Source organism: Suricata suricatta, chromosome 7 (assembly GCF_006229205.1).
Source record: "Suricata suricatta isolate VVHF042 chromosome 7, meerkat_22Aug2017_6uvM2_HiC, whole genome shotgun sequence".
Taxonomy (NCBI): domain Eukaryota; kingdom Metazoa; phylum Chordata; class Mammalia; order Carnivora; family Herpestidae; genus Suricata; species Suricata suricatta.
The window spans coordinates 8851647-8995825 of NC_043706.1; the positions used below are offsets into that span (position 1 = coordinate 8851647).

The 144179-nt window shown below is 45.9% G+C and overlaps 1 protein-coding gene, 1 long non-coding RNA gene and 1 pseudogene across 4 annotated transcripts; 1 reads left to right on the forward strand and 2 right to left on the reverse strand.

The window, feature by feature from the left end:
* Positions 1 to 11359: 11359 nt before the first annotated feature.
* On the reverse strand, positions 11360 to 90917 carry E2F3 (E2F transcription factor 3). 2 transcript variants are annotated; one of them, XM_029944340.1, is made up of 7 exons: positions 90534 to 90917; positions 24172 to 24283; positions 22896 to 23115; positions 21053 to 21211; positions 18193 to 18307; positions 16349 to 16484; positions 11360 to 15000 (listed from the first exon to the last, which is right to left on the reverse strand). In XM_029944340.1, exons 1-7 carry the CDS (start codon positions 90915 to 90917, stop codon positions 14738 to 14740), a joined length of 1389 nt encoding a protein of 462 aa, XP_029800200.1. In that variant the 3' UTR covers positions 11360 to 14737. The 2 variants fall into 2 exon arrangements, with proteins under 2 accessions (XP_029800200.1, XP_029800201.1); XM_029944341.1 differs by lacking the exon at positions 90534 to 90917 and adding an exon at positions 89326 to 89564 and having other exon boundaries at positions 22896 to 23097.
* On the reverse strand, positions 25685 to 26602 carry LOC115295978 (annotated as a pseudogene).
* Positions 90918 to 105301: 14384 nt separating the features above from the next.
* LOC115296803 lies at positions 105302 to 112066 on the forward strand. 2 transcript variants are annotated; one of them, XR_003911062.1, is made up of 7 exons: positions 105302 to 105393; positions 107455 to 107536; positions 108490 to 108664; positions 109367 to 109454; positions 109700 to 109892; positions 111099 to 111350; positions 111576 to 112066. It is a non-coding gene; the product is annotated as an uncharacterized LOC115296803 (long non-coding RNA). The 2 variants fall into 2 exon arrangements; XR_003911063.1 differs by lacking the exon at positions 107455 to 107536.
* Positions 112067 to 144179: the final 32113 nt, after the last annotated feature.

Consider the following 144179-nt stretch of genomic DNA (forward strand, 5'->3'; position numbering starts at 1 on the left):
ACATTTTTCCTTATGATTATTTTAAAATACTTAAAAATTTCTCTTAAAATTTCTTTGATCCATGTGTTATTGAGAAGTCTGTTGTTTAATCTCTATGTATTTGATGGTTTTCTACCTCTCTTTCTGTTCTTGATTTCTAGTTTAATTTCACCATTGTTCCCTGCAGTTCTTTTTTCTTTAATGTTTATTATTTTTGAAGGAGAGTGAGACAGAGTGTGAGCAGGGGAGGGACAGAGAAAGAGAAGGAGACACAGAATCCGAAGTAGGCTCCAGGCTCTGAGATGTCAATGCATCAATGCCTGACTCAGAACTTGAATCCATGAGCTGTGAAATCAGGACCTGAGCCAAAGTCAGAAGTTTAACAGACTGAGTCACCCAGGCTCCCCTTAATTGGTATATTTAAACCATTGACACTAGAAGTGATTATGGATAGTAGTTGAAACAATATCTACTATATTTGAAAAAAATATCTACCATAGTTGTTACAGTTGTCCATTTTCTGCCCATATTAGTTTTTGCATCATCTACTTTTTTTCTTCTCTCTTGTTTTAGTTGAGCATTTTGCATGATTCCATTTTTTTCCTCCTCTGTTAGCATATCACTTGTACTTCTCCATAAACACATTTTAGGGGCACCTAAGTGACTCAGTAGGTTAATCATCAGATTCTTAGTTTCTGCTCATATCATGACCTAGGGATTGTGGGTAGGAACACCAGAAGTGGCTGGAATTGGGTATGTCCTTTTCCCCATGTCATTTAAGCTCTGACCAAATCCATGTTGGTTAAGATCCAGCAAACTCATTTTCCTCGAGGTTAGGCCTTTGTTTAGGAGAACAAAACACTTCAGGCATATTTAAAAATAGCCAGTTTCACCCTCCCCCTGCTAGAAGCATGAAGGATATATTCTTAGAACTTCCCCATGAGAACCTGGTGGAACTCCTGAAGGAAAAATGTAAACTGGTGTAAATGTTAGGGGTCCTCCTGAGACAGGGTCCTCAGGGGATTTGATCCTCAATGCTTAGACCCTAACAGTTAGTCAATTGCCTTTTAGATTTTCATACTACATGGGGGCACCTGGGTGGCTCAGTCAGTTGAGCATCCAACATCGGCTCAGGTCATGATCTTGTGGTTCAGGAGTTCAAGCCTTGTGTCTTGCTCTGTGCTGACAGCTCAGAGCCTGGAGCCTGCTTCAGATTCTGTGTCTCCCTCTGCCTCTGTCTACCCACCCCCCCAACTGACATACTGTCTCTGTCTCAAAAATCAACATTTAAAAAAAATCTTAGACTTTCATACTACTTGCTGGTTCCAGGGGCCAGTTCTGCTCCGGATATGCTCTCATTCTTCATGTATACTTTTCTGTCCAGTTTTCAGGGAAGGGGTTTGTTCTGAATCTCAATCTTCTAATGAATCCAAAGAGAGTTGTTAATTTTCATATTATTCAGCTTTTTTCTTGCTGTAAGGACAGGTGAGCCAACTTCCACATTCTTCACGTTGGACTAAAAACCTTCCACCACCTTTTTTTGTACAACTGTGAGCTAAAAACAATGTTTGCTTTATTTAGTTATGTATTTATTTATGGATTTATGTATTTATTTTTAATATTTATTTTGAAGTGAACAGAATCTCAAGAGTTTAGTGTCTTTAAAGTACAACAAAATAGGAAGCCTAGGACCGCATCACCTGGCTCTTTCTCTTCTATCTCCTCCTCCTTCAAAATGCTTGTATTTCTTTCCATGATTTGACGATTGTTGACAGTGTTGCTATGAACATTGGGGTGCATGTGCTCCTATGCATCAGCACTTCTGTGTCCCTTGGGTAAATCCCTAGCAGTACTATTGCTGGGTCATAGGGGAGTTCTATGGATAGTTTTTTGAGGAACCTCCACACTGTTTAAGACTTGAGCTCAAAGCATCCCTGGATGAATGGATAAAGAAGATGTGGTATATATACACAATGGAGTACTACATGGCAATGAGAAAGAATGAAATCTGGCCATTTGTAGGAACGTGGATGGACCTCAAAGGTGTCATGCTAAGTGAAGTAAGTCAGGCAGAGAAGGACAAATACCATATGTTTGCACTCATAGGTCTAACAGGAGAAACCTAATAGAGGGCCATAGGGAGGGGAAAAGGGAAAGAGAGTTGGGGAGAGAGAGGGACGCAAACCGTGAGAGACTATTGAATACTGAAAATGAACCGAGGGCTGAAGGGGGAGGGGGAGGGGGTGATGGTCATGGAGGGGGGCACTTGTGGGGAAGAGCACTGGGTATGGAAACCAATTTGACAATAAACTATTTTTAAAAAATGCTTGAATTTCTTAATACCTAGCATTCTTTTGGATCTGCAGTTGGGCTCAACACACAATTTTTGCATTTTTTTAAATGGATGGAAAAAAATCAAAAGAGAATATTATTTTGTGACTAGTAAAACTTACATGAATATCAAGTTTTAGAATCTATCATCATGTTTTACTGGAATATAGACATGATCATTTATTTACATGCTGCTTATGGGTGTTTCCATGCTGCGCAGACAAGGTGAGTAGTTTTGACAGGGACCTTGAGATCTACAAGGTCTAAAACATTTTTTATCCCTGCTCCTTTATTTAATATATATGTGTATTTTTAGTTATATATACATAAAATCTCATTTTATCTCTGTGCTACATTCTTGGTAATTGTGTCAGATTTACTTTCCAGTTTATCATAACCTCTTTAGCTTCATCTAATCTGCTGATTTAGTCATAACTTCCCCCCTTTTCTTCAACAATTATATTTTAAATTTCTAACATTGTATTTTATTCTTCTTCTAATCTATGCGTCAGGCTTTGGTAATCTCTTATTGTTTATTCATGTCTTTGATATCCTCTTTTATTTCTTTAAGCATTTTGTATATATTCATTTCATATTCTGGTCCTTTGAGGTCTAAATCTGATATGACTGCTTCTGCTACTGATGCTGCTTAGTTTCCTTGTGTATTTGACGATCTTTGATTGTGAGCTCATGTTTGGTATATCAAGTCTGTAGTCCTACATGAAAGACTTGTCCAGGGAGGATTTTGCTCTGCAGAAAGCCAGGGAGATGGCTATCACTAGAGCATTCTTCCGATTTCTCTGGCTTGATCTGGGCGTCTGAGGTTCAATATTCATTCTTTCTCTGTTGGCCCAAGACTTGTTGCCCTCACTTCCAGCAATTAAAGTTTAGGCATACCTGTCTTCCCCCTGTACCTGTTCCTCCATCCTTCTTTTCTTTTTTTGTTTTTAATTTTTTAAACGTTTTATTTATTTTTGACGGAGAGAGACAGAGCATGAGCAGGGTAGGGACAGAGAGCAAGGGAGACACAGAATCTGAAGCAGGCTCCAGGCTCTGAGCTGTCAGCACAGAGTCAGATAGGGGCTCAAACCCACAAACTGTGAGATCATAACTTGAGCCAAAGTTGGGCACTTAGCCAGCTGAGCCACCTAGGCGCCCCGTCCATCTTTCTTTTCTGCTCAGTTTTCTTTCTCATTCTTCTGGCCACTGGGAATTTCTGTAATCTCAGCAAGATAAGAAAATAATGCTTTTTCTATGCAATTAAAAATTTTTTTCAATGTTTTTTATTTATTTTTGAGAGACAGAGAGAGACAGTGCAAGCAGGGGAGGTCAGAGAGAGAGGGAGACACAGACTCCGAAGCAGGGGCTCGAGGCTTGGAGCTAGCTGTCAGCACAGAGCCTGACGCGGGGCTCGAACCCACGAACTGTGAGATCATGACCTGAACGGAAGCCGGATGCTCATTTGACTGAACCACCCAGGCGCCCCTTTTCTATGCAATCTTAATGTTTTATCACAGGAGGGTTATCTGGCTATCTAGTGTGCCAAGGCAGGAATCCTATCCAGTCCTTTGTTCTCTTCTTATAACTAATTTTTGCACTCCCTCCGTGCTGGTTTATTTCCTCCTCAGACCAGATAATAGAATTATGTCCATACTTTCTACTTTCTCCTTTCCTTTGGTACAGCCCGCTGCCTGCCCTTGTCTTCAGCACTCATTTTATCCCCTTAATGGGTCCCCAAATGCAGTTAACAATGATGGTATCTTCTCCTTGACCAAAGGGATACCCATTCTTTGGCATCTTGCCAAGGATAGAATTCAGCTGTGGTTCTTTCCAAGCATCTTGGGTGTCCTGCTTCTTCCATTTCTAAAATACATACAACCTCTATTCTCAGGCCTAACCCTCTTAAACATGATCTCTTTGCTGACATGGTTTAATTTTTATTTACTGATGTCATTATTTCAGGTCCCTCCTGTGGAACTACAGTGTTCTTTCTTGCTCTTTGGGTCTCCAGAGTGTGGCTTAAAGCTAAATGCTTTTCCTCCTGGGTCTACTTCACTGCTCACGAACTGTTCTGTCATTTTTAGCTTGGTAAGTGACTGGAGTTGTCGGCGTCAGTTACAAATGGCTTCAGACGACCAGACAAGGCACACAAAAATATTGAGTAAACGACAAAGCCCTGTGTGGTGCCAAGGACTATGCAGGGATGAGATACAGAGTCTAATTCAGGCTTCGGCTGAAGGCAAATGCCCCTGACTTTGATTATGGGGAGAAACTGTCCTAGAGCCTTCTGAAGCTGAAAAGTAGTCTGCACTGGAAGAGAGGACTGAATCTTTCAAGGGGGAAATGGAACATCCTATTTAGAAGCACCCGCCGATGAAATGTGGTTTAGAGAGTTGAAGGGATTACCGTGCTAGTGGACAATCTCGACGGGGAACTTCTAGAAGCTACATTAATTCAAAGTGATGAATTAAGCGTGACAGGCGGGCTCTGGTTCCAGGGCTAAAACTAGGAAGAGGCAGATTTCCTTTGTGCGTGTCTGAGAACCGAGAAACCTTACGGATACAGCAGAAAGAGCGTTGGACTAGGATTCTCGAGACTGGTTGTTGTTGTTTTTTTGATGAAAAAAAATTGATGGTTAAACTGTCACATGATGAAAGTGGCTCCTTGCTATGAGGTTGCCTTCCAGCTCAAGTTCTGTGATTTTATCACCATCACCAGGTGACGTGGCTTTGCCTGAGTTGGAAAACGAGGGCTCCATTAGTGGTTCACTTTGTGTGTCTTAGGGTTCGAATCCCCATGTTGTGCAATACCGGCTTGTACGCAGTCCATCACTGAAGGGGATGTAGGATAGAGAGGACACAGCCGCCGTGACCCCTAACTACGTCCAACTCTCCCGTCACATGGGAGACCTAGTCCTAAAACCTCCCCAAGGAAGCATGGCAGGAGTTTCCAGGGTTGTTCCTGAGCCACAGTCCTGATGACATGGGACTCGGCTCCCCGTTTCCCACAGCACTTCCCAGACACTGCAGCTAAGGAGTTCCAGAACTTTTTGACAGCACCCTTCACAGACACGGAAAGCACAACTGTAATTCTTAGTGTTGCAGACATTTCAGAATATCTTAATGAATTGCTCTGTTTGCCTTTCAGCTGTCACATCCCACATTTAAGGGCACAATGAAAAGCCTTCTCTGTGCATTCTCTAGATCACCCCAACTTGCAGCTACAACTTCGACTTCTTGTAGCTTCTGATGGACTCCTGGCTGACGCGTTCTCGACAGCCAGCACAGGAGTTCTCACTAAGTGTCCCAGTGCCTGACCTACCATTTACACTTGTTTTCCTTCATGATAGCAGGGGTGTGGTCGGGTCTACGTGGAGTCTCCCCAGTTCCTGAGACCCCAGAAGAATCCATCGGTGTACTGATGTGAGTTGGGCTTACCTGGACAATCTTCTACAACTACTCCTTGAACGGCCCGGGACCAGGGATCGGCCCCCACACCACCCCAGGTCAGAACGGCGTTGGGCAAAGCTCTTCAGTAGGAAGGCTGCGTCCTCCTTCCATTTCTGTTTCTGCCTCTAATCATCTGATCTTCCAAATCTTTCAAATATGGCTTCAGAAAGAAAAATCATTTATTTAGGACCTGGCCCCCAGTGTTTACTTCCAGCTAAAGCTTGTTTCTTCTGCAACTAGACTCTAACCTTCCTCCTGCTGACAGGAACTATGCCTTTTTCTATTTGGACTCCAGAAACTACAACAGTGCCTGGCAAATAGTAACTGCTGTATCCTTCCGTGACTAAATGAATCTATGAATGATTGCTTTTCGTGGACACACCGTATGACAGAATGCAATGGACTTTTCTATTATTTTTTATCTCTTAATATTGCGGAGACTGGCTTCTAAATTCTCTTGACGACACTCCATTTCTCAAACAATATTCAGACAAGGTTCTGAATTGTATTTATACATCCCAGCCCGATACTCCCCGTTTTATTTTATTTTACTCTATTTTTAAAAATTTTTTTTATGTCTTTTATTTATTTTTGAGAGACGGAGAGAGACAGCACGAGCAGGGGAGGGTCAGAGAGAGAGGGAGTCACAAAATCCGAAGCAGGCTCCAGGCTCTGAGCTGTCAGCACAGAGCCTAACGCGGGGCTCGAACCCATGAACTGTGAGATCATGACCTGAGCCGAAGCCAGCCGCTTAACCCACTGAGCCACCCAGGAGCCCCTTACTCTATTTTATTTTTATTATTCTTATTACTTTATTTCAGATTGAGAGAGAGAGAGAGAGAGAGCAAGTGGAGAAGAGGGGCAGAAAGGGGGAGAGAGAATATTAAGCAGGCTCCACGATCAGCACGGAGCCTGACATGGGGCTCAGTCCCCCTACCCCACGATCATGACCTGAGCCGAAACTAGGGTCAGATGCCCAATCAACTAACTGAGCCACCCAGGTGCCCCTATATTCACTTTTTTAAAGGACGTAGCCCTACAGAGTTGATTCAATTGTATCTTGTCTACATTTTTTCAACTGCTTTTGAATATGGGCAGTTTTATTCCCTAGATCCTCCAGCCCTGTCTTCAGCAGTTCATTCGAAGAAGGACTATATCTTTGCACCATTTCGTTCAGTTTTTACCACTGGCTTGAGCACAGAAGAGCCACTGGCCAAATGTGGACACCCCTGGTTCGGGTAGCAGCTCCGGTGGATAACAGGGGTAAGATAACCAAATTGGGAAAATGGGACTAAAGAACTAAAGAAGATGAGATGCAACAATGGGGGGCGGGGGGAACGTCCAGTACAAGGTACAGAATGAGGAAGAGGACGGACGGTACAGGTGAAAAGCTCACAACACCCCTGTGTTCTCTTTGGGCTCTTGTTTGTATCATTTTTACTTTTATTTCTTTAGATGTTTTAAATGCTTATTTATTTTTGAGAGACAGAGGGAGAGAGAGCGAGCGAGAACACAAGCAGGGAAGGGGCGGGAAGTGGGGGTGGGGGTGGGCCAGAGGACCCGGATGAGCTCTGCGACAGGAGCAGGGAGCCGGATGCGGGGACAAGAACTCACAAACGGTGAGATCCCCATGGACGCTGAAGTTGGACGCTCAACAGACTGAGCCCCCAGGTCCCCCGGTAACATTTTTAATTCCTAGACTCATCTGCAAAATAGGAGTAAGTCCCTCCCACACGGTTTAGGTGCTTCTTATATGCCAGTCACTCTTCTAGGAACTGGGGGCACAGCAGACAGCAACAGGAAGTTCCTCTCCGCACTGAGCTTACCTTCTAGAAGTGGAGAAATAACAGATACATACTTTGGCTCGTGATGTATGCTCCGAGAAAACATAGAGCACTCAAAGAAAGCACTTAAAATAGTATCTGGCATTCCAATAGCCAAAAGGTAGAGACAACCCAAATGTCCATTAACTGACGACTGGATAAACAAACTGTGGCATATCCACACAAAGGAACATTACTCAAGTACTCAAAGTGCTGACCCGGGCTGGAACACGGCTGAACCTTGAGGACATCGTGCTAAGTGAAAAGAGGCAGATACAAAAGGTCATTTATTGTAGGATTCCATTTATAGGAAATATCCAGAACAGGCCAATGCGTGTGGATAGAAAGCAGATGAGAGGCTGCCAGGGGCTGGGAGCAGTATGGCTATGGAGTTTGGTAATGGGAATGGGTTTTCCTTTTGGGGTGTTGAAAATGTTTCAGAGCTCAGTGCACGAGGCTATAAACGTACGAATGTCGCCAATGTTAAATTTTAAGTTATCTGTCGTTTACCACATTTAAAAAATAGTACCTGGCACAATATAAGTATTCAAGAAAACTTAAACATTATTCTTTATAGTAAGATGAACAAAAATCTCCCAAACAGGAAATTACCTAGGTGATCATGCTAAGTGAAATTAGCTCAAAGAGAGACAAATGATATGACTTCACTCACATGTGGAATTTAAGATATGAAACAGAAGAACGTAAGCAAAAATAATATAGAATGGAAGCAAAAATAATATGAAAACAGGGAGGGGGGCAAAACATAAGAGCCTCTTAAACAGAGAACACATTGTATGTTGCTAGAGGGGTTATGGGTGGGGGATGGGCTAGATGGGCAAGGGGCATCAAGGAGGACACTTGTGGGGATGAGCGCGAGGTGTTATACGTAAGGGACGAATCACTGAAATCTACTCCTGAAATCATTATTGCAGTCATAAGTTACACACTTGTAACTTTTAGCCTTTTCATGCGTGAGCATTAGTAGCAGCAACTCCGGACTTCAAGCTGTATTGCAAAGCTGTCATCATCAAGACAGTGTGGTCCTGGCACAAAAACAGACACTCAGATCAATGGAGCAGAATAGCGAACCCAGAAATGAACCCACAAACATCTGGCCAACTCATCTTTGACAAAGCAGGAAAGAGTATCCAATGGAATAAAGACAGTCTCTTCGGCAAGGTGCTGGGAAAACTGGACAGCCACATGCAGAAAAATGAACCTGGAGTACTTCCTTACACCACACACAAAATAAACTCAAAATGGATGAAGGACCTAAAGGTGAGACAGGAAGCCATCAAAATCTTCAAGGAGAAAGCAGGCAAAAACCTCTCTGGCCTTGGGCGCAGCAAATTCTTAACTCCACACGTCTCGGGAGGCAAGGGAAACAAAAGCAAAAGTCAACTATTGGGACCTCATCAAAATAAAAGGCTCTGCACAGTGAAGGAAACAATCAGCAAAACTAAAAGGCAACCAACCGACAGAATGGGAGAAGATATTTGCAAACAACATATCAGGTAAAATGATTAGTATCCAAATCTATAAGGAACTTACAAACTCAACACCCAAAAAACAAATAATCCAGTGAAGAAATGGGCAAAAGACATGCTAGACAGTTTTCCAAAGAGGACATGCAGATGGCCAACAGACACATGAAATGATGCTCAACATCACTCATTGTCAGGGAAATACAAATCAAAATCACAATGAGACACCACCTCACACCCGTCAGAATGGCTAACATGAACAACTCGGGCAACAACAGATATTGGCGAGGATGCGGAAAAAGAGGAGCTCTGTGGCACTGCTGGGGGGAATGCAAACTGGTGCAGCCACTCTGGAGGTTCCTCAAAAAATTAAAAATAGAACTACCCTATGATCCAGCAATTGCATTACTTGATATTCATCCAAGGGATACAGGTGAGCTGTTTCAAAGGGGCACATGCACACCAATGTTTATAGCAGCGCTATCGACAATAGCCAAAGTATAGAGAGAGCCCAAATGTCCACTGACTGAGGAATGGATAAAAAAGATGTGGCATATATATACATATATATATACACAATGGAGTATTACTCAGCCATCAGAAAGAATGAAATCTTGCCATTTGCAATGGTGTGGATGGAACCAAAATTAGAGAAAGACAAATATCATATGGCTTCACTCATATGTGGAATTTAAGATAGAAAACAGATGAACATAAGGGAAGGGAAGCAAAAATAATATAAAAACAAGGAGGTGCACAAAACATAAGAGACTCCTACACATAGAGAACAAACAGAGGGTTACTGGAAGGGTTGTGGGAGCGGGTGGGCTAAATGGGTGAGGGGCATTAAGGAATCTACTCCTGAAATCATGCTAACTAACTTGGCTGTAAATTAAAAATAAAGAAAGAAAGAAAGAAAGGAAGAAAGAAAGAAATAATAAAAGAACAAAAATAGTAGTAACTCAATAGTACCAGAAAGCCTAGACTTAACTTGGATGTCAACTTAAAAACAAAGAAACAAACAAATAATAAAACTTAAAAAATAAATTAAAAAAAGAAAATTACCTAGGTAAACAAAATTATTAAATAAACTTGTAACCACTGGAATGCTATGCAAGCTTAGAGGAGAGTGAATGTGGTAAGTACAAACTTGGAAAGATGGCTGAATTTGCAGCGAAGACACGCAAAAAAGGCGCTGATGAGGGTACACGGTACCATTTATGCTAAAGTATACATGCAGGTGCACACCCATGTGTAGCTGCCGGGAAACGACCGGAGGAAGAGTGGTTTCCTCTGGGGTGAATAGGTTGGGGGAGGGGGTGGGAATGGCTTTGTTCTTGACCTTCATACCCTTGTGTATTGAGTGATTGGTTGTGTGTGTGTGTGTGTGTGTGTACAATACACAACAGTTTGGGAGTTTAAATGACAAGCTCAGCATTAAGAGTATGAGATGGGGCGCCTGGGTGGCTCAGTTGGCTGAGCATCCGACTTCGGCTCAGGTCATGATCTCGTGGTGAGTTTGAGCCCCGCGTTGGGCCCTGTGCCGACTGCTCAGAGCCTGGAGCCTGCTTCCGATTCTGTGTCTGCCTCTCTCTGCCCCTCACCACCCACCTGCTTCAAAAATAAATATTTAAAAAAATTCTTTTTAAAAAGAGCCCGAGGTAACCATCCAAAATTCCTAGCCTGCTCCTAGGTAGCATTAAAAGAGATACAGAATCTTGGACAAGGGAGGTAATTACCCATATTGAGAATGAAAACCTTTTGGCTTCATACTTGTTATGAAGAATAAAACTGGACTTGTCCCATAGTGTAAAAATCCTTCAATATCTGGAAGGGGTTTTTGCAGGTGGCCAGAGGGACAGCATGTTCTAAGTGCCAAGCACAGCACAGGTGCTAGACAGGGATGTCCTGGTTCCGGAAGACGCAAAGAAAGGGTAAGGCACCTGACCTTCTTCGACCTCTGGGCAACCTTTCCCCTTGTTAAAGTGCATCTTTTTTTTTTAATTTTTAAAAAATTATTTATATTTGAGAGACAGAGAGAGACAGCGCGAGCAGGGGAGGGTCAGAGAGAGAGGGAGACACAGAATCTGAAACAGGCTCAAGGCTCCGAGCTAGCTGTCAGCACAGAGCCCGACGCAGGGCTCGAACCCACGAACCATGAGATCATGACCTGAGCCGAAGTCGGAGGCTTAACCGACTGAACCACCCAGGAGCCCCAAAAGTGCATCTTTAAAAATGAAGTTAATATAGGAAAATGAGATAGTATTAAGAAAAGCCATTTACAAGTCTGAACTCTTAAAAAAAATCATTTTATTGATCCTTTACCATACAAAATTTATTCAAATTACACCCATTTGAAGTGGTAAGATCACAGCTAGAGAGAACAGGTGTAGCCTGTAACAAATCTATTTACAAAATCCATCATAAAAGCTTTTTTTTACATTATATTACATATTTTCTCTTTTAAACTAGCATACAACACAAAGCTATACCGATTAGTAGTTTGCCTACTCCCAATTGTGGGAGAAATACTTCCTTTTGACAAAATCACGTACCCCGTAGGAAAAGAAGTTCCCACAATCTGACTTGCCATGGCCACCCGAGTCACCCTGCAGAGCATTCTTCCTTGAGACCCTTGCTCTCACACACAGACTGTCATGCACGCCTCGAGTTCGTTCTTTCTTTCTCCTGAAAGCTAAAGCTTTAAATACTGCGGTTTTATTTACAGATCTACACTTAAAACAACGAGAACAGAAACAAGAACCACGACGAAAAACGAAAACGCAATATGACACTCTTAAAAAATTACAAACCAGCTAGAAAATACTCTGGCAGTGTTTACAAATTAATTGCTATTTTTTTTTGTACAAAATTGCTAGATAATGAAAATGTGAGGAGACTACATATCAACTTAAATAAAAACGATCGCTATGCACAGATCTGTACATATGAACACACACCTAACACTGTTTGACAGCTCATGTGTTACCCTTTATACACTTAATTTTGTAAGGCTCACGCAGTCATCATTTGCACACTTGTAACTTTCAGCCATTTCATGTGTGAGCGTTAATAGCAGCAACTCAATGGTACCAGAAAACCTACAGACTCAGTACTTAAAGTAACACAAATACCGTAGTACTAACCCACTTGGTATGCCAGATACTATGTCAGAGAGAAAAAGACGATGCAAATGGAAAACGGCACGGACATCTAATTAAGGTACACCCGTTAAGCCCACTAACTGGAAAAGAAAAAAGTCTTATGCATGAAGGAACTCTTTAAGACTTATTAGTATTCCTTTCTTTTTTAAAAACAATAAATACGGCATTATTACATTACGCAAAGGCTTCGCGAGAAAGTCAACAGAACACACAGCAACCTAGCCAGGTGAGCTCAGCCTTTAGACTTTGGAAAAAAATCAGCTTTGTGCCGCTGGCAGGGAGAATTAGACAAAGCTGTAAGCAGAGGCAGCTAACCAGATGAGATAAATATGGGAAATGGGGAAAAGCTTGGCATAAATGGTTTCCCGTACAGGAAAACACCCCACAGTGCATTTCTAGTAGGCACTTGACACAAAGCTCCCCCTCCCCCCCCAACCCAGTGCTTCATCACGGACCACACCGCTATTTGTACCAAATCCAGTGTGTGTGAGAGAGAGGAGGCTGGGGACGGAGGCCGAAGAAGAAAAACGAGGAGAATCTGCACCTTTGTTTTCCTTCCCAAACACACACCCACGCATACCCACACAAATAGTTTAAAGTGCTGGTGTCATTTGTTTTGACCCCACCACCACTTTGCATATTGTGGAAATCTACCTAGAGGAAACTGGCGGGGGCTTTCGTGGTTTGTTTTGTTTTGTCTTATTTTGTGTTTTTCCTAAGGGATGTTTTCGGATTCAATTCAACACAGGAATCGACGGCTACTGTGTCAGGCACATAGCATTTCAATTTAACTGTTTGTTTCATCTTGAGGTTTTTGTTTTTTTGTTAAGTGACTCCCTCATTCCTGCAGTCTTCAGTATCCAAGGAATGGATCTGAGGTACCAGGCCACCTGCCCAGGGTGGGGGAGAAGGCTCTCTCCCGGGGCCCATGGGAAAGCCATTCTTGGACGTACCTGGGAGGAGGTGCCGGTGACACGAAGCCTCCAGCAACTGGGGGGAGGGGACACCATCCCCGAAGAGTAAAGTGGGAGGCGCCCTGGCATTCTGTCGCTTCTCTTCCCACATCCCGGCTTCCCTTGGTTCAACTTGACTCCTTCATAGAGGAAGGGGACCGGGCTCTGGCCAGGACGACACAGCCCCTGGGCAGCGGGGGGCGCCCTGCTCTGGCCAGCGTTACGTGAATGCCGGGGACGGAATGCCACTCACAAGGCGGGGGAGGTCTTTGTCCCCGGAGGCCTCTCCATCTGACCCCATCCTGAGAAGTGGTCTCCCTGAGTGCAGTGTAAGAGAGCCCTTGCCCCACTCTCGGGGCCGGGGGGGAGGGGCGGGGGGAGGGAAGAGGGGAGGCCCGAGGACGGAGGGATCCACACCTGCGGCTCCCTGGGACTTGCTCTGTCATCTGACCTGGTTCTCCTCTCGCATGGGCCACGCGTGTCCGCGAGCCCCGGGGCCCACTCGCCCCCGGGAAGAGAAGCAAGATGGAGTTGGCGCTTCTCGCCGAGGCCGGTGCACCCGCGGGCCCACGCGTCTAGATGCTCTGATCAGTAGAGGTTCTCTACCTCTGCTTAAATCCTTCCAACGAGCAAACAACCGTTTCAAAGTAAACAATTAAATCGAAATGGCGATGGGTGCCACAGGAATGCTTCAATGGCGGCTAAAAAAAAAAATTTCAAAAGCCTAAAACAATCAATCCACAAAGAACTCCTAAGTGAGCTTTCGCTACAAATCAACTTTAAACTGACAAGTACGTTGGGGGCGGGGACTGGGAGTGGTTAACGGAGTCAGGAAAATCCACAACAGCTTCCAGCGGCGGAACGCTACCGGTTCTTCTTCGGTATCTGCAACAGATCGTGGGCAGCGGGGTTGTTTATCCGAAAGGCTGTGGGGGTTCCCCCGACCTCCGGGCGGGACACGCGGTCCATAGCTTACACTGAATTATGACAGTAATTTAAATATTCCTAGGAAGAGCTGAAGAAATCCGTTTCATACTTTTTGCATGACTTCAAGTTTACAGTTCCTGCCGTTCCGTTCCGTATGAGCAGACCCCCAAAGACATGCATTCTGCGGAGAAGGCACGGCTTGAAATGCTATTAAGGAAGATTGCTGTTTTCGAGTAGGCCAGGTGGCCGGACCCCATTCTACAGCCCATCCATCAGGCACAGCAAGCCAATCCGGGAAGGGGGCGGGGGAGGAAAAAACACCGGCGAGAGACACCTGATTGCACATTTTCTCACTTGCTGACTCATCCAGGAGATTTTGGAGCCTGGGGCAAAGCAGGGCTTTCCCAAGGGAGCCTGCAACTGTGCGTTTAGACAAACAAACAAACAAAAATTATTATTATTTTTTTAATTCATTAAAATGTCAGCTTTGTTCTGAAGTTTGTAGTTTACTTCATGATACTATCTTGGAGGAAGTAGGTAGGAAGGGACAACACTGCATGACAGATGCTCTGGTTCCAGAATAAAAAAATATCGGTTGATAAGGGGAGTTCACACAATGCATAATCAGCTACACATAAAATCTTCTACCAGTGGGAGCTTTTCCAAATCGTAAGCATCGAAGAGATCACTGATGCCTTCTTCCTCCCCAAGGCTGAGGAGATAGTCTTCTTGGAGCAGGGGGGGCAGTAAGTTCACAAATGGTCCTTCTAGGCTGGAAGGAATTTGGTCCTCAGTCTGCTGTAAGAGGTTGGCTGGCGAGGCCAGAGGAGAAAGGTCTGCCATAGAAATGGAACAATCGCTATGTCCTGAGTTGGTTGAAGCCAAGTCTGAAAGGGGGAAAAAATTGGGGGAGACAGAAAAATAAGTTAGGAGCAAATCAAATGGGAGTTTTTGGAAGAAGATGCTCGCTACTGTTAGACAAGCATGCGCCCTCCGCTAAGGGTGATCAGAACGATCACTGGGGTCCAGACCGCCTTGGGCTAACTGGTCGCAGTGACTGGTCGCCCTTCTCTGTTCTGGTCTGGCTCATTCATCTCTTGAAATGCCCACTATTAGCAAACAAGTATACAAGTCCTTTCAAAGATGAGAGGCTAACAAGTTCCAACACTTCTTTCTGCTATCAGTTAGTCACTACTTATTTATTTATTGAAAGGGAGAGATCTTGAGTGGGTGAGAGGGGCAGAGGAGGGAGGGAGGGAGAGAGAGAAACCGAGAGAGAGAGAGGTCCCACACTCAGCACAGCACAAAGCCCGATGTAGGGCTTCATCCCACGACCCTGGGACCATGACCTGAGCCCAAATCAAGAATCATCAGATGCTCAACCAACTTAGCCACCCAGGTGCCCCCAGTTAGTCACTATTTAAAGGAAAAACAACACATAACATCCATAGGGAGACGCTGGCTTCCAGCAGGGCTCACTGATTTTAACTTCACCTTTTTTGAACGAACTTTTTAAAGATATCTCTACAAACGCACATAAGACATACCAGTTCGAATTTCTATTCTGAAAAAAAAAAAAAAAAAGGTCTCGTTTTACCATCTGAGATGCTGTGGGGTGTGTGTGTGTGTGTGTGTGTGTGCGTGCGTGTGCGTGTGTGTGTGTGTGTTTGCTCAATAGTACATCAGACCCTATTCACTTCAATCACTCCTATTCTTGCTGTTCTATTGGGAGACAGTCTGGGGGTAGATTAAATACACATCCCCGAGTCTGAAACTGAAAGAGGGGAGCAGTTAGATTTCCCCCCAGGGGTTCTTCCTCCCATATCTGGTCCCCATCACACTGGGGGCGGGGATGGAAGGTGGAAATTAAGTTACAACTTCTGACAAAAGGCTTTTCTCTCCGAACTTGTGGCCCTTCAGTATAGCCGATGATTCACCCCGCCAGCTCACAGCTTCACTCCGCACTTGAGCTCATTTTCCAAAACACCGTGAGCACACCGCTTGGGTTTGGGCTGATGGCAAAAGCCTGAGGGACTCCATCCACGAGTGGAGAAGTCATTTGCTCAAGATCATTATTTTACTGTAACCAGTCAGAATGGCTTAAAAAAAGTTACCTTAATAACGTTTAATAACAGAAGTCCTTATTTCTTGCCTAGACATGTGCTTCTGACACAGGACCCTTCCCATCACCTGCATTTTTCACATAGATTCCAAATGAAAAAGTGGGATTTTTACCTTTGGAAGGGGGTTTCGGGATATTCCCATTGTGCTCTTGGTTGTTTGTTTTCATTGGACTGTGTGTTTCTGTCTCTTCTGGACACAAATACACCTCAATGGGCCCTTGGGTACTTGCCAAATGTATCTGTAGGCTCTATGAACAGAAGTGAGAAAAATTCAAACTGAGAAATGAAAGCTACAGTCATTTTCATCTAAAAATGGAAAGTAAGGGTTATTTCTTTATCTTTCTTCTTCACTTGTAGCCCATCCCAATCAAGAGCAGGGGCCAGCAAACTGCAGCTCGAGGGCCAAATTGGACCCATCCACTGGCTTTGTCAATGAAGTTTTATTGGCAAAGAATCATGCCCATTCCCATGGTTTATGCATTGCCTCTGGCTGCTTTTTTTTTTTCTCCTCTCTCATACTGTAATAATGGCAGAGTTGTACAGTTGAGTCGTCCCAACAGTGACTTATGGCTCACCAGGCCAAAAATATTTACTACCTGGTCCTTTAAAATATTTTTTAACATTTATTCATTTTTGAGAGACAGAGAGAAACAGAGTGTGAGTGGGGGAGGGGCAGAGAGGAAAGGAGACGCAGAATCTGAAGCAGACTCCAGGCTCTGAGCTGTCAGCACAGTGAGATCGTGACCTGAGCTGAAGTCGGATGCTTAACTGACTGAGCCACCCAGGCGCCCCATTGCCTGGTCCTTTAAAGAAAAAGTTTGCTGACCCCCGCCCTAGAGGAGGTGACTGTGTTCTTTAAATATATTCCTTCTATGCAAACTATTAAAAAGTCTTTCAAGTGTTCCATAGACAGCATTTCCATGTTGTTATTCCAATCTGGCAGGGCTCCTGCATGGGAACTTCAATAACCACTGGACAAACAGTATCCTTACGAGCTAGGAGCAGAGCTTAATAAGAGAGCGTGGCACACTAACATCTAACATTCGTCTTCATCTGGGTCAGAGAGCTATTATTAGCACTTAAGGTGGGAACTGTACCCGAGATGGGAGCTTGCAAGGCTCATTCTCTTATTTTCTATGCATTTCCTTTTTGCTACGTTTCTTTATCTTATAGTTACAGTCCAGGCCTATATTAGTGAAGATTATCTGAAACCAATCACAAAAATATGCTCCCTACTTTCTTATAATATTCTAGTCTATCAATTCAGCCACAGCCTTATGTGATTTCTTAAAAGTAAGCATGTTATAAAAGATAAATTCTGAAAACGTGCTAAGGTATGTTGGGGGGTTACTTTTTTTTTTTTAATTAAGGACCGACTTTAAAACATTTATGCCTCTATTCCTGGTGGGTCCAGGGCAATCAACATAAAATTCCCCAATGGTTCAAATCAATCAGAACCACCAGATGATAGAGAAAGAAAAAGTACAAGAGGAGAGGGCACCAAACACCGACCTCAATGCCGTTATGTTACTTTTTAAAAAAATGTTTTAATGTTTTATTTATTTTTGATACAGAGAGAGACAGAGCATGAGAGGGGGAGGGTCAGAGAGAGAGGGAGACACAGAACCGGAAGCAGGCTCCAGGCTCTGAGGTAGCTGTCAGCACAGAGCCTGACGCAGGGCTCGAACCCACGAACGTGAGATCTGACCTGAGCTAAAGCCACAGGCTTAACCGACTGAGCCACCCAGGCGCCCCCGTTATGTTAAATTTGACTTCTGGGACACTCAATGCAAAAGAACTATTGACATGTTTTTTAAAGTACGAGTTAAGTAAAATAGATGGGAAAAAGATATCAAGGTTTTCAGAGGATATACCCTACGTCCATGACTCAATGATTCTTTAACTTCAGGCATTCCAGAAAGATCTCTGCAGATGAACAAAACGTTATCTCCTTACCTCGATTGGGTCAGGCACTTCAAGTCTTGTTTCCGGAGGGGCTTTGACAACTATAACAGTTTGGTCTTTAAGGCCACTAATTTTTCGAATATCTTGATATGTAACGTAAGCTAACGTAGGGAGCGTTAAGGAAACCTTCCAATGAATTGCCTCAGAGGCACCCACTTAGAAGACAGAAGAACAGATGCACGGAAAGAGTCTATAAGGTATTTTTGACTTATAAGAATATATGGGTGTCTCCATCCAGATCTTCAAATGTAAGGGATTTCTCATGAATCTTCTTTTCTGGTTGATATTCTAAACAACAGGACAAAAGCACAGCTTTTCCCTGCCGATTTCTAAAAGGCCCACAGCTACCTAAAATATTAAACACAGAAACAAAATATCCAAAGAAAACCAAAACCCAATTTGTCCAGGGATTTTCTAGCCAGGTTCCTCTGGAGCATGGACATTCCATAACCTTCAGGGAAGTGTTCTGTCACTCAAATTGAATGATGGCAGTTCCCAATTTACAGGGGAAAAAAAAAAAGTAAGTTCTACTACCCATATCTTTTTTGAAACTCCAATAACTTCTATCTGCTGCTTGACTACTAGCAAACGTCAGCAGCCACCCAAATAAATGAGTGAGTAGCAAACAGATCTTTTGGCGGAAGAATTCAGAAGACTGCTCAGGCAGACGGCTTGTTTTCTTATGGGCACCCAGGCTGGTGGTGATTATACACTGCCCATTGATAAGAGCGTCATTATTTTTCTGTTACGACTTCTGCGCACTGAATAGTTCTTTTGAGCGCCCTGGCAGCCAAACCTGAGGGGATATCATGAAAGAGTATGGTACTGACTACGTGATGAAAGCATTCACGCAAGCTTGCCTAGAGAGACACGTCCTTACCCGGCAGTAAAAGAACTCACATAGCTCTCTCCATAACGCACACAGAGTAACATAATTAATGCACAATGTCTTCTAGCCTGTTGCATTTTTATGTTAGCCCACAAAAAATGCCTAGGATAAAACAGCAAATCGCAACTCAATGACGGCCTTTCTGCAGGTAATGTAAGACAGCAAATAGGGTCAACGATCTGACATGTGTAATCCGGAAATAGGGTTTAGAGAGCCACAGGAAATGTCTCTTAGAACAGCGGACTTTCATTAGACACTGAAGGAAGCTAAGAACGTACTGTGCAGAAAAAAGCACATTCACTTCCGGTCTGTATATACTTTTAGGGGCACTTCACCGACTATCTTAAGTTTCAACGGTTGAGACCACAGGTAATCCAGTGCTGAGCTCACGTGGGAGTCCTCAGTCCTAGGCCCCCATTCATTTCGTCAAGGAAGCCAACTGACGGCCGTGAATTTTTACCGAGAACCCGGGGGGAAATGAGAGCCGGGTACCTACCCCACAGCCCACTCTCAGAAACGCTATGTGATGAGAACTTATTAAAATAAAAACTCATCTACAATTACTCAACATGCTACAGGAAGGAGAATTTCAACACATTTGTGAACAAGCTGTACCACATTCGGAACTGAGGGGCGAATTGAAATAAATTGTGCAAACACATTTTCTAATCTTACAAACTTAAAAGTACTTCCACTGTGGCTCCCTCCTGAATTTGCTTTTTTGGGTTAGCAGCTCCCTGCAAGGAAGCTTTCAGTTTCTGGAACAAAGGCCCCAGAGGAAGGCAACGCAGGGGACTGCGCTGTAAGCTACACGTGGCAGAGAGCGACCAATCACACAACCACCTTGCCTCTTCCTCCACGGGGCTCCCACGGAACCCCAGGAAGGCGCCCCAGTAGAGTTATTCTGTTTCTTTCCTGGGAAACCCACTCCGGCCACCCCTGGCGGTTCAAATCATCACACCTCTTCTCCAGATCACTAATTATCAGCTGACAAGATGAATCCCTTGGTCAACAGAAAGCGAACAACCGCAGTTTCAAAATATGGCCTGAATTGGGAAAATCTGTGTCCCCACGGCCTCCAAGGGAAAGCCTGGCAGACACAAAGGGTCACGTGGAATGATCAGAAGTGGGCAACGCAAATGAGAGAGGGGGTATCTTAAAACATGGGCTTTGTCTTCTAGAAACTGAGAATATTGCAAAGTCTTCTTGTCAACTAATGAAGTAAGCTTTCTCCTTTCCTGTTGGAAGGGCGATGCCGAGCGGTTAGGTTTCCTGTGATGGCCAACAGGTTGTCAGCCGGTTGACAAGAACTGACTTTAAAATTCTTTATTTCCAGAGACTAATGGCTGCAGCTGAATGGATGCATTGAGATGCTGCGGGCCTGGCGGGGGGCGCTTCTAAGATCAGCTCTTGGTGCTGTGAACCAGCATTAACGCGGGGGCAAAGTTACAGCGCGGTTTTTCTCTACTCTTTTTATTCCTTCAGCTATAGCCCAGACAGAGTCAACAAATTCCAATTGCTCCAATATCGGATGGAAAGAAAATAGAATGTGAGAACCTCAACAGTGACAGCTGACGCCCACCAAAAATCTGGGGAGCCAGAGAGGAATCTGCTGGATGTTGTCGTTAATATTAACACCTTACGCTAGGAGTGTGTTCATATGTCCCACCTCGGAACAACATGATTAAAAACAACAACAACAACAACAACAACAAATACCCCACAGTTACCACCTGGCTATCAAAATAGATAGAAGATACCATCCAGTGACTATCTTTCCATAAATACTGAGTTCTAAAAGAAAGTACGTGGATTTACACACACACACACACACACACACACACACACACAGACTTGGGTGAAACCAGAGTAAAAGTCTACTTGTGCGTAAGAGCCAGCCTGTCCACTCTGGATGTAACCCAGAAGGCACTAACCCCTAGGAACAGGTGACACAAAGGATATCTTTGATTCTCTGAATCCTCGGTTAGCAGTTTGAGGTCCAGGGTGCAGGTTTGGATCAGCTCATCTAATTTCTTCTCTTCCTGGCTGAGCTCGGTCACTTCCTTCGACAGGCCTTGACACTGGGCCAGCGTGCCCCCGTCCTCAGACAGACTGCAGCCCCTAGAAACCCAAACACAGACTCAGTGTGGCTACTCAGGGGACCGGAGGGCAGGGGTGGAGGGGAGGGCAGGGAGAAGTGGTCTTTTGAGTAAATGTCTCTTCTTTTTTTCTTTTTATAAATTTCTAAAATGTTTGTTTGAGAGAGAGACAGAATGCGAGCAAGGGAGGGGCAGAGAGAGAGGGAGACACAGAATTCGAACTAGTTCCTTGCCGTCAGTGGAGAGCCCAGCGCAGGGCTTGAACTCATGGTCCATGAGATCATGACCTGAGCCGAAGTCTGACGCTTAACTGACTGAGCCACCCAGGAGGCCCTAAATGTCTCCTCTTGACACAGAAGGTCATGCTGCTTGTTAGCCAATTGTGATAATCAGAACATTTATACACATATTTTCCCCCAGACAGTCCTTTACCTCTAAGTAGTTTCTATGTGAGGGAAAAAAACAACCCCAAATCCAACACTGCTATTTTCAGGTTTCTCTCCTACAGAGGAGGCCTGTTTCTTCAGAAGGCTCAAATTCAAAGGGTGAAAGGAGGGCCTCCTCCCTGCCACATGCATCCTGGGGGGACAGGGAAGGGGGGAAGGATGGAGAGACACAGCAAGGAAAAGATGAGGATGGTTCAAAACTCAATGAAATACCGTCGACAAAGTACAAAAGATGCAGGGAGTGTCTGAGGGCCTGTGCCACCCACGGGCAAGGACAGGGAGGTTAAGGGGACAGATCTGGTGCTGTGTGGGAGAACAAGGCCCACCGCCCAACAGGCTTCCCTCAACCACAGGCCATAATGGGGCACTGAGGGGCTCAGTCGGTTGGGCCTCCGACTTTGGCTCAGGTCAGATCTCACGGTTCATGGGTTCCAGCCCTGCGTCAGGCTCTGTGCTGACAGCTGGCTCAGAGCCTGGAGCCTGCTTCTGGTTCTGTGTCTCCTTCTCTCTCTGCCCCTCCCCCTCTCATGCTCTGTCTCTCTCAGTATCAAAAATAAATAAAACATTAAAAAAAATTGGGGCACTGAATCATCACAAAATTCCAAAAAAGTACAGCAAGTTACCCGCTATCCTATTGTGTCTGGAGTAGTATTCTTCCCAAAGCTACCCTCCAGAGATTTGTCCCTTCCCACAACACTTTCCAAGCTCCTTCGGAAATAGTGGCTCTTCAGGCTCTTCCGTCTAATAATTCACGAGCGGCATTAGCATACATTTAGTCACACATGCGGGTGACAAGTGCTAACATCCCTGCTTTGCGGAAGGAACGGAGGCCTCTAAGGCTTGCCTCAATTTACCCAGAAAGTGAGGTGACCCGCTGTTTGAGCCGCAGACAAGGATAACGTGGCGATGTGTTAACACACAGCCGAAGTTCATTTCCAAATGCCTGTTAGAGATAAGCCAAGGACACGTGTGAGCATCCTTTAGCTTTCACACGTGAGCACACACGTGGCATCACCACAAGAGATGGGTGGCATTTTACTTGACATCTGCAGCCCACCCCTCTCCCACCCCCCACCGTGAATCCCAGGACCCCCCTGGCTTAAGGCTAATCGAGCTTTCCGTCTCTGAAAGTATCTCAAGAGAAGGGGGCTGTGCAAAGAGACTTTGAACTTGAGTGAGGGGCAGCGAGAAAGGGACCGCGGAAATGCAGTGTGGGCGTGAGCGTGAAACCTGGGACCGGGGGCCGCAGCTTGTACTCACATCCATTGCACGTTGTTTTTCGACTTCTTCTTAATGAGGTGGATGCCTTCCAGCACGTTGGTGATGTCGTAGATCCTTCTCTTTTGCACTTTGAGTACCTCCGCTGCCTTGTTCAAATCCAAGACCCCGTCAGGGGACTGGCTCAGTAGCTGAATGAACTTCTTGGTGAGCAGACCAAGTGACGTGTCATATCGTGTTTTTTCTGAGGGAGATTTTGGAGCTTAAAGAAAAACAAAAGCCAAGCGGGTGGGGGTAGAGGGGACAGGGAGGGGGAAGAGGTAAAGAAATGAAGGGTCTCTTTGCAGGTAGGCAAGCCCTCTTTCCCGCTGCAGCCCAAGTGTTAGTGTCAAAGCGAAGCTTGGTAAGTTACAGAAAGCTATGAAATTGCTTTATTAGAAAAGGAAGGGGGTGCCTGGGTGGCTCAGTCAGTTAAGCGTCTAACTTTGGCTCAGGGCCTGATCTCATGGTTCGCCGTGTTGGGCTCTGTGCTGACAGCTCGGAGCCTGGAGCCTGCTTCAGATTCTGTCTCTCTCTCTCCCTCTCTCTCTCTCTCTCTCTCTCTCTCTCTGCCCCTCCCTGGCTCACACTCTGACTCTCTCTCTCTCTCTCAAAAATAAATAAACATTAAAAAGTCCTTATTCAATATCGTATTTATTGTCTCACGGGTGCGCAGGCCAAGGCTTTCGCTCAGCATTACACCCCGTTTGTGGACTGCCTGATTTGTAAACTCCAAGAAAGGAGTGAACAGGCTCCGATTTAGCATCTACGTTAAAGGCCAAAGACACGAAGAGCCGCCTAGCTGTCTCCAACCTCCTGTCCCCTCTCTCCCGGAAGAAGCAATTGATGGGAAGGAAAACAAGCTGCAGCGTATTGGCGTCCGGCCGTTCTTACAGCGCCTATGCCGAGTGAGAGAGGCCAGGGCAGGCCTTGTCTGCGCCCGGGGAAGCCTGCCCTCCAAAGTCATGGCCGCTAAGAAAAGTTAGAATTAAGTGTGATTATAGAGTGGTGCCAAAGAACTTCTATTGCGAGTTAAAAAGTGACACCGCACACATTCAAAGGGGCCTGACTCCCCCGCAGTCAGCATGCAGGCCCCGAAGTGACTCTAAACCTCTGCGGGGTGTCTGCGGACACTGTACTTGTTTTCAGGACAGGAGCAGAGAGAAGCGGAAGAGGCCACCACGCGCCGGCACTGCCACACCACGGCATCCGCTCAGCCGCAAGCTCGGAAAGGTGGGAAGCCCACGCCCAGGAAGAGACGAGAGGGGTGCATCCTTACTTTTTGGACTGTCTGGACTTCGCAGCGAGGCTCTTCCTTTGCCCTTGGGGGTTTTTAAGCCATCAGACAGGTACTGATGACCGCTTCCTCCCAGCTCCAGCCTTCGCTTGGCCTGCAACGGAAAGCACAAGCGTTGGTCACGGGGCACGAGGGCAATCGCCAGGGGTGACCTGTGACCCGGCCCTGCCAACTCCCAGCTCGGGCCTCTGCCCTGCCCGACGCGGGCCCTGGCTGCCCCACAGCTGGGTTCTGGCTCCTGCGACGGATCGCACATCAGATGGACATATCCGCTGGTCCTTTAGGATTAGGCTCAGGAGCCGCCCTGCTCATTCATTCATTCATTCATTCATTCAACATACATGCCAGGCATGGGGCAGGACACTAAGAAGACAGCAGGCACTGCGGAACATCAACCCACTTTTCCCTCCATCTCTGGTCCGGGCTGGACCCCCTTCCTTGCGCTCCCACAAACGCTCTGTTTATTTGTATCCTAGCACTTACTCAATATCAGGGTTATTTCACTTATCTCTTTCTCATTTCCTTTAAGGCAGGGACTCTTTCCCATTTATCTTTGTACACCTAGTGCCTGGCAGAGAGCCTGGGTTTCTGTAGGTATTCAATCACTCTATTTATATTCGACGCAAGAGTGATTGATCAGTAACACAACTAGTCACAGACCACCAATGGTCATTCGTCGGAATAAGAAACACTCCAAATGCTCCATCCTGGGCTTGGCCTGGAATTACCGGCTCCATTTCTGTCATCGCACCTGACACCTGAGAGATCTCCATCCAAGTTTTGAACTTGATTTACTTTCACTTCAGAAGCATCCACCCAGTGTCTCCGGACAGGGGACCGGGCTCAGGGAGCACAGGCAAAAGCAAGACAGGCTAAGTGTCCCTGCCTCCCTAGTGGGTAGAGTCCGAGAGGACACAGACCATGGAGCACCTGTCCTGTGCTGTTCGGGTGTGACAGGTGCTCAGACAGCAATGGCACCCACCAGACACCCCACATGGCCATGTGTTTCAAGGCTCATTTTCAGGGCAGGTTCTCCTAATGAGAGGTGCGATTTCGCAGGAACTCCTCAGGACACGGAAAGACCGCGCCATCGACTGATGTCAGATCCCCAGTTACCAGCTCGTCTTGCTCTGGTCACTGCAGTGGCCACCAGCAGCGTGTGGCTCATCTGAATTGACACGCGCGCCAAGTGTAAAGTACAGACTGGGTTTTGAAAACGCACCCCCCCCCCCCAGCAAAAGGGGCAAAATCCGTCACCAACAGTTTTTATACAGATTACACTTTAAAATGATAGTTTGGCTTTATAAAATATTATTAAACCAGATAGAATTAAAATTATTATTTCACCTGTTTCCTTTCATATATTTTTTTACTATGTGGCTTGAATTTGTGGCACACAGTATCTTTCTTTTTTCTTTAGTTAAATGTTTATTTTTAACTAATTAAATAATAAACTATTTTAAAAGGTTTTTTTTTAAATCTAATTTTTTTTTCTATTATAAATACTTTATTTCAACTAGAAGGTACGATCTCTCAGGGGTTTCATAGTTTAAAAAGCTACAATCACATCATGTTGTAACTACATTAAAAAAAAACAACAACAGAACAGTGCTGTAAATGGAACTGCCTGGCTTAGACCATATACGTTTCTGCACAGTCTTTACGGAATCTGCACAAAGAAGTATCTTCTCCCTTTGCTCCAATTAATTGTTCTTGTATGTAAGCTGCTTTCTATTCCAGTATATCCAGAGTGGTGAAATCACAAGGCCAGCCACGTAGCCAAAGGTCGCTCCAAGCGTACAAGAGATGGGCCATACCTGCCACGGTCTTTCCCAATTGAGCGGAATAGGGAAGGCACCGAGCCACGTTCCTATAAAACTAGAAATCGTAGTGATCTGAAGACTGTTCTCCCAAATGGATGTAACTCCATTTCTACTGAAAACTCTTAGCCATGCTTTGATGTTTGGTCCTAACAAACACAAACAAGGTACAGTGGTAAAAGTAGACAAAATAACTGCAAATAAAAATGTTTCCAACATCAGCTCAATGAGTGGTGCTCCATATAGAACAAAAATTACATGAAAGAAGAAACATGACATAAGAAAGTAGATACAGCATTTCAAAAACCTGGTTACCTTATATGATAATGAACTTCTTTTAGAGGATGCTTTTGGTTTCACTACTAAATATAATACTAGAATGACGGCAGTTACAAAAACAGAACAGATGCACAACCATGTCAAGTGTGTTTCCAATATTGAGAAGTTCTCCAAGACGAATGATGGAATGAAGATGCTTAGGATAATTGAAAATATGCATAAAAGATGGGTAAACAGTAGTCTCTTGATATCAGTATCTTTCATGGTGTTTTCTTGAGTGGCTCTCTAACTCTCCCACCCGCAGAAGAGAAGCGGGGGTTACTACCTCCCACCATCAGGTACGACCTTAAATCTAATTTTTGAGAGAGAGCGCAAGCAGGAGAGGGGTGGGCGGTGGGGCACAGAATCCGAAGCAGGCTCCAGGCTCCGAGCTATTGGCTCAGAGCCTGACGTGGGGTTTGAACCCATGAGCTGTGGGATCGTGACCTGAGCCGAAGTTGGACGCTTAACCGACTGAGCCACCCAGGCGCCCTGTGCATTATCTTTCTATTGGGCAACGCTGGGCTGAAGTTCACTCTCAAGGCCTAGGGACGACATTCAGCACATTTCTTAACTTCATTTTCCCCTCCCAAACATCTGTCAAATCCTTGTGTGGGCCTGTTGTTTGGGTTGGCCCGGCAAGCGCTCCGTCTTCGTGAGGTGAAAGCCCTCTTGTCTTTGGGGAGCGCCCCTTCCGTGTGCCAGCACAAGCACATCGTGCACACGGGTGACCCAGCTGACCTTTGGTTCCATCCTCCCCTCCCCCACAGCGACTGGGCCAGATGGCACATGAGCAAGCCTGGGTGAACAAAGGCCAACCCGGGATTTTTTCTGGAACTACCAGCAAGAGGCGGTTGTGCCTTCCCAGTAAGGGTGAGAGCAGCCAGAAGCCACCAGACAACGGAGCTCTAGCGGTGAAGGCGGAGTGGAGAGACCGAGAGAAGAGGGTCTGAGCCCCCACTCAGAACTTGAATCAAGCCATACCCTGGGGACAGCAGCTGGCCTCCCCCAGACTTCTCAGCGGTCTCAGCCAATAAGAGCTTCCTGCTGAAAGCTCTTTGAGCCAGGGATATGAAGTGTGGTTCTGAAAGTGACAGCCACGGGGCGGGCCGGGTCCACACGGGCCCCAGTGCAGTACGGAGCCGGCAAGCCCCATCACAGTGGCAGGTGGGTGGGTCACCTCCTGCAGCCTCCAGGAAGTCACCACCGAGAGAGACGCTTCGTTGAGGCAGAAACAGCTCTGCTCTGGAGGCCTTTTCCCTCCACAGAAAGCGACCCAAGAGACAACCCACTCTATTCTCTCCATATTAAGGTTCCCAGAAGGAAGCCACACAGAAGAGCTCAGGACGAATTCGTGGGCTCCTGAGCCTGTCAACTCTTCCCGAACACTGACAATAAGGATTCACGCACTGGCCAGCAGCCTGGGGGCCTGGTAGTTCTCCTCCCCGTCCAGGCTACCGCTCCAAATTGCTTTGAGGCAAAGACCTATGGAAGCAGTAGGCTTGTAGGCCGGGGAAATTCCCGGGGATCTATCTGTTGCTAAGAAACGGAGATCCAACTTCAAGGACCAGGGCTAGGCAGGTTGTGTGACTTTGGATTGCTGACCAATCTAAATGCTGGATGGAAAATGTACTAAGTCTTAAAGGTTCCTACTGCCACAGTATCCTTAAGTCCTAGAATCCTTACCGTCTATGAGATGTCAGCCTCTAAGGGTACCTCTCACCAAGCCTGTACATCTACACCACAAAGAAAGGGGCTGTGGAGGAAAGGCAGTCCCAGCAAGTCCTCCCAGAAGGTAGACATTGTGGGGGAGGGGGTGTCCGGTCAATGACCCAAGCTATTGCGACGGAAGAGACGGGACAGGCTTTGAGAGGCGGTCCCTGCGTCCTTTTCCTTTTCCAGATGCACGTTTCTGCCAGGCTGTCCTGTTAGCATCCCTCTATTGTGTAGTGAAGGGCGCGGCATTGGACTTGAGAGGAACACACAGTCGTACTTAGCACTTAGAGGTCACAGGCCCGACGACGGGCACACTAACTGGACTCTCTTGGGAAAGAGCTGGGTGAACATCTGATACATGACGGAGCAGGGCTACCTTAACAATTTCAGGCACACGTGCCTGGTAACAAAACAAATAAAACAAAACAAAACAAAAAAAACGACAGGGGAGGTTTGAAACAGTACAGGTGGGCTCTGCTCACACCAGGGCAGATGGAAATCTCTCTGCGTCAGCTCAAGTTTTGTTTGCACTTAGTGCGGCCATCTCCCTGAAGTGTTGAGTTCTTCTGTTCATAAAGAGATCTTCAGATCTCAAGGCCCCGGGCGGTAGAGCAACTCATCTATCGGGTGCTCAGTGGAAGCCCCGTCATCTGGCACAAGTGGGGATAAAGGCTGGACGGGAGAGGTGTGATGTGGATTGCCCACCTGGCGTCTTTGCGAGGTAATACCAAGGGTGGCGTTTATTAAAAATAAAGTATGTGCTCACTTTAGAACCTCAGGCAGACGAAGACGTTGCATTGGTGAATTTCTGAAAAATATATAATATAATATAATAATAGGAATAACTGTCAGGCAGCCAAGCAGGGGGCTGTGCGGGGACCCCCATAGTTTCTGCTGGTCTGGCATTTGTGGGCCCTATTTTTCCCTTTGGGGAAGAAACTTCTCCAGTTCTTAGTTCAGGTGGTTTCTTTGTCTCTAAACCTGCTAAGCAAAAAGCCTGACATGGCTCAACATCTGAGGCTGGCCCTTCCCATCAGGGGTTCAAAGGAGAGCGAATCTGGGCCCACCAATCAGTGTATCCGAGTCGCCCTTGGCTAATGGGCCTATGACCCAAGCAGGAGAAGCGGCCAGTGCTGGGACTTGTGTTGGAAACGAGGGGGAAAGACTGGGTTCTTTTCACTGGGAGTTATTAGCAGGATGTCAGCTTGGAGCTACGTGGGAACTGAGCCAACACGAGAGTAAAGACTGGAGAGACTGAGTCCTGACGCCTTCAAGTGAGGCGCTAGAAACAGCCATGCCCAAAGACAGGTCTACCAAAGGCTTCCATTTCGTATGAACCAGAAGGTTCTCTGTTTTGGTAGAAGAAAACGAAGTTAGATGACTACTTCTTGCAACCGGGAGTCCTGACAGATGCAGCACGCAAGCATTCACTAGAACGAAAGGAGTATTTGAGTGCTTATAACGTGTGATGCACCATGGTGATTGTTTTCTACTCGATGATGTTATCGCCTTTTCACAGCAGCCCCACAAGGTAGCTGGTATTACTGCCTAGTGTACAGGAGAAGCCGGAGGTTTAGAATGCTCAAGTGACTTTTCCAAGATCCCACAGGCGGTGAATATGCCTACTCCAAAGCTCACGCTTATAACCGCTTTAAGGATGTGAAAAACTGCCACAGGAACATATGTGAAAAGTTATATTAAACCGATGCCACCTTTATGATAAACCTAGAGCTTTATTTATTTTTTTATTTATTTGAGAGAGAGAGAGACATGCACACAAGCATGAGTAGGGGCTGGGCAGATGTGTGTGTATATATATACATATATATATACATACACACACACACACACACACACACATATATACACACACACACACACACACACACACACACACACACACACACACACACACACACACACACACACATATATATATATAGAGAGAGAGAGAGAGAGAGAGAGAGAATCCCAAATCAAGAGCTGGAAACTCAGGGTGCCTAGGTGGCTCAGTCAGTTGGGTGACCGACTTCGGCTCGGGTCACGATCTCGAACTGTTCGTGGATTCGAGCCCTGCGTCGGGCTCTGTGCTGGCAGAGCTTAAAGCCCACTTCGGATTCTGTGTCCCCCCGTCTCTCTCTGCCCCACCCCCGCTCGCACTGTCTCTCAAAAATAAATATACGTTAAAAAAAAAAGAGTTGGATATTCTGAGGGTGCCCCCCAGGTGCCCCAAACCTAGAGTTTTATTTTATTGATAACTTTAAAAAAACGTTCCTTTAAGCAATAAATGCACATGGAAATTCAGACAGCATGAGTGTGTATAGGAGGAAAGCAAATCTTTCTCTCACTCCTGATCCCAGTTTCTTCTACAAAGGCAAGACTATTTATTAAGTTCCTCTGATCTCCTGTTAGACAATCTATGTGAACATATATATGTACACAGATACACACCACTGCACCTTATAAAAAGTGTATACCATGGTAGCATTTATTAACACAGGATGCCCTTATTTTTCATCCCTACATACTGCTGGATTTACTAATATGCCATAACTTGTTTACTTAACCACACACCTAATGGCTTTCAACACTCTTCTATGAGCTTTCACGACGGCACTGTGGGGTATCACTAGACCCACCCTGCTCTGAAGCAGAGAAGGTAAGGGTTTACCTCGATCAGTCACAGATCCCAGGATTCGACCCCATGACTTCCCTGGACTGATGGATATGGCCCTCCTGTTGCAATAGCAACTTCTGGGCCACCAAGGCCTGACTCTGCCATCACAACGCACATGTACGCTCCAGGTTTCCTCCCTGGACCGTGAGCTCAGGTCTTCAGTAGCCTTGCACACAGCGTGCACTCCAATTTACTTCTGTATCTTGAATGAAGCAAGAAATAAATCCCCAAAGTCTCTTGGCAGGTAAAGCACAAAGCTCGGAAACTAGCAACCTGTAAGGTTGGTATGTATGTACGGGTAATGTACATTATATATACACATACACACACATATACGAGCCTGTATAAGTATAAATATGCTGGAGATTAATCTCTACATATTGGATTTTCAAGAAATATAAAGGGGAAAAAGTAAAGTTGCACAAGGATTTTATAAGGCTAAAAAAACTATAAAATATAGACTTTACTATAAAATTTTCCCTGTATCCATTGAGGAAAAATGTCTGGAAAGACCCACATCAAATGCTAATGGAGGTTATCTCTGAGAAGTAAAATTAAATAGGGGGTAATGACTTTATGTTTATTGTCTATAATATTTATTTGACAAGCAATGTGTCTTTTTAAAATTTTTTGTTAATGTTTATTTTTGAGAGAAAGAGAGAGAGAGAGAGAGAGAGAGAGGGAGACACAGAATCTGAAGCAGGCTCCAGGCTCTGAGCTGTCAGCACAGAGACTGATGTGGGGCTTGAACCCATGAGCCAGGAGATCACGACCTGAGCTGAAGTTGGACACTGAGCTGACTGAGCCACCATGGCACCCCGAAAGCAATGTGTCATTATACATACTAAAGTTATACCTTCTCAACTAGCAAGTTTACTCTTTGGAGTATATTCTGACAACATTTATGTTGTTTCTAGGATTTGTCTATTGAAAACAGCCCAGCTGGTTTCTTGCATATTTATATTTTTCCACCTGTGCCGAACATAAACACCCAATTTCAGAAGAAAAATTCAGTAAGTTATTGTACACTTATATAATGGAAGATAATGCAATTAATAATGACGGACATCTACATACGTAAGTTTAAAAGAAAAGTAGGGGTGAATGTAGAATTTTATTTTTGTAGGGCAATTACATGCATAGGAAGAAATGGTATCTAAGGATGTACACTAAATAGTTTAAGAGTATTAATCTTTGGGTGGTAGGGTTACAGTGATTTTATTTTCTTCTTTCTAAATCATTTAAAAGTGACCGTGGGGACTTGCATAACAAGACAGAAATTTCCATTTGAGGTTACACAAAAGTAGGCTGCTGGCTTGGTATTTAGACCGTTGAAAATGGTGTGGACCGTTCAGTAGGTGTGGGTAGAAGTTCAGAGCATGAACGGGCTATCCTACCAAAAGAGCATCCCAGGCTCACGATGGGGGGGGGCAAGTGGTGTTCTTATGCACCGTTGGACTGAACCACTGGTAAAAATCCAATCAAGAAAATGGCCTGGCCTGCTGTAGTTCACAAACTGAACCCTAAACTAAACTCCCTTTACCCCAGTTAATAAGAGATCTGAGCAAAGGAATGAACCAGGTCCCGGATACGTTTTGTCTCATGGCCAAAGATGAGACAGGGCGTTTAGAACAGAGTACGAAGAGAACTAAAAGATGGGAGATAAAAAGATATGGGGGACAGGTTAAGTCATTATGAAACCGGATTATAAAATAATCCACGGGAGAGAATCTCTAGGTCGAGACCAGACCACAGCTGAATCTCACTTGGATTCTGGCCATCCGTAGGTCAGTAGGTTAGGGCGGGAGGATTTTAAGAAAGGAATGCCCCGTTTCCAGCTGTGACTACATATTAACTCAACCTGGCTAACCATTTAAAAATTCATTAAATATTTATTAAGTGCCTGCTGTGTACCCAGCCCTGCACAGGCAGATGATTATAAAGGCTACATGGTGGTCCCTGCTATAGAAAAGGCTACAAGCAAACAAATAACGGGAAGTGCGTGATGAACGTCACCATGAGACCAGGGCTGGGAGCGGGCAGGCAGGAAGGGGGCTGGGCGGAGAAGCCGATGGGGGTCTGGAGAGGGTGCTCAGAGCTGGCGGTGTGGGAGCCACATCCTGGAAGGCGATGTGCTCTTCCCTGCAGAGAAAGGTCTGGGTGTCAGGGTCCTGAGAGGACTGTGCAAGCAGGAGCAGAAGCACAAAGACTTGGAAGGGCCCTGGTTCAGGGGTGCTGGTGAGCAGGGAGGGGCTTGGGTGCAGAAGGGGCCACATCACAGTCCCTTCCATGCCATGTGGTGATTAAACCACACTCGGTGTCCCCTCTTCCTTGAGATGAAGTTACCCAGGACGAAGAGCTCTAAGGTCCTCTCCGGCTTTCCTCAGCCAGGGTCAAGTTCAGAATTGAACAGGAGCACCATCTCTATGAGCTATTGGGGCACTGAACGGAAACGAAGATGGAGGCATGTGGAAATAGCAAGTGTGCATTTTATCTTGGTGAAGATTTCCCTCCCAGCCACCAAGACCAGTGAGGGGTAGAGTCTCTCTCTTCGCTCAGACGTGCTCCTCCCCATGCCTCTGGGACCCAGCTAAGTTCCCCCATCACTGGGTACCTAGAACGCCCCCAAACTTGGCCATGTTTTTGTGTTTAATTTTTAAACTACAGATCTAGGATATCTTTACTATAATTAGTGTTTGCAGACTGGTCTGGGCTTCGAAGCACATACGCACGAATGTTCCTAAAAGAAAGGAAATCAGAACTTCTGGAATTGAAGCCATTGACTCATGAACTGGTGATGGCTTCCCTTTGCCCAGACATTTGTTTCCTTCTTAAGAATAATCTGAGGGGAGCCTGGGTGGCCCAGTCAGTTGTGCGTCTGACTTTGCCCCAGGTCATGATCTCGCAGTTTGTGGGTTCAAGCCCCGCATCGGGCTCTCTGCTGAGGCTCAGAGCCTGGAGCTGCTTCAGATTCTGTGTCGCCCTGTCTCTCTATTCCTCCCCTGCTCATGCTCTGTCTCTCTCTCAAAAATAAACATTGAAAAAAAATTAAAAATAAAAACAGGATAATTTGAGGGGCGCCTGGAAGCTCAGTCAGTTAAGCATCTGACTCTTGATCTGTCTGCTCTGATCATGATCGCACCATTTCCTGAGTTCGAGCCCCACAGCAGTCTCTGTGCTGACAGTGTGGAGCCTGCTAGGGATTCTCTCTCTTCCTCTTTCTGCCCCTCTCCCACCCCCATTGTCCCGCTCTCAAAATAAATAAACATTAAAAAAAAAGAGAGAGAGAAATATGAGACAGGGTAGGGCGCCTGGCTGGCTCAGTTGGTAGAGCATGTGGCTTTTGATCTCAAGATCATGAGTTCAAGCTCCATGTTGGGCATGGAGCCGACTTGGAAAACAAAACAAAACAAACAAAGAATGCTTTTAGACAATTTAAAAAGAAACGAATACATATGATTTTTAAAAACCCATCAGTTCGGGCAGCTAATAATGGCTACCTCCCCAGGGAAACTAGTTTTACTATTTCTCCTCATGGTCACCTCTGCGTCGCTGAGGAATAAGCCTGCGCAGCTATTTCTGGACAAAAGTGTCCAGCCCCCGTGATGACTATCATCCAACCGGAGATGACCTCACCTTTCTGTATCCACCACATCTTTTCCTCCATCCTCATAGGTATGCTGTCAAGTCCCCACTCCATCTCCTGCCTGAAACTCTCCGACCTCCTGCTGACTGTTCTCTGAGCCTGCTGCAAAGCTGTCGCTCTGTGACTTTCACTCACTGTACAGTGTGGAAGCCTGAAGGGGACATCTGTCCCTTTACTTGATGCCCAGCCTCTACACCTTCCCACCAATGCTTAGGAAATTCCCCACTTGATCAGTCTTGGAGGGACGCATAGCTGCCTTTTTACCATAGAAGTGGAGGACTCCCGGTACTCTTTCCCAGCTTCCCCGGAGCCTCGACCGGTCCGGTCACCTCAGCGGGAGGACAGGCACACACTGCCGCCCTGGACCCAGAATCTGGATGGAGGTGCTCTGGCAAAGCCACAGGCCAGCCAGTGACGGCTGCCGGAGCCCAGGAGGAATCACAGGCGCCACTGGGCTTGTTCTTGGTTTGACATTTTGGCTGTGGTTCTGCCTACTGATCCTTCCTGGTTCCTGCCGGTCCTCCAAGCCTGCTTCTCTAATCTTCCATATCCTTCAATAAATCCCTTCGCAGCTTAAGTCAGCCGGGGTTGCTTTCTGTTGCCTGCGACAGAGTCAGTTTCCTGATCCCAATGCTAGCTGACTGCTTTCCAGTCGACTGCTTTCCAGGGACACATCCGAATAGCAGAACGGAAGAGAACATTTGCGTCCCTGTGTGTCTGACATGTGTATTTCATCCTCACGCTCGGCAGTCTGGGTAAGTAGCGAGCTTCCGGCTGAACACCGGTTGGCCTGAGCGCTCAGAAGCCACAGCTCCAGGGGTTTTCAGAGCCAGTGTTGATGATGAGTGACCTGTAGCCACTGATCTGTATTCATTTGGAACTACTCGGTTTCTCCCCTCTCTGAGAGATGACCAGCCTGTCTTATGTTTATTGTAAAATTCTGGAACATCTGCTCAGGTGTGCGACTTATCTCACTCACTGTGTGAAGGACTCTGGGCTCCTTGAAGCTACTGGCTTGGCCTTGAGCTAGAAGAAATATTTATGTTGTAAATCATCCCTCTCGTATTTCTCTCACTTTCCTGGAATTCCTTTTCCTCTCAGAGGGATCCTCTAAAGCTCTTACTTCCCATTTCTTTGTCTTTTTGTTCTATGGAGCTGTCCTTACATCCAACCTAACTTCCATTCCCTAAAATGCTTTTGGTTTTTTGTTTGTTTGTTTTTTAGTTTGGGCAACTAAACTTTTCCTATCCAAAGCTACTTGTTTTGCTTTTGCTCTCTGATCAATCCCTTTTTAAAGCATCTTGTTCTTACTTTATGAACGGGAGAGCCTCTCCATCAGCACTAATTACTTCTTGTAAAGTTTTCTTTTGTTTCCTGTTTAATCTATTTTCTCCAGTGTCCTCTTTTCCTACTTAAAAAAGAAATCTTGGTCTCACATTATAATTGTTGTAGTCTTTTCTCAAATGTCTGGTCAAGCACTGTGTCGGTCCCTAGTTAAGAATAAAGCCATACGTTGACAGTGTGGAGTGTATGACTCAGGCTGAGGTGACATCCTTAAATGGGGACAATCCATTTATTCTGAGATTTCTCAAAAACGATTTGGGGAAAAGACACTCCTAGATTCAGCATAAAGTGCTTCATGGGAACTTCCTTTTTACCTCTGGTTTGATGACGCCTGAACAAGGCGCCTTCTCCAAGGCGGACCAACAAGGCTCTCTCCGGCCATAGCTTCCTCTGTTCTGCTTTACTGGCTGCCGCTCCTCCATCCTTCCCCTCATGCCAGAAATCTGCCCAACTGTCTTGTCTGCTAAAAGCCCCAGTCTCATTTTGAATGATTAAAAACAGTGTCGACAAACCGTTTATGGTCATTTTCATAGGGTTTCCAGAAAAAGGAGAACGGCCGCTGACAACCTGCCTTTCTGAACCAAGCGTGTCTATTATTTAATTCTCACTTATCAGCACATGATAGGGACTATCCGCTGTAGGTAAGGCATGGCGCTAGGCACCTCCATCCCAAAGGCAATGGTTTCCTTTGCGCGGACGATGCCCTAAGAGCCTTCCTACCCAAGGCTCTACCCCGGTAACTGAATGTTGATCTTAAAAAGCAAAAAAACCCTGAAAACCTTTTACAGATTAATTCTGTATCTATACCAAATTAACAGTAAATAAGAAGCTTAAGGGAAGGACCTGATTAATAATTACATAGATATAATGTTATGCAAATGAAATAAAGAGAAAATAAGTAAGACCCTTTCTATAATAACCATTGTGGTCTCTCAAATGGAGAGGGCAAAACGTTTTTAAGACCCCCCTCCCGCCACACACACACAACGCTCAAGCTTAATTCTTCTCTTTCAGCTCTACACTTTACATGGAGGACTGTTCAGTTTATCTTGATGTTCTGTTTCAATTCCTGGTTTTTGGTCTTGGAATTTCACCTCACTTCAATACCAAAGGCATAAACCAGGAGTTGACGTTTTCTGCAAAAGGCCAGTAGTTAATATTTTAGACCCTGTGGGACACAGCCCTGTTCGAGTTCTTTAACTTTTCTGCAGCAGGCAAGCAGCAGTCATGTGTGGATTTTGTTGTATTTCAATAAAACTTATTTACCTAATAAGCTGGGGACCAGATTTGGCCCAGGGGCCACAGCGTCTGGACTCATGGGATAAACCATTATCCTCCTACAATTTATGTTTTTATTAAAGGATATTTATACCGCTCACACCAAATACTGAAATTTTAGGAAGTAAGCCAGTCATATTTAGTGAAATTATGTCTCAGTCAGGCTTAGTGTTATATGTAAGAACTAAAAACAAGTACTAAAAATACAAGCAAATTTGAGCTGAATCTCATCCCATCCACAGAAGACAATGACAATTAAAGACACGAAGATACTTCTTTGTACGTCCTCAATAATTTATAGCGAAAGAGATAAGCTATAGGCGCAATGAAGAGCTATGAACAAATTCTTACTATGGGTTTGTCAGATCAATTTTAGAGAAAATTAATTTAATTGCTTCATGACTTGTACCAAAAAAATCTCTCAGCAAACTTCCTCCTGTTGAGTTACTGTACAAACATCAGAGTAATTATTCTGAATCCAAACCAGTGAGCTCACAGAGGATGACTTCAGAATGTGATCGGTAAAATGGTGTGCGGCACAGTGTGAGCACCTTACATCTCAGAGAAACAGCATGGGCTTAATGACTGCAGTGGCTCCGAAGGACAGGGCACTTGGTCCTGGTGGACACAGTTTCACAAACTGTCCCCACACAGGAGCGTGATAAATAGACTCCAAGAAGTAAGAGCACTTTTTAAAAAAAAATTTTTAACGTTTTATTTATTTTTAATACAGAGAGAGAGAGACAGAGCATGAGAGGAGGAGGGGCAGAGAGAGAAGGAGACACAGAACCAGAAGCAGGCTCCAGGCTCTGAGCTAGCTGTCAGCACACAGCCCGATGCGGGGCTCGAACCCACGAACGTGAGATCCGACCTGAGCCTGAGTTGGAGGCCCAACCGACTGAGCCACCCAGGCGCCCCAGAAGTAAGAGCACTTTTGAAAGATTTATGAATCTATGAACTCAACGAAGAACTTACTCTTAAAGTAGTAAACTGTTACTTTAAGTACTACAAAGAACAGAAAGCTGACATCTGGTCGTCTTGCATCATGTCAGGAATATCCAATACTCGTACAACTGACTGGAAGATCAAAGAGTACTACTTTCCCATTCACTCCACTTTCATTTAGTGGCCAAATTAAATTCCTGTAGTTTTCAGGTTATAACAAAGTCAGGGGGAACCTGGGTGGAGTCCAATAAATTTCTGGAGTTGAGGAAACGAAGCAGAGAGTCCAGGGAGGTCAAAGTAGCTTGAATTTGGACAAGAGCACTGAAAGGAGAAAACTGGTCAGAGAGAGAATCTTGGAAATTTGCAGAAGGTCCCTCTAGAGAATTCGGCAGAATACAGTGTATGTAGGTGAGGAAATACCCAAGGCCAGGAAAAACAACTGCCAGAAAGAAACAAAAAAGAAAGAGTGCCTAGAATTCCTATAGGGCCTAGAATTATAAAATTGTAAGCCCACTGTTCCTTCAATTGTTTCTAGCAGACAAACCAGGGAAAAACCCCAAACTCCCAAAAAACAAAAATAAAAACTCAAACAAAAAGCAGCCTTCACAATTCAGAGGCACAGGTAGAGTACTCAGAAAGATGCTGCTGCATTGGTGAGGCAAAATTAACCATAGAATAAATGCTGCTCTGGTCCTATCCTACAGAGCAAGAACTGAAAGATCAAACTCTTCCTAAGAAACTTAACTGCGTCTCAGAACAAAACTGAAGAATATTTACAGAAATACAAAAATGTCCAGCACCCAATAATGACTATCATCCAACTGAAGAACACCTGGCTTCCATGGATGCATGAACATAGGACCCAGATTCAGGAGAAAAATCAGACAGTCAGAACTGACCTAAAACCAACACAAATGGTAGAATCTATTGATAAAGACATAGAAAAAAGTTAAAAGTTAATGTGACTGCACTGCATATGTTCAGAAAGCTAACTGGAGGTATCAGTGATTTAAACCTACAGATTCATCAAGTTCGATGAATCCCAAACACAAGAAAACAAGGAGAAAACTGTAATAAGGCATATCACAATCTAACTGCTCAAAATCATGGATAGATAAATCTCAAAAGCTAGTGGGGGTGGGTGAAGGAATATGTAGTAGTGAAATAAAACTGAGATTTCTCATTTTTAATAATATAGCCAGAAGACAGTACAGCAACATCTTTTTAAAACTAAAAGAAAAGAAATTATCAAGCTAGAATTTCATACCCAGCAAAAATAGCTTTCAAAATCCAAAGGCAAATAGACTTTTCTGGCAATATAAAAAAGCTAAAGGATTTTTTTTTTTTTAACTATCAGTGGACCCACAATAGAAAAAAATATTAAGGGAAGACTTTCAAGCAGAAGGAAATGATGCCAGCTGGAAATGTGGATCTACTCAAATGAATGAAGTATATAAACAGTGGAAACTACATGATAAATATGTGACTTCCTCCCCCCTTATATTTAAGTCTCTTTAAGTCTCTCAATTAAGTCAATTTAGACAATTGACTAAACAAAAATACTAAATTATATTGTGGAATTTATAACATAAGTATAAGTAAAATGCATAATACTAGTAGCATAAAGGCCAGAAGGGAAGAAATGGAGCTAATTATCATAAGGTAAGTGGCATAATCTTAAGTATACCTAATGAATGAGCAGGGTTAAATGCAAAGAGCCAAGAACAACGGAGACAACTTTGAAGAGAAGGCCAAGGTCAAGAGACTTGCCCTACCAGACACCTCGTCTAGTATTGTAAAATTACAGTAATGAGTGAAATGTGTACTGGCAAAGGGACAAGCAAATAGACCGAGAGAATAGAATAGGAAACCCAGAAACAAAACCACACGCACATGGACATGTCATGTATTGCAAATGGAGCACTGCAGGTTATTGGAAAGGACAACTTTTTCCTTTTTTTTTTTTTTAATTGAAGTATAGTTGACACACACATTAGCTTTGGGGGTACAACCTGGTGATTAGCTCCCCCATTCATTTTGCTAAGCTCACCACCATACCAAAGAATGACTATTTAACAACAGTGACAGGACAACTGTTCATCTGACAAGAAATAAAATAAACTGGTTCCCTACCTCAAACTACACACACAATTCAACTTCAGATCTCAATGAAGGGGCCAAACTTCAGAGTGAGGAGAAGGAAGAGAGGAAATAATCGGTTTTAATTTTTTCTTAAGAAAGAAACACACAAATAATACATGTGAAAAACTACTTAAAACTAACTCTGTATATCAGAAGACCACAATAAAGTCAAGCCACAGGTTAGGAGAAGATTTGTGTGATGCACACAGCCCTAAGAATTAGTATCCAAAAAAGATAAAGGATTAGAAAATAGCAAGAAAGGGGCACCTGGGTGGCTCAGTCGGTTAAGTGTCTGGCTTCGGCTCAGGTCATGATCTCACGTTTGTGGGTTCGAGCCCCGCATCGGGCTCTGTGCTGACAACTAGCTCAGAGCCTGGAGACTGCTTCAGATTCTGTATCTCCCTCTCTCTCTGACCCTCCCCTGCTCCCACTGTCTCTCTCTGTCTCTCAAAAATATATAAAAAACATTAAAAAAAAAAGAAAATAGTAAGAAAAAGGAATATAACCCAAGCAAAATAGATAGAAGATAGGAACAGGCAATTCCCAGAAAAGGGCACTAAATGGTCACAATATTAAAAGATATAATAGGAGAAGTGTAAATTTAAAAGAAATAATCTTTCACGCTCACCTGATTGGCAAAAAATTGCAAAGTCTGAAAATACCAGGTGTTGCAAATATGCACAACTGTTGCACCTGCTAGTGGGCAGGGGCTGGGGATGTGAACCCTCTGGGAAAAAGCTTTATCTGTACATAGTGAAAACCATCAACCCATCTGCATGCACAATAAACTCCTGCACATACACACAAGGAAGCATAAACAAGAATTTGTACCAGGCTGTCATTATTGACATTGATGAATCACACAAATTCTGAGTAAAACAAAACAGAACAAAACCAAAAAAACACCACAGAATGGACAGGGTCTCCTTACATGAAGTTTTAAAACAGCAAAAACCTTATTAAATAGCATTAAGGTACTACATATGTAATAGGAGTATGCGCACACAAGACATATACAGAAAAGTATGAGAAACAGCAAATATATAGAAAAAAGAGAAAAAGCAATTGGGAAGGGAAACAAGAATCTTCAACGGCAATTATTCGTATCATCACATGATGCTATTCTTTCAATCCTTTGTATCTGAACTATTTCATATAGTTGATTTTAAAAAATGAGTAGAGAGAATTATGGGTATGTGACCAAACACTCGGAGAGCAACCTGGCAATATTGTTAACCTCAAAAAAAATTTTTTAAATGTTTTATTTATTTTTGAGAGCGAGAACTTGAGCAGGGGAGGTACAGAGAGACAGGGAAACACAGAATCTGAAGCAGGCTCCAGGCTCTGAGCTAGCTGTCAGCACAGAGCCCGACGCGGGGCTCGAACCCACAAACCGTGAAATCATGACCTGAGCTGAAGCTGGACGCTCAACTGACTGAGCCACCCAGATGCCCCTATTATTAACCTTTTAAACATGCACATCCTTTTGACCCCCACAACTGTACTTCTGGAAATCAATTTATCCTAGAGAAATGCTTTAAAAAAAATGCACAGAGAGACATGTATGAGGATGTGATAGCAATTATATTTAACAGGGGGAACTTAAGTAAAAAACAACAACCCTAAATGTCTATTGTCCATTAACAGGGGGGTGATTAAGTAAACCATTCTATATTATTCACCCACATTGTAGGACATTATATGGCTGTAGTATTCTATGACGAGGTCCATCTCTGGCTTTATCTAGTAGGAAAAAAACCAAGTCAGAACAGTATTTGCAGTATGGACTCCAATGGAGAAGCAAAAACTGTCACTGTTGACAGGTACATAGGGGAGGCCTTGAGGGGAGTTTGTCAGTGAGGAGGAAGGCAAAGGGTGGAGGAAGGCAGCCCTCTACTCATGGAAGGTGCGCAAGAATACACGGTCTCTGCAATTCCCTTTAAATTGGTGAAGATAGAATATAAACAGAGGAAACATCTGTTAAGAACACAATAATAGCCTAGCACCAAAGAACTTTCGAGAAATCTGAGGAACCGGAAATTAAAGGTAGGAAGAGTGGGGGCCAGCTAGGCCAGGTGTTCTCAGACGGTGGGCTCCCGGGGGCTGGGGTGCAGGGAACCTCCATGGAGAACGAGAAAGGTCAATGGAAGAATGGATGGATGACAAGAAGGAAGGAAGGGTGGGAACCTTTGGATTTTAGAATTATTGGCTGTTTCTATAATATCAATTCTCTACATGTTCCCTATTGTTTGGTAACTCCCAAATTTTTAGAAAGGAAACTAAAATTTACCCGATGCTTACTGTGTACTTTCATATGCAGTTGACCTTTGAACAAATGATCAGGGCACCGACCTGCTGTGCAGTCAAAAATTGCGTATTAACTTCTGACTCCTACCAAACCTAAACTTTACCTACCAATAGCCTACTGCTGACCGGAAGCCTTAATGATGACATAAATAGTCGATTAGCACACATTTTGTATGTCATGTGGATTATGTACAGCACTTTGACAATAAAGTAAGCTACAGAAGGAAAATGTTATTAAGAAAATCATAAGAAAGAGAAGGTACATTTAACAGTACCATACTGTATTTATTTAAAAAATCCACGTAGGAATTGACCTTCACAGGGTCAACTGAAGATTAGTTTAATTACAGAAAAGTGGGTCCTCTATCAAACCCTTAACAAAGGTTTTATACAAAGACAATGTCTTTGTATTAAAAAAAATCAATGTATAGGTGAAGGAGATAAAAGGTACACATATCCAGTTATAAAATAAATTTAAGTCCCGGGGATGAAAAGTTGTGATGAAAAAAATTAACGTAAACATAGTGACATCAATCCTCAGGGACACTGACTATTCAGAAGCGTATGTCACTCAGTGTCTTGGTAACTGGAGGCCTGCAGAATAGTCTCTTCGTCTACTGGTGTGAGGGATCCTTGGTTTTCATAGCTGGGGTTGCTGGGGTCAGTGAATCCCCACTGATAATCCCGACGAGCTCATTGCTCTCACCGGGGCTCCTCCTCACAGGATCACCAAAGGGCAAAATAACTGTGGAAAATCTGACTTCGACCCCAATTCATAGGAACCCTCAACAAGGTAAGTAAAGGATTAAGCAACTCTGGAGGTCGGAGAATCACCCCCAAACACCCAGACTGGGGCAGATGATGGACCTCCATGATCTCCATTGTTTCTCTGCCAACATCTTCTGGAGAAGCTTCCTAGAGCCCTGTCTGCGGAAACAGAATACTAAAAAAGCAGTAGCTACACATATAAGCAAATTCTGCCGCTCTGTCATGGAGGGTTTTACCAAAGACCTATGACCCTGTGGTTGAGAGATCTCCAGAGTCTGAAGGACAGAATGGGGTCCCGGGCAGGGGAACACAGTTGTACTGATAAGATATGTGTTGGCAAGATGAGGCTTCAACTCTCATAAAACTGAGGAGTAGAAATTTGCCTCCAACAGGACCACCCATGAGCTTTCTGAAGTGGAGGAAGCACAGAAAGGGTCTACGAGGGGGGCTCTGAGGGGAGCCAGCCCAGGCCAGGTAAGTAGGCAGGGCGGTTCATGGGCCGTGTTAGTTTCAGCAAGTCCTGTTCTAGAAGGTACTGCTTCTGCTTGATCTAGGATTTAAAGACCCTTCAACCTGGAGAATACACAGATGAACTCTCTTGATCTTTCTTTAAGATCTTTTTAATTTTACTTTTTTAACGTTTATTTCTTTTTTGAGAGAGCGCACATGAGTGGGGGAAGGGCAGGGAGAGGGAGACAGAGGATCTGAAGTGGGCTCCATGCTGAGCGCAGAGCCCCACACGGGGCTCGAGCTCACAAACCAGCCGGGAGATCATAACCTGAGCCGAAATCAAGAGATGGCCACTTAACCGATGGAGCCACCCAGGTGCCGCTAGATCCCCTTGATGTAAGGGCAAAATAAGATCACCATCAAAACAGAAACTACCACTCTTTGAAAGGAGTTAAATTCCTCCACTCACATCCTGCAATTTTATGACTCCCCAGATTGTGATACAGAAATTGGGCGTTAACTCCCTATTGGGCTAACCTGGGCAAACATTCTGATAGAGATCATGACTCAGGAGCTTCTGACTTACCCACTAAAGGTTGAGGACAAGGTCCTGGCTTTTTCCTACTTTATAATGAGCCACTACCTTTGAGGCAAAGAGGAAAAATCAGACTAGAAAGGTCTACGGTAGAGATTGCTATTGACTGTGTATGAAACCACGTTCACTTTCCAAATGCACATTAAGAAGACCTTGAGTACACACTAGGAATAAACACTATGAAAACCGCAGGAGGGAGCAGTGGTGACTCACTAGCTCTGAAGATATACAAACTTGGGGACACTGAATTCAATGAGCGATAGTAAAGGAAAATATTCTTTAAACAAGTTTTGAAAAAAGTGCTGGGCTAGTGTGATACAGGAAATGGATGATGATAATGCTAACCTTTATTAATAATAAAGTCAAGAACAAACTATAAAGTGTATCAAGGACCGGACTCTATCCACGGCAGCTCCATGATTAGAAGAAAAGCACTACCTTGTTTGAATAGGGTCTTCAGCTCACATGGAGCCCACGAGGCTCTCTCTGGGGACATGAATGGATGGCACGTACAGCGAGGTGGCCCCTCTGATTGCCCGCCCCTGTTCTTTACAAGTGCGTTTTTTCCTAGTCATTTACGTCTTCCAACTCTAGCCTACCTACCTTAGACTGTTTCTAGGCATCAGATGTTACCTCCATAGATATTTGTTAACAGGGAAACAGAAGAGACAGATGGATCTCAAAAAGTAACCCCCTTGAACCTGACAGTTGGGAGAACAATTTCTCCCTAATCTCTACTTATTTCCAGATGTAGGCAAGGGTGGGGGTCTACACGGGAGAGGTTCCCTTCATCTCTGAAGCTCCAACATACATGGGACCCTCCTGATGGCTCTCAACCTGGAAAGCTTGCTCACCTGTGGGCAAAGTGAGTTCACAAATGCATTGCTTTCTTGATGAATGACCCCAAGGGAACCTCCAGGGACTCCACATCAGGGCTCACCTGAGAATCCATCTAGAGATTCCTGTGGCCAGTGTTAACTACTTTGCAGTTAATCATTACCAATGCCAAAGAAGCACCTACTTAGTGTAAAAACAAAATTACAAACACTTATCTGTGTGATAAATAAAACTTCAAGATCTCTGCAGATCATCTGAAGCTTGCCTATCTGAGAATAAGCTTTGTAAACTAAAATTAACCAACCCAAAGAAAAAGTGCCGATAGTTTTATGAAACATACGATTCATTAATCTTGTAATTATGTTGGCACTGTTCTCAACTAATGGACTGACAATCTTTTACAAAATCGATTTCTGTTTGTACTCATACACTGATTGTGTGGCTCACTAAAATCCATGCATATGAAGACAATCACTTCATAAAAATCAGGGAGGATAAGAGACAGGACTCTTAGAATCAAGTTCCAACTTAGGAGAATGTTCTTTATGATGAAGTTCTCAGTGGTTTACGAAGATGAATAAAATAAGAAACTTTAGGAACAGATACGTTAAAATGAGTGTTATTTCCACCATGTTAGTATAGAGTTCTTTTAGTTAGTTTGCAAACTAGTCTTAAAAACAGTCTTTTAAACTGGCAGGCTGTGGAGTAATAGCAAGAAACGTTGGCCAAGACACAGGGCCTCCCTGGGCCTGTCTCCTCACATGTACAAAGCGAACAGAAGACCAGAAATATCCCTGAAAGTCTCTGAAGCCTCACCCACCAACAGAGTTCACCTCTTGGGCTCATTTGTATGTACCAGCGTTGAGCAAGATGCTCCTTTGTATACTGACCAGCACCTGGAAAGTGTTACGTTCACCAGAAGTTTTTAACTTGATTTACAGTTAGCAACACAAGGTAAGGGAAATATACATAAAAAAACACTGTGGGGGCATCTGGGTGGCTCAGTCGGTTGAGTGTCCGACTTGGCTCAGGTCATGATCTCGTAGTTCTGGAGTTCGAGCCCCACATCGGGCTGTCTGCTGACAGCACAGAGCCTGCCTCAGATCCTGTCTCCCTCTCTCTCTGTCCTTCCATGCTCACGTGCTCTCTCTCTCTCAAAAATAAACATTCAACAAACAAACATCGTAGGATCCTAAGCAAACATTTAATACCCAGAGTCTCTTGATTTGTGACTTCCTCTGTAGCCAAACACAAACCTCCTTCCCCAGGTCCTTCAACTGTTCAAACTGAGGTGTGACCAAGGCTCGCCGCCCCCACTGGACCCTTCTGTGAGCTCTTCCTTTGGGATCCTAAAGGTTTGGTTCCTGAGCTGCCTGGAGTTGTCCAAGGAATGAGAGAACTTCCTTCTGTCCCCACCCTATTACCACACTGTTTATGACCAAATGGCACCCTGGTCAAAAGCGTTTGGGACACCCTTGCTCCAGGGCCTCCATGAAAGAACACTTATTTTATTACGAGCTGTGCCCTGTCTTCAGGGAAAGCAAGATGTTTAGAAAGTTTTGTACTCCATCCATCTCTCCCTTTTTAGCCCACTGTGACTCGCTTCCAGGGCACTTGTGCAGCAGGGGGTCAGCTAATAAAATCACGGGGTTTCTAGGGAAAGTTAACAGCTGCTGTAGACAAAACACCATCTGATGGCGAAGGGCGGGAAAAGGTCTAAAAAGGACAGTAGGTTAGACAGCAGATGCTTCTGGAAGTCAAATTTTCCAAAGAGGGTTCGGATCAATCTGCTGAATGCATCAAAGCAGAGCCCATGGGAAAGCCCAGGGCTGACCTGCCCCCCCGCCCCCCAAATCAGCAAGTCTATTACAATGATATGCACAAGACACAGAGAGAAATGGGTTCTTCAGAAGATGAGAAAGTCACCCAAATACAAAGTGAGCTCAGTTTCAAGCAAGTTAAAATTCCAACGACAGATTTCTTGTTCTGACTGCCTCGATCACTTTCAAAACCACTTTCTTGCCTGTGGTATCTGCTCCCAGTTACAGTCTGTGTCGCAAGCCCTGCCTGGGTCCCCACCCTCGAGATACTGATTTAGGTGTAGGGGTGCGGTCTGTATGGGAGGGTTTTTAAATGCCACCCAGCTGATTCTAAAGTCCAGCGGGTTTCTGAACCGCAGCTGTAAGCTGAACCGTGGCCGGCAATTCGGCCCAGAAGGCGCCACTGTTTATAGGAAGTCCGCCTTAACCTGCCAAATATAAATAAGCACAATTATGGTGTGGCCAACACTCATCAGGGGTAAATATGTATTCTGTTCTGATATCAAATTATTTTTAAAGGCAGAGGGGCAAAGGACGAGAAGGAACAATGACGCTTTTGTAGAGTAAGACAAGTCTTCAGCCCCAAGACTTCTTAGCATATTATAGAAACCAGTTTTGCTGGTTTTTTATTAGTGGACAAAGTGAATCACTGACCCAATCGCAGAATTTTGGATGTCAGATGTTCGAGCCCAAAGTATTCGAGAGATATCCTTGGGACTTCTGGAAAAACCCAGGGGAGCCTCCTGAAGAACACCGCTGTCCAAGGGCGGACATGGTTTGGTGCGAGTCTTTACATGTTTCTGTATCAAGAAGATAAGGCCCGGGGCGCCTGGGTGGCTCAGTCGGCTAAGCCTCCGACTGCGGCTCAGGTCAGATCTCACGTTCGTGGGTTCGAGCCCCGCGTCAGGCTCTGTGCTGACAGCTAGCTCAGAGCCTGGAGCCTGCTTCCGGTTCTGTGTCTCCTTCTCTCTCTGCCCCTCCCCCTCTCATGCTCTGTCTCTCTCTGTATCAAAAATAAATAAAACATTAAAAAAAATTATAAAAAAAAAAAAGAAGATAAGGCCCAAACCCTCTCCACCTGGAAGGCAGAACTGGAGGGTTGTAATTTTCCATTAAGAGACTAAATATAGCCTGGGCGGCCGGGGGTCTCCCACCTGGGCAGGCTCAGGGCCCCTGCAGGGCGCGTTATGTGCAGACTGCTGGGCACCACCACGCGGGGCCCGCCCTTCCGCTGAGCTCCCAGGTGACATGGCTGCGGCTGGCCTGGGGACCACACTTTGAGAACCCCCGTTTTCGAGGGCTGGCAAATGGCACGATTCTTGAGTGGGACCAAGAAATATTTCCGTCCTGCTTCAGGCTTTGTGGCAAAGAGACAAATTACCTTGGGTAAACTGAGGCCCTGTCTCAGAATCGTGAGGTGCTGGGAGGCAAAATTTTATCATTCTCCTAGAGAGCAACAGATGGGTCGGCTCACTTCATTCATTCGCTCGCGTGGAGGAAGAGAAATTGGAAGAGGGGCTGTAAAGGAGAAGGACCCAAACGTTCTTTCCAAGGGCATAGTGGCCAGTTTACATTTATAAAATGTTTATAATGTGGCATTTGAGGGGAGGCAAAGGTGGGCTTTATAACTAAGTGGTTGGTGCCACTGAGTTATATCTGGCAAAAAATAGTGTTGAATCCATACACAAAAGGCAAATATTTAAATATAAAAAAATACCCATAGGGGCGGCTGGGTGGCTCAATCGGTTGAGCGTCCAACTTTGGCTCAGGTCATGATCTCACAGTTCGTGGGTTCGAGCCCCACATCGGCCTCTGTGCTGACAGCTCAGAGCCTGGAGCCTGCTTCAGATTCTGTGTCTCCCTCTCTCTCTGCCACCCTCCCCTGCTTGTGCTCTGTCTCTCGGTCTCTAAAACAAATAAACGTCAAAAAAATTAAAATAAATAAATACCCACAGAAGTTTTGCAAAAAACACACACATGCAAAAGGGTGTGGAAGGGGAATAGTGGAGAGTACTTTCTTTTTTCTTTTTATTCATTTATTGATTTAATTTTTACAAAAATCCTTAATGTTTATTTTTGACAGAGAGAGACACAAAGTATGAGTGGGAGACAGGCAGATGGAGAGGGAGACACAGAATCGGAAGCAGGCTCCAGGCTCTGAGCTGCCAGCACAGAGCCTGACGCAGGACTCAAACTCACAAACCATGAGATCATGACCTGAGCTGAAGTCAGACGCTTAACCGACTGAGCCATTGAGGCATGCCTTTTATTTTATTTTTTAGTTTATTTATTTATTTTGAAGGAGACAGCAAGTGAGGTGGGGGGCAGAGAGAGAGGATCCCAACCAGGTCCTGGGCCGTCAGCTCGGAGCCTGACCCAGAGCCTGATGTGGGGTGAGATCCCTGAATGGTGAGATCATGACCTGAGCCAAATCAAGAGTCAGATGCTTAATCAACTGAGCCAACCAGGTGCCCCATGGAGAAGCATTCAGCCATAAAAGAAAAACGTGGAAAAACTTTGCTACATGAAAAGCCATGTCTGTCTGGGGCACAAAACCTCAAAGACTAAGAAAATGACAGACCGAGAACAATATTTGGAGATCATATCATGGACTCAGAGCTAATTAACCTCCCTATTCTATAAAGAGCCCTATAAACCAATATGAAAAAGGTCAACAAACTAACAGAAGAATAAATACAGGAACACACAGTTTGCAAAAAAACCAAACCAAACCAAATGGGCTTTAAATACGATGTCCAGCCTCACACTTAAAAAAAAACAAAAAAAAAAAAGCATGCACATTCCAACCATATTGATATTTTATTTTGCATATCAGGTTGGCAAAAACCCAAACGGTTCATGACCTCTTCTGTTGGTGAGACTCTTGTAAGTTGTGGCAGGAGTGCCACAGGACACCGTCCCCCGGAGGACAATCAACACCAGCACACGTGCACATGCACACACGCTCTGGCCCAAATTCCACTCCACTATGCAGCCAACGGCAGAAAACACCTGCACCTGCGTGAACTGAGGAATATGTGCCACTTTGTTCGTAACAGGTGAAGACAGAAAGAATCCCAAGAGTCTATTCACGGGAGACAGATTTCATAACCACGGTACATCCATACAGTGGAATAGAAAAAGTACCAGGCAGTTCTGTATATTCTGGAAAGCTCATTAAAGTCTATCATTAAATGTAAAAAACAAGGTGGAGAATAACATACACTATCTTTTCTAAGAAAAGAGAAAACATAAAAAATACTTAGTTTTTTCAATTTGTATGAACAGTGGAAGAAGTCACACCCAGCTAAGGGACATGATGACCTACAAAGGCACAGCGTTTGGGGGTGGGCAGGTGGGAGCAGGCTTGATAGCAAGATTTTCAAGAGTACCTCCTTACAAAAGTTCCTTTATAATAGCTATTGAAATCAAATTGTCAACTATAATCATAAATGAGGAACTTTGGTGTCCACGAACATTTCCCCCTCCCTACATGTTTTCAGCACAATTCAAAGCCAACACACACACACACACACACACACACACAAGTACTTGGTAAATACCAGTCAAGTGATAGAGCTTGGCCCAAGTTATTGACCTCCAGGAGGCCAGATGTTGGATGGCTAAGTCCACTCTGCATGCAAGGGCTTTTCAGAACAGCATTTACGACAGCGGGCCTCTGGAGATGAAAGAAGCCAGGCTTTTAGTCTTACTGGATCATTCAATTTCTATAAATACCCTCTTCCAATTAAGCCAATGAATTTACATTTCTTTGGAGCCCATGCTTTTAAGAGAAGCTCAGAAGTTAGCCCCAGAATGCGCTCCACTTCAGGGAACTTGGCCCCCACCTTTGTTTTAATAAATACGCAATCAACATCAGCGCCTGACTGCAGACTTCGGGAATATACGATTCCCCAGATCAGACAAGAAATACAATCCACCCTTCCCCCACCTCTCAAGCCTGTCTCTTATCTCACTCAAAGATGAGGCAACACCTTCAGATACTGTACAAAGTACACCTCAGAGGGGATACAAATTAGTCATCGTAATAACCGAGGGTTTTCGGTTCCTCCATGTTTTCCAGAAGAGATGTTTCCTAAAACATCGTGCTTTTAAGTTCATTCCCTATGTCCAGATGGTTATAGAACATTTGCAAAAATTTAATGTAAACCTTATATAAATGTGATACAAAAATTTTATCTGTTATTATTTTTTAAATGTTTATTTCTGAGAGAGAGAGAGAGACAGTGTGTGAGGGGGGGAGGTGCAGAGAGAGAGGGAGACACAGAATCTGAAGCAGGCTCCAGGCTCTGAGCTGTCAGCACAGAACCCCATGCAGGGCTCGAACTCACAAACCACGAGATCATGACCTGAGCTGAAGTTGGATGCTCAACCAGCTGAGCCACCCAGGCGCCCCACAAAAATGTTTTTTAAATAACGACAAATGCATTTAGCTTACTCTGGGCTCATGTCAAGGCTCCAGAGCTACAGTTCTAGGATTGTCGTCACTGATCAAGGAGAGAGAACCAGTGCGCTGACCTCCCCTGTACCGGCGCCTCTCGATGCCCAGGATTCTCAGGAGGGCATCTACCTGTGGGCAGGGGCATGCCCGTCTGCACCAGCTCCTCGGAGAGCCGATCATCATTCCTCTCGACGCGCTTCTAAGCCAACGCATGGAGAGGACTCATGACACAACCCAACCAAAAAAGCCCACCACACGCGCTAGCTTCGTACCGTCCCCTGCTCGGTTCAGCTCAGGTTACCACCTGGGATCCACTGGAAAAAGAGAACGGGGATGCCCGAGTAAAAAACTCCTCACGTCAACTCTCTGGAATGGCCCCTGAGTGAAATCCTAGCTCCTGCGTCCCCAGGAAGCAGAGTGGAAAAGACGCAGAGACAGTGTGGACAGAAGCGCCAGTCTTCCATCCTCGGCCTGACTCGCTGTGTGGCCCCGGGCAAGTCACTCCCCGCTCTGGGCCTCCATCTGCTCATCCCCAAAAGGCAGCGGTGGCACCTGAGGTCTCACAGAGGTCTCTTCCGGCCACGCGAACAGAGACCGGAGCTTGTGCCTTGCTTCTCATAGCATCCTCTGTCACTTGAAAATCCAATTTAGTGGCAAGCATAAATTATGTGGATGACTGTGGGTTCCTCTGCTGACAATGAATGGAAGTGTTGTAACCCAACGTGTGCATAAAGTGACTTCACAGCCTAATCCTTCAGATTTCTGGCTCCTGAGTATACAGCAGTCCAGGCACAAGATGACAGAATATAAAAAATAAATTCTCTATTTCATCCTGTCCCCCATCCTTGGAGACTGGATCAGTGCATGTTCTGGGGAAGGAAAAACACCCCAGAAGCTGGCTGTGGGTGTCAATCTGGTGCCTGGTGAAATGCATCCGGGTCCTGATCGAGTTCAGGACCCAAACACACAGAGCGGTAGCTTCAGGGTTAGGATTACATTCCTGTGCTGAGGGCTGGTGGTGGGCTGACAGGTACAGGGCAAAATGGCAAGACTTACTGGCTCTGCCTGTGTGTCACATCCACACACAACAATGCAGTCTTGCTTAGCTCATTTGTCCATTGGGCAAGAAACAAGGGACGCAGTGCCCTTCCCCCACATCTGTCAAAAGCCGCAGAACGCCAGGCACTGCCTGGTCCTGTTCCCCTTCAAAGTGACATTAAACAGGATAACGGGGAGGTTCCTCTCTCCTTTGTGCTCTGTGGCCCCAGCGATTTAGCCTGACAAGAAGACACAAGCTAATCCATTAATCTAACTTATTACACGGCATCCTGATATTACCCAAGACAGATCATTTAAACGACTGTCATCTTCCAGGTCCAAGGTGGCCGTCTCTCCTTATAAAGATGCAGTAGAACACTGACATTATAGGAAACGGCTGTTTTTTTTTTTGGTTATTAGTAAGATTTATCTGTTTGGAAACTTTTAAGTTTCCAGTTTCCCTCTAACTGCCTGCGTTGTCCCTGCAGGCAAAAATAATAGAGCGTGGATGACCGATCGCAGTTTTCATTGCCTGGTCCAGAAACAGTATTGGACATCAGGGGTCAGCACTGCTTCCGACCTTCGGGGCTGCCCCTGTGCTGTGACAGCTTTCCAGACCCATCGAGCAGGCGCTCTGCGCGCCTTCCACTGTAAGCCCCTTCCCTTTTGGCAGAACGGCTGCTGTGAGTATGCGCTAGGCCTCTGTTCAAAGTCAAGGTTGCCGTACCGGGTGGAATTATTTCGTCTCCCCCAAACTTCTAAGTCACAGATGAGAAAACTGAACGTCAGCTAGAGAGCAGCAGAGTGAAGGCCTCAACCTGTCTTTCTAAGACTAGATTTGTCCCCAAGAGTGAGGAATACCGTCCGTGGCTCTAAGGAGCCTGCAAGATGTACCATGGTTTTATAAAGCGATGTAGAGAGACCAATGGTTAAGATGCGCAGGGACATAAAAGAAGAAACACAGGTCTCAGAAAATGGAGGAAATACGCTCCTTCCTACACAAAAGGAACACATGGCCATAACCTGATGTCCACCTCACACCCCGACTTGGGACATCCCCACCTCGACTTGGGATGAACGAAGGCTCAGAACACTGGACTGATCCCCTAAGTGACAGGGACTCTGAGTGGCCTGGGTCTCGGTGGGACTCCTGCCCTCGGGCACCTAGCCTCAGAACAAAAGCCCAGCGGTCCTAATGCCAAAGGTCCACAGCCCAATCCCACAAGCCCCCATCCATCCCCGGAATGCAGGGGGAACTTCCTGCCAACTTTGGATCGACTTTGCAACATTTCCCAAGACTTATGAATAAAGTGTTGGGGCGCCTGGGCAGCTCAGTTGGGTAAGTGACTGACTTTGGCTCAGGTCATGATCTCACGGTTCGTGAGTTCAAGCCCGGTGTCGACCTCTGTGCTGACACTGTGGAGCCTGCTTCAGATTCTGGGTCTCCCTCTTCCTCTCTCTCTCTCCACCCCCTGCTCCATCATGTTTCTGCTCGCTCGCTCTCAAAATAAATAAACATTAAAAAATAATAATAAAGTCTTAAATGACTAAGAAAATTCGTCTTTTTCTGTGTTGCTGTTCTTGTTGTTGTTGTTATTGTTTGTTTGACAGAACCTTGCATTTCCCGGGATCGTGCTCCGGGGTGGGGATGCGGGTAAGCTGCACAGAACCACAGGGCCTGCACGCAGCTGGCCTCACGCCCTGGGGTCTGGATACAGCCGCAGGAGGGTACGTGGCGCAACAGGGCACGACGTGACTTCGGGGGTGGGGGGCCCACCGGGGATCCCGCAAGATGCCACGTGCTCTTCTTTCGTGAAGGAACTAAGAGACAGACAAGCCTGTCACCTGCCTGACGACATGTTCATCACAGGGTCAACTGTGAAGCTCTCCTGAAAAAATGGAATAGCTCAAGGATTTGAATACATATATTTCACAAAGGCTGAACTTGTTACAAATCATGAGTCGCTAATATTAAAAACATCTCCTTGTCTAGGAGCACCTGGGTGGCTCAGTTGGTCTTGGCTCAGGTCATGATCTTACGGTTCGGGGGATTGAGCCTCAAATCAGGTTCTGCGTTGACAGTGTGGAGCCTGCTTGGGATTCTCTCTCCCTCTCTCTCTCAAAGTAAATAAATAAACATTAAAGAAAAAAATCTCCTTGCTTAAAAAGCCCCATATCAAATCATAAGTGTGTGGCGTGGACCTAAGAGTGTAAAAGACACCACAGACATGCTGATATGTAATGTCTATCTCCAAAAAGCTTATTATCAAATACAGTTGGGAAGAGTTTCTATCATTGTGAAAGCCAAGCAACGATAAAATGGGGATAGAAAATGGCAGGAAAATAAATAAAATAAAATAATGAACTTTTAATTGGTGGGAGACGTGTGGTATCGGCATACGGTGGTCACATCGTCTCCGTGGGCAGCAGAGCTACCGGGATCCTCACGGGTGGAGATGCCGCCGGCAGCCCTATGGTTCTCAGGCCCTGTGATCAGTAACCACACTGGGGTTTTCAGACGGACAAAGCGGACACTCTGGGAGTTGCTGAAGGTCTGGGGAAGCTTTGAGTCAGGGTGCAGAGCATCTGTGTACATTTCCGACATGGCACGTCTATGAAGAGAAGAAGAACGTGGACCAGAGAAGAGCGTGTCTGTGGAGACGTATCCCAGAGGCGAGAGCGGACCTCTCTGCGCATGGGGAGCTCCCACTGTGGGCAGTTCCAGTGCTGTCCTGCCTACACTGCTGTCCTGCCTAACCTGCCCCTCCCCCACGGTACCCCCAGTGGGAATTCCTGGGCAAGCCGGACTTTCCCTGGACACCCTGGTTTCCTTAACTGTCAAAGATGATAATGGCGCTCAGGCAACTGTTTCAGAGGTGAAATAAAAGAGTACACTTGAGATTTCTCAAAATATGATTAATTGAGAAACCTACATGTTTACGAACAGCTTTATCTACAGTGGTCCGTGGAAGAATCAGGTCCGGGTACAAATACACATGTACACAAACACATATATAATTGAAGGTGTTGCAGCATTTCAAATCATTCTAAACGCCGCTTAACTTATTGTTCCTACCTGATGCTTTAAGAAGGCATAAAAAGCAGAATGTTATAGAAACTCAAATAATTCTCAACTTTGCTTTAAGAAATACAAAAGTCCAGAAGTTTCCAAGATAACTGGTAAATTGCTATCTGACATGTGAGGAGCACGCTCTCCCCTGGTAAAGCAGCACAAGATGAATTTTTCATTTAGATGAACCGGCCGCTGTGCAGAAGCCGGTTACCAGGACGAGGAAAAGTGTCACAGGCAGTTTCTGGAAGAGGTGGGTGAGCGCCTGCGGGGCTCCCTGTGCAGTGACAAACACGAACAGCACCACACCGGACCCCGCAGCCACAGGGGCCTTCCCACAGCTCGTATGCTGGCTGGCAGATTCAACCCGGAAAGGGCAAAGCGAAAATGCCACTCTCCCTGACCAAAGCCAACCCATCAGAGAGCAAAGCCGTGGTTCATGGAGCGAATGAGGCCTGGCGAGCAAGTCGAGCTGGGGGACAGCCAGAGGGGCTCAGTGTCCTCCTGCAAACTGCGGGTGGGAAGGTAACATGGCAGAGCCAGTGCGGAAAGGTTGGGCAGTCTCCCAAAAAGTCAGGCACAGACGTAACGTACGATCTGACAATCTCACTCCTGGGTCTATACTCAAAGGAACTGAAAGCAGGGACTCACACAGATACTTCAATGCCAATGTGCAGAGCTGCTTTCTTCAGAGCAGTGGTGGAAATACCCCATCAAGAGATGAACAGAATATGATTCAGCTGACAAAAAGGGAAGAAATTCTGGGGCACCTAGGTGGCTCAGTCAGGGCAGCATCCAACTCTTAGTTTTGGCTTGGGTCATGATCTCACGGTTTGTGGGTTCGAGCCCCGCTTCGGGCTCTGCGCTGACAGTGTGGAGCCTTCCTGGGATTCTCTCTCTGCCCCTCCCCTGCACGCATGAGTGCTCTTTCTCTTTCTCTCTCAGTAAATAAATAAATTTAAACAAACAAGTAAAAAGGAATGGAACTCTGACACCTCCTAGAGCAGGGGTTAACCTTGAAGATACTGTGCTAAGTGAAGTAAGACAGACATGAAGAGGACAAATACTCTGACTCCACGTACCGGAAGCACCTCGTGTAATCACGTCCACAGAGACAGTGCAGAGAACAGGGCTTGCCAGGGACTGGGAAGAGGGGCGCGCGGAGATATTATTTAATGAGTGTGGAGTGTCTGTTAGGGACGGTGAGTTACATCTAGAAACGGATACTGCTGATGGTTGCACCTCATCATAAATGTACTTAGTGTCACCGAACTGTACATCTAAAAGTGGTCAATTTCATTATATATATAAATATATATATTTCACCACGATAGAACAAAAAAAGGATTCCCAGAGGGTGCCGTCACCCCCGCACGTCTCTCCCTTGCCTGTCTACATCGGACTGCAGGGTCTCCTCATGCCTGCCTCTCTGATCACCTCCCTTCTCCTTGTTCACGGAAATTACTCCTGGCAGAAGTAGGCTCCCATGTATCTGGGAACCAGAGTTAAAGCACGAGGTTTATGATCCTTGGTCCTGTATTCATTCCACTGGCGCTCCAGGCTGTGACCTCCCCTTCCAAAGGAAAAGAAATCATGCTTATGCGTTTTCACCTGACAGTAACCACCAACACTTACGACCATTTTGAAATTTTTTTTAGAGAGAGAAAGAGCGCATAAAAGTGGGGGAGAGGGGCTGAGAGAGAGAAAGAGAGAGAGAATAAGTAGGCTACACACTCAGTGTAGAGCCTGACGTGAGGCTTGATCCCATGACCCCAGGATCATGACCTGAGCCGAAATCAAGAATCGGATGCACAACCAACTGAGCCACCAGGCACCCCAAGATCATTTTGGGAAAAAAACCTTCAGTTTCTATAGTAAGTTCCAGAAAGCAGAGCAAATCGTAGGTAGGAAAAATGGGCTTTTTCTACTGGTCTCACGGACTCCCTATCACGAGGCCAGAGAGACGGAAAAGGGGCCAAGCCTTCCAAGGGCCTGTGAGTGAATCATTCACTCTCCCCAACTCAGGGGCCACATTCTCTCCTCTCCTCTTTGGACTGATGGATACGCTTCGCTAGTTATAAATGCCTTGATCAGAAGTAGGCAGGGGCCAAGGTAAAAATTTACAGCGGCCATTTGTTTCCATTGAGTAATTCTGGAAAAAAAGTTCAATGTCAGATAATGCTAACATTATTTAACCTAAGTTATTGTGACTTTTCTGGGAAAGCTATTGAAATACTTATCATTTCTTTGGTAGTAATATGCCTGTCACAACATATGCATTGGGTTAAGTACTTGTGGAATAAAGACTGCAGTAAAAACAATTCCCTCCAACAAAAGAGGAATTCAAACATGCAGAAGCCCGTAGTGTATTAACACGGATGAATCCTTGGGATGTAGTAACGGGGGTTCAAGGAAGTTCGTGAAGGGGCTGGGACATGAGGAGATAATGGGGGACACACAGCATCTTGGCTAGACTGAGGCACCAATGCCTCACTGGGATGTAGAATCCAAACCCAAACACACAGAAAGCAAAGTATCAGCGCTGGTCATAAGTTGAAGTATTTCCATTACGCATCCTTAAGACATGGTTTGTGAGGTCAGTGAAATGGGGCTTCTCTTGTTTCTTTTTCCTCCTTTTCCTTTTTGAAAAGGTTGTAGAGGGACACGTCACTGCATTTGTCATCAGTAATGAGTATATGGAAGGAACTGCAGTCATTAAAATCGGATCCAACAGAGAACTGAGCAAACACGCTAAGATGCGAAATAAAGACACAAACAAAAAGGAACATCTGAGTCCTGAGCCTGTTCTTGCTCCCCAAAGGATGGCTTGCTTAGCCAACCCAGGCCAAAGGGTGGTCTCTACATTCTAGAACTCAGTTCAAAATCTGAGCCATTTTGCATTCCGTTCCACATTGACGGAGCAGTTCTTTGCTGCTACTTATTTATAATTTAATTCCCCCGATGGTTCTAAAAACGAGGGAAGAAATAGTTCCAAACAAAAATCATTATTTATACAGCTGGAGTTTCCATTTAGTTAGGGAAATTATTAGAAAAAAAATGTTTGGTCAGAATTTGAGATAAGTTTTGAACGTTTCACAAAACCTTGTACCGCCAACTTCCAAATCTCTTTTGTTTTATCGAAGTCTTTTCTTGAGTCGACGAGGGAGCCCCCACCCCCTCGCCCCCAAATCAACTAAATTAACAGGTCCTGATCTGGGCAGCTCCAGATGGGGTGGAGTCTTTTTGAATCAGCAGCAAAAATAGCTCAATTAAAATACCATCCTAATAGGTCATTCGTTTTTGTTTGAAAATGGACACCAGCAACTTGCTGGAATGAGTAGAAGACAATTTTCCAGGCCAGGGTCTACAGAGCAGAAGGCAGAGGAGACAGCCGGCAATGACCTGGCTAACTTAACCAGATAATCCATGCCTAACAGCTCACTCTGGGGCCCAAATTGCCCAGACTGGCTATATTTATGGAAGAACAAAAGAGCGTAATTACCAGATCTCCTTCCGATCCGAACTGCCAAGGGTGTGCCCAGGTGGGCTGTGCCCAGGTGATGTGGATCACGAACTGTCCTCAGTCCTCCATTCCTCCCCCTGAGAAGGGCACGCTTGGATTTTCACAACGTTAAATCCGAACATGTGCCGAAGTGTCCTATGTCCTTGTGGGATGCAGTTATCATATCCCGAGTAAAGAAGCAAAACTTTCCAACACCCCCAAACTAGCCAATGATACTGGGGGTAATGTCTTAAATGTAGACACCTTGAGACAAAGCTCTCAGGAGGAGTGATGCAGTAATGCCTCGTGTGAAAAATTCTAAAGGAAAAAAAAATACTCAAGAGTAAAAATAGGGAAGGAATCTGCAAGATTATGCAGATTCGAGTTAGCCAAAATTTGAAAGCGTGCCTTTTAGTTTTTCACCAAAGTGTGAGACTAACACTCTCATGCGAACGTAGCACTTTGTGCTTTTCTACCAGCCCGCCGCCACTAATCCTCACAACCGTGTAAGGTTAGTCGACTGAATAGTACTATTCCCATTGTATGGATTAAGAAAACAGGGCTCTCGGAGTTGCTCAAGCTGAGCTAATGTCAAAACTGAAACTTGAACCCAAGCCTTCTGGGTCCAAGTTGAGTGCCCTTTCCATCACGCTGTGCTAAAGTCTCAAGTTAACTTAACACAAATAAAAAAGATCAGGTTCCCCAGTCAAATCTGTGGTATTCACCATCACGGAGAAGCTTAGGGTCAACACATGCCATTAAATAAATCTTATAACCAGGAACAGCTTGAGGAAACAGATCGTGTGGGAAGGTAATGTGACAAAGGCTGCTTTCCCCACGGGCTCCACCCGACCCTGGCCGAGGGCTTGCCTCTAAACTCAGTTTCCTAATCAGTAAACACTGAGCAGAGAACCCCTAAATCCCTTCAACATCAGCCTGATCAGAAATCTGAGTGGCTACAGTTTTTCCTGTTCACACGTACTCAGAGTTTGGTGTTAACTCTTCCTCCTTCTGGATATTCAAAGCTTTTCCAAGTCCCTGGCTCTCCACCCTCCCTAACTACAGGAACATGGGGTTCTAAGATGCACTTTCCCAACTTTTGCCCAATTTAAGAGGTGAACAATACACACACGCGACAGAACAGTTTTAGAATTACTGAATGTCCCCTGGAGGTTGCTATGTCAGTTGCATTTCCTAATTTGATTTGCATCAGTCAATTTTTAGACTCCTCAGGGTAGTAGAAGCTGGAATAAGGATGGTCTTCCCTAGAGACAAATACTACTCCTTTCAAATGGATGCCGTTTCAAGTGCTGATAAATTCTATTCAAAATCACCAATCAGCTGTAATTGGCAAGAACGTGGCTTACTTTCCACAGAAGCTAGGTCCAACCAAGAGACTTCTACTTCTCAATAGTATACCCCATGCAGGAAGACCGACTTCTGATGTTTTAAAAGGTATGAAAGGCTTTCCCACTCCCTAAATGGACTTAACTGTCACACTTTCATACAAATCTCTGTTTGAACTTTACTTGAATTAAAGGGCTTAAATTATGAGTCACGCGTTTCCTTCCACTTTCATGCTTTCTTACTTCTGGTACTTTCATTTAAGAGAGGAGGGGGAAAGGGGCTACCACTGCAGGGAAAGCATCTAATGTACTGAGAAAGAGAAAGATCTAGAATCTTCATTTTAGCATAATAGGAAAAACCAAAACACTCCTTTTTTATGAAGATGATCCTTTGATAAACAATCTTAGTTTGACAAAGTTGTCTTTGGGGAGGTTGAGAGGAAAAGGTGACTAAGGAAAGAACTGTAATCTAACAACCATTATTATTATTACTATTATTATTGCTATAAAATGACAAAAGGAGCCCATTTTTCTTACTTCCGGTATTCCTTTATAGTTATGTTCTTCAGCAATTCAATGAAACGTAGTAATCTGCACTGTTCCCTGTGTTTTTTTAAGTTAAGAAATTGGCTTGGTAAACTTCTACTTTGATTACGCTCCAGTGGGCTGGTTTCACTATCAAATCAAAGGCCAAGCAACACTCAAGTGACCACATCCTTGGGGCTCACTGTTAATTTTATACACGACAAGTTATAACTAACCCAGATCTCAGGCCCTTCCTCTGTAAAATGGATACGCCACTGACCGACTTCAAAGTGGGAAGAACAAATAAAAACGACCATGAAATACTCAGAAACGGCCCATCATCACCTCGCTCATGCAAGACCACACACATCTGCGCACGCGCGCTGTGTCGGGGCTCGGGCACCATGTTCTTGGGCCCGCCTCTCCACTGCCTGTGCCTGGAACCGGTCACTGTCTAGCTTCATCTGCCAGGGATTGATTCTATGCCTGTGTCTTTGCTGATCCGGAAGGGCAGAAGCCACTGACTCTGCTCAGGGCTGCCCGCGGTGTAATCACCAGTGCTCATACCAATGATGAGCTCAAGCATTACAGGATTCATGGCAGTGAACGGGGTGTGTGGGCAGGAAGGAGATATTCAGCTCCCTGACTGCCTTCTGGTCTTAAATGAAACAAAGAAGGGAAGCTCCAGGGTACAAGAGCTAAACTTAATCACGGCATCTGGAAGAAACCTGTTTCTCTACAGACTTTGTAGAGAAAGAGCAAGCAACACGCTTTGGGTGATGCTGAAAAATTCACTGATGCATTTAGATGCTTTCAGTGGGTGAATGATGTAAGTGGCACGGTAGGAGTGAGACAGATGCATTGCTTGTAAATTTTCTCCTGACACCTTGATGTCACAGTATAAACCGTATCTAATTATGCCACAAATCACAGTGTCCTCAAGTTCAGAGATGCTGAGTGACCATTCTGCCCCTAATTAGATGGATCACAATTGGAGGAAACCAGTCAGAAGTTTCCTGGCTCTTTGGTGCGGAGCTCACCAAAAGCCAAACCTCCTGACCCTCCTCCCCTCCCATGAGAGCATTCCTTCCTTTCTTTTCTTTTTTTTTTTTCATTTTTTAAAAAGTTTATTCATTTTTGAGAGAGAGAGAGAGAGCACACAAGCAGGGGAGGGGCGGAAAGAGGAGACACAGGATCTGAAGTAGATTCCGAAGCTGAGCTGTCAGCACAGAGCCCAACGCGGGGCTCGAACCCACAAACCATGAGGCCATGACCTGGGCCGAACTCAGCTGAACCAACTGAGCCACCCAGGCGCCCCAAGAGCGCTCCTTTCTTTATACCACAACAGGGACATGCTCCCAGCTATTTCCCTTTCATCAATTCTTGCCAGAAGTGAATTTAGGTTGTTTTTGACTATGATCCTAACTAACCAAAAGACCACTTGGAAAGCTCTGTGCCTCCCACAAGGCAGGACGGGCTTATTTTGACCAGCTGTCCCTGGGTCCTCTGCTCAGTCATCAAGACTTGTAATAGCCTCTTACAGTCCTGCCCAGGTGAGTGCCCTGGCAACCAAATAGCATCGTTCACAGAAAGTCCATCCCAAAATTTACAGAAGATTGCAGGAGAGGGAGTGGGTGGGGAAACGAAGGAGAAAGAGGTTCAAAAGGAATCAACAGGCCCAGAGCAGGGATGGGATTATTGTTGATAGGAATCCTCACTAATATAATGTAAGCCAAGGTGATAATTCCACCAGGGTTCTTTATTTTTACATAATTCCACCAGGGTTCTTAACCTTTCTCTTGTGCCACGGACTTCTTAGGCCTTCTGGTGAAACTACAGATAGATTCCTTCTCAGACTAATGTTTTTATACACCTAAAACAAAACACATAGGATCACAAAGGAAACACTTTGTATTGAAATATGGCCATTCAAAATATTAAAAAGAAATTTTATGATACAGTTATTCTTGTATTAAAAAAATTTTTTTTAATGCTTTTTATTTATTTTTGAGAGACAGAGATATATAGCGTGAGCAGGGGAGGGTCAGAGAGAGAGGGAGACACAGAATCTGAAGACAGGCTCCAGGCTCTGAGCCAGCTGTCAGCACAGAGCCTGATGCAGGGCTTGAACCCATGAACCACGAGATCATGACCTGAGCGGAAGTCGGAGGCTTTAACCGACTGAGCCACCTAGGCGCCCCTCTGGTACTCTTTTATTAATGCATTAAATAAAATTCACTAGCAGGTCAAAAAACTGTAATTAAAAAATTTTTTTTAAATTCTTATTTAATTTTGAGAGAGAGAGACAGAGCAGAAGCAGGGGAGGGGCAGAGAGAGAGGGAGACCAAGAACCTGAAGCAGGCTCCAGGCTCCGAGCTGTTAGCACTGAGCCTTGAACTCATGAGCTGCGAGATCATGACCTGAGCCAAAGTCAGAAGCTCAACCGACTGAGCCACCCAGGTGCCCCTGTAGTGTTTTTTTGTTTGTTTGTTTTGTTTTTTAAAGTAGGCTCCATGCCTAATGTGGGGTTTGAACTCATGACCTGGACGGAGATCAAGAGTTGTATGCTCCACACCAACTGACTCAGCCAGGCACCCCCAAATTATTAGAATTGTAAAATGGTGATGAGTATACACAGTATTTGGAAATTATCTGCCAACAAGCAATACTGAAATGTAACATGGAAATATCTGTGATTTCTGTGGGTGACAAAGTCCCAGGTGCCACCAATACTACTGTGTTTGTCACCACCACAAATGCCGACGTTCAGTTAGAGGAGAGGAGTAATAAAGACATATGGCCTAGAATCCAATCAGAGCCAGGTTAAGAACCACACACCGGACAGGGGTGCCTGGGGGGCTAGGTCAGCTGAGCGTCCCACATCAGGTCAGGTCATGATCTCACAGTGTGTGAGTTCAAGCCCTGCATTGGGGTCTGTGTTGACAGCTCAGAGCCTGAACCTCGTTTTGGATTCTGTGTCTCCCTCTCTCTCTGGCCCTCCCCCCACTTGTGCGCTCTCTCTCTCAAAAATAAATAAACATTAAAACAAATTTATTAAGAAAAGAACCATGCACTGGACAGCGATCCCTGTAGGGTCTCACTCACCCATGATCCCTGAGATCTGATGAGGGTAAGGCATAGCACAAAACAGGCATTCAGGAAATGTGTGAGCAGGTTCGATAGATAAGTCTGACTTATCTACTGCGTGACCTTCCAAACTCCAAATCTCAGCTCGTCCGCCGATGGTCGGCCTACTTCAACCTCTTCATTCCTTTAGCATGTATTCACAGAGTGCCTAGTGTCAGGCAAGAACATTCTAGGCACTGGGCTGACACAAGGTGCTAACTTCAGATGGTGATAAATGTTAGGAAATGAAAACAGGATGAGGAGGGACTGGATGGCAGCAAGGGCCCTTCGGAAGTGTCAGCGGCGTCTCTGATGATAAGGAAGGAGCGCAGGTCACAGGGGAAGAAGACATTCAGCCGCTTCAGGAGGAGGAAGGGCAAGTGCAAAGGCTGTGGGCAGACAAACGCTTCTCGGCACTGGCTGCTCCTACCTCCTGACTTATCTTACTCGGAAGTGCTCCTTTCTTCCCGGGTCCCCATGTCCCCTCCTCCACAATGCCACCAGCCCATCCTCCTTAAGCGCCTTTGTGCTATGGGCCCCTTGGTCAAATATATAAAAGGTTCCCTATTCCTCCACACACCAGACCATACCACACCCTGTGACTACTCCCTCACCCTCTCAAACCCCATCCCTCTGGCCTCTTCCAAGACCCTGGAAGAGGCTGTGTTCATTTCCCCCGGACCCTTCCTTTCTTCCCACCGTCCCTCACGTTTTCACGTACTCCAGGCCACAGTGTTTTCTCCATCAGAGGGTTTCAGGGAGATGTTCCATAAATCACCGAATTCAACCATACCTCTAATAATCCGGCCATTCCTTCAGTGACAGGACACTGGACTCCCCTTGAACTTCTAAGTTCACAGTCTGTATCATATAGCTTGTCTTAAACAGACTTTTGTCCTCTGCTGATGGATGGGTAACGGTCTTGTCTTCTTATTCAGCCTGCAAACTCCTTTAGGCTAGTAACACTTGTCTTGCTGCCTTCTCCAGAAACGTACGGAGCGGAAGTGGAGACACAGGTTGTTAGGTAAATTTAAAGACAGCCAACTAATGTCATTATCCCCCTCCAAGTTCACAGATCCACCTCTCCAAGGAGACAAGACAGACAGGCTTTGTGAAAACAGCTACAAACTTGAGACCCATGATGGGGTAACCTGTATTCTAGACTGAGTTTCTCTTCAGGTGTTAGGGGCTGAATTTGTTCCCAGCTCAAAATGCGTGTGTTGAAGCCCTTAAGCCCAAATACTTCACAATGTGACTCTTCAGAGACAAGCTCTTTAAAGAGGAGACGGCGTTGAAAAGAGGCTGTTGGTGTGGGCTCCTCAGAGATCGGTGTCCTTGCAAGAGGAGATGTGGACACACTGGGAGACACTAGGGGTACACACGCACAAGAGACAGTGTGAAGAGGCAGCAAGAGGGCGGCCATCTTCAAGCCAAGGAGAGCCGCCTTGGAAGAAACCAACCCTGACGGCCTTGGTTAAACCCAACCTTGATCTTGAACTTCCGGCCTCCAGAACTATGAAAAATAAATTTGCTGTTTAAGCTACCCATCAGGGGTATTCTGTCATGGCTGCCCCAGCAAACTAATATGACAGGGAACTAAATTTAGATACTTCCCAAAAGCAGAGACCAAGACACGGACTTGGGTGCAGGTAGTGGATTCAAAAGTGACCTAGGAAGCAGGCGTCATGGAGCAGAGAGCATGAGGCAGGTGTATTATTTAAGGGTGTATGAATCAGGTCATGTCTATGGATAATGGAGGCTTGATTCTGCTGCAGCCTCCAGGATGCTCCCCAGGAACTGTTCTAGAAGGCAGGGACATCTACCTACTGGCGTCCTTCCATTCCCCCGGGGCACAGGTCGTCTCCAGGGATGGTTAACTCCTTGACTTATAGGTTAGTGTGTGTGACCCTGTGGCACAAGAGAAGCTCCTTGGGAGAAAGCAGAAAGTGGAAGTGCACGCCCGTAAAGCAAGATCTCAGAGTGGAGAGGAGAATCTGATGCTGGCTGACGCCCTCAGAAGGGACTGCGAACAGTGGCAGGCCACAGCGATGTCATATGGGACCTGAGGGAACGTAGAGCTGCCTGACCACAGCTGCCACGGCTGGTTCTTCCCCCAGAGGCAACCCATGGATAAGGCGACCGGAGGCAGCAGGAATCTGTGATGGACCCATTCTGAGGCCACAGAGATGTAAAGACAGGCATCGTGACAGCTGCTTTCCCTCCAGAAGTCAAACATGGACGTCACCAGAGAATGGCAAGGTGTGTTGAGCGGCACTCGCTTGGGCACACTCAGGGTCAGCAGACTCTTGCAAATTTTTTTAAGTTTATTTATTTTGAGAGAGACAGAGAGAGAGCAGGGGGAGAAGCAGAGAGAAAGGGAAAGACAGAATCACAAGGAGGCTCCATGACTCAGTGCAGAGCCCGATGTCAGGCTTGATCCCACAAACTGAGAGATCCTGACCTAAGTCGATACCAAGGGTTGGATGTTTAACCGACTGAGCCACCCGAGTGCCCCAAATTCTGAATAATTAATGAGAACTTGAGTTGGGCTTTTTTTTTTTGTTTTTGGCTACTTTTCCAAAGCTAATCTAATTCCTTTACGATCAGCCTTTTCCCATTGTTGTAACTGGCCTTTGAGCTCTAAGATGAATCCTACCAATTACGTAAACACAATGAGTTGAGATACTGTGCACGCTCACTCAAATTTTAGATAATTCCTGGAAGCCAAACCATAAGAAGGATTCTCTCTCCCATCCAGGTTTTGCCTCCGGAATTGAGTTTTTAGGTCAAATAGAGGGCAGTTCTGTACATCAGGTGAGAGATTTCTACCTCATATGTGAGCCACCTTCAGAGACCAAGGAATGTGACTGCAGAACAAAGTTTCTAATTTATCCTCAGAAATTTCTTCCTTTCCTTTTGGCAAATAGTTGCCTGAGGTTTATTATTGAACACTTTTAGAAAGTCCAACATCCAAGATAAAGTTATGCAGGGAGATGCCAGACATGAGTGGTATTTCCTGGTATTTTCCAATCCTCTGAGCCCTATCTTTAGGGTTGCCAGATTTAGCAAATAAAAATGCAGAACACTCAGCTGAATTACAGTTTCAGAAAAACAACAAATAAATTTCATTATAAGTATATCTCAAATGATGCATGAGACAGACTTACACTAAAAGCATTTGTCATTTATCTGAATTTCAAATTGAACTCGGCATCCTATGTCTTACATGGCAATCCTACCTCTCATAATATTCCAGAGAGTGGAAAATTAGCGAAATCAGAATTTAAAAGTAGAATTTCTATTTAAAATATGAACTTCCTGTTTTAACTCTGATAAACTACAGCAGACCATTCAAAGCATGACTAGTCAGAACATGCTGCTATTCTAATAGGATTCATTTTAGAAGTGACGACTCACACTAACAATTAGGGTAGCTCAATATGAAAGGAATTAAAAGTTTAAAAACAAATGATTCAGGTTCCCTTAGAAATCAGTGTCAGAAGAACAAAAACTCATGTATATGTATGAAAAAGAGCAATTTTAAAAATGTAAGAACATTTTTATTTGGATCACTCGCCACTGTTTACTTAGTGCTCACAAAAATTAAAAATATCAGTGGCACTGGGGATGGGGTCAGCGGGGGGAGGGGCACACAAGCAAAAAGCTGTTGGGAAGATTTCTGACTGGATCTGAAAGCTTTCTATACCTTAAGCTGTATGGAAGAACTAAAGAATTTCCTCTCCAGTTTGCTCCTCCCCTTATGGGTTGAGAAAACGGTCCTGGATATTTTTTAGGACTTTGCAACAATGGGAGGACAGGATCTCTTGGAAGCATGGCTTCTAAACTTCAGCACGATGGATATTTAGGGTCCGGTGACTCTTGGTTGGGGGGAGGGGGGCGCTATCCTGTTTGCTTAACTGCGTTCCAGGTTCTCTACCCACTAGAGGCTAGACGTCAGGATTACCCTCCCCGCTTGCCTCTCTCTTCAGTTGAAACCAAAAATGGGAGCAGAATTGTCCCCCGTTGAGATTCACTGGCCAAGGAGAACCTTTAGTGTCTGGGCTTTTCCTTTTCCCTGGCAACTGTACAGTCTTGAGTTCCAGTAATTTTTAAAAATACCATTGCAGGGCAGCTTAGAATAATGAAAGAGAGAGAGAGAGAGAGTGAGAGGGCAAAGATGAGAGAGAGAACTCCCAACAAAATCTGCACCAAAGCCATGCTGATCAAAATGGTCCTAAATATTTGTAGAGTGTAATTAAAAATAAATCAGTTTATCTATCCCCTCTGCGTACACGGAGTCGTGTGCTAAACCGAAGGAGCTCTAGACCCGAGACCTGTCTCCAGCCTGTCTCTCCAGCTTGCTCCCCGGAGAAATAGCTGGCTCTCCTGATCACTTTCTGTGACCCACACACGCACCGCCTTCCTGTCCCTCGGTCTCACCCCTGGGAGGCAGGTCCCATTGTCCCAAGTTAGGGATGAGAGGACAGAGAGGTCCCGAATAGTGGAATAACTTGTCCAAGCTCCCAAAGCTCATGAGATTTTCAACGTAAGTAACTCCAAAATCCAACCCCTTTACCGCCCTTCTCACCTTGGAGGGAAAAAGAAAGTCACTAAATGCCTCTGACCTTCATTCTGTTTCCTCACCTGGAAATGACATTTCTTAGTATTTCTCAGAACTGTTGCAAGAACTTGAAGGCAGTTTACTGGCTTGTGGGAGGGAGCAGACCAAAGTTCTAGGCACCGGTGAGCGGTGATATTCAGCGATTTCTGGGTGGTGTAACATTCACTCAATGCTCGCTGCACTGGGGCAGGGGCCCATCTCAAAAGCCAGGAGAGCCCCACCCCGAGTCCGAGACCTACTCATACTTGAAAATGAACCAGTGCCACTCACGTTGAAAGTGCACTATCAGGAATGCCAATGTAAATAGTAAACATGATAATTAAGCCTTAGGACTTTGAAGAGTGGAGATGTCAGAGACATCCAGTCTGGCAGGGGAGGAGTGTGGCGAGTGGTGGGAGGGAGGTGACTCGATCTCTGGGGTTCCCTCCCTGCACAAGCTCCGCATCACCTCCAGGGGTGCTCCAAATGCATGGTGGCAGATACATGGCGCCGTGAAGCCTCCCCGACGCCCCCAAGAACCTTGGGGCCACGGTGTTGGGGGCCTGTGGCTCAGTGGACAAACTCACAGGAGGTCCGAGTACAAGGAGGCTGTGAAGATCGGGGCCTGGAGCCCAGACGTCAAAGAACTGACCTTGTCCAGCCTTCCTGTGACCTCTGCCAGATGCCAGGTGTCCAAGGCCGACCACACAGCAAGCCCACTGCAGCCCAGGCCCTGGCTAACCCTCCCTCCTGCGCAGACTCTTGTTCCGGGTAGCGTATTCACTGCGCTGTCTGGCTCCCACCTCCAGCACAGACAGAGTCACGTGTGTCACCTGCCTGTTTTGCAGTAGTTTCTGGACCAAATAAATGATGGTTTGGAAACTTCTAAGAGAAAAAGGAGCAAATACAACGTGTTTTGGGAACTCAAGTCCATGAAGCCGAAATGAAACGTTTAATCTCTAGGTTGCAAAGTCTCAGCAGGGTAAGAAGGAGCTGTAGGAGCCAACCTAGAGAGGCTCCGGATTCCTTTTCTGCAAGAAATGCAAGTAGTCTGAAGTTTGGGTCACTGTGGCCTGGGCGGGGCAGGCAGCGATGGTGGTGACCAACTCTCCACTTTATCCTCGATGCAAAAGCACCAACGCCCCTCCTTCTATAGAACTTTTCATTCTGAATCACTTCAGACACCTGTCACCCCATTCTCCCCAACATCACAGCAGAGAAGGGACAGTTGGGTGGTGTGGGGGCCAGAAGACCACAGACAATTCCAAGAGGACGATGTCCCACCCATCGTTTCCTGAAGCCACATTTAGATTCTGGGTCTCATTTCACCAGATATCAGCACAGTGGAGGTACAGTTACAGCAGATGGATCGTTTGTCAAGAATGGAAAAACACAGGATGCTGGGACAACGTACTGGCGGGGGCGGGGGTGGTGGGAAGGAAGAAGTGAAGATACGTCCTACGGGAAACGGGGAGAGAACCTACTACGTGAGTGGGCAGAGTTAAAGCTCTGGTCCTGGAGGGACAGAGAGCCCAGGTCAGCCGAGGCAAAGCCACAGACAGGACGCCACGGTTACCAGCACGGCGGTCACCCTCAGCGCCGCCCGGGCAGGCCCACCCGTGGCCAGGGTCCCAGGAGGCACAGGGGGCCTGGGAAGCAGCGCCAGCCATCACTGCGGAGAGAAGCAACAAGGCCTGTGCCCTATAAATACTCAAACGATTATCCATTTACCTCTCAGTCTGGAAGGAAACCTCGCCGGCTTTCACAAAATTAAGGCTGTGGTTTATGCAGGGCGAGAGGAGACTTCTTGGATGAGCGGCTTTCTGCTTTATAATACGAGGTCGGGGAATGCGGACTGATTAAGCAAGTAAGTGAATGACAAGACACAATGACATATTTTTATAAAGGCCTGTAAGGTTCAGGAGCGGCTCCTCCATCCTTACCACCCCTGATCGCTGAAGAAAAAGTGAATGAAATGATTTGGGATATGGAAACAAACTTGACCTACCAGTTGCCCATTTAATTACACGTACATGAGAAATTCACTAAGATCTAATCATTTATATTCTGGACTAGTATTTCAGTGCAGCTAGTTGGTTAGATATTTTAAATTATAATTTCAAATGGACTCATTGTCACAGGCCTCTGGGTCCATTTTACACACAGAAATCAATAGACTCCTACTAATAAATAGGATTACTTTTCTAAGGCTCCCGGTGGGCGCTGGGCTGGACTGGTGTTCGGAAGGCAGTTTCAAAGTTCTGCAAAGAAAATTACTTCTCTGATGTTCACCCTCGAGAACAGGAAGGACCCAAGAGAAATCGAATCAAGGGGCAACTGCCTGCAAAGGAAAGGCTTAGCCTGGCAGGTAGATGGATTCAGAAACAGTTTTAAATGCTCCTCTCCAGCGACGGGCCTACGGACCCACCGAGACGTCTGTTCCTCTATCAGAGAGCTAACACGTGCGGTGGGTTCACGCGTCATCCACACAGTTAGAAGCTCCCACGGTTGTGACTACGGCCCTTCCCGCCAGAACAGCGCGGACGGTCCAGGGCTGCGCCGCTCAGCGGTCCCGCCGCTCCCAGAGCTGGGGGGGGGGGCTAGACGTCCGGCCCAACAAGCATCTGCTGAGCTAGTTCTCTCCCCTCTCATTCCTATTCTGCCCTGTGGTCCCACCTTGACCCACGTCCTACACGGGAACAAATACCCTTAGCAAGGCTGGTATGTTCAACCCTTTCTAGCCCAAGATGTGAGTCCTGAGGAGGGCTCGTCAGTCCTTCTGTTTCAGGCGGTACACACTGCACAAATGCCACTGGCCGCCCTGGGGACACGGAGATACCGGATGACCCCTCCCGGACCAAGGCGCCGGAACACCCCTGGGAGAGGACTCGCGGCGTCTGGCTGCCATCATGGGTAAAGAGGAGGCTGACAACCACTTGGCCTGGACTCCTGCGTCTCCCACTGTCTGGAAGGGCAGTCTGGGACAAACTGCTTCCACCACTGAACCTCACTTTCCTCCCGTACGGAGGAAGGGTCGCTGTGTCTGAAGAAACAGTACGTGCAAGATGCCGTGTCTGACGTGCGTCTGGTACAAAACCATTCAGTAAGGCGGACGGTATGTTTATTGCCCTAAATTCACAATGGATGGGGAGACAGAGCCCCAGGCTGTAAAAGTGCAAGAAAGCACAATGTTGAAAACAAATTTTAGAGAAAGAAGAAAAAAAATACACATATAAGAGGAAAGGGGGCAGGATCTTCCCGGCATATAGAAACATACTACAAAGCTATAGTATTGAAAGCAGTGTGCCATTTTCTTAGACGGAAACACAGGTATCAGTGGAGCAGAGCAGAAACCAACACAGATCTACATGTATGTACACACACACACACACACACACACACACACGCACACAACCTTTCCAAGGGGACTAAAATCAAAACAATAAATTAAACAGAAGAAAATACAGAGTATTGTTATTTTTCTAAATATTTATTGTTGAAAGAGAGACAGAGACAGAGAGACAGAGTGTGAGCAGGGGAGGGGCAGAGAAAAAAGGGAGACACAGACTCTGACGGAGGCTCCAGCCTCTGACAGTTCAGAGCTGGATGCGGGGCTTGAACTCAAGACCTGTGATGATATGACCTGAACTAAAGTTGGATGCTTAACTGACTGAGCCAACCAGCGCCCCAAAATACAGAATATTGTTATAATTTAGAGATTAGGAAAGACTCTTCCAAAACAAGCCACCAACTTCATAAACTATTAAGACTGTAGTTTTATATATTAAAAAATGGGGGCACCTGGATGGCTCAGTCAGTTAAGTGTCTGCATCTTGGTTTCGACTCAGGTCATGATCTCATGCTTCGTGAGATGGAGTCCTGCATGGGGGCTCTTTGTTGACTGTGTGAAGCCTGCTTGGGATCCTCTCTCCTTCTTTGCCCCTCCCCTACTCACGGTGTCTCAGTCTCTCTCAAAATAAACTTAAAAAAAAAAAAAAAAAGCAAAACTTTGGTAGAGAGAAGTATTTCATAAATGAAATTAACAGGAAAATGACAGAAGGGAAAAATATTTACCACACTCATACACACTCGCATGCACACACCACAGAAAGTCCAATATCTGAAACTCATTAGAAGTTCCAATCATTTAATAAGAAAACTATAAGTAGCCTTGTAAGCAGAAATGGTAAAGGATTCAAAGAGGCAATTCACAGAAATACAAATCGGGTCAGAGACGCTTAGGTTTACATCCGTAAAATGAGGACAGTAACCACACCAAATTCAGAGGGATGTTGAAGTTTAAATCAGTAAATTCCACGTGAAGGGCTTGAAACAATCCCGGCACATAAATACACGGAATAAATACTAGACAGTAGCAGTCATAGTAGAAGCCGCGGTGGTGGTAACAAGGATTAAGAAAAGCACAAAATAAAAATCGGAGATCGTCACCTAGCGTCGCTAGCAAAGCCATAAAAAGGACGCATGTTATTCGATATTGGAAGGAGAACAGGAAAACAGGCGTCCCCTCCACACCGCAGTGGGGACCTGGGGACAGGACTTGCTCAGCCTGTCTGGAGGGCAAGCTGGCCTCCTCTATCCGCATTTTCCTCCCCGTGCCTGTGACAGACATTCAGGATACAGAAATGTTACCTATGGAAAGACGTGTACAAAAACGTGTACAAGGGCAGTTACAATTAGAAATAACTGGAACCACGATGGCATGGGGAGAGCTAAGTACATTCTGACAAATCCGTATAATGGGCAGAGTGCAGCCGTGACAGGGAACACCGGCATGGAAACGCATCCAATGCCTCGCTAAGCACAAACTGCGAGCCACAGTTTGCACCTGCATATAAAACATGTATTTGCAGAGAAACAAAAAAGGGAAAGGCCAAGCTGTCATTGTGGTTCCGTCTAGGAAAGGAAGCAGGCTGGGTGGGAAGACCGGGTATTTTGAACTTTCCTCCATTGATGGTCTTTGATTAAATAAGCAAGCATGTGTTTTCTTAACAACAACAACAACAAGGGTAAGGATGCCTGGGTGGCTCAGTCGGTTAAGCATCGAACTTCGGCTCAGTTCATGATCTCATGGTTCGTAGGTTCGAGCCCCAGGTCGAGCTCTATGCTGATGGCTCAGAGTCTGGAGCCTCCTTCGGATTCTGTGTCTCCTCCCTCTCTCTCTCTCTCTCTCTCTCTCTCCCCTGCTCGCGCTCTCTCAAAAATAAATACACATCAAAAAACATTTTTTAATACAAATAAATTTTTAAAAAGTGCAACGAAGTCAATTTTCTTAACAATCGTCAGGGGGCACCTGAGTAGATGAGTGTCCACTGCGTTCCTTCAACAGCCAGCAGGAGCCCCGCCCCTGCAGGTGCGCTCCACAGAGGAGCTATTTCAGCTGGACACTAACAGAATCGTTCCACCTGAGCCTGACTCTGCCCATAACCTGCTGATCTCATGGGGCGTGGAAGGCAGCAGCAGTATCTGCAACTGGCAGTTACACTTCTCGGCGTGAATTAAGAAGCTCACATGCTGGTTTGTTGGTGCTCAGAACTCTGATTTACATAAAACAAGCGAGGTCCCCAGAGCTGAAGCTCTGAGTTCCAAGTCACGCCACGTTGCGGCCGACATGTATTCCTACTGAGATCTCTTCTCTTAGGTGCAAAAAATAGAAGGAAACCTATCCTACTTAAAAAGGGCACCCAACAAACTGGCCATTTCAACGCCATTGTTCTTGTGTTCACAGCAAAAGGTGAAGCAAGACCCAAAAGAGCTCACCACGCAGCAACCCGTTCCGGTGAAATGTGCAGATGCACGTCTAGATCCGCTAAAAAAAAATGTCTAAAATTCAACTACAGTAGACAGACGAGACAGCTCTTTTCTAACTTCTTTTACTCTGCAAGGCAAGACAGGACGACCACACCCCAGAGCTGGTTTGGGGAAGGATGGTAGCAGCTGAGTCATGCTAGGCCTTCAGAGGTGGCGGACGCTTTGGGGGCCACACCTTGGCCACGCTTGCGACACACAGCAGCACACGTCGGAAGTCAAGGGCTTAGAAAAGCTGATCCTCACGCTCTTCAGCAAAGCAGGAAGCAAGAAATGAGTACTGCCTACCTCATTCTCTTGACCTCTGTAATATAACTGACCGCAAATGGCAGACTTAGAACTGTCACTGTCACCAGAAGTTGTTTTGGCTGAAGGTGGACGGAAAGGGGCGGAGTTGCCCACCAAATGGCTAGAGAGACACTTTTAGAAAGAGAATCACCAAGACAAACCTCGGCCTGAAGAGACCACAGAACCTTCCACATGTGTTTTCAAGACACAGCCTTCCACCAAAAGCCATTGTTCAATCCCAAACACTCCTTTTAACAATGGTAGTAACTAATTATACGGGTTACTTAGAAGCAGACCAGGGTTTGGGCTGGTGCAGAAGTGAAAAATTTCCGCCACTCTTCATGGGGAAAAAAAAAATCAGGCTAACATTTTTTTTCTAGTTTCTAAGTTTAACTACATATATAAATAAAAGTCTTAACTAATCAAAATTTCTGATCCCATGATGTTGATTATAATTTATATGATGGTTTTTCATACTCATTCAAACGGTGGGTAGTCAAAAGCTTTTCACACAAAGAAGTGTGGAACCTGTTTAATGCCTTTATCGGGGCCAGGGGCCAGGAACTGCATGGACAGTAACCGAGCGGCTGGCCACTCTGTGCCCAGCTCCAGCCTGGACGCCTTCCCGTGGTCTCTCATTTCATCTGCTCCTCACAATATTTTTAAATACCCAAATTACCAGACATGTCAGGCGAGTGACCATTTCATTTCCAGATAAGTCTTGTACATCTGGCTGGCGATTTGGTTATAAAGATTTTTAATGGTGCTAGATAAGAGGACCATTAAGAGAGAAGGAATTAAAAGGAGGAAAATATTCGTCAGGCAAACATGTCAACAGTCTCTGGAGAAAATGGAGGGAAGCAGTTTCCCTGTTTGCTGGATGATGAAAAGCCCAAAGAAGGCTAAGAATTTCTGTTACCAAGTTCTGGGCTCTGGCGGCAGGATCCTCCCGGAGTCCTCTGGTTTCAGGGAGGGACGCCAGGCCCAGGAAGGGATCAAGGGGTTCTGCCAGCTGTGCTCTGTCCTGATGCACCCAGGACACCAAGACCATCGCTCGTGAGCTCTGTCGTTACTAGAATTGCACTTCTAGAAGCAACACTGCAGCACAATGAAGGCATCAGCTTTCCCCCGGCCCTTTCATGTTGAGGGATCTTTTCTCCAACGGTGCCTCCCAAATCTGGTGCACCAGAATGACCTGCTGGTGGGGGCTGTTTAACCCTGCATGCCCGGTCCCCTGCCCCCTACACCCCCCGGGGCTTCTGACTCGGTAGGTCTTGGGTGTGACTGGAAATTCTGCATTTCTAACATGCTCTCGAGTGCTGCTGGTCTGGCACCACGTACTGAAGGACCGCTATGCTAAAAAGACCAGAATCTATCAAAGATAAGGGGAGGCTGCTTTTTTTTATGTAGCGAAATCTTTATCAGTTGTGACCCGAGCCACACCAAGGCAGGGGATTTTGTCTGCTGCTGGATGCCTGGCGCCTGGAACGGGGGCTGGCCTGTACTAGGTAAGTCAACCAATTCCGGGGGGCTCCACAGTGGAAACTGGCCCACGTGGGCAGGCGTGGGCAAGTGAGAGTGGCTGCATTCCCACCAGGCTGCTAACAGCTTTTTTCCTTTTTCATGGTCACTACAGAATACATTTTTTAAGTATTTCACAACCAGCTTTCTGGGGGGGGAGGGAGCCTTAATTTGTTGCATGTGCCATTTTCCTTGGTGTAAATTCTTCCACCAAGGTCAATTACAAGCTACCATCTTGGTATCACTGAATGCGTGGGGAGCCAGGAGCACAGGTGGCTCTCGGGAGCAGGTGGAAGGTGCCCGCACACCCCAGGGTGCGGCTACATGTTGGGGAGGCCACATCAGGGCTGCCTAGCCGCTCTCCTCATGGCATATTTGTGTCTTTCTGGTCCTTCAGCCTAACACTTCTTTGTTAAAAAAACCTTTTTTTTTAATGTTTATTTTTGAGAGACAGAACGCAAACAGAGGAGGAGCAGAGAGAGAGAGGGAGACACAGAATCCAAAGCAGGCGCTAGGCTCCAAGCTGTCAGCAGAGAGAGCCTGACACGGGGATCGAACCCATGAACCGGACGCATAACCGACTGAGCCACCCAGGCACCCCTGCCAACACTTGTTTAGAAGGCAAGGTAAATGACCTGCACATTCCTTCCAAAGCATCTAATCCTGAAAACTCGAAACTCATATTTTGCATGTGTTTTACTTTGCGGGTGTGAATAGAAGGCTGAGCTATAGAATTAACTATGCATCCGTTTTCTTTAGGTCAGTAGAAGGGAACAACTGAGGCACTTCAAAAGGATGTAGAATGGATTTATTTCTGTGATCTGCCTCTGTGTGTACCACAGTTAATACTGCCACTCGCAAAAGATAATAAACATGGTGTAAAAAAATTTTCCCCCTTAATTTATAAGTTCAATCTAGTCTTCAACAATGTATAAATTTCCTGGTTGACTAGTGTATTTCTAAATGTTTGGACTGCACACTTACAACACATGATGAAAGATGCTTTATCATGCATTTTTCTCTTACCAAGTATTTCACGCATAGCAATGCCTCTCAGTTGAAATGGATTCATTTTGGCTAGTTTATTAAGAATACGCTAACAGATGTTTCTTTGATCTCTGCAGACAATTGCAATTATTTTTTAGAAATTTTACCTTTTTAATTTGTTTTTTGATACACACGTTTAAGGTTCTTTTCTTCTGAGCATTTGTTATTTTTACTTTTAGCGGATGCATAGTTGACACATACGATGTTAGTTTCAGGTGCACAACATAGTGATTCGACAATTACATCCCTTATGAAATGCTCGGCACAGTAGGGGTACTTACCATCTGTCGCCATGTGAGGTTGCTACAATATTATGGACTGTGTTCCCTGTGACTGACTCCTAACTGGAAACTTGTCCTCTTAACCCACCTCACCTTACTTGCTGAGAGCTGATGTGCGCTGGAAGGCGAGCCCCATCAACAATGAAGGTATCACTCCCAACAGTCAGATAGGCAACGGCAGCAAACACTTCCAAGTTCAGCGCATTTAGCACTTCACCCACATTATGGGATTCCACCTTCCCAGGAATTGAGGGAGGAACCCCAAATCCGGTGAGGGAAATGGGGGTTGGGGGCCACTGGGGTGCCCAGATCATCAGAGTACGACATGATCACACTGGCATCAACAGCCATGAGGAGAAGGAGGTCCTGGAGCAGGTCTTCTTCATTACCCAGGTAAGTCAATGATAAATGCAAAACTTCCTGGGCCTTCCCTGGACTGCAGACTTTGATCCTTTCTTCTCCAAGTGACAGGGAGGCTTCGAGGGGTCGATTCACAGCATGCCTGCCCATAAAGCAGATAGAGCTCCAGCAGGCTGTGCAGGGCACGTTTTCTCTGCATCATCTACTAAGTGTGGGAGCACAGCCCCGGGGTTCCGCAGTGGGGATGGGGGTGGTTAGGCATGCCAAAATTAAAGTCCAGGGACGAGAAATCATGTGCTTTGAAAATCTCTTCTGTATTTCAAAATGTAAATGTACGCTGTATACAGAAGACGCAGCTACATGATTCCCTATTTCTGCTCTTCCTTCAAGGTCTAGTACCGTAGCCCTCAACGGGGGCGGGGGTTGATTTCTGTCCCCAGAGACACATGGCAATGTCCAGAGGCAACTTTGGTAGTCTTTTAAAATTTTTTTAATCTTTATTTATTTTTGAGAGAGAGAGACAGAAAGACAGTATGAGTCAGAGAGAAACAGAGAGAGAGAAGGAGACACAGAATCTGAAGCAGGCTCCAGGCTCTGAGCTGTCAGCACAGAGACTGATGTGGGGCTTGAACCCATGAGCCAGGAGATCACGACGTGAGCTGAAGTTGGACACTGAGCTGACTAAGCCACCCAGGCACCCCTAATGTTTATTAATTTCTGAGAGACAGAGAGACAGAGTGAGAGCAGGATAGGTCCAGACAGAGAGGGAGGCATAGAATCCGAAGCAGGCTCCAGGTTCCGAGCTGTCAGCATGAATCAGGAACGGGGAGATCATGACCAGAGCCAAAGGCAGATGCTTAACTGACCGAGCCCCCCAGTGGCCCCCTTGCACAACTTGACCCCTTCATTGGAGGGGCTGCTGGCATGGAGGGAGGGGCAGCCACAGCAGCTGCTCAACATCGTACGATGCACAAGCTGCCACCAAAGGACGGGTCTGGCCAAAATGTCAGTGGTGCCGAAATCCTGCTCCAGTTTCAAATGCCCTAAGGCTTTCTCTGTCCTCTTCTCCAAGTCTGGATGCCTGAGAGACTCCATTGACACTATCTAACGGCCTTCACGGTCCTTTAACTTGTCATGAGGACTGAAGAACATGTTTCATGTTGCCTTTCTCCTAATGAGGGCGAAAGCATTTAGCCGGTCCCCTTTGAAGCCCTCAGGAGACTGGGAACTGCATTCTGCACCGAGTTGGCGTGCGATAATCATCGATCCAACACTCTGCTTTCCCCGAAGCAGGTAAAATTTCTGCGGTCAAATGCTCTGCCCCTGAGCTATACCCCTTAGGTAAAATTTCTGAGAACTGAGACTCACTGACACTGAAGAGTTCCTACGGGTGGAGGCAGGGGGATGGGCAAGCACTAAATCAGGGACACACAACACATTTCCTATAAGCGCTATCTCATTTAATCCTTGGAACCACTGACAGAAACACTCTTGTAGGCACCTACAGCTCACAGGTCTAATTTGTAGATCTTCCAGCCCTACGCTTCTCAAGGGCCCCACGGCCATTTGTCACTGGGCTCCGGGCTGAAATCACGCCTCCCTACAGAATTAGGGTGTCTGAGAAGCTAACAGTGAAAACAGCAACGTGAAAGGAAACTTTACATTATCAGTGAGATCGTGACAAGTTTCGCTACCCGATGTAGCAACAAAGTCAGTCAATTCAAGGCGTGATGCAAAATAGGCTTAACATACAGGTTACATATTTAAAAAATTAATTATAAAGATGCTTAGAATTTACCGGAGTCTTTCCTCCAGAGGTGAACTCAAAGGCTCATTTTCAAAAGCTAATGTGCTGGAGTTTAAGAAAATTCAAGATTTTGTTGTTGTTTTGTTTTTTGTCATCAGCAAAATCAGAGAGCCTTGGAGATCACGGTCCAAAGAGCCATCTTAGTCCAGGATGGAATTATGTGACCTTTCTTTACGCACAGCGCTCTGACTCTAGCTGGCTCTGGGCGTTGAAAGGTTGCAAACCGTTGGCTTTCTCGAAGCAACCAGGAGGCAGGCCCGGACCTGGTAGAGCATGTAATAAATAACATCCGATGGCCGGTGTCTGTGAGCCCTGGCAGCATTGATCCCCCAAATCAACCTGACGGACCTGTCTCGTTCCCATATTACACAGCGAGACGAGGAAAGAATGTGAAGGTTTCTGTGGCACCACATTAATTTTTTTTTTTAAGTTACAGAGACCAGTCTTTGGTTTGCCATTGTTCACGGAGACTTGCACTATGAGTTCTACGTCAAAGCCACAATTCCGGTCCGTGGCGCTGGCTTCTTAGCAGGCTGGGTGGCCTTGGCGTCACTCACAACCAGCCCTTACCAAATAACCATCTGGCCAAGGACACGCTCGGCCGCGGCCATCCAGGAAGCCCTGAGAGGGAGCCGTCGGGACCGGCTCAAGTCTTCCTTCTTGTCTTAGCCTGTCCCTGCCCCCACGCCCTTTCCACACGGTCCCCGCTGCTCGCCTGCTCCAGGCTCGTTCCGTCGATGGCGCCCATACCTGACATGGTGTGACCTGGTTCTCTCCCCCAGGGGAAAATTTCTTGGCTTTCTGTCCACTCGGCAAATTGTTCCAGGTGGGCCTCGAACCAACAGAGCGCAGAGCCTTCCTACTACGAGGCAAAGTGAGTCCCCTATGGGGAGGGTGTCCAGCCCACCGAGTCGCCCTGTGCCCGGCCTGGCATGTGCCAAGATTCTCCGTGCCTCCGGAGCTCCCTCCTGCATCACCCACTTTACGCTTTAGGTAACGCACCTGCAGACAGTTTGCCTTAGCAACGACCGGGAAATACAGACGTTGGCGCCAGGGTGGGCATGGGGTACCAGCGCACCCGGCTCATTCTCCCAGGGCCCGCGGGCTATTCCCTCCCCCGGAGGGAGGAACAGAGACCAGCCTCATGCCAGGACCGATTCTGCAGGCAGCTGCTGCCTCCGCCTGGCTGGCCCCAGCTCCAGGGCCCTGTCCTGTGCTCCCCCACCCAAGCTGAGTTTGCCAGGCTCCCAGGAGATCAGAAGATCCTGGTGTTTCTCTAACTGAAGAGGGTAGAGGCAGAGCGTGGGGTAAGTGCTACCGGCAATTCTTATCATCAGGTGAGCTTGGGAAAACCCTGGGTTCTTTCTTTCTGACGGACATCTTGAGTCTCTCCTATATAATTAATACAGTGGCAGCGACCACAGAGGGTAACATCCAGGAATGAGCTGAGACTCTGGAGCCAGGCTCCTTGGGTTCTGTTTCGGTGGCCCCACTCATCAGGGGGGCCCTGAGCCAGCCCCTTGACCCCGCGCTGTCGGGTCTTCTCACGTATAACAGGCACGCTGATAATGCCCACTTCATAGGTTGTTATGTGGATAATGGGCTAATGTGCGCAAAGCACTCAATTTAGTGCCCTCCATTCGCGTGGGCACTCGATAAACATTAGCTATTATTATCCCGCAGACCAAGGACTGCTGAGTGGTAGCCCTTAAGCCAAATCTGTCCTAGAGACCTATTTTGTTTGGCTTGCACATTTTCCTTTTTAATCGAGCCAACGTTTTAAAACTGGGAGATTTCTGGCGTTTTAAGGTTGAAGAACGGGCAACACGCAGGGCCGGCCCTCCCCCCTGGCAGGCGTTGCCAATGGCAGGGTCCCACGGCCCCCTCCTGATAGGGCTTTGTTCAAGCATAGCCCGCACATCCCCTCCCCCTGCACGCCCCCCGCAGGGAAGAACTCTCTGCCTGACCCTCCTAGGAAGGCCAAGCCCTATTCTCCAATTTTACTAATATACCCAATGTTAGGTTTTATTCTCCCCCCATAGCGATCTCAGTCCAAATGGTCTCACCTTGTGTGACCTGTCTTCTGCTCCCTACCTCTGCCTCAGGATGCTTCCCCAGCCGTGAACAATCCCCTCCATCTTCCATCTGCACCTAGACAGGGGCTCCGGCTGAGAATGCACAGCAAAACCATCTGAGACACTTTGGAAAAAAAAAATACCCATGTCGGGATCCCACCCCCAGAGACTGTAATTAATCTGGGTGGGCCCCGAGTTTTGGGTATTTTTGGGAAAATGCCCAGATGATTCGGGTGTGCACCCTAGTGAGCTCCGAGACTGGGGACCGCGGGAGGCTGGCCCCCTCAACTCTCACGGCCTGGTGGGCGCTCATCGGCTCCGCGCATCCGAGGACTAGAAGGGTCTTGTTTTGCTCCCGACTCCTGCTTAGTCTTGCTTGCCAATCACCTTGTGTTTAAAGCCTGTCTCCCCACGCAGACTGTAAACGCGTGAGTGGGCGGGTCACACCTCACACTTCTTTGCATCCCCGACAGGACCAGCCAGGGCGGAAGCACACGACAGGTGTCTAACGAACACACCTCTCAAATACCCCAGTCTCCGGGGTCGGAGGCACTGAGGGGACTTACATGATGGAAACACCACCGACCGACTTCTTGGAGACAGTCAAGGCCACCGAGGAGGAGGAGGCTACGGGGAGATGCACTTGACGGGCCAGGGGGAGGAGCGCGGCAAGAGAGGTGAGGCCCAGGAGGAGAGAGAGCCCACGAGCAAGTGCCGCACCGGAGGGGCCACCGCAGGCTCTCCCCGCCAGGTCAGATCCGAGCTGGGAGGAAGGGAAGGCAGAACGGGAAAGGCGAGATTTCACCGTCCCTACCTTGAACGCTCGGGAAGAGGCGGTAATTAATTTGGTACGTCACAGAAGCAGCCCGGGAAGGCTACAATTCTGGCATCCTTCTAGAAGCCAGGCAGGAGAGGTGAGGGAAGAGGGGGAGGAACCTACCTCCCTAACAAATAAACGAGGACTGCGAGGGAGCCAAGAAGGGGAAACAGAGGCTCAGAGACCCGCTCCCTGATTCTAGAGAGCAACACAGCCCTCCCCTCCCACCCCCTACACAGACCCGGCCTCCACACCGCCCAGACACCCCGATTTCTGCCATTCAGTCTTAAGCCACGGTTTGCTGTGCAGACTGAAATCATGTTAACAGTGCAATTCATGTCAACAGTGCAACTTTATTAACATATTTAATCACAGAAATAAAGATTTTAGTCACGATGCTATTACTACTGCTAGTACTATTATGATGAGCATTATTCTTCTGTTCCTTCTCCCAAGTAAGCGCACAGCTTATTATAAAGAGATACGGATCCTAACAGCTACGTCGGGGGGGGGGGAAAGCTGCCCCGTGCCTCCCCCCTCCTCCCCATCACCTCCATCTGTAGAGGTGGAACCGGGTTTAAATGAACACAGGGCTAGTGTCCCATCCCCCAACCCCGGGAGGGATCCTCTACCCATTGTACAGGTGAGGACATTAAGACACAGAACAGGTGGTAAGCCCCAAGCCAAACGGCTGGCAGGGAGAGCCAGAATTAGAACCCGGGCACCTGGTCTCCAGACTCGATTGTCTGACCCTCATCCTCAGCTGCCCCTTCCTTTTCATCTTTTATGGGAGGGGGAGCTCTGGTGCCCTTGAGCCCCCCCCCCCCCCCCCCGGCTCTCTGAAGGCCCTCCAGATGCAGACGGGCTCAAAAGGGATGGTGGTTGGGGCCACAGGGCCACAGCTCTGATTTTCTCTCTCTAGAGCCTCGGAAGTGGCAGAGGGCAGAGGAGGGCTGAGCCCTAAAGGCTCAGAGTTCACTCTGGTGTCAGGAGTCACCGCGTTTGGGGTCATGAAACTAGAGCGTGGAGAAGCCCTCCTCAGCAGTTCAGGCAGGAGCCTGCTGGAGGAGCCACAAGGCCCTGGGGGGGGCGGGGGGGGGGGACAGGCAGGAGCTGGCCGAGGGGACCAAGGGCATTCGCTCCTCGCTCCCTGAAAGACGGGCTCCATTTACCAAAAACTTCTGGGGAAAGGAGTCACACTGATGACAACCGCTGGCGTCGTGCTACCTGCTGCCCCCTGGCTGGGAGGCCACGTCTCTCCACGGCCTCCCCCTGCCCTGTGGATTACAGACAAGCCACAGACCCAAGCCCCTGACGGGAGGAACCGCAGCCTCCTCAGATTATGTTTCACTTTTAGGCTTCAGGGCTCGACCGGATTCTATTTTTAAGCGTTCTCCATTCCACGCATAAAAGAAGACATTTTAATGAAATTAGTCCTGGGTTCTAGGGGACGGTGGCTTTGTCTGCAAGAGTTCACTGGCCAGCCACTTTATTAAACCAGAAGTCTCCCGTGGGAAGAGCAGCTAATCCTGTGTCACTGGCCAAGCACCTGGGGACCTGTGAAAACCACTCCAGCCACCAGGGTGTGGGTGGCCCAGGATAAAACTGCCAGTAGCAGAGTGCCACCGGGCGCCCCTGTCCTGAACCAAGTTTCAGAAATCCTTCTAGGTTCTATTCTCCATGAAGTCTACGTTTCACCTTTTAAGGACCTGGCAATGTCCCGTCCACAGAGAACAAATTTGTAATCAACAAGACTTTAAAACCACTACCAGGTTTTTATACAAGTCCATCATCTCTTCCATTAAAAAAAAAATCCCTTCCATTTAACATCTAAAAGAGCTTTGCTTATCCTGAATATTTGAGAATGGGCTGTTACTCCAAGACCCCTGTTCAAAGGTCACTGCCACGGGTGCACATTTAAAGAAATGGGACCACTCCTAAAGGGAGTTTTCTACACATCCCAAATTCCTCATCTAGAGCACAGGAGACGTGGTTAACTTTCTCTTGCTGAATGAGGCTTCCTCTAAGAATTCAAAGTGTCCAGTTTCAGTCCTGGCTTTGCCATTAGCTAGCTTGTGACCTTGGGAAAGTAACTGAACTCCGCTGGGGCTTAATTCCTTCCCCTGCAAAACGAAGGGGCCTGGGTGAGACAGCTCTCAATGTTAGGACTCAACACGAAGACCACAGGAATCCTCAATTGTTGCCTACGCTACCCTGAAGTGTTAAATTCTTAAGAGACGGTCAAGTTCTAAGAATATTGCCTGGACCCTACAGAGAGCCCCAGACAGCTGGGCCACAGCAACAGAAAGCAGAATGAAATGGGTTATAGTTGACCCTTGAACACAGCTTTGAACTACATGGGTCACTGGTATGAGAGACGATTTTGTTTTTTTAAAACAGTACTGCTAAGTGTATCTTCTCTTCCTTGTGGTTTTCTTAATAACATTTTCTATTGTCTGGGTTACCTTATTGTGACACTGTGAACAACATGTATGCAAAATATGTGTTACCTGTGTTAATTCTGGTCAACAGTAGGCTACTGGTAGTTAAGTTTTGGGGTGTCAAGAGCTCTACTCAGATTTTTGAGTGTGTGCGTGCGTGTGTGTATGCTCTTCAAGGGTCAACGTGGTCAACGTTACTTTTCTTTTTACTCCCTCCTTGTTCCATCAGCTGTCAATTCTCCCATCACCCTCCAGCTGCCATAGCCCCCTGCCTCACTTTACAAATCCAAGTAGCGGCCTGCTTTGCCCAGGCTCCCCAGCAAAGCACAGTGCACGGGCTTTGTGATAAAATCTGGCGACCAGTGGGCGCTATCACTTCTTGTTCAAAGTGGTATTGCAGACGACTGTGGCCACCATGGCCCCAAGATTGCCCCCAGTTAAGGCTCCAGGAAGACGAAGAATGCACTCTTGTAACCTGTACATTCTTTGAGTTCTAAAAACACACTGCTTTGTGGGGGGCGGGAGGGAAGCGTTTGAAGCCAAAGTGACAACAGAAAATAACCCAATTTCCTTCTTATTGGAGCAAAATCTTTGAGCACTATCCCTCTCTATGAACCCTCCTCGCGAGCTTCTGGTCCCCATCTCTGCTGCTGCTCCTCCGAGCCTTCTGTTGTATAACGTTTCTTGGTGTTAAGATACATTTTCCAAGTCGCTCTTTGAAGCCAAGGAGAGGATCAGAGCAGGAGGAAGGCGAGACCATTAGTGGTTTCCTACATTTACTGCTTTCCTAATTATCGCCCCTTCTTAGTCCCGTGAAAAATGATTAGTAGAAAAAAAGGCTTCTTAGCCATTGTAACTGTGGTCCCTAACATACAATTTTTAAGCTGAGAACAAGCATGAAAATATGCATTCAACCGCATACTTCGTACCTCAAAGAATTCAGAAGTTCCTCTTTTAAAAAGCCAATGGAAACAGAGGATCTGCTTAAGAGCTGAAATCCACTTCTGTGCAGTACGCTCTTTGGGGTGATTTCATGGGCACCGACACGGGCCTGGGTATCACGAGCATGGGCCAGTGTTGGTTTTCACTCACCCTGGTTTAAAAGCCAGTGAGAAAAGAGGTAGTTCAACAAGGAATGGGAGCTGGTTGGCCCGGCAGAGTGGACGACATGTAACTCCCATGAAATCAGCAAACCAGCCAGAAAAGGACTATCTGAAGCTTTGCCAAATGGGTCCCAGTCCTGCGGGAAGGGGCTAAAGGGGTGGGTGGTAGATCTCTGGGGAGGCAATAAAGACAGAAGAGTTAAAAGGAAACGGCTGCATTACAGCTCTGAAAAACAAGCCCAAAAGCAACTTTCCCCTCACAGCCTCTAAATCTCCAGGTGCTGCTTTTTATTCAGGTCTAAGCTTTGAGTATTATTTTCTGTTTTCAAGGCAGCTTTACACAGTGCAGCATTAATCTCCGAATCTACCCTTCCAAGTAGTACACGGGGGTGACGACTTACAGAAACACGACGACAACAATAAAAAATCCTTTCCTGTTTGCGCGCTTGGGTTCCCTAGCTCGCAGGGCCACACTGGAGGGTGCTTTGTGTCGGAGAATGATTAGAGTGGTGCCCTGGGTTCTGATTACAGAGGAGCCCGCGTCTGGGCACTGCATTATATTAAAACTTCCATTTTGGGGTATGTAGCGACTAAAAATTCTCTCCGAGTTTAAACTTGGCATCAATCATATATCTCAGCAGAAGCAAGATTATTGAGTATAGAACCACAGGAACCCAGCATTTTTCTTTTATTCTTGCAAGGAAAAACACAGAGCCAGCTCTCCAGCGCCTATGGTTCCTTCATCCGTACACACAAATTTCAAGCACTGTGGCTTCTTTCGCAAAGTGTAATCAGCAGGCCGCTGTGACTGGATTAAATTAAATCAGATGTGAAAGGCCACTGTCTCTTGCATTAATAGATCCCAAATTCTCTAGGTCTTGGAGGAAATTATTTCATCCACGAGGCAGAAAACCACGAAGGCCCTTTCTGCTCCAGAAAATAGCACTCCTGACTACGGTTCTTCCGTCTGCAAGTTCGCCACCTGGACGGGAATTTACCGGGCGCCTGCGCCTCTGACCTGGTGTGGCGACGCAGCGCTCAGTTCGACAAAAACCCCGCAACGCGGACTGCAGCCAAAAGTTAGCGGGTCCGTGGCGACCGGGAGGAGTGTGGTCCAGGCAAAAAAAAGTGAGGATGAGTTGATCTAAATTTATCACAACCCAAGGCACAAGATCATGCTCAAGCAGTTCAACACCACTTCCATATATTGCTGTCCTACTGACATGCCCGTTTCACTCATTGCTACAACAGCCATGTTTTGTGCATTTAAAAACCCAGATTAACTGGGTATAAGTAATTACAAATCACTTTAGAAAACTTGTAAACAAAGGAGGAGTGTGCAGGAGGTCCCACACTGTGGCTCTAAGTTATAAAATAAGTAACATTTCTGAGTATCAGTTTTATTGGGTCTCTAAACTATTCACCAGGCACCGTGCTTGGTGTTTTACATGGATTACCATATTTAACCCTTCAAAAGAACCTTAACGTCAGTATTGCTGCTGTTCCTACTTTACAAAAGAGGAAACCTGTTTTGAGACATTAAGCTATTTGTCTAAGACCATGAAACCTGTAAAATGATAGAGGCAATCCGGCCAGTAAGGTAGTACTCATATTTTCTTCCCAGAAAGGTAAGGGTCTGCTCCTATTAAGTTCTTAGATGTTCTTGAGAACTGGACCCTGCTGGGTCTGAAACTGTGGCCTCCTGAACAGAGTTCGAAACCTTTTCTTGAACACAGAGTGTTTAAATGGTCTCTTTGCTCAGCCAATGACTTAGCTATCCCCATGCTGTCGTTCCCGGTTTAGGGAAAGAAGGTCACCAAAATTTCAAGACTTAAATCGAAGTCGGATACAATTTTGATAAGACAAATATCACACTTCGCATTCAGCGCTCATGACTTTGGAGTAATCACCTCGTGGCAAAATAAGATAAAGTTTTGCAAGCACTTGGAAGACAGGGAGCAGAATTTTTATCCTTTAAATACGATGAAGTGCTTGGAAGTTTGGCTAGACAAGTTCTGGAAGCTCCAGGAGCAGGCGAAGATTCAAAAAAACGCCAGCAATCTGGTGGTGGTCTCATAACTTCCCATTATCAAAACTGCTCTACCATAAATCTGAATCCAATCCAAGAATTATGTCAATGGCTGGTTGTCTCGGGTTCGGTTTATGACATAGTAACACAACTGTGTAAGGGGCCAACATGCTTAAAATATATCCAAACATGTTTAGGTCGGGTCAAGTAACAGTATTTAACGCCAAAAGCACAGAATATTCTTCTGACTGAGATCAGCATACTGGATACAGTGTGTCTAAGTAGGTACTCTATCTCCCCCCTGCTGGCAGACCCTTGTCACTAAAACCCATGAGCTGGCGACAGTATCACACATCCACAGCAAGTATCTCTGGGGCTGGGAAGCAGTTAAGATCCAACCATGGGAAAACTGGAAAGACTATGGGAATAAGAAATTTTCCTTATTCCAAGACCCACCTCATTTCCCCCAAGGGCTGCCTAGGCGCTGACTTTCTTAAAGACTCCTGCAAAACCTTGATTCTCCAAAAAATAAGCCCACTTGGAACTGAGACAAGGTGAGGTCAACGACTGGTATATATCCACCATTTATCTCACTTTCCTTCGTCTCTAGCCTCGCGGGGGCCAAGCCTCACCACGAGGGAGAAGACAGGAGGCATGGAGGAAGGGAATGAAGGAGAAAAAAGGAGAAAGGGGAGCGACCTCCGGGCCACACTTCTTTCTAGTATCAACAAAAAGAGAAGCCGCATACTGACCTAAATCATCTCTCAAAGGCGCTTTATAAATTACAGGGACAAAGGGAGGGGGTGTCGGGTGGCCTGGGAATCCTACGGACACCCTACCCTCTGACCCGCCCCCCTCCCCCTCCAGCACAAGGGAAGGAAGACAGAAAACAGAGCTCAACTCGGCCATTGGCGAGAAGCCCCCCCTCCGGTTTTCAATCGCCCATCCATCGGCCCCCGAGGAAAAAAATACATGTAAACACCATACCCACCCCCTGGGGCGGACACTCCCGGCCCGAGGTTCCTAGAACCGGAGGCCGGGGCATTTACTTAGTTAGATTTTTCTTGCTTACTCATTTCCCTCAAGCACCCAACCCCCCGTTCCCACTCCAAAACCCCGCTCAACCGCCTACCCCCACGGCTCCAGCCCCCGACAGAATCCGGAGCCCCCCGCGGCGGCGGCAGCCCCCGAGCGGTCCCGGTCACTAACCTGCTGCTGTAAGGGCATTTCCGAAACCAGCCTGGCTCCGGGGGAGGTGGGGGGGGCCGGCTGGAGAGGGGGCCCGGAGGGCCGAGCAGACCGGTGGCGCCGGGCGAGGGCGGGCGCCCGTGGTGGGGAAGGGGGGTTAGGGAGAGCAGAGGGAGGGTGGCCGTGCCGGGGGCGGGTGCGAGGGCGCCGGGACCGTCCCAGGCCAGGGAGCCGGCGAGCAGGAGGAAGTGGGTGCCCCCCTCTCCCCCTCCAGCGCCCCCTCCCGCCGCCGCCTCCTCCCCAGTCACAGGCGCGTCCTCCGCGCACGTGTGCGAAACGTCACCGGCGGGTCCCGGGGAGAGGGACAGACCCAGCCGGCGGGACGGGAACACGGCTGCCCCCGCCCTCCGTCACCGGGGGGCGGAGAGGGGGACAGGGCGGGGAAGGTAGGGGCAAGGGGAGAGGCGGGTCAAGGGCAGGCCCGGGGCGCGGCGAGGAAGGCCCGGGCGCTCAGGCCACGCGGGCGCCGCCGCTGCCACTGCCAGGATGCGCCCAGGCCGGGGCGCCGGCCCGCGAGTCCCTAGCCCCCGAGACAGCCCACGCCCCAGCTCGCACCCGGCCTCCAGCCCCACCTCCATCGCCGCCCCTCTCAGCCTCCCCCACCCCTTTGTTGCGGGGAGTTCCAGATCCCAAAATGTGTCAAGCGCAGCATGGCAGAGCCCCGGCGCCCCGAGCACGCCTCAGAGACCCCTGGCCGCCAGCGGGCCTGTGGGGCCGTCGCGGGGGGGCGATCACCCCACCTGTCCCCCGGTTTCCAGCCCCGAGTCCCCCACTCCCCAGTTCACTACTCCCTCCCCCCACCCCCTTCTCCATCCGGGGCGTGACCCCTTCCTACGCCCGAGAAAGAGGAAGCTTCGAGTTGGAGGGGAGGGGAGGGTGGGGGTAGGGAAAAGTGCAGGAAAAGAAGGGGGGACCGCGAAAAGTTTCGGAGTGTTTGACGTGGTCCGCGCCAAGGCAATCCCCGCTGCCCCACGCGCCTGGCGCAGCCCCCCGACCCTCCGGGCGCAGGGGGGCAGTGCACGAGGCTAACAATGAAGCCCCGTTGGAGGGGAGGCCGCCGAGGCCCGAGGCGCTTGGCCCTGCGCCGTCCCGCAGCGCGCCCACCGCCCCGCGAGGTGCGAGCCCCCCTCCCGCCCGGGCTGGGGACTGTGGGAACCGGAGGGCATTACCGGAGGGCCGCCGCCGCCGCCGCCGCGTCCCAGCGCTGGTGGCTGCTGCAGCAGCCCGGCTCTGCTGGAGGGTCCGTGCGGCGTGGTGTAGAGGAGGCTGCCGGCGGTCTGCTCCGCGCCGGTGGCACTGGGGAGGAGGGGGCCGGCGGCGACGGCGCCGCTTTGGAGGGAGGAGGAACAGGAGGTGGTGGAAGTGTTCGTGGTGAGGATCTGGATGTACGCGCCCGGGGCGGCGGCGGCGGCGGCGGCGGGGAAGCCGGGGCTGGCTAGCAGTGCCCTTTTGTCCATGGAGGCTGCTGCGGCGGCGGCGACGACAGCCGCCCCCTCCCCACCCCCGGCGGTCACCAGGTACTGCTCCAGGGCGGGCTGGATCCCCTTTCTCATCTCTCGTTCCTGCTCTTTTTATTGCTATGGTATATTAATGTATTGTTTTCAATTTCTTTTATTATTTGCAGTCGGAGTTTCCAAGTCTCTCCTCCTTCTCTCCTCCCCGCCCGGCGCTTCCGAGCCCCTTCTCTCTCGTTTCTTTTTATTTTTCCGCACCGCACCGGCCCCGGGGGCCAAAAATAATCGGGGCTCTGGAGAGAGGAGGGTCCCGGCCGCACGGATATCGGGCCCCGAGGGGGGATGGAGGCGTCGGGGGCGGCCGATGCAACGGATTGCGAGGCGGCGGCGGCAGCCCGGGTGCTGCGGCCGGCAGCTGAAAAATGGCTCCAGGAAGCTGCTGCTGACAATGAATGAAGGGATACGGTTTACGCGCCAAGGTCCTCCCGCGAAACTCAGATTTCCCGCCGGCTTTTCAAACCATATTTGCATATCCCCGCCCTTCAACCCGCCGAGGACCGTTCCCACAGCCCATTGGGCCTCTAGCTCCTTACTTAAGTCCCAATCATGGCGCAGGGCCGCGACTGGCAGGTTTCCATTGGCTGTCTTGCATCACGGTTACCGGGGCGACAGGGGCCTCATTTGCATAGGCGTCCTTGATTGGCTAGGGGAGAGCAGGGTCTGTAGGAGGTGGGGCAAAAGCCTTCCTTCTCTCCCACGGAAAGCCACGCCTTGTCCAGGCTCCGCCCGGTCCCCGCCCGCGCGCAGGGCGGGGGCTGCTGACCTGAGCAGGCGCTCAGCGCCCTGCAGACTCCGTGTCAATTTGGTCTGTAGCGCAAGTTTCGCTTTTAGAAATTGTCAAGGTGACCAAGGGGACACTTGCGGAAATTCTTTTTCCTTTGGCCACTCAGTGTAATAGATGGACAACAGCTGGAGATTCTGCCAAATATGTTCCAAAGGCAGAGTTGGACCATGCGGACGCTGCCTGGCAGGTGGGAACTGAGCCCTTTAAATCGTGGGTTTCGCTTTTCCTGAAATCCAACCAATGCCGTGGCGAGAGCTGATCCCGAGGCCCAGGCTGATAGACAGAAGCATGTGGGCAGACCGGGATCGTGGGGGCAGAAGGTTCGACTGACGTGACAGCGGGCACCACGTTAGTTAGCATTCTAGATCATTCCTGGTAGCTTCATTATTAGCCAGGGACTGGGTTTAAGTAAAAATTAAACTCTGACATGTTTTGAGCCAAAGCCTACCACGAGTATGGGTTTGAGTCTAGCAGACACCCCCGCCCGCCCCGCCTCCCCCCCCCCCTCACTGGCCCAGAAGCACCCAGGGCAGTTAATCAGGGCTAACCTGGGACTGATCTGCGGTTTCTAATCCGCCAAGCAGTAATCCGAAGAAGTACACACTTCCCACGATGACGTCTTGCTCCCAGCAAACGCTGCACGCCCAGGCGCCACCAGCGCGTTACAATCTTTCCTTCCAAGTTCTCTGACTAAAAGCAAACGCCGACCATCCAGAACCATTCCAAAACATTTTAAAAGATTTTTCTTTTTCCTTTCCTTCTCTTCTCTTTTTCTTTCTTTTTTTTTTAAAGTAAACTAGAAACTGTCACCAGAAGTCTATTAAAGTTACTGTCAAACGGATTTCTGTACGGATGCCAACTATATGTGGGTCTTAAATTTGAAGACTGCTTCTGTGAGACAGGACAGGAAAAGGGACGCCTGCAGGATTGTGGGTAAAGGTGCACGGTCAGTCATCGTTTACATGTGCAGTCCCTGAGAATTGTGCAAACGAGCGGCTAAGCCGGTGTTCAGGGGGGGAGGAGGGCTGTGATTTTTTATTTTTTTTAACTTTTTAAAAATTTATTTTTTAGTTTACATCCAAGTTAGTTAGCATATAGTGCAACAGTGATTTCAGGAGTAGATTCCTTAATGCCCCTCACCCACTTTGCCGATCCCCTCCCACAACCCCTCCAGTAACCCTCCGTGTTCTCTATATTTAAGAGTCTCTTATGTTTTGTCCCCCTCCCTATTTTTATATTATTTTTGCTTCCCTTCCCTTATGTTCATCTGTTTTGTATCTTAAAGTCCTCATATGAATGAAGCCGTATGATATTTGTCTTTCTCTGACTAGTTTCCCTTAGCATAATACCCTCTAGTTCCATGCATGTAGTTGTAAATGGCAAGGTTTCATTCTTTTTGATTGACGAGTAATACTCCATTGTATGTGTATATACCACATCTTCTTTATCCATTCATCCATCGATGGACATGTGGGCTCTTTCCATACTTTGGCTTTTGTCAATAGCGCTGCTATAAACATTGGGGTGCATGTGCCCCTTTGAAACAGCACACCTGTGTCCCTTGGATAAATACCTAGTAGTGCAATTGTTGGGTCATAAGGTAGCTCTATTTTTAATTTTTTGACGAACCTCCATACTGTTCTCCAGAGTGGCTGCACCAGCCTGCATTCCCCCAGCAGTGCCACAGAGCTCCTCTTGCTCCGCATCCTTGCCAACATCTGTTGTTGGAGGGCTGTGATTCTTAAAGCCCATACACAAAACTTTATAATTGTTATTGATAATAATAATTTCCAAAAGCTCATATACTCAGTCTTATGAAAGGCTTGGCCACATATGTCAGTTCCGTCTAGGACTCCTTAATACTTTCAGTCCTGTTATTCAGGCTGAAACAGCATGGGCTAAAAGTGCTGTTAGCACTTTCACCAGGCTCAGGAATGTAGGTGGGCAAGTCAGGGAGGGACACATCGGCTAGTCTCAAATATTTATGGATGCTCTTTCATCAAACAGACACTAAATTTAGGGCAGATTAGGTGGTGTTCAAAGGGCATCAGGTCCTGGTTGGACGAGACGTACAATGCATCTGTAGTTTCCTTGACCTGATTCCATCAGCGTTCCTTTCCACTGTGGGGTACCACTGAGGAACCCAGTGCTGTAACCACTCAGATACGCCACCCGGGGTTGAACATCCCTGACGGCATGCATTCGGGGTGGGAGGGCGGGTTGTGGCCCTGCAATTCCAAGATTAGAGACCAGCCCGGGATATGGAGCTGGGTACAAAAATCCCTGCTAGGGCTCCGCACCAGTGATTACATTAAGATAAGTACAGCCCAGTCACAAAGGAGCAAGTGTTACAATCCACATCTGTGCTTCTCGTTGAGGAAGGTTTGAAATACTTATTCTACTTCACCCAAGTTATATTTTTTAACGTAGGGCATTTGGTAGAAAACAAACATTGTGACGTCCTAATGTCTGGCGAACCCCAGGATGAAGCGGTAGAGAGAAGGGTCCAGAGAGAGGAGGAGGTGGTGGAAAACGAGATGCTAAAATTTGAGGTAGGCTATTGATTTGTGGAGAGGCAGCATGTTTTCATAGAGAGATAATGGGCTTTGGAGCCAGTGATCTGGGCTTAAATTATAGCTCTGCCACTTGCCGGTTCTATAACTTTAATCTTTAAAAGCCTGTTTTCTCCTATGTTAAGTGGGAGCTCCTACTGCAATGCCCATATTACAAGGGCACGATGAAAAGTGGCAATAACAAATGTAAAGTGCCAGGCGTGTAGCAGGTGCTCAGTACATGTAGCTGTTTATGATTCTGTTTCATGGTGCCGTTTGCAGCTCTGTGTCGTCCAGTCTGACTCCCAGCCTCCAAGCTTCCTGTTGCCCCTGGATGTCCACATGTTGTGGCAGCATGGCTTTGTCCCCGAGTAGGAGCACAGTCATGTCCTGGCTAGGAGGGATGATAGCATCCTGACTCAGAAGTTCAAGGTAATAAAATAAAGTGAGCTCTACTGCTCACCCTGTGACCCACCTCATCTGTTAGTGGCCAGCTACTGGCTGGTTGCTGAGTCTGAGCCTTCCTGACCTTCCCTGGAAGGTTAGACAAATCCAGCCCTGGAGCCAGACTCCTCTTGCCTTCCTCTTGCTCTGACAGTGGCCCCAAACAGCTGGTTGTTGTAGAATTGGCCTGTGTAGTTGGTTAAATTGTGGCCCCTCCATAAAAAACAAAAACAAAAAATACGTCTTTATCCTAACCTCTAGAACCTGTATTGTGAACTTAATTGAAAAAAGGGATCTTTGCAGCAGGTGTAATTAAGTCAAGAATCTCAAGGTAAGATCATTCTGAATTATCTGGGTGAGCCCTAAATCCGGGACCTATATTCTGATAAGAGACGCCCAGAGGAAAGACGCAGAGAGGAGGAGAGGCTTTGGGAAGATAGAGGCAGAGGTTGGAATGAGAAGCTGAAAGTCAAGAAATGCCAAGAGCCACCAGAAGCTATAAGAGGGAGGAGTAGCTCCTCCTACAGAGCCTCTGGAGGGAGCAGCACCCTCCCCGCGTAGATTTTGGAGGTCTGGCCTCTAGACCTGTGATAGAATGTTTCTATTGTTTTGAGCCACTCAACTTGTTAATTTATTACCGCAGCCCTGGGGAACTACTGCAGGGTGTTAGCCTGCCTGCCTGAAGCTCAAACCTCTTCACTGCTACTCACCTTGTTTTGTGTTGCTGCTAAGTTATCATTCCTTGCTGGACACCCGTGCCAGTAAGTGTCAGCCAGGGCTGTAGCCCCCGTTGAAGATTTTTCAAGGTATGACTTGTTGCAGACTTATGGAAGGAGTGTGTAAAAATGCAGATTCCCAAGCTGTACCCAAACCAGTGGGTCCTTTGAGGCGGAGCCCAAGAACCTTATTTAACAAGACCCTCTAGGTAATTTCTTTGAACACTAGAGACGGAGAACCAGAGTCCATGTATGACTTTGGACTCCTTTCCATTATTTTCTTTTCTAGCTACAGCTGGGGGTCGCCACTCTTTTAGTAAATTTTTTTTAATGTTTTATTTATATTTGATACAGAGAGAGACAGAGCATGAGAGGGGGAGGGGCAGAGAGAGAAGGAGACACAGAACCAGAAGCAGGCTCCAGGCTCTGAGCTAGCTGACAGCACAGAGCCTGACGCGGGGCTGGAACCCACGAACGTGAGATCTGACCTGAGCCGAAGTGGGAGGCTTAACCAACTGAGCCACCCAGACGTCCCTGGGGGTCACCATTCTTGTGTCTAAATGCCTTGATGGGTGTTTCTCATCTTCCTGGCCCTTCTCATCCTGCCATTTTACATAATGAGCTCTGAATTCCTATTCACTCATTCACACGTTCTGTGGGTATATGTGTGTATATATATATGTTTATGTGTATGTATATATATATAGTATACATATACATATATATGAAGTTTGATGCTACAATCTTCTCTAAAAGTCTTCATTTTCTTTTTTATTAAAAAAATTTTTTTAACGTTTATTTATTTTTGAGAGAGAGTGAAAGCAGGAGTGGGGGAAGGGCACAGAGGGAGGGAGACCGAGGATCTGAAGCAGGCTCCGGGATCTGCACTGACAGCAGAGAGCCCGATGCAGGGTTCATACTCATGAACCAGGAGATCATGACCTGAGCTGAAGTTGGATGCTTAACTGACTGAACCACCCAAGCATCCCAAAAATCTTCATTTTCAATTTAAAAATACAATTTTGCCAAAGTCCGGAAGATGGATATAAACAATACCCAAGAAACAGTACTGTTAAGCAGTTTTTTGGCAATTCAGCATTAAATCTTCAGATAGAAAAATTGTAGGTTGAGGAAATTAAAGAAACTGCTCCTAAGCCCAGAAAATCTTTGGAACATCTAACATTTAAAATTGTCCCTTTTTGGGGCACCTGGGTGGCTCAGTCAGTTAAGCATCCGACTTCAGCTCAGGTCATGATCTCGTGGTTGGTGGGTTTGAGCCCCACGTCGGGCTCTGTGCTGACAGCTCAGAGCCTGGAGCCTGCTTCCGATTCTGGGTCTCCCTCTCTCTCTGCTCCTCTACCCTGCCTCCCTCAAAAATAAACATTAAAAAAATTTAAAAAGAAAAAAATAAATAAAATTGTGCCTCTAATTCCAGTTCAGACAAGTCTGGTTACCACATTGGATTTAGAGGGCATGGCTTTAAATTTTAGGGTCTGGAGAAGATTAGTTTAAGAACTTAAGGTTTTTGTAGTGCAATTCAGTTCTGTGGCCCATATAGAAATAAGATTCTGTTTTTACCTTCCTGGTTAGGAAGGGGAGCAGGTCCTTAAACCATTACCACATCAAACACTAATAACAAAATTTCTATCTAGGTGCTTATCCTAGAAAATTGACCATTTTGGTTATTATAGATTATGGTTTAGAGCGTAGTTTCTTATCTTCAGCTCTTTGTCCAGGAAGGTACTGTTCAGATAGAATGATGAACTTCAGGCACAGACCATGGCTTTCAGTCCCATCTACTGAATCTGTATCTCTGATTGGAATCCAGGAAAGTGCCTCATAAACAGGATCCTTGTGATGTGGTCCACGGAACGCACTTGGAGAAGAAGCCACACCAGCATCCATCCCTGATCTAGCAATCTCTGCCCTATAAATTGGCTTCTTTGGCAACTACGACATAGAAAATTCTCTTGTAGGTAGTATCTTTTGAGTAGCTAATGTTACCATTGTTAGCTTAAGTGTTTATTTAGACTGTACTGTGATTGCAAATTGCCTCTTATTAAAGCCCTTCCTGGTCACTTAACAAGTAATGTTATGAAGACAAATTAGAGGAGTGGAAGAGAAAAGTATGATCTCAAAGGTGTGTGTTTCCTTGCCTTTTTGAAACAGATTATTAATGTTTTTAATTTACTTTTGAGAGACAGAGAGAGACCGTGTGAGCAAGGGAGGGTCAGAGAGAGAAGGAGACACAGAACCGGAAGCAGGCTCCAGGCTCTGAGCTAGCTGTCAGCACAGAGCCTGACGCGGGGCTCCCACCCACGAACTGTGAGATCATGACCTGAGCCGAAGCAGGACGCTTAACTGACTGAGCCACCCAGGCACCCCTGAAGCAGATTTTTAAAAATTTATTTTTTTTAATTTACATCCAAGCTAGCTAGATAGAGTGCAACAATGATTTCAGGAGTAGATTCCTTAATGCCCCTCACCCACTTTGCCCATCCCCCTCCCACAACCCCTCCAGTAACCCTCCGTGTTGTCTATATTTAAGAGTCTCTTATGTTTTGTTCCCCTCCCTGTTTTCATATTATTTTTGCTTCCCTTCCCTCGTGTTCATCTGTGTCACATCTTAAAATCCTCATATGAGTGAAGTCAAATGATATTTGTCTTTCTCTGATTAACTAATTTTGCTTAGCATAATACCCTCTAGTTTCATCCACATGATTGTAAATGGAAAGATTTCCTTCATTTTGATTGCCAAATAGTACTCCATTGTGTGTATACACACACACACACACACACACACACACACACACACATATATACATATATATATATACCAAATATTCTTATCCATTCATCCGTCGATGGACATGTGGGCTCTCTCTATACTTTGGCTATTGTCGATAGCGCTGCTATAAACATTGGGGTGCATGTGCCCCTTTGAAACAGCACACCCGTGTCCCTTGGATAAATACCTAGTAGTGCAAATGCTGGATCATAGGGTAGTTCTATTTTTAGTTTTTTGAGGAACCTCCAGAGTGGCTGCACCGGTTTGCATTCCCCCCAGCAGTGCCACAGAGCTCCTCTTTCTCCGCATCCTCGCCAACATCTGTTGTTGCCCGAGTTGTTCATGTTAGCCATTCTGACGGGTGTGAGGTGGTGTCTCATTGTGGTTTTGATTTGTATTTCCCTGACAATGAGTGATGTTGAGCATTTTTTCATGTGTCTGTTGGCCATCTAGATGTCTTTTTTGGAGAAGTGTCTATTCATGTCTTTTACTTATTTCTTCACTGGATTATTTGTTTTTTGGATATTGAATTTGATAAGCTCTTTATAGATTTTGGATACTAACCCTTTATCTGATATGCCCTTTGCAAATATCTTCTACTATTCTGTTGGTTGCCTTTTAAGTTTGCTGTTTGTTTCCTTTGCTGTGGAGAAGCTTTTTTATTTTGTAGAGGTAGAAACAAATTTTTATTGAAACAAAAAGTAGAGACAGAACCCAAACAACACAAATGTATGGGTTAATGAATTATTATCAGGTGAACACCTTTGTAACCACCACCCAGGTCAAGAACTAGAACTTGACCTGAAGTCTCATTTATATGCTCCATCTGATCACAGCCCCTCGCCTCCCACCAAAAGAAACCATTAGCTTGATGGTTTTAGTCTTTACTTCCTTGTATTTGTTTGTTTGTTTCATCATCCTAATATGCATCTTTAGGAACGATAGTTTTGTCTGGCACATTTAAAAAAAATGTTGATGTAGTTTTTAAGTCTCTTTTATTTTATTATTTTTTAAAGGTTATTTATTTATTTTTGAGAGAGACAGAGACAGTGAAAGTGGGGAGGGGGAGAAAAAGAGGGAGAGAGAGAGAATCCCAAGCAGGCTCCACACTGTCAGCACAGAGCCTGACACAGGGCTCACACTCATGAAAGTGAGATCATGACCTGAGCTGAAACCAAGAGTTGGACGCTTAGCCAACTGAGCCCCCCGGGGGCCCCTAAGTCTCTTTTAATGGTTCCTCATCCATCCTTTTATTTTCCTTACAATTTATCTTGAAGCCCAAAAGATACAGACACTGGAACCTTTGAATTAGACCTCTGACCTTGTTTAGAACAATGGTCTCTGCAGAATAATTATGGTAAAGATCTCAAGGTGAGATGACCTTGGGTTGGGATGAGCCCTAAATCCAATATCCATTATTTTATAAGAGAAGAGGAGAAATGTAGAGGAGATATGGAAACTGAGGCAGAGAATGAAGCGATGGGCCCACAAACCAGGCACACCGAGGATTGCCGGCAGTCACCAGAAGCTAGGAGAGGGGCACGGCGCACATTCTCCCTCAGAACCCTCCAGAAGTAAATGGCCCTGCCCACGTCTTGATTTCAGCCTTCTGTCCTCCAGAACTAGGACAGAATAGATTCCTGATGTATTAAGCTGCCTACGGCATGGCCATTTGTTATACCCCAGCTCCAGGAACTCATTCAAAGAGTTTGGGCCATTTGACGTCAGGGCCTGAATTTGGCAGCACGCACACTCATGGTGCCCACAACCGTGTTCTTCTGTCTTCTGTATTTCCTGCAGACTTGCGGCTGGATCCACACTATGGGCCAGACTCAGGTTTGATTCCTCTGGCAAACCCAAGGCACACAATGTCATTTTGTCCCTTGTTCTGTGATCTGAGCAATCATTCATGCTCCTTATTTTCTTTTACCCCCCCTGATATTTGTCCTCAGTGCCTTTCTCTATGTGACCTTCTCTTTCCTGGTCTTCAAGACTGAGAAGGGTTCAGATAAGCTTGTCTGCCTTCATAGAGCTCTGTCTTCGATCGTTATCATGAAGAGGGAGGCTCACTTGCTGAGATTTTCTCCAGCGCTACATCTGTCTAGTCTAGTCCTTTCCTTTCCTTCTTCTGCTTGTCCCTGTCCTGCTCAGTTTTGATTCGATCCCAGCACCTCCTGCTCAGAGTCTCCTGTCTTCAGGGGGAGCCCTGAGGCTCAGCTCTGAGAGGCAGAGGCTAGCTAGCTCCAGTCCTTCCAGACCTTTCTACCGGTGTTCTTGCTCTCAGCTGCTCCTGGGGGGCAGAAGCCCCTCAGTTTCAGCTCTTGTTCCCATGTCACCCCACCCACACCCCTGTGAAGGTCTGCTGGCTCTTTTGGGGGCTTTGCCTGTTCCTTGGTCCATCAGGCGCTACTCTCCTCTCTCCTGCCTTCTCAGACACAGGGGCTGATTCCACGTGGCTCCTAACGGCTGTTAGTGGTCTGTTCCCACTCCTTTGTATTTTGAGACTCGTGGGGTTACTCTGTCACCAAATTTTGTCATAAACCTTGCTCGTGGGTTTCTGATTTTCCTACCTGGATGTCCTTTCTGTTTCCATGTGAGGATAAGGAGAGGTTGGAGAACATCGCTGCCTCATCCCCACCTTCAGGTTTATTTTTTTAAGTTTTAATTTTAACTTTATGTAGTTAACACACAGTGTTATGAGTTTCAGGTGTGCAGTATAGTAACTCAGCAATCCCCGTCACCTACTCCACCCGACCCCCAACCCCTCCCTTCTGGTAACTGCCAGTTTGTTCTCTGTTGTTAACAGTCTGCTTCTTATTGGTCTCTCTCTTTCACTTTTTTCCACTTCTGCTCATTTGTTTCTTAAATTCCACGTATGAGTGAAATCGTGTGCTATTTTTCTTTCACTGATTTACTTCGCTTGGCACAGTACTTTCTAGTTCCATCCATGTTGTTGCAAAAGGCAAGGCTTCATTTTTTGTGGCTGAGAAATATTCCATTGTGTGTATTTACCACCGCTTCTTTATCTGTTCACTTATTGATGGATGCTTGGGCTGCTTCTATAGTTTGGTTATTGTAAATAATTCTGTGATAAAAATAAGCGTGTATGTGTCCCTTTAAATTAGTATATATTTTCTTGTATTCTTTGGGTAAACAGCCTTACTTTCTCTTTTTTTAAATTATTGTTACTTGAGGAAGAGAGAGAGCTGGAAGAGACGGGCAGAGGGAGAGAGAGAATCTTAAGCAGGCTCCATGCTTAGCCCAGAGCCCAGCACAGAGATCCATCCCACCACCTTGGGATCATGACCTGAGCCCAAATCAAGAGTTGGATGCTCAACTGACTGAGTCACCCAGATGCCCTGTGCCCCCTCTTACCTTTTCTTTTAATCAAATTTATTTTGAATCCACCACATTGGATTGTCATGGAACCAATGCAGCCACACAGTTCCATAAACGTCGAGGGAAAGAAATGTTATGCGCTGTATTCTTTCTAGGTTATCAGATAGAACTTGAAAAAGTGAGCTGAGAAGCTGAGAAGAGAAAAAGTAAGTCACGATACTTAGTTTTACTTAGGCAGTGACTCCAGTGAGATCTAGTACAGGAGGAAGCAAAGAAACACAAGCTCCCGCTCCATACTTGGTAGCCTGGTTGTACCTCTCTCTTGTGGAACATTGTTGGTAGCACATCACCAAAGAGTGTGTGGGTAGAAAATTGCTTTTTCTTTTCCCCCCTTGGTTTCCTGGACAGCATTCCCTCTGGCTTCCCATTCGACCCTCCTGACTTTCTGGGACTCTTCGATGGTTTCTTTTTCTTTATTCTCTTAAAAATCTCTTTTCAACTTTCTCCTCCTCCTGTTCTATACATTCTCCATGGATGATATTTTTAAAAATAATTATTATAGTAAAATATACATAACATAATATTTATTATTTTAACCACTTGTAAGTGTACAATTCGGTGGCATCAAATACATCCAGTGTTGTGTCACCATTGTGACCTTATGTACCCAAAAGTTTTTAATTATCCCCAACGGAAACTCTGTACCCAATAAATAATAACTCCCCATCCCTCCCTTCCCTCAGGCCCTGGTAGTCACCATGGTACTTTAGCCTTTGTGAATTTGACTACTCTAGGCACCACATATAAGTGGCATATACAGTGTTTGTCCTGTGTCTTGTTTATTTCACTTAGCATAATGTTTTGAAGTCCATCCGTGTTGTAAGAGCTATAAAAGTTTTATTCCTTTTCATGGATGAATAATATTCCATTGAATGTATGTGCCACAATTTATCCATTCGTCTATTGATGGACCTTGGGGTTACTTCCACCTCTTAGATATGGTAAATAATGCTGCCGTGATTTAGTCTACACATTTCCGTTCAAGTCCATGCTTTCAGTTCTTTGGGGTACATACCTAGTAGTGGAATTTCTAGGTACTGCAACTGTCCTATGTTTAACTTTTTGAGGAACTTCCTGGACAGTCTTGACTTTAGCTGTAATCTCAACACGATCTCGATGGTGTTGTTCAGTAGAACCTTATGCCATGATGGGGATGTTCTATAGTTCGGTACTGTCAGACACAGTAGCCGTTGGCTGAATGTGGCTAATGATTGCAGGAAATGTAGCTTAGGATGCTTAGTAAATAGAATTTTTTTCTTTTATAGTTAAGTGTCAAGTTGGTTTCCATATAAATTAAACTGGATTTTTAAGATTTATTTATTTTGCAACACAGTGCTATTAACCGTAGTCACTATGCCGTATGTTACATCCCCATGACTTGCTTATTTTATACCTGGAAATTTGTATCTTCTGACCCTCTTCACGCATTTAGTAAATTTAAAATCAAATTTAAATAGGCACATGTGGGGGACATCCGGGTGGCTCAGTCAGTTAAGCATCCAACTTCGGCTCAGGTCATGATCTCATGGTTTGTGGGTTCGAGCCCGCGTCGGGCTCTGTGCTGACAGCTAGCTCAGAGCCTGGGGCCTGCTTCGGTTGGTTCCTTTTCTCTCTGCCCACCCTCTTCCACGCGCGCTCGGTCTCTGTCTTTCAAAAATAAATAAATGTTAGAAAAATTAAAAAATTAAAAAATAAGCACATGTGGGCTAGTGAATCAGATAACAGATACGTATAGTCTGTGACTTTTTCTAATTCTGTATTTCCAACTTGGCCATTTTTCCTGAATTTCAAGTATGAAACTTCTACTGTGTTTTCATGAATATATCCTTGATTCGCAGGGTCTTTATTTCTTTTGTGAACTGTTGTTGCAGAATCTGAATTTATTTCCTAATGTGAAATTGGCATCAAACCCCAGTCAATTCTGCTGCCAAAATGATCTTGTCTACTTCATCTCAGACACTTTAATTGGATCTAGACTACCTACTGGGCAATGAGATCTAAGTGAAGGTTCTAAAATGTCAGTCTGACAAACTTTGTCTTTTTGTGACCTGAGAAATTAAGACCGAATTCCTTATCTCAGCCTACAGTTTCTCAGCTTCTCTCTCTCATTTCATTTCACATCATTTTCCAACAGGCAACAAGACTCTGGCCATCCCAAACTACCTGGAATTCCTCAAATGCTCTCTCCCACTTCCATTATTGCTACCGCTGTTACTCTGCTTGAAAATGCCCATCACTGAGGCGCCGGTGGCTCAGTTGGTGAAGCATCTGGCTTCAGCTCAGGTCATGAACTCACGGTTTGTGAGTTCAAGCTCTGCATCGGGCTCTGTGCTGACAGCTCGGAGCCGGGAGTCTGCTTTGAATTCTGTGACTCCCTCTCTCTCTGTCCCTACCCTCTCTCAAAAATAAATAAATATTAAAAAAATTAAAAAATTAAAAAAAGAAAATGCCCATCAGTGTCAAAATTATACACTGTTATTCGTCTTTTAAGGCTCAGCTCAGGGAACACCTCTTCTGTGTAGATTCCTCAGATCACATCCCGGGCCCCCACCCCCACCCTGCAATATTTGTTATTCACCCAATAAATGTGTATTGAGCATGTACTTTGTGTCAGACTTCAATTTGCAAACCAGGACTGCAAGTGAGAAGCAGATAGACTTAAAGGTGTCTTCATCAAGCCTGAAGATAGAGACTAGCAAGTGGGGAATAATAATCATGACATAGTTAGAGCTACATTTTAAGTGCTACATTTTAAGTGCTGTGGTGGGTGACAATACACAGTGCTTTAAAGAACTGCAGAAGGACACCTCACTGGGGCTTGGTGAGAACTTATGGAAGGCTTCCTGGAGGAGGAAACAGAGGAATGAGTAGGAGTTGTTCAGGTAATGAAGCAGGGGAGCAGGGAACACGAACACACGGCTTCTTGAAAGCTATGAAGGCACTTCGGCAGGGGATTGTGGACTACCTTATAAACCAGTATCGAGACATTTGGAAATTATCCTGAAGGCAGTGAGAAGCTACCGAGACGTGATAAGATCTGGTCTCAGAAGGGCTCCTCTGGCCGCAGTGTGTGGAATGTATCAGAGGGGCCAGGACTATGGCAATAATCTAGGTCAGCGGACCATGCCCCAGGTCAAATCTCTCCTGTGGTCTGTTTTTATACCCCATGCAACCTAAGAATGACTTTTATCCTTTTTTACATTTTTGATTGGTCGAAGAAAAACCAAAAGAAGAATATGCCCCACGACGCAGGAAAAAGTAAATCAAATTCAAAGTTTGGTTTTCGTTAATAAAGTTTTATTAGAGCCTAGGCAAGCCCGTGTGTTTATATAGCGTCTATGGCCGCTTTCGGGCTGCAAGGGCAGAGTTGAATAATTACAACACAGCTGAACCCACGAAGCTGAACATATTTATCTGGCCCTTCAGAGACAAAGTTGGCCAACCTCTGATCTAAGTGAGATATCCCAGTGGACTAGACCGGGCTACCAAGGCAGATGCATGTCTCCTTTTTTCCACAGCCTGTGACTTAAAATGGTAATCTACTGATTTCTTATTGTTCTTTTTTTCTCCTCCACTGAACTGTGGGCATCTTCAGAGCAGATATTTTTTTCTTCAGTTAACCTCGCCGCTCAGAACTTAGCACACTGTACTTGCCTAGTAAATGTTTGTTGGGTAAATAGACCTCTGTCGGTTTATATGTGTGTGACACCCACGGATAGATACACAGAAAGCATCTGCTGCCTTCGCTCGCTGCCAGGAACCCTGTGATTCAGTTGAAGCTGAGCCCTTTTACCCCCGCTCCAGGGGTGGGAATGTGACTCAGGCCTGTCCAGTAAGTCTTTTTTAAGTCTTTGCTTTTAATACTTGGAAACTCATAGGGCTTCTTTCCCTTCCTTTACTATTGCCTAGAGCTGACCTTACTTTCATCCTGCCCCAAACTGGAGGGGCAGCCATGAGGAAAAGTGAAAGTTTGTCCCTCTAGCTAGACTCACTAGTCCTGCTCTGGGATGGTCCGTGTTCTTGTGTGGTCCATAGAACCCAATGTCGGGGTGGGCGGGTGGATTGGAGCATCCTGGTGCTCTTTGGAGTGCCCTTGGGTGGAGAAGAAGCTCTGTGAGAAACAAACAGGAAGCATAAAAGAAGAGCAAATGCAGAAGGTGGAAGGCAAGAGGAAGAAAAGGAAGAGGTAGAATGTGGATCCGCGGCAGTGCAATGGACAATCACCTGTAATGCCACTTATTTGCACAAGCGGAATCTAAGAGGAAAGGTAGGCACTTTGGAAGGAATGTTACAATTTTTAAGATATTAGATGTGATTTATCAAATGTAAAAATTTCTGAATTTGTGAGCACTTTACAGATTATAAAGTCTTATGCTTTTACACTAAAATATTTTAATTTTACAAGTAATATATGGGTACATACTTGTTTAAAATTTTTAAGAATAGGGGTGCCTGGGTGGCTCAGTCAGTCAAGCATCCGACTTCAGCTCAGGTCATGATCTCACCACTGGTGTTCGAGCCCTGATCGGGCGCTGTGCTGATGGCTCAGAGCCTGGAGCCTGCTTCGGATACTGTGCTTCCCCCTCTCTCTGCCTCTCCCCTGCTCATGCTCTGTCTCTCTCTGTTTCTCAATAATAAATAAATGTTAACCAAAACATTTTTTTAAATATACATATTTACAATAAACAGCTAGGCTAGGTGCTTTTACCCTCTGTAACATATTGGTGTTGTTAGCCTTCTGAAAAACCTAGGTATTCTTTACCCTCTCTAACACAGAGGATTATAGAGATATAACGTCCAGCGTGGTCTCATATGTGCTTGATGGCAAAGATGAATTTCTGGCTTGGATGTTCACACTCTTGATTCCAGGATCCTTCTGGAACCCATGCCACTCTATAAAACGGGAATGCAGTGGCCTATACTCACATCTCTGAAAGTGGAGCACTGGTTTACACTGAGTAGCCAGCTTCTCCAGAGAGCAATGCCTGGCTTCTAAGTCATTCTCAAATAAAACTGCAGATCCCAAATGTTGTGGGTTAAGTTGTGTCCCCCTAAAAAAGATGCATCAAAATTCTAACCCCTGATACGTCAGAATGTGACTCCACTTCGAAATAGGGCTATTGCAGATATAATTAACCAAGCTAAATGAGTAGAGTGGGCCCTTAGTTCAACATGACTGGTGATCTTATAAGAAGATGGCCATATGAAAACACAGAGGCATGGGGAAAATGTCGTCTGGTGATAAAGCAGAGATTGGACGGTGCAGCTGCAAGCCAAGGAATGCCAAAAATTGCCAAGAAACTACCAGAAGCTAGAAGAGATAAGGATTTCCCCACTGTTTTAAGAAAGATCATGATCCCAACAGTACCTTGATCCCAGACATCTAGGCTCCAGAATTGTGAGACAAGGAATTTCTGTTGTTTTTAAGCCACAAAAATCTAGCAGTCCCAGAAAACCCATATACCAGGTAAATTCTACATAACAAAGGTAAATGCCTTTGCTAACAACATCACAAAAATGATCCTAGTCTTTTGGTCAGGATGACATTTTCTGTTTATATCTTAACTTGCTCAAAAACAAAACAAGCTTTTCTAAAATGTCTGAAATAATAGGATTTTTTACTTTGTTACTCAATGAGGATTTAAGAGGTCAAAGAAAAATAATATGTCCTTGGTTTAAGAGCAAATAGTCAATACTTAATCCCTGAAGTTATTTCCCTCAACATTTTATTATAAATTTTTTTTTTAATTCTGAGCTTATTTTGTTGGAAACATATAGAGAAATAGTTACACATTATTGTTGTATGAGAACCTTTTTGACTTAAACTCTGGTAGAAAATTTATAATCATGGATGCTACTTGAAGTATATATTAATTTTTTTCTCTCCTTGCAGAAGAAGCCTGCAAGAAGGTCGCTGAATTTTTTTTTCTTAAACTAGTTTTGTGCTGGGAATGACCTCCGCGTAATAGAATGAGGTGAAGGTCCTTCCAATATTAATATATCCCCCATCCTTACTACCCTAACCTACAATTCCTTCACTTAGAGTCCTTTCTTGTGGTTAGAGAGCAAAGGTGGGGAGATTGTCTTCAGAGATTGTAATAATTCAGACACCCGAGAGAGGCAAAAGATGAGTGTTTAAATTCTCCATCGCTTTCGTCCCATTGGCTGGTTAGCACAGAATAATTTACTTGATCTGCTAAAAACTTGCCAGCCATGTCAAAGAATCTGGATTAGAGAGCCTAAATTTGCTGGTGGAGAAATTACAATAATAAGAGCTTGGAGTGTTGTTGGAGAGACCAGTAGACTTGTTAGATGGACAACGACCTTATGTGGATAATGTCCTTAGATGGACAGCATTCTTACCTGGACCGCATTCTGACGTGGACACTGATCCTTCACCATCGAAGAAGGCCATCTTCTCCCTTGGGCAGGCCAGCTTTAGGAGGGATGCTCTGGAGCAAGTAGGAATAAAGGTCCACCCACCAAGGAGCATGTGGAGCCACCTCATAGATGAATGGATGTGGGACGGATAAAAATACTACCTTCATACCCTGGGGAGGAGGGAGGGTGCACAGTGGGGCCCTGAGTAACAGTATTCTGGGAACAGGGAGATGGGAGTCAGTGCTAAGGAGAAAGCCCAGCAGAGCAGGAGCAGGAAAAAGAAGAAAAGGACGCTCAGAGGACCACCTTCCCTTGCATTGTTTTTTATCTAGAGCTAACCATTTTCCTCCTGCCCAAAGCTGGTGAACTATCCACCGGGGACAGTGAAAGGTTTATCCTTCTAGGGACCCACTAGTTCTGCTCTTGCAACACACACACACACACCCTAATGTGTAACTATTCACTACGTGGCAGTCATTTTGGGTTTGGGGGCTACAAGAGGAGATAATTTGCCCTTCACCTTTAAAATCTTTCCTTCTCTTCTCAGATGACCGTGGGAAGAGGTTAGGTCTCTGTTATAACTTCAGAGTTTCCCCTAGCAGGAAGCTCAATATGCTTCTTGGGAATGAGGACATTGTTTTATACATTCAGGAACGTCTCCATAAATATTTGTCGATTGATTGATTATGTCTACATCGCCCATCAAACCATATCTACCTAAGGTATGTACATGTAAACATCCTGCTCTGAGACGTATTTCTGACCTGTCATATTGAATATAAAACAGAAGGCAATAAAGCCAGGGAACCAGCACATGTTATGCAGATGTACTTGCTTTATGCACTGCCTGGTGTTCGGAACCAATGGCAGAGATATGCAGGGCCTAATGTACTTCAGATGAGCAAACGGTAAAATATGTGTTTGCAAATAAATAGAAATGACTTTCTGGAGGGAAGAAAGGGGGGCGGGAAGGGGGTGGAGTAAGAAAGAATGTGTAGAAATATGAGAAGAACATCTGGTTCAGTTAAAGAATAAAACCTAGAAAAACACAACCTGTGGGCCTGGATGTTCCATTTATGTTGATGATGGCTTCAGAAGAACCAGGACTTTGTCCTTTGCTTTATAATAAGAAACGTGTATTTGGTCTTTGTCCCCATTTCTGAGCAGCGCTCTTATTCAGTCCCGCCCCCGGACCTTGGGGTGCGGAGAAGGACCGGAGGTTAATCGGTCACCAATGGCCAATGATTTCATCAATCATGACGAAGTAGTGAAGCATCTATAAAAACACAAAGAGCTTCTGGGTTGGGGAGCCCATGGAGATATGAGGAGAGAGCATGGGCGCTCCGTGCCCTTTCCCCACACTTTCTGAGTTACATCCTTCTATAATAAACCAGTATCCTAGTAAGTAAAGTGTTTTCCTTGAGTTTTGTCAGGTCCTCTAACAAATTAATGAGACCAGAGGAGGGAGTCACTGGAACCTCCAGTGTATAAGCTGATTGGTCAGAAGCACAGGTAACGAGCCAATGGGCATCTGAAGTAGGGGCGGGGTGGGGGCAGCCTTGTGGGAACTCCTCTCCCCACCCCCGCATTTCCAAATGGGTGTAGACTTTTATAAGACCCTAGGGCCACAACTGGCGTGCAATAAATATTTGTTGAATGAATGAAAGAAACTCTGGAAATGATTTCCTGCTTCTGAGGAAACACATTAGACCTAATGTTTTTTAAATCAAAGGGGTTTTTGTTTTGTTTTGTTTTAGATGTTGAATTCTCTGTTCAAACAACATCTTGCTGAACATAAATAATGGCAGAGCCACCCTTGAATCAAGTTCAAATGGGAAGTCCAGTGATGTCTTCCAATCACCTCTACCAGTCTACCATCTCCATGCCAGACGATCTAATCTACTAGACATGGGGGGCCGCAGGTCTGGGTGTTTGGGAGGAAGCTTCCAGGTGATTCTGATGCAGGGGCGGGTTTGGAAAGCACACAATTCCGGGGCTCCCCTGGACGCCAGACTGCATGCTTCACAAGAAGAGGGAGTCTGCACACGCTGTATCCCTCACAGCTGGGGGGCCACCTTCACCTTGGGCACCGACACTATTTTCCAGGCTTCTGCTACTGCAGCTGCTTGTCTATGGCCCTCCAGGTTCCCCTCAGGCTGATTTTGGATTAGGAAGATTGTTAGAGTCACAATAGATGCTCAGTGAATGTCTACTGATTTAGTCTAGCAGTCTCAGATTTGGGGATAGGGCAGAAGGATTTTTTTCTTCCCTTCATCTGAGACAGAGCTTTCCCCCTTTGAAATGTCTCTTTCTGACATTTTTCTTCACAGCATCCCAGTGGGTGGGGAAAGACAAGCCTTTCCCCGCCTTATTTTATAGATGGGGAAACTGAGAACTAGAAAAATGTATTTGTTTACTCCTTGCCAAAAAGGGAATTCAAAGCGGAGCTGGGACAGGCTTCCATAAATGTATTTGCAGTGATTGTCTCTCCTTAAGCAACAAAAAGAAAGATCTTTTCACCCGAGAGTACATTAGAGCAAGCCCTCATGTAAATGTCTTCTACTCCGCAGATAACTGGTAATGTATGATTGTGATACAAATCTCCTGATTTTGTTCAGCAACAAACACAATCTTATATTTTGTTTCAGAGATGATAAACTTTACAATCAGATAATGTTATTTTATATACTTTGGGTCCCTCAGCTCCTTTCAAAATACTACTTAGACTTTTCCTATCAGCGGTATTTATATACTGCCTTTCCCATTTATTTTCATCAAGCCTGTTCTCTCAAAGATTCTAATAAGCTTCCTTTGTAACTGAATTCCTCTCTCCAGTACCTATGAAAGAACAGACCTCCTCTGAAAGGCACAACATTTAATGTATTAGCTTCCACTCTGATTCTCAGACTTCTCTAGATAACCTTGAAAGGGCATCTATGGCGTTCTCTAATGAATATCATGGGGATGTGCACGTTTTGACCCAAACCACAAGAGGAGCTCCTTTGGAAGTTGTCCCAGATTTGGGTCTGCAGGATCATAAGAATGAGTTTATTTATGGACAATGATTATGTGAAATCTTCTGTAAAAATACAGAAAATTTTAATCATTGCCTTACTCTCGAGCGTCTCTCCTCAATCCGAGCATAATTTCTTTCAGTTTTGATCGGGATGTGTGATGCATACCTAATGGGCTTCCCACCGCCATCTGGCAAACTGTGCAAGTTCACAGTTCGCACTGCTGCAGCACCACCAGCCAAATTTAAAGGAAAAGTGGGCTACGGGACAGTTGAATCTGCAAGAATGAGTTCTCTTTTAGCTCCAGAAATTCTTTTCGGTGGGGCAACCGTCTTTAATAGTTTGCAAGTTTCCGCAGTCTTCAGAGAGGACCTTCTTACCTGCACTGACGAAGGTAAATCTGAGTTTCCAAATCATTTGGTTCCTAAAGAAAAGTTTGCTTATTTGTGGAGTTTCAAAGCTTTCTTCAGTTTGAATCACTGATCCATCACTAGTTGTTAGAAAACAATTTAATTATATTAGGAGGCTGGGTTCTGAGGACTTTCTTACTTTTAACTTGAGAAGATTCTCATGTATATTAACTGATATTCAAAATTGTGTTTATGAATAACAATTTTAGGAAAACATCTTAATTGACTTGCTTGGAAGTGTTGTTACTGTCAGTCATTCTTCACCTCAAGATGGGTCACTACGGTGCTTCCAGTAACGCTGGAGGAAGAAATGAAGATGCCAAGGACGCTCACGATCATAATTACTTTCAGGGTAATTTATGCTCTTTATAACGCTTGCATGAAATAATTTTTCCCTTAAGAAATACTTCCACATCCTTTTCACGTTATCCTATTCCCAGGTCACAACTTATCTTTGTATTATATTCACTTATGTAAGTCCATAATATATCAGTTGTGATTGTAACTCAAGCAAGCCAACTTGAATTTGCTTAGACTCCAAGGAGGAGTTGAAAAACTATTTCATTGGTTCTAAAATTTGCCTTACAATGTTTAAAAATATCTCTGAAATAAGATGAGTCTAACACTTGATAGCACATTATGGTTTAATTGCAAGTGTATTTACATAAAATACATACTAACAAAGTGGTGCATCTCTTAACTGATGGTGTCTTAAACTTGATCAGCTATGGGAAGTCAGTGAAAGGCAGGAATGCAGTTGGGTCTCAGGAACCACTTGAACCAGAAGCTCAAACCCTACTGGAACTCATCTTCCCTCATTTGGGTTGGTTTCATTTCTTTCAGGGCAGACTGGCTTCTTCCTCCATATGCAAGAGACAGGGCTACCAATGCTTCAGGTTCATGTCCCCTGGGTTCCACAAACGAAGTCACAAATTCAAAGCTACCAGTAATGGCATGCGTTGTCTTAGTTTGGGTCAGGTGCCCATCCCTAGATCAGTCCCATTTGGTTGGGGGAGATGTAGTTGTGAAAGACTCTTAAGGAGAATGCGTGAATCAGAAAGGCCCTATAGTACCCATGCAGACAGGAGGGATGGTGGGGAGTGCAGAGAAGCTAGTTCTGCAGGGTGAGGGGTTGATGCCACTAACACCTACCCCTGTTGCGTCTATGTTAATAGGGGATCAATGATCTTGCTTTGAATTTTTTTTATATAGTTTTGAGACAGAGAGATAGAGAGGGATAGAGCATGAGTGGGGGAGGGGCAGAGAAAGAGAGAGATACAGAATCTGAAACAGGCTCCAGGCTCTGAGCTGTCAGCACAAAACCCGATGCGGGGCTTGAACCCATGAACTGCGAGATCATGACCTGAACCAAAGTCAGATGCTTAACCGACTGAGCCACCCACGTGCCCCAATGTTCTTGTTTTGAGAACATTAAATCTTCACTGATCCACTTCAGCGCTTTGTTCTCTTCCCAGCTGGAGCCACTAGTTCTCACAGATAGCCAGCCCTGCCCTTGTGTTTAGGACAAAATGCAAGAGGGAAACTTCAGGAAAATTAAGATGTTTGTAGGTCACCTCCCCCCGCCCCTTATTCACAGAGGGCAAAACTTTACTGAATGCTTAGGGAGAAAAAGTGTGTGTGCTTGTAGCCAGATCTGCCATTTGTGTAGGACTCCAAACCCTTCTGAATTATATCTCCGAGGCTAGCAAGCTAACAAGCCATTTGCAGCCTTTTTTGCAAGTAGGAGTGGAATGTGGAATGTGAAATGGACAAGATGAGCTGGCAGCTCACGGGGAGCTAGGGCCCTGCAATGGAGACTGATTTTTTCAGGAGTCACCGACACAAGCGTGTGATGCTCCTTGCTCTCTGCAGCAGAAAAGAGCTCTCCTGGCCTCGGGCAGGCACCTGGGCTGGGTATGCCTCCTCGCAGCATCATTCCTGGCTGTGTGGCCACCAAATGTGGTTCTGGCCTTCTGAGAAATTCTGCAAGCCTGGATAGCAAATGATAAATCCATTTCATTTGAAATAAACTGGTGTGGATTCTGCTGTCTGCGGTTCCCATCCCTCGCCGATGCTCTCACATTGTCAGTAAGGACATTAGAACTTTTCATTTAGTCACAAAAATAGTAAACATTGGGTCTACTGGAGAAGTAGCCACATGGAATCAAGTTGCTCTGATCTTTTATTCTCTACATCCACTTTTGAGCTTAGCCAGTATGTTCAACCACATTATCTCATAAGAGATGGACAGAGTGCATAATCCCCTATTATTACTGAGGATGTGGGAAGACACGTGAGGCACCCTGGAGTCCAGGTCACTAATCCGTGGCTTTGGTCAAGTTGTTTGACTTCTCTGTGCTTCCATTCTTAAGTAAAATGTGAAGTGAAGACGAAAGATACCTATCTTAAAGGGCTGTTTTAAGGAATGACCTTAAGCAACCATGCAGAATATTTGGAAAGTTGCCTTGAGCACAGTAAACTCTCGGTCAACATTTGCTTTCATATCATTTATTTTTGCTGAGTATAAATTAGTATATCCTTACTGGAGGACAGTTTGACGATATCTATCAAAAAGTCTATGTACTTTGGCTCAGCAGTTGTTCTTGGTATTTAACCTACAGAAATACACTTTCCAGAATGTTCTTCAGTGGGGAAATAAATAGATTGCATCATATCGTAGAGTACTGTGCAGCCATTTAACAAGAATAATGGAAGTCTGTAGCTTCTACATGGAAAAATCACTCCTACCTAGATTGTCCATTTATTCAACAAATGCTTATTGGGGACTTGCTTTGCCCAAACTGGCCCAGGGGCTGAAAGTTAAAACTATTAAGTCATGGGGTGCCTGGGTGGCTCAGTCGGTTAAGCTTCCGGCTTCGGCTCAGGTCAGATCTCACGGTCGTGGGTTCGAGCCCCGCGTCGGGCTCTGTGCTGACGGCTAGCTCAGAGCCTGGAGCCTGCTTCCGGTTCTGTGTCTCCTTCTCTCTCTGCCCCTCCCCCTCTCATGCTCTGTCTCTCTCTGTATCAAAAATAAATAAAACCAAAAAAAAAATTAAAAAAAAACTAGTAAGTCATGGAAGAGTCTACATAGTATGACCAACGGCTGTTGAACAGTTCTCTGCAGCTCTGTACAAATGCTTCTAGGGCTCTGGTGGCCTCTGGGGTAGGAGGTCTCAAGCTGGCTCTCTTCAGGCCTCCCAGGCTGGATGCCAAGACTTGCTCTACCGTGTCACCACTTCTGTATCCTGGCTCCATCTTGGAGGTCTATAAATGGCCTGAACCTGTAGAAAGGGCAAGAAGGTTCTAAGGCGAGACCAGCCACCATATCTGCTGGACAGCTGGTGGCTGTCCAGCTGGCTGCTGTTTCGAGAAAGTCCCTGCCAGAGGACAAGCAGAAGAGCAGCTAAAGTGTTCCTTGGCTCACTCTGCTTACTCAAATGACTGCTGGGTCCTCTGCACACATTGCCTTGGCCCCCCGGGGGCTCTGCTGCTCACAAGGGAGGACGGTGGACCCTCCTCTTGGGTGGACGCGTTGCGTCGCGTCCTGTCCTCATCTTGACTCACCCCTGTCATTCCTGTCCCTTCCGTTCCTCCGCTTCCTAGCTATCCCTGGTGGCAAAGAAGTTGGCTTCTTCATGCATTCTATTTCCAGGCTACTGTTTACACTGATATAGGACAGGGCTTTGATTCTGATACATAACAACAAGACTTGGGATTCCCGAGAATACTTTTCTTTGGAATTCCCAGCTTGGGCCACGTGTAGTCTTGATTCCTGCAGTGCCCCTGCCTCATAGCCCTGCTTTACTGGTGTGTGTATGTGGGGAGTGTGACTAAAAGAGTGAAAAAAACCCCCCACTCCCCCCCCCTCAAAAAATATCAGAAATAACAAGTACTGGTCAATGTACCAAAATGTTATTCTGCCCCACGTTGGTGGGATTTACCTCTGAGGAACAGAGGGGGGTTGATAGCAAGGCAAAAGCAGACTGTTTTCACTCGGAAAGCTACTTTTGGTTTCTTTGGATTATTTATAGACGTGTTTTAATGCTCTCTTTTTTAATGAAAACTAATGATAAAACACAGTAGTTTCCAACGCAGGCCGTAGTGTTTGAATCTCGGGCTTGGTGTCGGTGTATGTGTCCCGAGCTTCTCACCCCTTTGAACTTCTCATCTGCTGACTGCACTTTCGGCCTAATCGAGGCTGCCCTGCCTCACCTGGCTGAGTCTTTCCAGACGCCTCCTAGAGCTCACTTCCTCAGGAAGCCTTCCTGGATTTCTTTCACACTGTCTCCTCCAGACTGGCTTGGGAGGACCCTCCCTGTGTCTGTCTGCACTCTCCACAGACGAGAGTACTTCCCGGGTGGCCTTAAAAACCTGTTAATGTGTTCATCTTCCTCTCTCGCAAGGATAGAAGTCGTGTGTCATTCATTCCTAGGACTCCAGATCCTACCACAGTGCCTGACGCATGGAGGCGGGGGCTCAGTACAAAGTTTATTCGAATTCCATTCCTGCATCCAACCAGAGAATTACTGCCCTGACATAAATATGTGCAGATGAAAAAAAACACTAACATCAACTGCATTTTCCTTATTAACTATCAGTTCTTTTTTCTTTTTAAAAGCTTATTTATTTATTTTGAGAGATGGAGAGCAAAAGTGTGAACGGGGAAGGGGCAGAGAGAGAGAGAGAATCCCAAGCAGGCTCCATGCTGTCTGCACAGAGCCCATGGGGAGTCAGTCTCACAGCCTCTGGAGGTCATGACCCGAGATGAGATCAGGAGTCAGATGCTGAATGGACGGAGCCACGCTGGCGCCCCTCTGACAATTCTTTTTTCTGTATCTTCCATATCTTATCTTTCACATCAGTTGTTCCTTCTTCACATGCCAAAGGCAAACTTCCCTTCTCAACTTACCAAGAAGATTCAGACCCTCTCCTCTTCCCTCCAATCCGAACCAATCATGCGTGAGCCAGCCGGGTGAGACTCCCTGGGCTTCTGCAAGCCCCTCCTTCTCTCTCCCCGTGAGCCCAAGTTCAGTGAGCTCCTTAATTACCACGACTTCCTGTTATCTCACACATAGCTGGGCCTGACTGGGCACACTGCAACAAGATGACACAGCCACGCATTCGACCATTATTGGGCACCTACTGTGTACCAAGCGCGATGGTGGATGAGATGTGAGGCTCCAGAGACAAATAAGAGTCTGTCTGTGTCCTGGCAGCAGTTGGGATCCCAGCAGAAGATAGAGCTTCAAATTGGGTCATTTGAGGAGAACGTAGACGGAGTTTAGGGAAACCACACGGGATAGCGTGGTCCACTGAGGCTAGGAAGAGTGGGAATTACCATCCTGAGCCCTGACGTGGGGGAAGCTGGGAGATATGGCTGCTGGAACATAGGAGAACAAGAAGGACCTGCAAGCTGTGTAGAGATGCTTCCTGGCGGTGTGGCCTTCAGTCAAGCACTGAAGTCAGCCCTGAAGTCATCAGTCAGCTGCTGGCAATGTAGCAGGGAGGGAGCTGGGGAACGAATACCTTGACCTCACTCTCCTTGTCCTATGGTGCCCTTTCCCAACCAGTTGAAAGCCAGGTGGGAAGGAAGCCAGTTGATGAAGTGTATACACTGGCCTCCTGGAGCTGAGCGGGAAGCTCAGTGGGTAGAGTGGACCCAAATTGGCAAATTAAAGGTATCCTGTGAGTCTTCCAGGAGATGAGTATCTGACTGAAATAAAAGCAGGTACTTAGAAGACAGTTTGGAGTGTGACGGAGTAGCTGCATAGGACACACTCGTGTGATTACTCTACGCCAGCCGCCATTCTGAGTATTTTACCTGCAGGACTTAAAAACCCTACAGTGTACAAGGTACTGGCGATGGAAACTAGTCTGGAAGGATCGGATAACTTTTTTGGGGGGAGAGCAGATTGGAGATGAGTCCTAAAGTATGGGTTTGAGATAGTGGGGTGAGGCTGGGTTTAGGGACAGGGCAAGAGCAGAGATACAGAGAAATAAAATAGTGTGACTGGAACCTCATGAAGTTCACTGCTGAGTTTGGGGAAGGCAGCATGAGGTTGGATGATGGAGGGCCTATATAAATGTTATCTAATGGGTGATGGGTGGCAGACGGGCCATTTTTTTTTCATTGAGATTTATCTTACATATAACATTATATTAGCTTCAGGGGTATGACATGATTTTTTTTATTAAAAAATTTTTGTTCAATGTTTATTTATTTTTGAGAGAGAGAGACAGAGCATGAGAGGGGAAGGAGCAGAGAGAGAGGGAGAGGCTGCAGGCTCTGAGCCGTCAGCACAGAGCTCGATGCGGGGCTCGAACTCACAAACCTTGAGATCATGACCTGTGCCGAAGTCGGATGCTTAACCAACTGAGCCACCCAGGCGCCCCCATAATTATTTGATATCTGTGTATATTGTGAAGTGATTGCCACGTACATCTAGTTAACATCGATCACCATATATATTTATGCTTTTTTTCTTGTGATATAACTTTCATGACCTACTCTCTAAACACCTTTCACAAGTGCAATGCAGTCACTGTGGCCACAACGCTGTGCTACATCCCTATGACATATTTATGTTACAATTGGAAGTTTCTTCACCATTTTGCCTATCCCCCTCCCCCTTCTGGCAACCACCAATCTGTCCTCTATCTTGATGGGCTCCTGTTTTGGTTTTGTTCTTGTTTTTTGGATTCCACATATACGTGAGATCAGTAGTATTTATCTTTCTCTGACACTTCACTTATCATAATGTCCTCTAGATCTATCCACATTGTCACAAATGGCAAGAGTTCCTTCTCTTTTATGGCTAAGTAATATTCCATTGTGTGTAGGTCCCGCATCTTCTTTACCCATTTATCCATCGATGGTCACTTCGGTTTCCGTGGTGCCCCTCAATGATGGGCAGCAAAGGTACAGGTTTAAACAAGATGGTGAAATAGGGAGCTTGGCAATCAGGTGTGCCTCCATCTTCTGTGCCCTAAACATGTGCACACCTACAGGACTTAGAGACCCTTCATGTTTCTAAATAGTAGTAGTTCTTACTGACTTACTCTAAATTAAATCTAAATACTCAGGACTGCCTCAGGGATGGCCCCAGAGGCTGCCAGGATGGGAGACCATTTTTCGTACCAAGCCTACATGCTTTGGGGAGGAAATTCTACCTGTGCTAGGATAGCTTCTAGCCACGACCCTCCCCACGAGGGCGCTTGGACTCCCCACATTTTTATCTTCATAGTTTCCACCTTTACATGAACCAGCAGGTGGATGTGCCATGAATAAGGCAATAATATTAATAATAATACTTATTTTACATCATAGGTCATTGGTGGTAGGATCATAATCAACTTCTACCCCTCCTGTTCTCGCCAGTTTTCTGTACATGCGTCCATTAAAAATTCAGAAAAGGATCAAGAAGCAAATAAGATAGAGGGGCTAAACAGGGAGAAGAATGTGACATTTGGGCCAGATGCTTGTGCTGCCCGCCTGCTGTGGACGGTTCGTGTCTCCCTCTAGTTCCTGAGCTGAACATCCTCCTTTGCCCTTCTTTCTGGAGTTTGAGACAATTTAGGCACTTTCTTGGACCTCTCAGAAAGCCATCATCCTTCACAGGTGTGAATTTTTTAAGAGTAGCCAGCTCTAAAACACAAGACACTGAGTCCAGATAGAAAGCTTCTAAATCACTGGTGTGTAGACCAGACGGCTCTCTGGAAGCAATATTTGGGCTTATTATTGAGCTTATTGTTTTTTAAAATTTTTTATGTTTTAATTTATTATTGAGACAGAGAGAGACAGAGCATGAGTAGAGGAGGGGCAGACAGAGAGGGAGACACAGGATCTGAAGCAGGCTCCAGGCTCTGAGCTGTCAGCACAGAGCCCGATGCGGGGCTCGAACCCACGGACCGTAAGATCATGACCTGAGCTGAAGATGAACGCTCAACCAACTGAGCCACCCAGGCGCCCCTATTGAGCTTATTGTTAATTGGTGGGATATTACACTCCCCACAGTAAACTAGTGATTGCAAGACAGATCCCCCCCTTCAGGAATTCATTACAATAAATGGCCTCTTCTGCCTTCTGTTAATTTAATCTCCAATCCACTATGTGTCATATCAGTATGCTCTAATAGAAAATGGATGACATCCATGCTTATGCAACTTCTGGTTGAGTGCTTTATGCACCAGCCATGCTTATTTGTGAGTCATAATTGTGTCTGTTGGAAACACTGCTGCAAGCTGTGTGTGCCTGTGTGGGTGTTTTATGTATGGGTGTAGTCGACAGCCTGGGAAGCCAAACCTGTTGGTGAAGGGATTTTCACTTACCTAAGAGACGGATCTGAGCATTTAACAGATATCAGATTAATTTCAGCTGGTTATTTACAGGTAACATAAGGTTAGCAAAGGCCAAGGTGCCCCTTTGCCCCCAGCTACTCTCTGGGGGAGAAGAGGGGAGAGTAAACTCAAAGAATTCTTCCAGGCCAGGCAGCCTGTGGTTGGTTCTCCAGTCTACCCGGTACACAAAATGGGCTTCTCCAGCTCTAGAGAAAGGGTAAAACTTTTTCTTTCTTCGAGTAAAAGATAGATGAGCGGATAGAATCTGGATCCCAACCACCTTGCTTAGCTGCGTGCCTTTGGGCGAAGTTTCCTTATCTCTAAAATGGGGCGATAATAGTGTCTATCTCCTAGGGTTGCTATAAGGATTAAACGATGTAATACATTAACAGAATTTGGTACCTATCACAGTGGTACTCAAATAGCTGCCTTCTCTCGGAAGGTTCAGGAAGGTTCCCGAGGCTGGAGCTTGGATCACACAAAGGAATATGGTCTTCCTGAGCTGAGCCTTCAGGGCTCACAGGGGTGTCCTATCCCGTGCCCTTTCCTCTCCATCCCTGTTGTCTGTGGTAGTCTCCTCTTGGCGATCACTGGGCCGCTCTGTCTTGTCCTGGAGACTCGGGTAAGGGCAATTCTTTCTTATCCTGGAATTCAGTGTTCATGCAGGCTGCGGTGTGTGTCTTTTTATCAGACTCTGTTCTTTGCCACCCCCAGCCCCGCAGGCACCGGTGCCTCCTTGCCAGGGCTGATTCTTTTCATCTTGCTCAAGTTCGGGCAGCTCCGTCAAACCCCCTATTTGCTCTGATGGAGTGTGGGTGACTTCGTGACTACCTTCCCACCTTATCTGAGACTAGTTTGTTTTCCCCAAAGTGCTATAATTGGCAGGCTGGGTGTTTCCTGTTTTTCTGCGCCCTGTGGCCATGGTAGGGGGGCTCAGCTGCGGCTGTGCGCCCTCTTCATTAGAAACCCCGAGCTCTGTGCGTGCTTCTATTTCAGAGAGTTCATTCCACCTGCTGGACTCCATTTCCACAGGCTCCGGATCCTTCTGCAATTAAGAAGGCAGCCCTTGGAGCTTTCCTCTCCACGACTTTTCAGTTGAATGTCTCCCCCAATTTCTCCCCAGCAGCAAGTTTCATTCCCTGCAATCAAAAAAGATAAAGACAACCCCACAGACTGGCTCTTTGCAGATCTGAGTGTTGAAGACAGTGCTTAGTATTTTGTGACGCCTGAGAGAAGGAGTTGGGGTTGACAACCCTCCCAAGATGCCTCCCTGTTTAGCCCTGTGTCCGTGTCCTTCCTGGGCCACCTTTTTGAGGTTTATGGTATCTGAACATGCTTCTTTCCTCACTTGACTGCTGCTCCTGAATTTCTGGAGGACTTGCTTTCACTTGTTTCAATTATTTCCTGAGGAATTAGCTACACGGCAGCTTCATGCTCCACGGTAACCCAGAAGTTGTGTTTTTCCTTTTAAATATGAACAAGACTTACTCCATATACAGTAGAAAACTTGACTTAGCCTGCATACCACATTTGCCTCTTTTCTTGGCCTGGACTTTTCTTTCCAGGGCTCCACACATAAACCAGCACCCCTTCTACGTGAGCCTTCTGGTCGAACGGCACCATATAGTGTCTCCAGCTTTCAAATCTCGCCCCAGCAACCGGGGTGACAGTGGAGCAGAGGACCATCTGTCTGCCGTGCCAACTGATTGGCTCTAATCAGTCACAGAAGTGAGTCTCTCTTCAGAGCAGCGATGGAGGAGAGTGATTATAGCACGGGCTTTGGAGAAACCCGCTTGCCTTCAACTTCTGTCTCTACCACAGAGCAGCTGGCTGGGCAAAGGTGAGCAAGTCACTTAATTTCCCGTACCTCTATTTCCTCATCTGTAAAATGGGATGATGATAATTGATCGTACCTATGAGAGTTTCTATGGGGCTTAAATGAGTGATTACGGGTGATGTGTTTTAAGAGTGCCTAACTCTGGCGCCTGGCTGGCTCAGTTGGTAGAGCGTATGGCTCTTGATCTCGGGGTCATGAATTCAAGCTGCATGTTGGGCAAAGAGCTTACCTAACAAAAAAACAGGAACAAAAGAGGGGCACCTGGCCTGCTCGTTCGATAGAGCATGTGACTCTTCATCTCAGTGTCCTGAGTTTGAGTTTCGTGTTTGGCATAGAGATTATTTAAAGACATAAACTTAAAAAAAAAGAAATTAAATAAAATAGTGCCTAGCTCATTATAACTATTTGGTATGTAGTAGCTATGACCTTCTTTTCTACTCAGCTGTTGATTGGCTCACCTAGCTATTTCCAGCAAGTCCTCCTGGTCTTCGTTGACCAAGGGAACAAATGTACTTTTTAAAAAAATTGTTTTCTGTTTTCTATTTATTTTTGAGAGACAGAGAGAGACAGCACAAGCAGGGGAGGGTCAGGGAGAGAGGGAGACACTGAATCTGAAACAGGCTCCAGGCTCTGAGCTGTCAGCACAGAGCCCAACGTGGGGCTCGAACCCACAAACTGTGAGATCATGACCTGAGCCAAAGCTGGACGCTCAACCGACTGAGCCACCCAGGCACCCCATAAACTTACTTTTATCAAGGAAGAATGAAGTCAATATATAATGGCTCTGCTGATAGAGATAGGAGTGGGAAGGGTAAGAGATGAAATGAAAGTGGGAATTACTGAAGCTCTGTGATGGGCACGTGGGCGTTGGTGCATATACTGTTTTCTCCTTATTGTGCATATTCGTTTTCCATAGTAAAAATTTAAAAACAAAACAAGAGGGGCTCCTGGGTGGCTCAGTTGGTGAAGTGTCTGACTTTGGCTCAGGTCATGATTTCACGGATCGTGAGTTCAAGCTTCGCGTTGGGCTCTGTACTGACCACTCAGAGCCTGGAGCCTGCTTCTGATTCTGTATCTCCCTCCCTCTCTGACCCTCCCCATTCACGCTCTGTCTCGCTCTCTCTCAAAAAAAGTGAATAAACATGAAAAGAAATTAAAAACAAAACAAGAGGCAAGCTCTGTCAGTGTGGATAACATGCAGTGAGCTCTCATAAGATCTGGGTGGGAGCCCAGAGTGTGCCGAATGGCCTGGAAAACAGTCTGACTGGATAGATCAGGAACCCTGAAAATATTTCTTCTAGTTACTATTGCTGCATGAAACATTACCCAGAAACTTGGCTTAAAACACCATTTGATTGTTAAAACAAAAACAGGGCGCCTGGGTGGCTCAGTCAGTTAAGCATCTGACTTGGGCTCAGGTCATGATCTCACAGTTTGTGGGTTCAAGCCCCACGTCGGGCTCTGTGCTGACAGCTCAGAGCCTGGAGCCTGCTTCAGATTCTGTGTCTCCCTCTCTCTGTCCCTCCTCTGCTCATGCTTTCTCTCTCTCTCTCTCTAAAATAAATAAACATTAAAAAAACCCCACACCATTTTATTAAGCTCACAGAGTCTGTGCATCAGGAATCAGACGGTAGGAATGGCTAGTCTGTTCCATGACTTATGCAGCCTCAGCTGGTAAGCCTTGAAGGCTGGGCAGCTGGAATCTTCTTCGCAAGCCTGGTCCCTGGACTGGTGTTAGGACTGTCCCCGAGGGTACCTTTCTGGGCCTCCACATGGGGTGGCCTCCTCTCAGCTTAATGGCCTTGTGGTCGTCTGGTTGTTTATGTGGTGGCAAAGGGCTCCAAATGCGAGTGCTCTGGCCATCAAAGCTCACGGTCACGCAGCATCGGACTGTTGGTTCAAGTTGTCACAAGTCTGTTGAGATCCAAAGAGACGGGAAGTAGACCTCTCTATAGGAGGAGGGCCAGGGAATTTGGGGTCATGAGTCAAAACTGCCTCAGTATTTATGTCTATGACCCAGTGATTTTGCTTTGAAGGAAGTTACCTTAATGAAGTCATTCAAAATGTGAACAAAGTTTTGTGTCCAAATATATATACGTACACATATATACTTCAGTATAATTTATAATAATGAAATATTAGAAATAAACTTTTTAAAAATGTTTAGTATTTTTAAAAAATTGTTAATGTTTATTCATTTTTGAGAGGGAGAGAGACAGAGCATGAGCGAGAGGGGGAGGGAGAGAGGGAGACACAGAGTCCGAGACAGGCTCCAGGCTCTGAACTAGCAGCACAGAGTCCAATGTGGGGCTCAAACCCATGAGCCATGAGATCATGACCTGAGCTGAAGTTGGGCACTTAACCAACTGAGCCCCCAGGCTCCCCTAAATGTTTGTTTCTGAGAGAGAGAGAGACAGAGTGTGAGCAGGGGAGGGGCAGAGAGTGAGGGAGACACAAATTCCAAGCAGGTTCCAGGCTCTGAGCTGTCAGCACAGAGCCCGACGCAGGGCTCGAACCCACAAACTGCGAGACCATGACCTGAGCCGAAGTCTGAGGCTTAACTGACTGAACCACCCAGGCGCCTCTAGAAATAAACTCAATGTCTCACAATAAGAAAAAGAAACAAGTGTCGGTGAACCCAAAGAGCGAATGACAGTGCCAGTGTTTTAAGTACAGGGGAAGTGTTCATATTTTAATTTAAAGTGATAAATGTAGGATTCATTTTGTATATAACATTTAATCTAAAATGTTTTAAAAAGTCTAAATTGCTAAAAATTGCATAGACAAAGATGCAAGGGAAACGTATTAAATATTAACGGTAACTATCTCCCAGTGGTGAGCTTATGAGCACTTAAAATTTTTTCTTTATCATTTTCTGCTTTTCCAAAAATTTCTGCAATTTGCATGTATTGCTTTTGTAATTACAAAAAAAATCTGATTTACTGGATGCAATAAAAAATAATGACTCAACCAATTTGCTTAAACTGAAAAAATATTTGCTGACTTGATAAAAACTTGCATTTATATCACCTAACATACGCTCTCTGGGCTCCACCAGGGGATGGACTAAGTGAACCGTAGGGGGATTGGCAGTGTTCTGAATCCAGTTTAGCCATGTCTGTGCCCCTTCCCTCACCTGTCCCCTCCATATATAAGACTGAGAGAACCTGTCTGTGCAAGAGTGGGTGTGTGACACAGGACATTTGCATCCTCCCTGTCTGCTCAGTGAGCAGAAGACAAGACCAGGAAGCTAAACCCCAGCCCGCAACCCCCAGCTAAGAATTTCCTCTGCAGTGAACTTTGGTTCTTCAGTAGGTCTTTCTAGCTTTTTTTTTTTTCCTAGATCACTTCCTCCTCTGGCCAAGGGCAGAGGTCCTTCTGTGCCCAGATCCTGACATGCCACTGGCTCAGCTCCGCTCTCCAAAGCCTACACTGTTGGCCCAGGAGTCCTGTCATCTCTCCCTTGTCCCTGCCTCCTTGCCTGCCACCCCTTGGCCAGTGGGTTGATGAGACAGGTTATGAGCGAGCATTTGTCCCTAGCCTCATCAGAGGGCATTCCTGGAGCCTGTGTGCCTGAAATCTGTAGCCGCTAGTAGCAGTGGGTTGGCTACCTGCACTCCCATCTCAGCCTCTGCCTAAGTCGGATGACGGTACATGTGGTTCCAGTGGCCCCCAACTTGTCCTTGGCTCAGGTGTGCCATCTTTCCTCCCCCAAGGCCACAGCCTCTTGGGACCCATCAATAAATGTAACAGAATGACAACCTGAGTCCCATCCATGCAGTGTGGCTCCAGATATAGTTTCCCATAATCTAAAAAATTTTTTAAATATTTATTTGTTTTTGAGAGAGAGAGAGAGAGAGAGAGAGAGAGAGAGAGGGCAAGCATGCACACAAGTGGGAGAGGCAGAGAGGGAGGGAGACACAGAATCCACGCTCTGAGCTGTTGTCACAGAGCCCATTGCAGGACTTGAACCCACAAACTGTGAGATCATGACCTGATCCCCCCCAATTGAGTCACCCAGGCGCCCCTACAGTTTTCCATAATGTATATTATATATTACTTGTTTAAAAAAGATCTCATGGGGCTCCTGGGTGGCTCAGTTGGTTGAGTGTCTAACTCTTGATTTCAGCGCAGGTCATGATCTCACCATTTGTGAGATAGAGCCCTGAGTCAGGATTCTCTTCCTTTCTCTTTTTCTCTGGCCCTCCCCATGCTGGCTCTCTCTTTCACAAATAAACAAATAAACATTTAAAACATAAAAAGATCTCAAACATTTAATCAGTTAGTACATTTAGAGGCAACACTTGAAATAAACTGGCTCCAAAGCTACGTATTATTACCAGTATTATTTTCACGATAGTCTCCTGGTCTGACTCACTGATAACAGTGCTCTCATATTAAGACTAAATTCCTCAGGATAGTTTTAAAAACAGTTTAAGTCATCAAAACTCCTCATATTTTGTTTTAGATTACCTAGAATTAATGCCAACTGGCTTTTTAACATAACACAGAATCGTCTTCCGTGTGAGTTACCAGCACCAGCTGCTGATGGCTTTACTGATTCTGGTTTGTTTGGTATTATATGGAGAGAGGATTAGAGGGAGAGATGAAATATAGTTTAGCACAGAAAGGGAAATGGTTTATGATGCAGACTCAGAATAATATGGTTAAATCATTTGATCCTCTTAAGGGATTTGCAAATCGGGAAAGATTTTATGCTCTATTCCAACCCAATGTTGACTACTAGATTGTTTATAAACTCAACAAACCAAGTGTCATCGTTGCTACTTGCCACTCCCAAATACCCTAGCTCTTCCGGAGACATGGCCAGGGTGCATAAGGGATTGCTGCTTTGGTGATAGTTTGGCCATGAGACCTGCCTTGGCCAATGAATCGTGAGCGGAAGTAAGATGTAGCGCTTCCGGGTGAAGCTTCGGGAACTGGGGTGTGCTTTGCTGGATTCTGTGCCCCTGCTGGGTTGAAACGGGACTTTTATCACCCTGGTTCCCAAGTGCGTGGATAAGCTGAGTCTCCCTAACCTGCACCAGACATGTAGCAAGATGGAGAAATGCACTTATGAAGTCATTGAGATTTCAGAGTTGTTTGTTCTGGAGCATAACTGAATTTATAAGACTGGTGAAATAGGTAGCTAACTAGCCAATGGATAGGTGTGTATATAGATAGACAGATATGCAGACAGTGAGAAAAAAAATCAGATATCCTGGAAGTTGTTGTTCATGGGTAGGACACGAAGTCTAGAAATCATGACTCCAAAACTCCTACTTTAACACTGATTGATTAGTTTACTGGTCACTCTCCTTGGTTACAATTCATTTGAATCTCCTTTCTCTGAATTAAAAGTTATATTTCAGTCCTGTCACTATTTATATAGAGTTTTCACAAGGTATTTTTTTAACGTTTTTTTTTTTGAGAGAGACAAAGAGACACAGACACACACACACAGAGAGAGAGAGAGAGAGAGAGAGAGAGAGAGAGAGCATGAGCAGGGGAGGAGCAGGGAGAGAGAGGGAGAGAGAAAATCTGGAGCAGCCTCCCAGCTCCACACTGTCAGCTCAAAGCCCAACATGGGCCTTGAACTAATGATCTGTGAGATCATAACATGAACTGGAGTCAGACGCTCAACTGACTGAGCCACCCAGGCACCCCCACAAGGTATTTTAACTGGGAAAAAAGGGTAAATTGCAGTGCAAGATCCACAGTATGGCTCAATTTTTGCAAGGAAAAAAATTCTGTATAATTAGAGAAATGTCTGGAAGGCTATATACCAGAATATGAATTGTAGTGGGAATCCATTTCTACTTAAAATTTTTTCTACTTAAAAAATATCGGCACACGTCATAAACATCTATTATTTTTGTTCTTACTCAGTGTCCATCCCTTTGAGTAATTGCCCTGTCTTCAGTCCATGTAATTCTGGATGTCCTGGGATCTAAGAACTTCTCCTCTCTCAAGGGCCCCTCCTCAGCCCACTCAGGGTCAAAATGGATATATATCATCTGAATTTGGCTAGTCAGATAGTGTTCTGGGGTCTGAATCTCCTTACAGGTACAGAGGATGGCTTGTGGAGTTGTATTGTCTGTTGGCAATGTTAAAAAAAGAATCTTTGGACCTTTGATGTCTGTATTTCTTATTTGTTTTAATGTTTATTTATTTTTGAGAGAAGGTGACCAGGGAAGGCACAGAGGATCTGAAGTGGGCTCCATGCTGACAGCAGCAAGCCGGATGTGGGCTTGAACTCATGGACTACAAGATCACGATGTGAGCCAAAGTCAGACATTGAACTAACTCAGCCACTCAGGCACCTTCTATTTTTTTTTTAAATCTTTTAAATTTTTAAAAAATTATTTATTTTGAGAGAGAGAGAGAGAGAGAGAGAGAGACAGTGCAAGCAGGGGAGGGTCAGAGAGAGGGAAATATAGAATCTGAAGCAGGCTCCAGGCTCTGAGCTAGCCGTCAGCACAGAGCCCAACACGGGACTTGAACTCACGAACCATGAGATCATGACCCGAGCCGATGCCAGACTCTTAAACGACTGAGCCACCCAGGGGCCCCAGCTTCTGTCTTTCTTGAGGCTTTAGGAGATACTTTGCTTTTAGGGTTATGCAGTTTCTTCTGTTCATTTTGTATTTTATTTTATTTTATTTTATTTTGTATTTTATTTTATTTTTTAAAATTTATTAAGTAATCTCTGCACCCCACATGGGACTCAAACTCACAGCCCCTCAGTCCCATGCTCTACTGACCAAGCCAGCCAAGCACCTCTGTTCACTTTGTCTTTGGTTTAAGTTAGCCTGAATTGATTTGGCGACTCGCAACAAAATTACTGCAACAAAAACATGACGCAACATGTTTTACTTGTTTAGTTTACAAGATTAACAAGCGCAAACATAAAGAATGAATTTGTTTTTGTCCTCTTGCCCACCAAGAGTTAAGTCATGGAAACCTTTTTTGGCTTTTTATTCTTGCTTCTTTCAAGCTGGTTGGGATTACTACCAAGCTTCTTTTAAGGATGAACGAGACATTTATAATCAGCTAGTGCTGCGTGGAGGTATGTGCATGTTTGTGTGGACACGCTTAGTGTTGTGTGATAACTGTAACTTAAACCGATACACATATGGACTTAGACACACCGTGAGGGTGTGAGTCAAGGTGATTTGGGCTTGGGTATGTGATGGTGAGAACGGTGGGTCAGTGTCCTTCCATTCTGGCTAGCCGCCCACCATTTCATCCACACCTCCTAGTTATATATGAACATGTTATTTCTGGCTCCTTTCATGTCCCCGAGCATTGGGGCTCCCTCTGTAGCATTTTGGTCCAATGCTCTCTAGTGCTTTTAATATAAAAGCTATTCTAGGGATAGTGTTCCCTCTCATTCCCCATTCAATAAATATTTGTCCAGCAATTGCCATGTGTCAAGAGATGTGCCATGTGCTGGGGATCCAAAGCAAGTAAGGTAAGATTTTGTCTTTATGAAGACTACAGGTTCAGAAGGACCATGGGAAACAGACCCCCTTAGGAAACCAACCAAGGTAACTCCAGAAATTCTCAAATCCTGATGTCCACTCCCTGCTCCCGACTTCCACGGGAGTAGGAGTCTGGGAGTCATCAGTGCCAATCCCCAATATTTCCGGTTCTCCTTCTTTAGAGCCCGTAGTGGAATTGCGTTTCCCTCCCCCTTGAAGTCAAGAGCAACCACGTGACTTGGTCTGGCCAATAAGATATGAGTAGAAGGAACATATGTCACTCCTGGGAAAAAGTCTTGAATAAGTACATGATTTTCTACATCAGTGACCTGCCATGTTCCAGATTGTGAGACTCTGGTAGCCTGGGTCCCATGACAAGGGTGATTTGGAACACAGCTCCCCACACTGACCCAAGATAGACAGTGACGTAAACATGAAAAAACTGTTGTTTCAAGTCAGTGAAATTTGAGATTGTTCATCACCTCAGCATAACCTGACAGATACAGTGAACATCTCCTAGACCCAGCAAGAGTTTTTGTGGCCCTGAAACAGCTCTCTAGTCTGAGTTAGGGCTGGGGGGTCCTGGGTGACCTGTAATACTACATGAACAAAGGTAACACTGAACTCAGTCTAACTGGTATTCCCAGAAGGAAGAGTTCTTTCAAGTTGAGTAATTCCCCGTTGCTTCAAAGGGGCCGCCTCACCATGCCACGAACGTCTTTGAAAGAGTAAAACCCAAGGGCAGACCTACTTGGCAACAGTAGTGAAAAAAGAAAAGGGACCACCCCTGAGAACCAGGATTAGAATTGTCTGCAAGGAAACAGACCTGGAAGATGGCCGACAAGCCGGTGTGCCCTACTCAGAATCTCTAATCTTGAAATCTGGGCTTCCCACATCACTCTGCATTTAGAATGAGTTGCTGAAGCCATTTATGAGATGTATTTCAACAGGAAAAAAATGGTGCAGACATCACCAGGAATTAAGAAAATGTAAACTGAAACAGCACTACGCACATTTTCTTCAGGTATTAATTTGGTGAGGTATTTTTAAATGTCCTGGGTGTTAGCAAGGGTGATAGAAATTGCTATGATCTTTCTGCAGACCAGTAAGATAGCATACATAAAAAACTTTAAAAATATATATGCTCACTAATCCCCTCTTCCATGGTAATAAAATGTTTCCCTGGGCTACTCAGAACAAAGATTGTATTCCCAGCTTCCCCCACAGCTGAGAATGTACACATGATAAAGTTCTGCCTAACAGAATGAGAGCAGAGGTGATGTGGTGACCTCCAGATTGAGCTGTAAAAGGACAGAAACAAGGTCTCTTGTGTCCCCGCCACCCTCTTTTTTAGTTCTGCTGTCCAGAATACAGATCATATGGCCAAGAGCATAATCTAGGGAAGGCAAAGGCCCAAGATGGAAAGAATTTGGGTCCCTGACATCATAGAGCAAAATCACCATACCAGCTCTGACTTTATCCCAGATAAAAATACATGTATGTTAATTAAGTCACAGCATGTCACACGTGGCCCAAAATATCCTAACTAATGCATCAGAATCCCTACTTTTAGAGACTTATCCTCAGTCAGTCATTGAAGATATATGTCAAGATTTAAGCAACAGTGAAATTTATCACAGACCTTATGTGAAAGTTGCATATAAACTTCTGGTGGTTCAGTTAAAGAAATTACAGCTTATTTATACCACGGAGTACCAAGAAGCCATTCAAAATTATTACATATTAGAATAGTTGCTGAGGTAGAAAAACATGCATTTGGGCGACTGCACAGGTAAGGCAAGAAAATGATAACTGTGCCTACCATTTCAGCCCACCCCTCTCGTCACCTGCAAAGGATTCTAACCGCGTCCTATAGGTCTCTTTCTCTCCTTCGTTCTTTGTGGAGGGACCTGCCTTGCCAGACTCGTTTCTTGGGCTTCTGCTTTGAGAGCTGAGACGAAAGGAAAAGGGAGAGAAAGTTAGGAGGCACGGTGGTTGGGGCTAGGGCTGTATTTTCTGCAGGGTTTTGAGAAAGGAGCGGTGAGCTGTGGCATGTGAGAGGGTGAGTGGGAAAAGGACAAGTCTGCCTGTGGACCATATGCCTCCTCAAGATATTTGGGCTGAAGTTATTTCAGGCTGCTGTGATAGGCAGGCATGGAACCGGGGGGCCTCTTGATCGTGGGCACAGAAATCGGTCCTGAAGATACACAGAGTGGTATCAAATGCCCAGGTGTGTGTGTGTGTGTGTTTCCAGCTTTTCCTCTGGGTGGGTAAGATAACATTTTCTGCTAGTCATTCTCCGTGTGTGATGAAAAACAAATCCTTAGATTTGTGTTTTTTTTAATGGTTGCTGAGCCCTGCTAATAAAAGTGGAAACATCGATTTGTCCTGGCCTTCTCTCTCAGCACAGGAGAGGTGAGGGAAGAGGAGGTTAGGTCCCTTCTCTGGCCCCATCTCTCAGAGCTGGTTAGAGTCAAGTCAGGTGGTGTGTGTCCACAGCTCCCCAACGACCCAGTCGTGGAGGATTGGGGGACTTGGGAGTCGTCTGCTGCCTTGTTTCTGGGCTGATGGGCCGTGGACGCCCTCATGGACCCTCTCGCTCCCTCCCCAAATCCTCACCATAACCAACAGAACGCCGGCTCCCAGTCCTGGGTTTTGTGGAATTTCCTGGCTGGGGTAGGCCTGCTCCCCAGCTGGCTGGAAACCTGGTCACCGTGACTTTATCTAAAAAGGGAATGATCAGGGCGCCTTGGTTGCTCAATCGGCTGAGCATTGACCTCAGCTCAGGTCATGATCTCACACTCGTGGGTTCAAGCCCAACGTCAGGCTCTGTGCTGACAGCTCAGAGCCTGGAGCCTGTTTTGGATTCTGTCTCTCTCTCTCTTGGCCCCTCCCCAACTCGCACTCTGTCTCTCTCTCAAAAATAAATGAACATAATTTAAAGAAAAAATAAAAAGGGAACGGTCTCTGCCTCCAGAATTCTTCATCTGTAGATGTGGCACATACCTGATGGCTTGAAAATGACAGCTTCACAGAACATTCCGTTGTTCCTTTGACCCCAGTTCATGGAGTATCTGTGAGGAGCAGGGGCTGAAGTCCCAGGTTCTGGTGATCTCAGTGTAGACAGGAAAGAGAATGGTGATTTGTGAATCCACATCGTGAGAACTGCTCACATCACTTGCTTGACTATGTTTAGCTTCCCATGTTCCCAGGGAGATGTCCCGAAGTCCTCTGGGCAGCTAGAGAGAGAAAACACAAAGAGTATGGTGGGAACACCTGTATGCTGTTGGGAATGCAAATTGCTACAGCCACTGTGGGAAACAGTATGGCAGTTCCTCAGAAAATTCAAAATAGAAATATCATATGCACTATTGGGTATTTACCCAAGGCAAACAGAGCACTAATTCAAAAGGATTTCTACACCCATATATGTACAGCAGTATTATCGGCATTAGCCAAGGTATGAAGTCAACCCCCATGTCCATTGATAGAATATTACTCCTCCATAAAAATGAATGAGATCTTGCCATCTATGACAACGTGGATGGACCTAGAGGCTACAACGCTGTCAAATAAGTGAGGCAGAGACAGACAAATACCTTACAAGTGCACTTACATGTGTAATCTAAAAAACAAGATGAATAAACAGACGACAGAATCAGACCTGCAAATACAGAGAACAAACTGATGGTTGGCAGAGCAGAGGTAGGTGAGGGGATGGGTAAGATGGGCAAAGGGGAGTGGGAGATCCAGGCTTCCAGTTGTGGAAGGAGTAAGTCATGGGAACACAAGGTACAGCCCAGGGAATGTAGTCAGTGACGTTGTCACCCCACTGTACGGTGACAGATGGGAGCTACACGTGTGGCGAGCACAGCATAATGTCTAGAATTGTTGAATCACTGTATTATACACCTGAAATTAATAGAACATTATGTCGGCCATACTTGGATTAAAAATAGTGTGGTAACCAAAGTCATTCCATCTATAAAAAATCCCCTCTAATTGGCCATAATTTAGAGACTTCATTCCAGACTTCTGCTCCATGAAGTGTGTCCCAGAGACTGACCTGGAGTTTATTTTACAGGTACCAGTGGTAGTTCAGGGGTAGCTGGGAGAATGAATGAGAGAATTCATAATTGCCATGGAAGGAATATTTCAGTGGGTCATGGGGAAGATATTAGAGGTGGGCCACTAAACTGCACGGTCATTTGGGTGACACATGGTATAGTTCTCAGGGAATTGCTTCTCAGGTCTGCTAGCATATTTAACTATCTGGGCGCAGGTGCTGGGCAGAGGACCCATGGACATGAATGGCGGAGTTTTCATAAGAATCTGCAGGAGTCTCTGCGGGTTTGCAGTCATTCCACAGGGCTGGAAAATTCCCCATATGGAAAAGACCACTGATTTGATGGCCATCAGAGGATATGTCCATATGATAACACATTCCATGTTACATAGAAACAGAATATGATGCCCTAAAAGATCCATGGGTAATAAATGTCCAAGTCATTTCTTAGCACTGCATGCGAGTGGGCAATGGGAGCAGAAAACGTTTTTAGGCAGGACTGCCTGTGTATTTGCAGGAATCAGAATGCAAAATGAAAAAAGGCCCCAGGTTCAAAATTTATTAAGACTTTCAACAGAAATAGTAGAGCAAAGTTGAACTGTAACAATGATTGCTGAGGTTATTTTCTTTCCTGTTTTAAAATTTTTTTTAAATGTTTATTTATTTTTGAGAGAGAGAGAGAGAGAGAGAGAGAGAGAGAGAGAGAGAGAGAATGAGTGGGGGAGGGGCAGAGAGAGAGGGAGACACAGCATCTGAAGCAGGCTCCAGGCTCTAAGCTGTCAGCACAGTGCCTGACACAGGGCTTGAACTCACAAACCGTGAGATCATGACCTGAGCCAAAGTCAGATGCTTAACCGACTGAGCCACCCAGGCACCCCTGTTTCCTGCTTTTAATCTCTATGGCTTTACGAGGTATTTCCTTATGGACTATAAACTTCGCCCATAGGATCCCCCTAGCCACCAATTCATTTCCCTCATTTCCTTCACAACAAAACTTCTCAGAAGACCAGGTTACAATTGTTATGTCTACTTTTATTCTGATTAGACAGCCATCTACATTTTAAAAATCAAATTTTAGGGGCACCTGGGTGGCTCAGTCGGTTGAATGTCGGACTTCATCTCACAGTTCATGGGTTTGAGCCCCACGTCAGGCTCTGTGCTGACAGCTCAGAGCCTGGAGCGTCTTTGGATTCTGTGTCTCCCTCTCTCTCTGTCCCTCCCCTGCTCATGCTCTCTCTCTCTCTCTCTCTTTCAAAAATAAATAAAACATTAAAAAATTAAAAAATAAGTAAATAAAAATCAAATTGTAATCCCCCACAAATTCACCAAATCTTACCAGCAGGGATCCCATGTGTAAGTTCACTAAATACAAGTAACAGTGTCATTCAGTGTCATAGACCCACAAGAGTGTATCAATTTTTCTCACATTCCAGAAGATCTGGAGATAGACAGTTGCAGATGTTGATTTAACGGATCAACAGCATCATGAAAAACATCATGCTTTTACCACTTGGTTGTCAGATTTGCCCCAGTCCCACCCTGCTCAGCTCCTAGAGACGAGGCTGGAGGAGGAGAGAAGGAGGAATGCCAGATGGGGAGAGGTTGTCTTGCACCACAGCATCCAGAGTCTCAGCTAGGAAGACTTCAAGTCGCAATTTCATCATGGGGCCCTGTCACCAAAACACGTCCTTCTCCTGTGTCTCGTGGTTGGTGCTGTTGGCAGGAATCTCCATGGTGCTGTCATCCAGAACATCTAGACCCAGTGTTTCCGTGAGGTCTCTTGGCACAGGCTAGTCTGGGCTTCCCCACAGCATGGCTGCTGGCTTCCAGAAACACATATACCAAAAGAATAGGTGGAAACGTATGGCATTTTTGTGCTTTACCCTCATGTCATAGCGCCATCTCCACTGCACTCCGTTGGCAAAAAGACTAAAAATAAACTCATTCTAGGGTCAAGGGAGGAGGATCTTAATTCTATGTCTAATGGGAGGCGTTTTACAGTCACGTTATCAAGAAGAGCACATTGGGTAGAAGATATCGTTGTGGCCATCTTTGAAAACTACAATCTACCACGAACCCTTTTATTAAGGAAGCAACACTTTCTCACAAACCACCCAGCAAAGTTGCACTTTTATCTCTTTGAACCCATCTAGCTCACATGTGCCCTTAGTCGATACGGAGGGTGAGAAAGGGAGAATTTGACTTTCAAGTCCATTGGAAGCTGGTGTGGGGAGGGGGAAGGGCGTGATTGCCAGGCAGGCGATCAGCAAAGTCTGTCACACTCCCGCCCACGCCAGCTTCAACTACTCCCTCCTCTCTGCTCTTTGTTCTCTGTACAGGCTTCTATGGAGCACCTATAAAATTTTTACTGCATTTATTTATTTGTTTCTTTCGGCTACGTTCCAATCCCTTTATATGCAGGGACTGTGAATTATCTGTCTTAGCATCTCCAAGGTCTATTGCTATGCTGGGCACAGGCGAACATTTAATAAAACCCTTCTTGAAGAAATGACAGGTTAGGTTCTAGAATTTCCTGAGTAGAACAATTTACGGGCTTAGATGTTTGGGGTCCAAGATTATGAGTTCTTGTAACGTAAAGACACAAAGAAGTCCACCCTCAGTATCAACGATAGCTCAATTGCCTGGCGGCTTAGAGACAGCCAAGGAAGGACCCAAAGGTCTAGAAGATACTTTTGAATATCAATCATCCTAATGCCCTTGTTTCATGTAAAGTGGTTTTCCCAACATCTTTCTATTCGTTTCTCATAACCACTTTGAAGATTCAGAAGGGCAGATTTGCCATTTTGCGAAAGTATCTTAGATGTAGGGTAAGTGACTTGTTCAGGCTAATATGTGGGAGAAAGCATGGTAATTTCTTTTTAAATTAACCGCACATACAGTTTAAGTCTGGAAATCTGTGTGATGCAATCAAAGCACTTACTGCCTGCTTGGATTGGATTTGGCTCTAATTGAGGGTGCAGTTTCTGAAAATAACCATGAAGTTTAAAATTACAAGTTTACATACACACATCGAATATATATATATATATATATATATAGGCATTAAGATACACACAGATACACACAAAGAAATATATATAAAACCAAGTGCCATTTACCTGGAAGTTATTTGACAGGATTATATAAAACACTGTTCTAGAAAAATAGCGATGATTTTCCTTACACATAATTATCTCTCAAAAGTGAGGCTGGGGTGATGTCTGTTTGAAAATGTGATTTCATCCAGTTCTCGAATGCCTGGCTGATAGCCTCTGCTGCGGTGGAGACGTGTGAGAACAGTAGGCTGTCTCCTGAAGCAGGAGAGGGGCAGAGCTGTGAAAGGTCTTGCTGAGGTGCTGGGGAGGGCCCGATGGAGCACAGGCACGCATGGGAAGGCTGAGCCATGGCAGTCAGACCGGAAATCAAGCCATCGGAATGCGCAACGGGGAATCTGCCAGTAAAGGGAATGAAGGCTACCCAGGGTCCTCCTAAGGACCCTGCATTCCCCTAGGAGATAACCCCTGATCTGTGTATGTGCAAACACGAGATCCAGAAGCGGAGGAACAAGAATGATGGTTCCCAGAAGGACGTGTCACGGTTAATTATGAAGGAAGTCACTGAAGTATATAAGACTAGGTTAGTCAGTATTCCTTATGGCCTGTTTTAAGAACAAGTGTTTGAAAATCTGTAGTAGAGTCAAAACTATTGCAAACAAAGAGTTTGGATCTTTACCATCTCAACCCAGTAATTAATGGTAAATGTCATGATGGGTCTCTACATTTCTTCTACAGTATTTACCTTAGTTTTCCTGAGCAGGAGTATCTGTATATAAACCCTAACTCTTCCAGGACTGTGGACAACAGGGACTCTGTCTTATTTATCTCTGTGTCTAGCAGAGACTCAGCACATGGCTTTGTACTTAGTAGCTTAGTAAATGTCGTTTGAATTGAATAGTTCTGTGTAGAGGCTGCAAAGGCAGATAATAGAGAGCTTGACTTAATTAGGTTCAATCAATATATCATAAAATTCCTGAGAAAACTCAATTACAGGTCCAGGCTATGAAGGTAAGAGCAGTGTCTAAAAAACAGCCAGGATTGTTATCTATCTCTTGGCATTCAGAAGAACTTGACCCTCGCATCCTAGTGGCTGTAGGAAGTGAAACAAAGATCTGACTGGAAGTTTAAGGGGTAGCCTTCTACAATCATGCTTGAGATGCATTTTTTAAAACTTTATTTATTTTTGAGAGAGAGAGAAAGAGAGCAGGGGACGGGCATAGAGAGAGGGAGAGAGAGAATCCCAAGCATGCTCAGTGCTGTCAGCACCAATGCCCCATGCAGGACTTGAACTCATGATCCCGTGAGATCATGACCTAAGCCGAAATCAAGAGTCAGATCCTTAACCGACAGAGCTACTCAGATGCCCCAAAATTCATTTTTAAGAATACTGCATGCTTTTAGCCACTTTTTAAGAGTAGGGATATCCAACAAAAAAAACTATATTCCTTGTAGACCAGATCTTTGATATGGTATAAAACATAATTACCAGTACCCAGAAGTCAGACACGTCACATGCAGATTATCTTTATGTCCCTGACGGATGCTTATTATAATGCTGCGTGACAACCGTGATAAGGGTGAGTGAACCTTGAACTGGCTGGCAGATGAGAAATTACTTTTCATTTTGTGAAAGCCCTGGATGGATGACAATGTCTCAGACTCCTGTCTTCTTCCTTATTTGATTATTATGATCTCTGACACCTGAATGTTGGGTCAAAGTTTAAAATTGTGTGTCACTGGGAGCACCTGGCAGCCTTGGTCAGTAGAGCATGTGACTCTTGATCTTGAGGTTGTCAGTTCGAGCCCCATGCTGGGTGCAGAGAGTCTTTAAAAATAAAATCTCGGGGCGCCTGAGTGGCTCAGTCGGTTAAGCGTCCAGCTTCGGCTCAGGTCATGATCTCACGGTTCGTGGCTTCGAGCCCCGCATCAGGCTCTGTGCTGACAGCTAGCTCAGAGCCTGGAGCCTGCTTCAGATCCTGTGTCTCCCTCTCTCTCTGACCCTCCCCTGATCACACTATCTCTCTCTGTCTCTCAAAAATAAATAAAAAACATTAAAACAATTTTTTAAATAAAAATAAAATCTTAAAAAAATTTTTTAAGTGTCCTTCTCTAGAACTGCCTCCTATTCTTGTGATGGCAGATGGGACGGCCACCCCCTTCAGGTGTGCTGTTCCTTGTGGCTTCTGCTCTCAGCTCAGAAAGTGCCTGGATATTCCAAACTTGGCATCGCAGCCTCAACCTCTTCTCTGAGCTCAATTCCATTCATTAATTCGTGTAGAGTAAATTTATTTTAAAGCAAAACATATTTATTTAGCATCTACGAGTATAATTTATTTGGTGCTGGAGAGATTATAAGACACGATCTCTTCCCTTTAGGAGCTCACAGACTGAGGAAGACGGAAAAGTAACCCTGTACCCATCATGCATGGGCTACCATATCAAGGGCTACCATAGAAGCATAACCAGAGGGTTCTGGAAACCCCAGAGCTGGGAAAGGGACTTTCCATGGAAAATGACCTTCCTAGCGGTCATTTCCACCTACCTAAGGTTCCACATTCTGAATAAATAATTAAAGTTTTCTCTCCAAAACTTACATTGCTTCCTAATTTCCCCCATTTTGCTATATAGCTCTACCGTTTAGTTCCCCAGTGATTTAAGTTTAAAACCTGGTGTTTCTGTTTTCTTCAACCCCTAAAGCCATTAGCCATTAGATCCTATCCACTTGCGCCTTTCATGTCAGGTCCCCCAAAGTCCTGGGGACAATAATGCCCAGAGACTTTGGCTTTTACCTGTACACACCGTAACCCCTGGCGCCTGGTATCGTCAAAGTTAAACAAAAAATGAAACAAGCTAACTGGCTCCAGCCACCCACTCGTCCACACCCCATCGCCTCACTTGCGGGTTACAGAACTAGCCTCCCAGCCAGCCCGGGCTTGCTGAGAGACAGTCACCTGGAGATATGCCTGGCGACCAGCTGGCTTGATCATGTGGCTTTAAGAGGAAAGGGGCAGGAAGAAGCAAAGAGCTCCGCAAACCTGTGAAATGGTCTGCCATCAATATGAGCGGGTGTAAGAGCGAGCACAGATGGACGGGAGTCACTAGACATTCCCTGGGAATAGCCAGCCGGGAAGCAGTGATGGCCTGAGGGACAAGATGCCCAGGTAAAGAGAGCAAGGCACACGGATTAATTTCCTGTGGCTGCTGTAGCAAATACCCATAAATGTGTTAGCTTAAAGCAACAGAAGTTTATTCTGGAGACCCAGAAATCCGAAATCAGCATCACTGGGCCATCAGTGTCAGCTGGGCCCCTGTCTCTCCCGAGGCTGTTGGGGTGAATCTGTTCTTGCTTCTTCTGGCCTCTGGTGGCTGCTGCCATCACTCCTGTCTCTGGCTCTGGGGTCACACCACCTTCCCCGCTCCTGTGTGTTTTCCCCTTTGCTTCTGTCTCCTAAAGATATGTGTGGTTGCATTTAGGACCCAACCCGATAATCCAGGATAATCTCTCCAAGTCAAGATCCTTAATTTCATACATGTGCAGAGATCTTTTTTTTCCCCACATACAGTAACAGCCACAAGTTCTGAGATTAGGGTGCAGATATCTTTTGGGGGGTGGGGTGGGAGGTGAAGGCTTTATTCAGCCTACTGAAGTAATCAACAAGGTAAATTTGAAATAATGATTCTGGCTTGTAAATCTGACCTCGTGGTTATTTTAGGAGTAGAGCTGGGTTTTGGCAATGAAGATGAGGCACAGGGCATTTCTGTCCAGGGAAACAGCACGAGCAAAGGCCCAGTGGCAGGTGTGAGGATGTAGGGAAGAGAATGGGGACAAGGTTAATTGGGCTGGAAATATCATCCATATTTTGTCATATGGGTCCTCAGACTGGCTACGTAACCAATGAGGGACTAAATAACATGAGCCAGAGAAGTTGGGGGCTGCTTCTGATAGAGGGAGAAGCCTGTCATTTGAGGACCAGTCTGCTCTATCTTTGTAAAGGCCACTCCATTCCAAATTGAGTGCCTTCTACCTTAGGCAGAAGCTTAAATTAATGGTCTAGGTGCCTAAATGCCGTTGTCTGGACGCCATCTCAGACATGGGTCTCCACATGCTACTGACATGTCGGGCCTCAGACAAAACTGTGAATCAGATCTAATCCCTACCACAGCCCCCTGGATCCTTCAGGATTTGGCCTCTGGATGCCTCTTCAACATCACTTCTTATGATTTTTCTCATTACCCACTGCCTGCTTTCAATTCTTTGAAGAATGGCGAACAGTCCTGCTTCAGGATCTTTGAATGTGCTGGGTTTTGTTTTTGTTTTTGTTTTTCCATCTAAATGGTCTTCCCAGCATGGGCAGGGCTGGTCCTTTCTCATCCTTCTAATCCTACCCCCAATGTCATTTTTTTCCAGAAGATCCTCTCTGCCCACCCCATTCAAAGTAGGTCCCCCATCATTGTATCAGTGAGCTTCCTCAAGGCACTCATTATCATTTGCAATGACATGTATTTACTTTTGTACTTAGGGTCTGTCTCATAATTTTCTTGAAGGGAAACCACTCCTCTGATTTCATGGGCTCCACAAGTATGTACTGAGCACTTGCAGTGTGTCGGGGCCTGTACCAGGTGCTGGGAGACAGCAGTGACCGCAAAGGCGCCATTCCTGCAGTGAGAGGACTCCCGTTCCCAAAGGAGGCCTGCAGGAAGTGGGCAGGTGAGCATACAACGTACCAGGTGGTAATGAGCACCAGAGACAAAACACTGAGCAGGAGGAGGGGATGTAATAGTCTGGTGCAGAGTGCGGCTTTTAAAGAGGTGGTCAGGGAAGCAGAAGGTCCGGAGAGGTGACATCCGAGCAGAGCTCTGAAGAGAGTCAGGGAGCAAGCCATGAAGATATCTGGGAGAAGAGTTTTCTGCGTAGAGACAAGAGCAGATTCAAAGCCTCAGAAATGGGAGCAGTTTGGCCTATGTGCTCAAGAAAAGCCGTGACCACACCGGAGCCAGCAAGGCAGAACCTGGTTGGCCTGGCGGACAAAATAATTACTTGGAGAGAGATGGAAATTGTTGAAGCGTTCCGAGCTGCTGAATGATCTGCTACAACTTAAAATTTTCAGGAGTGGCTCTGGCTTCTGACTTGAGAATAGACAGCATGGGAAAGCAAGAATGGAAGGGGGGCCCATGAGGAAACTGGTGCAAAATCCCTCCTATGCAAAGACAGTGGCTCGACCCCTGGGGTAGAGCTGAGACGGGAGGACAGTCCAAAGGTGGACGTATTTTGAGGTAAAGCTAATAGGACTCGATGACACACTAGGAGTGGGATGTGAGGAGAAGAGGGGCCAATGACAGTCCCCGTGTTCTTGTAACCCAGACAACTGGAAGGATGCATCCACTCACTATTCCTAGGTGGAGCAGATTTTGGAGGAGAAACCAGAATTCAGCTTTGGGCGGGTGATTTTGGAGCTGCCTATGAGACATCCAAGCGGAAACGTTGAAGAGAGAGATGGATAGGAGTCTGGGGTCCAAGTGAGAGGTCGGGACCAGGCCAGGTCATGGACAGGGGCTGTAGTCAGGGCACAGATTGTGTTGACAGCCATTGGAACAGAGCAATAGCTTGGGGGCTTGGTGACGATGAAGACAACAAGGTCTGAGGACTGAGGGGAGGCCAATATTCAGACCTCAGGGCCTCTAAGAGCTAGTTAAGAGGATGAAGGACTGGACAGTAAAGAGGGGAAGGAGTAAGATAAAGTCATATGTAGGGGCCACGTAAAGCAAGTTTTTCCAAGAAGGAAGGAGCCCTGGGTGTCTTGAATGTGGCAGACAGAGCCAGACGTCTGTTTTGTTAGCTCTTCTCTTCAGTGCTGGGCGCGTAGTGGATGTCGTACAAATATGCACTGAGCGACTACAGACAGAGGCGCTGCTTGTGTCCTTATTAATCTAACCAAGGGCGAACTTTCTAGCGTCAGAGGCGGAGCTCGAACAGGTGTTTTGATCTGGAGGAGAGGATCTCAACACGGAGTTTGGAGCTCACCGAGACTGAAAAGTGCAAGAAGCTGTCACGTAGACCCTGTCCTCCATGGTGCCAGCTGGTGAGAACATAGGGAGTTGAGTTTCTGGCTCTCGACACAGGGAGGAACCAGAGGGTCGTGATGGGGGTGGGGAAGGACCAGGAGAGCTTCTCAACTGCCGAAGTGAGGATACGTGTCTGGGAATAAGGGCGATAGCACTTCCCTAACGGATCCAACGAGGGATAAGGAGAGTGTCCATTCATCTTCGCCTAAAGCCATCACCCTGCCCCTCAGCACAGCAGCTGACCCTTCTGTGACCAGCCAGAGGTCAGGTCCCCAGCCAGTCGACAAACTGTAGTGGGCGTGGCCGGCCATTCAGGAACTAGGGCTCTTTGAACAAATGGACCCATCGATTCACCTAAAATGGCGCTGTCCAGTAGGAATATAGGATGAGCCACATACAGAATCTAAAATGCTTAGTAGTCATATTAACAAGTAAAAACAAGACAAAGGGAATTCATTTTATTTTTTTAATTGATTATTATTTTTTAAAGTCCTTCAAGGAAGGAAGGCAAGGCAAAAAAGTATTCTCTTTGAAGGACACTTTTTAACTTATTTTTAATTCATTTAATATTTTTATTTATTTATTTATTGAGAGAGAGAGAGAGAGAGAGAGAGCGAGCACAAGTAGGGAATGGACAGAGAGGGAGAGAGGGAGAGGGAATCCCAAGCAGGCTCTGTACTACCAGCACAGAGCCTGATGCAGGGCTTGAACTCATGAACCATGAGATCATGACATGAGCTGAAATCAAGAGTCAGAGGCTTAACTACTCGAGCCACTCAGGTGCCCCAATTGGAATTAATTTTAATAATCTGTTTTATTTAACTCAACATATTCAAGTACTATCATTTCACCATGTGACCAATGTATAAAATATCAGAGACATTTTACATTCTTTTTCCTTCTTGTCATGAGTCCTTCAAATCAAACCAATAGCACATGTCAGTTCAGACCAGCCATATTTTAAGGGCTCAGGAGCCCCAGTCTGCTAGGGGCTACCAAATGTTGCACAGTACTGGTCAAATACGTCGCAAGCCAGTCACACACATACATGTCCAATGTACTGTTGTTGATGCCTAAGTTCAAAGCTACATTAGCCTTGTGTCCAACGCCTACAGGTATTCTTCCAGGGAAGTCTGGAGACCAAAGGAAGAAGGTCCCAGGGTTTGGGCCCCAAGAGGAGGAAATTATGCATGCAGTGTCCCCCTTCTTACCCTTCTGGACTATCTTCCCCATACACCTGTAGTCCCCATGCTGTCCACTTAGGATCCTCAGTTCCACAAAAAGAACTGGATGTATAAACTAGCTCCTGTGAAACTCCAATGTCAGCAGAAAGAAGAGAACAAACACTGTGTAACCTTCCACCTTTCCCTGATTCTTCCTCAAGGCATCCTAGTCCCTCTAGGCTCCCTTTCTTTCCCTCGTGCTGGCTGCCCCGTGTCTGGGGAAGGTCAGTGTCCACACAAGTCCTCTGGGAGCATTGCAGGCTCTCAGCAGATGGAGGCCTGGGTATATGAATTATGAGTGACCCAGTGCGTTCCATTGCTTACATTTTAAACAGTTATGCCTGAGGAGAAGACTATTCAACTCAATGAAATGAAAACATAATGGTGGGATTTTAGGAACCATTGATTCTGCATTAAGAAGAGGAGATATTTTTTGGATGACAGTGTCCAGGAGCTCTCAGTGTAGTGAGCTGCTCGGTTGCCTAATCCCATGTCTCTTCCTTCTTTCTGCAAGGATTGCTTGAGCTCAGTGTTTCCTCCTGGAAATGGAGGTCAATAAGTCAGCACCTCACAGTTGGCCCTCTCTGAATCTGAAGATTTTTTTAAAGTTTCTTTCTTTCTTTCTTTTTTAATAGTTTATAGTCCAATTGGTTTCCATATAACACCCAGTGCTTCTCCCCACAAGTGCCCCCCACCATGACCATCACCCCTCCTTCCCTCCCCCTCCCCTTTCAGTCCATGGTTCGT

Bases quoted from the DNA above. Each gene is read 5' to 3' on its own strand.
- E2F3 (XM_029944340.1), bottom strand. From the start codon at position 90,917: ATGAGAAAGGGGATCCAGCCCGCCCTGGAGCAGTACCTGGTGACCGCC. The intron at 24,284-90,533 runs GTAATGCCCTCC...TTTCCGTTGCAG, and splicing joins GCGGCGGCGGCGGCCCTCCG to GCCAAGCGAAGGCTGGAGCT. The intron at 16,485-18,192 runs GTAAGGAGATAA...TTCTGTTCATAG, and splicing joins AAGTGCCTGACCCAATCGAG to AGCCTACAGATACATTTGGC.